This window comes from Thermobia domestica, chromosome 8, assembly GCF_964235325.1.
Source record: "Thermobia domestica chromosome 8, izTheDome1.hap1.1, whole genome shotgun sequence".
In the NCBI taxonomy this organism is placed as follows: Eukaryota; Metazoa; Arthropoda; class Insecta; order Zygentoma; family Lepismatidae; genus Thermobia; species Thermobia domestica.
This window is the reverse complement of record NC_137461.1, coordinates 202,305,044-202,449,222: the sequence shown is the minus strand read 5'-3', so window position 1 is coordinate 202,449,222 and position 144,179 is coordinate 202,305,044.

Sequence of the window (144,179 nt, the reverse complement as noted above, 5' to 3'; positions counted from 1 at the left end):
AGTTTCGGAGATATAGCCTGAAATATATAGCAGTTAGGAAGAGTGCTCAACAATATAATATATATAAAAATGACATATGTTATATTGTTGAGATGTTGCCTAACAACATATTTATACCAACTAGTATAGTTTTGAAGAAAATTGAAGAAATTTGTGGTTAAAGACGTACGTTTTCTACTTAGGATGAGTGATACGTGGTCTCATCAATACTGCAAGGGTTCCATTGCTCCATATATAACAACAGGTAATAACTTCATTTTTTAAACCTTTTTCTTGTAATGTATAGGTTTTCTTTCTCCTTTATGATGTTTCCAACACTTAGTTAGTATATTTGGTTGCTGTATGAAAAAAATATACAGGGTGAAGCAAAATTCAAAACCGTAGTATAACAATTATTATTTTTTTTTCAAAAAATGATGAAATTGCACCAATTAGCGAGTGCCCTGTATGCAAATCTGAACGGTACATGTTCTTTTTCCTCGGCTGTCATTCGTCAGCCATATTGTTATGAGGCAATGAGACATATCATGGAATGAAATGTGTTATGTTCTGTAAAAAGAAGAAAACAGTGCAAGATTTGAGATACACAAAATAACTTTCCGTTTTCGGTAGGGGGCTCTGCTCTCATTCATGTCAGAAAGAGTGTACTGCTCTTCAATTTGAGCTTTATTGCATTAAAATATGTTCAGAAGTTTCGGAGATACAGCTTGAAATATATAGCAGTTAGGAAGAGTGCTCAACAATATAATATATATAAAAATGACATATGTTATATTGTTGAGATGTTGCCTAACAACATATTTATACCAACTAGTATAGTTTTTGAAGAAAATTGAAGAAATTTGTGGTTAAAGACGTACGTTTTCTACTTAGGATGAGTGATACGTGGTCTCATCAATACTGCAAGGGTTCCATTGCTCCATATATAATTACAGGTACTAACTTCATTTTTTAAAACTTTTTCTTGTTATGTATAGGTTTTCTTTCTCTTTTATGATGTTTGCAACATTTATTTAGTATATTTGGTTGTTGTATGAAAAAAAAATACAGTGTGAAGCAAAATTCAAAACCGTAGTATAACAATTATTAATTTTTTTCAAAAAATGAAGAAATTGCACCAATTAGCGAGTGTTCAGTATGCAAATCTGAACGGTACATGTTCTTTTTCCTCGGTTGTCATTCGTCAGCCATATTGTTATGAGGCAATGAGACATATCATGGAATGAAATGTGTTATGTTCTGTAAAAAGAATAAAACAGTGCAAGATATGATGTACACAACATAACTTTCCGTTTACGGTAGAGGGCTCTGCTTGCATTCATATCAGAAAGAGTGTAAACTCTTCAATTTGAGCTTTATTGCATTAAAATATGTTCAGAAGTTTCGGAGATATAGCCTGAAATATATAGCAGTTAGGAAGAGTGCTCAACAATATAATATATATAAAAATGACATATGTTATATTGTTGAGATGTTGCCTAACAACATATTTATACCAACTAGTATAGTTTTGAAGAAAATTGAAGAAATTTGTGGTTAAAGACGTACGTTTTCTACTTAGGATGAGTGATACGTGGTCTCATCAATACTGCAAGGGTTCCATTGCTCCATATATAACAACAGGTAATAACTTCATTTTTTAAACCTTTTTCTTCTAATGTATAGGATTTCTTTCTCCTTTATGATGTTTCCAACACTTAGTTAGTATATTTGGTTGCTGTATGAAAAAAAATATACAGGGTGAAGCAAAATTCAAAACCGTAGTATAACAATTATTATTTTTTTTTCAAAAAATGAAGAAATTGCACCAATTAGCAAGTGCCCTGTATGCAAATCTGAACGGTACATGTTCTTTTTCCTCGGTTGTCATTCGTCAGCCATATTGTTATGAGGCAATGAGACATATCATGGAATGAAATGTGTTATGTTCTGTAAAAAGAATAAAACAGTGCAAGATTTGAGATACACAAAATAACTTTCCGTTTTCGGTAAGGGGCTCTGCTCTCATTCATGTCAGAAATAGTGTACTGCTCTTCAATTTGAGCTTTATTGCATTAAAATATGTTCAGAAGTTTCGGAGATATAGCCTGAAATATATAGCAGTTAGGAAGAGTGCTCAACAATATAATATATATAAAAATGACATATGTTATATTGTTGAGATGTTGCCTAACAACATATTTATACCAACTAGTATAGTTTTGAAGAAAATTGAAGAAATTTGTGGTTAAAGACGTACGTTTTCTACTTAGGATGAGTGATACGTGGTCTCATCAATACTGCAAGGTTTCCATTGCTCCATATATAACTACAGGTACTAACTTCATTTTTTAAACCTTTTTCTTGTAATGTATAGGTTTTCTTTCTCCTTTATGATGTTTCCAACACTTAGTTAGTATATTTGGTTGCTGTATGAAAAAAATATACAGGGTGAAGCAAAATTCAAAACCGTAGTATAACAATTATTATTTTTTTTTCAAAAAATGATGAAATTGCACCAATTAGCGAGTGCCCTGTATGCAAATCTGAACGGTACATGTTCTTTTTCCTCGGTTGTCATTCGTCAGCCATATTGTTATGAGGCAATGAGACATATCATGGAATGAAATGTGTTATGTTCTGTAAAAAGAAGAAAACAGTGCAAGATTTGAGATACACAAAATAACTTTCCGTTTTCGGTAGGGGGCTCTGCTCTCATTCATGTCAGAAAGAGTGTACTGCTCTTCAATTTGAGCTTTATTTCATTAAAATATGTTCAGAAGTTTCGGAGATATAGCCTGAAATATATAGCAGTTAGGAAGAGTGCTCAACAATATAATATATATAAAAATGACATATGTTATATTGTTGAGATGTTGCCTAACAACATATTTATACCAACTAGTATAGTTTTGAAGAAAATTGAAGAAATTTGTGGTTAAAGACGTACGTTTTCTACTTAGGATGAGTGATACGTGGTCTCATCAATACTGCAAGGGTTCCATTGCTCCATATATAACAACAGGTAATAACTTCATTTTTTAAACCTTTTTCTTGTAATGTATAGGTTTTCTTTCTCCTTTATGATGTTTCCAACACTTAGTTAGTATATTTGGTTGCTGTATGAAAAAAATATACAGGGTGAAGCAAAATTCAAAACCGTAGTATAACAATTATTATTTTTTTTTCAAAAAATGATGAAATTGCACCAATTAGCGAGTGCCCTGTATGCAAATCTGAACGGTACATGTTCTTTTTCCTCGGCTGTCATTCGTCAGCCATATTGTTATGAGGCAATGAGACATATCATGGAATGAAATGTGTTATGTTCTGTAAAAAGAAGAAAACAGTGCAAGATTTGAGATACACAAAATAACTTTCCGTTTTCGGTAGGGGGCTCTGCTCTCATTCATGTCAGAAAGAGTGTACTGCTCTTCAATTTGAGCTTTATTGCATTAAAATATGTTCAGAAGTTTCGGAGATACAGCTTGAAATATATAGCAGTTAGGAAGAGTGCTCAACAATATAATATATATAAAAATGACATATGTTATATTGTTGAGATGTTGCCTAACAACATATTTATACCAACTAGTATAGTTTTTGAAGAAAATTGAAGAAATTTGTGGTTAAAGACGTACGTTTTCTACTTAGGATGAGTGATACGTGGTCTCATCAATACTGCAAGGGTTCCATTGCTCCATATATAATTACAGGTACTAACTTCATTTTTTAAAACTTTTTCTTGTTATGTATAGGTTTTCTTTCTCTTTTATGATGTTTGCAACATTTATTTAGTATATTTGGTTGTTGTATGAAAAAAAAATACAGTGTGAAGCAAAATTCAAAACCGTAGTATAACAATTATTAATTTTTTTCAAAAAATGAAGAAATTGCACCAATTAGCGAGTGTTCAGTATGCAAATCTGAACGGTACATGTTCTTTTTCCTCGGTTGTCATTCGTCAGCCATATTGTTATGAGGCAATGAGACATATCATGGAATGAAATGTGTTATGTTCTGTAAAAAGAATAAAACAGTGCAAGATATGATGTACACAACATAACTTTCCGTTTACGGTAGAGGGCTCTGCTTGCATTCATATCAGAAAGAGTGTAAACTCTTCAATTTGAGCTTTATTGCATTAAAATATGTTCAGAAGTTTCGGAGATATAGCCTGAAATATATAGCAGTTAGGAAGAGTGCTCAACAATATAATATATATAAAAATGACATATGTTATATTGTTGAGATGTTGCCTAACAACATATTTATACCAACTAGTATAGTTTTGAAGAAAATTGAAGAAATTTGTGGTTAAAGACGTACGTTTTCTACTTAGGATGAGTGATACGTGGTCTCATCAATACTGCAAGGGTTCCATTGCTCCATATATAACAACAGGTAATAACTTCATTTTTTAAACCTTTTTCTTCTAATGTATAGGATTTCTTTCTCCTTTATGATGTTTCCAACACTTAGTTAGTATATTTGGTTGCTGTATGAAAAAAAATATACAGGGTGAAGCAAAATTCAAAACCGTAGTATAACAATTATTATTTTTTTTTCAAAAAATGAAGAAATTGCACCAATTAGCAAGTGCCCTGTATGCAAATCTGAACGGTACATGTTCTTTTTCCTCGGTTGTCATTCGTCAGCCATATTGTTATGAGGCAATGAGACATATCATGGAATGAAATGTGTTATGTTCTGTAAAAAGAATAAAACAGTGCAAGATTTGAGATACACAAAATAACTTTCCGTTTTCGGTAAGGGGCTCTGCTCTCATTCATGTCAGAAATAGTGTACTGCTCTTCAATTTGAGCTTTATTGCATTAAAATATGTTCAGAAGTTTCGGAGATATAGCCTGAAATATATAGCAGTTAGGAAGAGTGCTCAACAATATAATATATATAAAAATGACATATGTTATATTGTTGAGATGTTGCCTAACAACATATTTATACCAACTAGTATAGTTTTGAAGAAAATTGAAGAAATTTGTGGTTAAAGACGTACGTTTTCTACTTAGGATGAGTGATACGTGGTCTCATCAATACTGCAAGGTTTCCATTGCTCCATATATAACTACAGGTACTAACTTCATTTTTTAAACCTTTTTCTTGTAATGTATAGGTTTTCTTTCTCCTTTATGATGTTTCCAACACTTAGTTAGTATATTTGGTTGCTGTATGAAAAAAATATACAGGGTGAAGCAAAATTCAAAACCGTAGTATAACAATTATTATTTTTTTTTCAAAAAATGATGAAATTGCACCAATTAGCGAGTGCCCTGTATGCAAATCTGAACGGTACATGTTCTTTTTCCTCGGTTGTCATTCGTCAGCCATATTGTTATGAGGCAATGAGACATATCATGGAATGAAATGTGTTATGTTCTGTAAAAAGAAGAAAACAGTGCAAGATTTGAGATACACAAAATAACTTTCCGTTTTCGGTAGGGGGCTCTGCTCTCATTCATGTCAGAAAGAGTGTACTGCTCTTCAATTTGAGCTTTATTTCATTAAAATATGTTCAGAAGTTTCGGAGATATAGCCTGAAATATATAGCAGTTAGGAAGAGTGCTCAACAATATAATATATATAAAAATGACATATGTTATATTGTTGAGATGTTGCCTAACAACATATTTATACCAACTAGTATAGTTTTGAAGAAAATTGAAGAAATTTGTGGTTAAAGACGTACGTTTTCTACTTAGGATGAGTGATACGTGGTCTCATCAATACTGCAAGGGTTCCATTGCTCCATATATAACAACAGGTAATAACTTCATTTTTTAAACCTTTTTCTTGTAATGTATAGGTTTTCTTTCTCCTTTATGATGTTTCCAACACTTAGTTAGTATATTTGGTTGCTGTATGAAAAAAATATACAGGGTGAAGCAAAATTCAAAACCGTAGTATAACAATTATTATTTTTTTTTCAAAAAATGATGAAATTGCACCAATTAGCGAGTGCCCTGTATGCAAATCTGAACGGTACATGTTCTTTTTCCTCGGTTGTCATTCGTCAGCCATATTGTTATGAGGCAATGAGACATATCATGGAATGAAATGTGTTATGTTCTGTAAAAAGAAGAAAACAGTGCAAGATTTGAGATACACAAAATAACTTTCCGTTTTCGGTAGGGGGCTCTGCTCTCATTCATGTCAGAAAGAGTCTACTGCTCTTCAATTTGAGCTTTATTTCATTAAAATATGTTCAGAAGTTTCGGAGATACAGCTTGAAATATATAGCAGTTAGGAAGAGTGCTCAACAATATAATATATATAAAAATGACATATGTTATATTGTTGAGATGTTGCCTAACAACATATTTATACCAACTGGTATAGTTTTTGAAGAAAATTGAAGAAATTTGTGGTTAAAGACGTACGTTTTCTACTTAGGATGAGTGATACGTGGTCTCATCAATACTGCAAGGGTTCCATTGCTCCATATATAACTACAGGTACTAACTTCATTTTTTAAAACTTTTTCTTGTTATGTATAGGTTTTCTTTCTCTTTTATGATGTTTGCAACATTTATTTAGTATATATGGTTGTTGTATGAAAAAAAAATACAGTGTGAAGCAAAATTCAAAACCGTAGTATAACAATTATTAATTTTTTTCAAAAAATGAAGAAATTGCACCAATTAGCGAGTGTTCGGTATGCAAATCTGAACGGTACATGTTCTTTTTCCTCGGTTGTCATTCGTCAGCCATATTGTTATGAGGCAATGAGACATATCATGGAATGAAATGTGTTATGTTCTGTAAAAAGAATAAAACAGTGCAAGATATGATGTACACAACATAACTTTCCGTTTACGGTAGAGGGCTCTGCTTGCATTCATATCAGAAAGAGTGTAAACTCTTCAATTTGAGCTTTATTGCATTAAAATATGTTCAGAAGTTTCGGAGATATAGCCTGAAATATATAGCAGTTAGGAAGAGTGCTCAACAATATAATATATATAAAAATGACATATGTTATATTGTTGAGATGTTGCCTAACAACATATTTATACCAACTAGTATAGTTTTGAAGAAAATTGAAGAAATTTGTGGTTAAAGACGTACGTTTTCTACTTAGGATGAGTGATACGTGGTCTCATCAATACTGCAAGGGTTCCATTGCTCCATATATAACAACAGGTAATAACTTCATTTTTTAAACCTTTTTCTTCTAATGTATAGGATTTCTTTCTCCTTTATGATGTTTCCAACACTTAGTTAGTATATTTGGTTGCTGTATGAAAAAAAATATACAGGGTGAAGCAAAATTCAAAACCGTAGTATAACAATTATTATTTTTTTTTCAAAAAATGAAGAAATTGCACCAATTAGCAAGTGCCCTGTATGCAAATCTGAACGGTACATGTTCTTTTTCCTCGGTTGTCATTCGTCAGCCATATTGTTATGAGGCAATGAGACATATCATGGAATGAAATGTGTTATGTTCTGTAAAAAGAATAAAACAGTGCAAGATTTGAGATACACAAAATAACTTTCCGTTTTCGGTAAGGGACTCTGCTCTCATTCATGTCAGAAATAGTGTACTGCTCTTCAATTTGAGCTTTATTGCATTAAAATATGTTCAGAAGTTTCGGAGATATAGCCTGAAATATATAGCAGTTAGGAAGAGTGCTCAACAATATAATATATATAAAAATGACATATGTTATATTGTTGAGATGTTGCCTAACAACATATTTATACCAACTAGTATAGTTTTGAAGAAAATTGAAGAAATTTGTGGTTAAAGACGTACGTTTTCTACTTAGGATGAGTGATACGTGGTCTCATCAATACTGCAAGGGTTCCATTGCTCCATATATAACTACAGGTACTAACTTCATTTTTTAAACCTTTTTCTTGTAATGTATAGGTTTTCTTTCTCCTTTATGATGTTTCCAACACTTAGTTAGTATATTTGGTTGCTGTATGAAAAAAATATACAGGGTGAAGCAAAATTCAAAACCGTAGTATAACAATTATTATTTTTTTTTCAAAAAATGATGAAATTGCACCAATTAGCGAGTGCCCTGTATGCAAATCTGAACGGTACATGTTCTTTTTCCTCGGTTGTCATTCGTCAGCCATATTGTTATGAGGCAATGAGACATATCATGGAATGAAATGTGTTATGTTCTGTAAAAAGAATAAAACAGTGCAAGATTTGAGATACACAAAATAACTTTCCGTTTTCGGTAGGGGGCTCTGCTCTCATTCATGTCAGAAAGAGTGTACTGCTCTTCAATTTGAGCTTTATTTCATTAAAATATGTTCAGAAGTTTCGGAGATACAGCTTGAAATATATAGCAGTTAGGAAGAGTGCTCAACAATATAATATATATAAAAATGACATATGTTATATTGTTGAGATGTTGCCTAACAACATATTTATACCAACTAGTATAGTTTTTGAAGAAAATTGAAGAAATTTGTGGTTAAAGACGTACGTTTTCTACTTAGGATGAGTGATACGTGGTCTCATCAATACTGCAAGGGTTCCATTGCTCCATATATAACTACAGGTACTAACTTCATTTTTTAAACCTTTTTCTTGTAATGTATAGGTTTTCTTTCTCCTTTATGATGTTTCCAACACTTAGTTAGTATATTTGGTTGCTGTATGAAAAAAATATACAGGGTGAAGCAAAATTCAAAACCGTAGTATAACAATTATTATTTTTTTTTCAAAAAATGATGAAATTGCACCAATTAGCGAGTGCCCTGTATGCAAATCTGAACGGTACATGTTCTTTTTCCTCGGTTGTCATTCGTCAGCCATATTGTTATGAGGCAATGAGACATATCATGGAATGAAATGTGTTATGTTCTGTAAAAAGAAGAAAACAGTGCAAGATTTGAGATACACAAAATAACTTTCCGTTTTCGGTAGGGGGCTCTGCTCTCATTCATGTCAGAAAGAGTGTACTGCTCTTCAATTTGAGCTTTATTTCATTAAAATATGTTCAGAAGTTTCGGAGATATAGCCTGAAATATATAGCAGTTAGGAAGAGTGCTCAACAATATAATATATATAAAAATGACATATGTTATATTGTTGAGATGTTGCCTAACAACATATTTATACCAACTAGTATAGTTTTGAAGAAAATTGAAGAAATTTGTGGTTAAAGACGTACGTTTTCTACTTAGGATGAGTGATACGTGGTCTCATCAATACTGCAAGGGTTCCATTGCTCCATATATAACAACAGGTAATAACTTCATTTTTTAAACCTTTTTCTTGTAATGTATAGGTTTTCTTTCTCCTTTATGATGTTTCCAACACTTAGTTAGTATATTTGGTTGCTGTATGAAAAAAATATACAGGGTGAAGCAAAATTCAAAACCGTAGTATAACAATTATTATTTTTTTTTCAAAAAATGATGAAATTGCACCAATTAGCGAGTGCCCTGTATGCAAATCTGAACGGTACATGTTCTTTTTCCTCGGTTGTCATTCGTCAGCCATATTGTTATGAGGCAATGAGACATATCATGGAATGAAATGTGTTATGTTCTGTAAAAAGAAGAAAACAGTGCAAGATTTGAGATACACAAAATAACTTTCCGTTTTCGGTAGGGGGCTCTGCTCTCATTCATGTCAGAAAGAGTGTACTGCTCTTCAATTTGAGCTTTATTTCATTAAAATATGTTCAGAAGTTTCGGAGATACAGCTTGAAATATATAGCAGTTAGGAAGAGTGCTCAACAATATAATATATATAAAAATGACATATGTTATATTGTTGAGATGTTGCCTAACAACATATTTATACCAACTAGTATAGTTTTTGAAGAAAATTGAAGAAATTTGTGGTTAAAGACGTACGTTTTCTACTTAGGATGAGTGATACGTGGTCTCATCAATACTGCAAGGGTTCCATTGCTCCATATATAACTACAGGTACTAACTTCATTTTTTAAAACTTTTTCTTGTTATGTATAGGTTTTCTTTCTCTTTTATGATGTTTGCAACATTTATTTAGTATATTTGGTTGTTGTATGAAAAAAAAATACAGTGTGAAGCAAAATTCAAAACCGTAGTATAACAATTATTAATTTTTTTCAAAAAATGGAGAAATTGCACCAATTAGCGAGTGTTCAGTATGCAAATCTGAACGGTACATGTTCTTTTTCCTCGGTTGTCATTCGTCAGCCATATTGTTATGAGGCAATGAGACATATCATGGAATGAAATGTGTTATGTTCTGTAAAAAGAATAAAACAGTGCAAGATATGATGTACACAACATAACTTTCCATTTACGGTAGAGGGCTCTGCTTGCATTCATATCAGAAAGAGTGTAAACTCTTCAATTTGAGCTTTATTGCATTAAAATATGTTCAGAAGTTTCGGAGATATAACCTGAAATATATAGCAGTTAGGAAGAGTGCTCAACAATATAATATATATAAAAATGACATATGTTATATTGTTGAGATGTTGCCTAACAACATATTTATACCAACTAGTATAGTTTTGAAGAAAATTGAAGAAATTTGTGGTTAAAGACGTACGTTTTCTACTTAGGATGAGTGATACGTGGTCTCATCAATACTGCAAGGGTTCCATTGCTCCATATATAACAACAGGTAATAACTTCATTTTTTAAACCTTTTTCTTCTAATGTATAGGATTTCTTTCTCCTTTATGATGTTTCCAACACTTAGTTAGTATATTTGGTTGCTGTATGAAAAAAAATATACAGGGTGAAGCAAAATTCAAAACCGTAGTATAACAATTATTATTTTTTTTTCAAAAAATGAAGAAATTGCACCAATTAGCAAGTGCCCTGTATGCAAATCTGAACGGTACATGTTCTTTTTCCTCGGTTGTCATTCGTCAGCCATATTGTTATGAGGCAATGAGACATATCATGGAATGAAATGTGTTATGTTCTGTAAAAAGAATAAAACAGTGCAAGATTTGAGATACACAAAATAACTTTCCGTTTTCGGTAAGGGGCTCTGCTCTCATTCATGTCAGAAATAGTGTACTGCTCTTCAATTTGAGCTTTATTGCATTAAAATATGTTCAGAAGTTTCGGAGATATAGCCTGAAATATATAGCAGTTAGGAAGAGTGCTCAACAATATAATATATATAAAAATGACATATGTTATATTGTTGAGATGTTGCCTAACAACATATTTATACCAACTAGTATAGTTTTGAAGAAAATTGAAGAAATTTGTGGTTAAAGACGTACGTTTTCTACTTAGGATGAGTGATACGTGGTCTCATCAATACTGCAAGGGTTCCATTGCTCCATATATAACTACAGGTACTAACTTCATTTTTTAAACCTTTTTCTTGTAATGTATAGGTTTTCTTTCTCCTTTATGATGTTTGCAACACTTAGTTAGTATATTTGGTTGCTGTATGAAAAAAATATACAGGGTGAAGCAAAATTCAAAACCGTAGTATAACAATTATTATTTTTTTTTTCAAAAAATGATGAAATTGCACCAATTAGCGAGTGCCCTGTATGCAAATCTGAACGGTACATGTTCTTTTTCCTCGGTTGTCATTCGTCAGCCATATTGTTATGAGGCAATGAGACATATCATGGAATGAAATGTGTTATGTTCTGTAAAAAGAAGAAAACAGTGCAAGATTTGAGATACACAAAATAACTTTCCGTTTTCGGTAGGGGGCTCTGCTCTCATTCATGTCAGAAAGAGTGTACTGCTCTTCAATTTGAGCTTTATTTCATTAAAATATGTTCAGAAGTTTCGGAGATATAGCCTGAAATATATAGCAGTTAGGAAGAGTGCTCAACAATATAATATATATAAAAATGACATATGTTATATTGTTGAGATGTTGCCTAACAACATATTTATACCAACTAGTATAGTTTTGAAGAAAATTGAAGAAATTTGTGGTTAAAGACGTACGTTTTCTACTTAGGATGAGTGATACGTGGTCTCATCAATACTGCAAGGGTTCCATTGCTCCATATATAACAACAGGTAATAACTTCATTTTTTAAACCTTTTTCTTGTAATGTATAGGTTTTCTTTCTCCTTTATGATGTTTCCAACACTTAGTTAGTATATTTGGTTGCTGTATGAAAAAAATATACAGGGTGAAGCAAAATTCAAAACCGTAGTATAACAATTATTATTTTTTTTTCAAAAAATGATGAAATTGCACCAATTAGCGAGTGCCCTGTATGCAAATCTGAACGGTACATGTTCTTTTTCCTCGGTTGTCATTCGTCAGCCATATTGTTATGAGGCAATGAGACATATCATGGATTGAAATGTGTTATGTTCTGTAAAAAGAAGAAAACAGTGCAAGATTTGAGATACACAAAATAACTTTCCGTTTTCGGTAGGGGGCTCTGCTCTCATTCATGTCAGAAAGAGTGTACTGCTCTTCAATTTGAGCTTTATTTCATTAAAATATGTTCAGAAGTTTCGGAGATATAGCCTGAAATATATAGCAGTTAGGAAGAGTGCTCAACAATATAATATATATAAAAATGACATATGTTATATTGTTGAGATGTTGCCTAACAACATATTTATACCAACTAGTATAGTTTTGAAGAAAATTGAAGAAATTTGTGGTTAAAGACGTACGTTTTCTACTTAGGATGAGTGATACGTGGTCTCATCAATACTGCAAGGGTTCCATTGCTCCATATATAACAACAGGTAATAACTTCATTTTTTAAACCTTTTTCTTGTAATGTATAGGATTTCTTTCTCCTTTATGATGTTTCCAACACTTAGTTAGTATATTTGGTTGTTGTATGAAAAAAATATACAGGGTGAAGCAAAATTCAAAACCGTAGTATAACAATTATTATTTTTTTTTCAAAAAATGAAGAAATTGCACAAATTTGCGAGTGTCCTGTATGCAAATCTGAACGGTACATGTTCTTTTTCCTCGGTTGTCATTCGTCAGCCATATTGTTATGAGGCAATGAGACATATCATGGAATGAAATGTGTTATGTTCTGTAAAAAGAATAAAACAGTGCAAGATTTGAGATACACAAAATAACTTTCCGTTTTCGGTAGGGGGCTCTGCTCTCATTCATGTCAGAAAGAGTGTACTGCTCTTCAATTTGAGCTTTATTGCATTAAAATATGTTCAGAAGTTTCGGAGATATAGCCTGAAATATATAGCAGTTAGGAAGAGTGCTCAACAATATAATATATATAAAAATGACATATGTTATATTGTTGAGATGTTGCCTAACAACATATTTATACCAACTAGTATAGTTTTGAAGAAAATTGAAGAAATTTGTGGTTAAAGACGTACGTTTTCTACTTAGGATGAGTGATACGTGGTCTCATCAATACTGCAAGGGTTCCATTGCTCCATATATAACAACAGGCAATAACTTCATTTTTTAAACCTTTTTCTTGTAATGTATAGGATTTCTTTCTCCTTTATGATGTTTCCAACACTTAGTTAGTATATTTGGTTGTTGTATGAAAAAAATATACAGGGTGAAGCAAAATTCAAAACCGTAGTATAACAATTATTATTTTTTTTTCAAAAAATGAAGAAATTGCACAAATTTGCGAGTGTCCTGTATGCAAATCTGAACGGTACATGTTCTTTTTCCTCGGTTGTCATTCGTCAGCCATATTGTTATGAGGCAATGAGACATATCATGGAATGAAATGTGTTATGTTCTGTAAAAAGAATAAAACAGTGCAAGATTTGAGATACACAAAATAACTTTCCGTTTTCGGTAGGGGGCTCTGCTCTCATTCATGTCAGAAATAGTGTACTGCTCTTCAATTTGAGCTTTATTGCATTAAAATATGTTCAGAAGTTTCGGAGATATAACCTGAAATATATAGCAGTTAGGAAGAGTGCTCAACAATATAATATATATAAAAATGACATATGTTATATTGTTGAGATGTTGCCTAACAACATATTTATACCAACTAGTATAGTTTTGAAGAAAATTGAAGAAATTTGTGGTTAAAGACGTACGTTTTCTACTTAGGATGAGTGATACGTGGTCTCATCAATACTGCAAGGGTTACATTGCTCCATATATAACTACAGGTACTAACTTCATTTTTTAAACCTTTTTCTTGTAATGTATAGGTTTTCTTTCTCCTTTATGATGTTTCCAACACTTAGTTAGTATATTTGGTTGCTGTATGAAAAAAATATACAGGGTGAAGCAAAATTCAAAACCGTAGTATAACAATTATTATTTTTTTTTCAAAAAATGATGAAATTGCACCAATTAGCGAGTGCACTGTATGCAAATCTGAACGGTACATGTTCTTTTTCCTCGGTTGTCATTCGTCAGCCATATTGTTATGAGGCAATGAGACATATCATGGAATGAAATGTGTTATGTTCTGTAAAAAGAAGAAAACAGTGCAAGATATGATATACACAACAAAACTTTCCATTTACGGTAGGGGGCTCTGCTTGCATTCATGTCAGAAAGAGTGTACTGCTCTTCAATTTGAGCTTTATTTCATTAAAATATGTTCAGAAGTTTCGGAGATACAGCTTGAAATATATAGCAGTTAGGAAGAGTGCTCAACAATATAATATATATAAAAATGACATATGTTATATTGTTGAGATGTTGCCTAACAACATATTTATACCAACTAGTATAGTTTTTGAAGAAAATTGAAGAAATTTGTGGTTAAAGACGTACGTTTTCTACTTAGGATGAGTGATACGTGGTCTCATCAATACTGCAAGGGTTCCATTGCTCCATATATAACTACAGGTACTAACTTCATTTTTTAAAACTTTTTCTTGTTATGTATAGGTTTTCTTTCTCTTTTATGATGTTTGCAACATTTATTTAGTATATTTGGTTGTTGTATGAAAAAAAAATACAGTGTGAAGCAAAATTCAAAACCGTAGTATAACAATTATTAATTTTTTTCAAAAAATGAAGAAATTGCACCAATTAGCGAGTGTTCAGTATGCAAATCTGAACGGTACATGTTCTTTTTCCTCGGTTGTCATTCGTCAGCCATATTGTTATGAGGCAATGAGACATATCATGGAATGAAATGTGTTATGTTCTGTAAAAGGAATAAAACAGTGCAAGATTTGAGATACACAAAATAACTTTCCGTTTTCGGTAGGGGGCTCTGCTCTCATTCATGTCAGAAATAGTGTACTGCTCTTCAATTTGAGCTTTATTGCATTAAAATATGTTCAGAAGTTTCGGAGATATAACCTGAAATATATAGCAGTTAGGAAGAGTGCTCAACAATATAATATATATAAAAATGACATATGTTATATTGTTGAGATGTTGCCTAACAACATATTTATACCAACTAGTATAGTTTTGAAGAAAATTGAAGAAATTTGTGGTTAAAGACGTACGTTTTCTACTTAGGATGAGTGATACGTGGTCTCATCAATACTGCAAGGGTTCCATTGCTCCATATATAACTACAGGTACTAACTTCATTTTTTAAACCTTTTTCTTGTAATGTATAGGTTTTCTTTCTCCTTTATGATGTTTCCAACACTTAGTTAGTATATTTGGTTGCTGTATGAAAAAAATATACAGGGTGAAGCAAAATTCAAAACCGTAGTATAACAATTATTATTTTTTTTTCAAAAAATGAAGAAATTGCACAAATTTGCGAGTGTCCTGTATGCAAATCTGAACGGTACATGTTCTTTTTCCTCGGTTGTCATTCGTCAGCCATATTGTTATGAGGCAATGAGACATATCATGGAATGAAATGTGTTATGTTCTGTAAAAAGAATAAAACAGTGCAAGATTTGAGATACACAAAATAACTTTCCGTTTTCGGTAGGGGGCTCTGCTCTCATTCATGTCAGAAATAGTGTACTGCTCTTCAATTTGAGCTTTATTGCATTAAAATATGTTCAGAAGTTTCGGAGATATAACCTGAAATATATAGCAGTTAGGAAGAGTGCTCAACAATATAATATATATAAAAATGACATATGTTATATTGTTGAGATGTTGCCTAACAACATATTTATACCAACTAGTATAGTTTTGAAGAAAATTGAAGAAATTTGTGGTTAAAGACGTACGTTTTCTACTTAGGATGAGTGATACGTGGTCTCATCAATACTGCAAGGGTTCCATTGCTCCATATATAACTACAGGTACTAACTTCATTTTTTAAACCTTTTTCTTGTAATGTATAGGTTTTCTTTCTCCTTTATGATGTTTCCAACACTTAGTTAGTATATTTGGTTGCTGTATGAAAAAAATATACAGGGTGAAGCAAAATTCAAAACCGTAGTATAACAATTATTATTTTTTTTTCAAAAAATGATGAAATTGCACCAATTAGCGAGTGCACTGTATGCAAATCTGAACGGTACATGTTCTTTTTCCTCGGTTGTCATTCGTCAGCCATATTGTTATGAGGCAATGAGACATATCATGGAATGAAATGAGTTATGTTCTGTAAAAAGAAGAAAACAGTGCAAGATATGATATACACAACAAAACTTTCCATTTACGGTAGGGGGCTCTGCTTGCATTCATGTCAGAAATAGTGTACTGCTCTTCAATTTGAGCTTTATTGCATTAAAATATGTTCAGAAGTTTCGGAGATATAACCTGAAATATATAGCAGTTAGGAAGAGTGCTCAACAATATAATATATATAAAAATGACATATGTTATATTGTTGAGATGTTGCCTAACAACATATTTATACCAACTAGTATAGTTTTGAAGAAAATTGAAGAAATTTGTGGTTAAAGACGTACGTTTTCTACTTAGGATGAGTGATACGTGGTCTCATCAATACTGCAAGGGTTACATTGCTCCATATATAACTACAGGTACTAACTTCATTTTTTAAACCTTTTTCTTGTAATGTATAGGTTTTCTTTCTCCTTTATGATGTTTCCAACACTTAGTTAGTATATTTGGTTGCTGTATGAAAAAAATATACAGGGTGAAGCAAAATTCAAAACCGTAGTATAACAATTATTATTTTTTTTTCAAAAAATGATGAAATTGCACCAATTAGCGAGTGCACTGTATGCAAATCTGAACGGTACATGTTCTTTTTCCTCGGTTGTCATTCGTCAGCCATATTGTTATGAGGCAATGAGACATATCATGGAATGAAATGTGTTATGTTCTGTAAAAAGAAGAAAACAGTGCAAGATATGATATACACAACAAAACTTTCCATTTACGGTAGGGGGCTCTGCTTGCATTCATGTCAGAAAGAGTGTACTGCTCTTCAATTTGAGCTTTATTTCATTAAAATATGTTCAGAAGTTTCGGAGATACAGCTTGAAATATATAGCAGTTAGGAAGAGTGCTCAACAATATAATATATATAAAAATGACATATGTTATATTGTTGAGATGTTGCCTAACAACATATTTATACCAACTAGTATAGTTTTTGAAGAAAATTGAAGAAATTTGTGGTTAAAGACGTACGTTTTCTACTTAGGATGAGTGATACGTGGTCTCATCAATACTGCAAGGGTTCCATTGCTCCATATATAACTACAGGTACTAACTTCATTTTTTAAAACTTTTTCTTGTTATGTATAGGTTTTCTTTCTCTTTTATGATGTTTGCAACATTTATTTAGTATATTTGGTTGTTGTATGAAAAAAAAATACAGTGTGAAGCAAAATTCAAAACCGTAGTATAACAATTATTAATTTTTTTCAAAAAATGAAGAAATTGCACCAATTAGCGAGTGTTCAGTATGCAAATCTGAACGGTACATGTTCTTTTTCCTCGGTTGTCATTCGTCAGCCATATTGTTATGAGGCAATGAGACATATCATGGAATGAAATGTGTTATGTTCTGTAAAAGGAATAAAACAGTGCAAGATTTGAGATACACAAAATAACTTTCCGTTTTCGGTAGGGGGCTCTGCTCTCATTCATGTCAGAAATAGTGTACTGCTCTTCAATTTGAGCTTTATTGCATTAAAATATGTTCAGAAGTTTCGGAGATATAACCTGAAATATATAGCAGTTAGGAAGAGTGCTCAACAATATAATATATATAAAAATGACATATGTTATATTGTTGAGATGTTGCCTAACAACATATTTATACCAACTAGTATAGTTTTGAAGAAAATTGAAGAAATTTGTGGTTAAAGACGTACGTTTTCTACTTAGGATGAGTGATACGTGGTCTCATCAATACTGCAAGGGTTCCATTGCTCCATATATAACTACAGGTACTAACTTCATTTTTTAAACCTTTTTCTTGTAATGTATAGGTTTTCTTTCTCCTTTATGATGTTTCCAACACTTAGTTAGTATATTTGGTTGCTGTATGAAAAAAATATACAGGGTGAAGCAAAATTCAAAACCGTAGTATAACAATTATTATTTTTTTTTCAAAAAATGAAGAAATTGCACAAATTTGCGAGTGTCCTGTATGCAAATCTGAACGGTACATGTTCTTTTTCCTCGGTTGTCATTCGTCAGCCATATTGTTATGAGGCAATGAGACATATCATGGAATGAAATGTGTTATGTTCTGTAAAAAGAATAAAACAGTGCAAGATTTGAGATACACAAAATAACTTTCCGTTTTCGGTAGGGGGCTCTGCTCTCATTCATGTCAGAAATAGTGTACTGCTCTTCAATTTGAGCTTTATTGCATTAAAATATGTTCAGAAGTTTCGGAGATATAACCTGAAATATATAGCAGTTAGGAAGAGTGCTCAACAATATAATATATATAAAAATGACATATGTTATATTGTTGAGATGTTGCCTAACAACATATTTATACCAACTAGTATAGTTTTGAAGAAAATTGAAGAAATTTGTGGTTAAAGACGTACGTTTTCTACTTAGGATGAGTGATACGTGGTCTCATCAATACTGCAAGGGTTCCATTGCTCCATATATAACTACAGGTACTAACTTCATTTTTTAAACCTTTTTCTTGTAATGTATAGGTTTTCTTTCTCCTTTATGATGTTTCCAACACTTAGTTAGTATATTTGGTTGCTGTATGAAAAAAATATACAGGGTGAAGCAAAATTCAAAACCGTAGTATAACAATTATTATTTTTTTTTCAAAAAATGATGAAATTGCACCAATTAGCGAGTGCACTGTATGCAAATCTGAACGGTACATGTTCTTTTTCCTCGGTTGTCATTCGTCAGCCATATTGTTATGAGGCAATGAGACATATCATGGAATGAAATGAGTTATGTTCTGTAAAAAGAAGAAAACAGTGCAAGATATGATATACACAACAAAACTTTCCATTTACGGTAGGGGGCTCTGCTTGCATTCATGTCAGAAAGAGTGTACTGCTCTTCAATTTGAGCTTTATTTCATTAAAATATGTTCAGAAGTTTCGGAGATACAGCTTGAAATATATAGCAGTTAGGAAGAGTGCTCAACAATATAATATATATAAAAATGACATATGTTATATTGTTGAGATGTTGCCTAACAACATATTTATACCAACTAGTATAGTTTTTGAAGAAAATTGAAGAAATTTGTGGTTAAAGACGTACGTTTTCTACTTAGGATGAGTGATACGTGGTCTCATCAATACTGCAAGGGTTCCATTGCTCCATATATAACTACAGGTACTAACTTCATTTTTTAAAACTTTTTCTTGTTATGTATAGGTTTTCTTTCTCTTTTATGATGTTTGCAACATTTATTTAGTATATTTGGTTGTTGTATGAAAAAAAAAATACAGTGTGAAGCAAAATTCAAAACCGTAGTATAACAATTATTAATTTTTTTCAAAAAATGAAGAAATTGCACCAATTAGCGAGTGTTCAGTATGCAAATCTGAACGGTACATGTTCTTTTTCCTCGGTTGTCATTCGTCAGCCATATTGTTATGAGGCAATGAGACATATCATGGAATGAAATGTGTTATGTTCTGTAAAAAGAATAAAACAGTGCAAGATTTGAGATACACAAAATAACTTTCCGTTTTCGGTAGGGGGCTCTGCTCTCATTCATGTCAGAAATAGTGTACTGCTCTTCAATTTGAGCTTTATTGCATTAAAATATGTTCAGAAGTTTCGGAGATATAACCTGAAATATATAGCAGTTAGGAAGAGTGCTCAACAATATAATATATATAAAAATGACATATGTTATTATGTTGAGATGTTGCCTAACAACATATTTATACCAACTAGTATAGTTTTGAAGAAAATTGAAGAAATTTGTGGTTAAAGACGTACGTTTTCTACTTAGGATGAGTGATACGTGGTCTCATCAATACTGCAAGGGTTCCATTGCTCCATATATAACTACAGGTACTAACTTCATTTTTTAAACCTTTTTCTTGTAATGTATAGGTTTTCTTTCTCCTTTATGATGTTTCCAACACTTAGTTAGTATATTTGGTTGCTGTATGAAAAAAATATACAGGGTGAAGCAAAATTCAAAACCGTAGTATAACAATTATTATTTTTTTTTCAAAAAATGATGAAATTGCACCAATTAGCGAGTGCACTGTATGCAAATCTGAACGGTACATGTTCTTTTTCCTCGGTTGTCATTCGTCAGCCATATTGTTATGAGGCAATGAGACATATCATGGAATGAAATGTGTTATGTTCTGTAAAAAGAATAAAACAGTGCAAGATTTGAGATACACAAAATAACTTTCCGTTTTCGGTAAGGGGCTCTGCTCTCATTCATGTCAGAAATAGTGTACTGCTCTTCAATTTGAGCTTTATTGCATTAAAATATGTTCAGAAGTTTCGGAGATATAGCCTGAAATATATAGCAGTTAGGAAGAGTGCTCAACAATATAATATATATAAAAATGACATATGTTATATTGTTGAGATGTTGCCTAACAACATATTTATACCAACTAGTATAGTTTTGAAGAAAATTGAAGAAATTTGTGGTTAAAGACGTACGTTTTCTACTTAGGATGAGTGATACGTGGTCTCATCAATACTGCAAGGGTTCCATTGCTCCATATATAACTACAGGTACTAACTTCATTTTTTAAACCTTTTTCTTGTAATGTATAGGTTTTCTTTCTCCTTTATGATGTTTCCAACACTTAGTTAGTATATTTGGTTGCTGTATGAAAAAAATATACAGGGTGAAGCAAAATTCAAAACCGTAGTATAACAATTATTATTTTTTTTTCAAAAAATGATGAAATTGCACCAATTAGCGAGTGCCCTGTATGCAAATCTGAACGGTACATGTTCTTTTTCCTCGGTTGTCATTCGTCAGCCATATTGTTATGAGGCAATGAGACATATCATGGAATGAAATGTGTTATGTTCTGTAAAAAGAAGAAAACAGTGTAGATTTGAGATACACAAAATAACTTTCCGTTTTCGGTAGGGGGCTCTGCTCTCATTCATGTCAGAAAGAATGTACTGCTCTTCAATTTGAGCTTTATTTCATTAAAATATGTTCAGAAGTTTCGGAGATATAGCCTGAAATATATAGCAGTTAAGAAGAGTGCTCAACAATATAATATATATAAAAATGACATATGTTATATTGTTGAGATGTTGCCTAACAACATATTTATACCAACTAGTATAGTTTTGAAGAAAATTGAAGAAATTTGTGGTTAAAGACGTACGTTTTCTACTTAGGATGAGTGATACGTGGTCTCATCAATACTGCAAGGGTTCCATTGCTCCATATATAACAACAGGTAATAACTTCATTTTTTAAACCTTTTTCTTGTAATGTATAGGATTTCTTTCTCCTTTATGATGTTTGCAACACTTAGTTAGTATATTTGGTTGTTGTATGAAAAAAATATACAGGGTGAAGCAAAATTCAAAACCGTAGTATAACAATTATTATTTTTTTTTTCAAAAAATGAAGAAATTGCACAAATTTGCGAGTGTCCTGTATGCAAATCTGAACGGTACATGTTCTTTTTCCTCGGTTGTCATTCGTCAGCCATATTGTTATGAGGCAATGAAACATATCATGGAATGAAATGTGTTATGTTCTGTAAAAAGAATAAAACAGTGCAAGATTTGAGATACACAAAATAACTTTCCGTTTTCGGTAGGGGGCTCTGCTCTCATTCACGTCAGAAATAGTGTACTGCTCTTCAATTTGAGCTTTATTGCATTAAAATATGTTCAGAAGTTTCGGAGATATAGCCTGAAATATATAGCAGTTAGGAAGAGAGCTCAACAATATAATATATATAAAAATGACATATGTTATGTTGTTGAGATGTTGCCTAACAACATATTTATACCAACTAGTATAGTTTTTGAAGAAAATTGAAGAAATTTGTGGTTAAAGACGTACGTTTTCTACTTAGGATGAGTGATACGTGGTCTCATCAATACTGCAAGGGTTCCATTGCTCCATATATAACTACAGGTACTAACTTCATTTTTTAAAACTTTTTCTTGTTATGTATAGGTTTTCTTTCTCTTTTATGATGTTTGCAACATTTATTTAGTATATTTGGTTGTTGTATGAAAAAAATATACAGGGTGAAGCAAAATTCAAAACCGTAGTATAACAATTATTACTTTTTTTCCAAAAAATGAAGAAATTGCACCAATTAGCGAGTGTCCTGTATGCAAATCTGAACGGTACATGTTCTTTTTCCTCGGTTGTCATTCGTCAGCCATATTGTTATGAGGCAATGAGACATATCATGGAATGAAATGTGTTATGTTCTGTAAAAAGAATAAAACAGTGCAAGATTTGACATACACAAAATAACTTTCCGTTTTCGGTAGGGGGCTCTGCTCTCATTCATGTCAGAAAGAGTGTACTGCTCTTCAATTTGAGCTTTATTTCATTAAAATATGTTCAGAAGTTTCGGAGATATAGCCTGAAATATATAGCAGTTAGGAAGAGTGCTCAACAATATAATGTATATAAAAATGACATATGTTATATTGTTGAGATGTTGCCTAACAACATATTTATACCAGCTAGTATAGTTTTGAAGAAAATTGAAGAAATTTGTGGTTAAAGACGTACGTTTTCTACTTAGGATGAGTGATACGTGGTCTCATCAATACTGCAAGGGTTCCATTCCTCCATATATAACTACAGGTACTAACTTCATTTTTTAAACCTTTTTCTTGTAATGTATAGGTTTTCTTTCTCCTTTATGATGTTTGCAACACTTAGTTAGTATATTTGGTTGTTGTATGAAAAAAATATACAGGGTGAAGCAAAATTCAAAACCGTAGTATAACAATTATTACTTTTTTTTCAAAAAATGAAGAAATTGCACCAATTAGCGAGTGTCCTGTATGCAAATCTGAACGGTACATGTTCTTTTTCCTCGGTTGTCATTCGTCAGCCATATTGTTATGAGGCAATGAGACATATCATGGAATGAAATGTGTTATGTTCTGTAAAAAGAATAAAACAGTGCAAGATATGATGTACACAAAATAACTTTCCGTTTACGGTAGAGGGCTCTGCTTGCATTCGTATCAGAAAGAGTGTAAACTCTTCAATTTGAGCTTTATTGCATTAAAATATGTTCAGAAGTTTCGGAGATATAGCCTGAAATATATAGCAGTTAGGAAGAGTGCTCAACAATATAATATATATAAAAATGACATATGTTATATTGTTGAGATGTTGCCTAGCAACATATTTATACCAACTAGTATAGTTTTGAAGAAAATTGAAGAAATTTGTGGTTAAAGACGTACGTTTTCTACTTAGGATGAGTGATACGTGGTCTCATCAATACTGCAAGGGTTCCATTGCTCCATATATAACAACAGGTAATAACTTCATTGTTTAAACCTTTTTCTTGTAATGTATAGGATTTCTTTCTCCTTTATGATGTTTCCAACACTTAGTTAGTATATTTGGTTGCTGTATGAAAAAAAATATACAGGGTGAAGCAAAATTCAAAACCGTAGTATAACAATTATTATTTTTTTTTCAAAAAATGAAGAAATTGCACCAATTAGCAAGTGCCCTGTATGCAAATCTGAACGGTACATGTTCTTTTTCCTCGGTTGTCATTCGTCAGCCATATTGTTATGAGGCAATGAGACATATCATGAAATGAAATGTGTTATGTTCTGTAAAAAAAATAAAACAGTGCAAGATATGATATACACAAGATAACTTTCCATTTACGGTAGGGGGCTCTGCTTGCATTCATATTAGAAAGAGTGTACTGCTCTTCAATTTGAGCTTTATTTCATTAAAATATGTTCAGAAGTTTCGGAGATATAGCCTGAAATATATAGCAGTTAGGAAGAGTGCTCAACAATATAATATATATAAAAATGACATATGTTATATTGTTGAGATGTTGCCTAACAACATATTTATACCAACTAGTATAGTTTTGAAGAAAATTGAAGAAATTTGTGGTTAATGACGTACGTTTTCTACTTAGGATGAGTGATACGTGGTCTCATCAATACTGCAAGGGTTCCATTCCTCCATATATAACAACAGGTAATAACTTCATTTTTTAAACCTTTTTCTTGTAATGTATAGGATTTCTTTCTCCTTTATGATGTTTCCAACACTTAGTTAGTATATTTGGTTGCTGTATGAAAAAAAATATACAGGGTGAAGCAAAATTCAAAACCGTAGTATAACAATTATTATTTTTTTCTTCAAAAAATGAAGAAATTGCACCAATTAGCAAGTGCCCTGTATGCAAATCTGAACGGTACATGTTCTTTTTCCTCGGTTGTCATTCGTCAGCCATATTGTTATGAGGCAATGAGACATATCATGGAATGAAATGTGTTATGTTCTGTAAAAAGAATAAAACAGTGCAAGATTTGACATACACAAAATAACTTTCCGTTTTCGGTAGGGGGCTCTGCTCTCATTCATGTCAGAAAGAGTGTACTGCTCTTCAATTTGAGCTTTATTTCATTAAAATATGTTCAGAAGTTTCGGAGATATAGCCTGAAATATATAGCAGTTAGGAAGAGTGCTCAACAATATAATATATATAAAAATGACATATGTTATATTGTTGAGATGTTGCCTAACAACATATTTATACCAACTAGTATAGTTTTGAAGAAAATTGAAGAAATTTGTGGTTAAAGACGTACGTTTTCTACTTAGGATGAGTGATACGTGGTCTCATCAATACTGCAAGGGTTCCATTCCTCCATATATAACTACAGGTACTAACTTCATTTTTTAAACCTTTTTCTTGTAATGTATAGGTTTTCTTTCTCCTTTATGATGTTTGCAACACTTAGTTAGTATATTTGGTTGTTGTATGAAAAAAATATACAGGGTGAAGCAAAATTCAAAACCGTAGTATAACAATTATTACTTTTTTTTCAAAAAATGAAGAAATTGCACCAATTAGCGAGTGTCCTGTATGCAAATCTGAACGGTACATGTTCTTTTTCCTCGGTTGTCATTCGTCAGCCATATTGTTATGAGGCAATGAGACATATCATGGAATGAAATGTGTTATGTTCTGTAAAAAGAATAAAACAGTGCAAGATATGATGTACACAAAATAACTTTCCGTTTACGGTAGAGGGCTCTGCTTGCATTCGTATCAGAAAGAGTGTAAACTCTTCAATTTGAGCTTTATTGCATTAAAATATGTTCAGAAGTTTCGGAGATATAGCCTGAAATATATAGCAGTTAGGAAGAGTGCTCAACAATATAATATATATAAAAATGACATATGTTATATTGTTGAGATGTTGCCTAGCAACATATTTATACCAACTAGTATAGTTTTGAAGAAAATTGAAGAAATTTGTGGTTAAAGACGTACGTTTTCTACTTAGGATGAGTGATACGTGGTCTCATCAATACTGCAAGGGTTCCATTGCTCCATATATAACAACAGGTAATAACTTCATTGTTTAAACCTTTTTCTTGTAATGTATAGGATTTCTTTCTCCTTTATGATGTTTCCAACACTTAGTTAGTATATTTGGTTGCTGTATGAAAAAAAATATACAGGGTGAAGCAAAATTCAAAACCGTAGTATAACAATTATTATTTTTTTTTCAAAAAATGAAGAAATTGCACCAATTAGCAAGTGCCCTGTATGCAAATCTGAACGGTACATGTTCTTTTTCCTCGGTTGTCATTCGTCAGCCATATTGTTATGAGGCAATGAGACATATCATGAAATGAAATGTGTTATGTTCTGTAAAAAAAATAAAACAGTGCAAGATATGATATACACAAGATAACTTTCCATTTACGGTAGGGGGCTCTGCTTGCATTCATATTAGAAAGAGTGTACTGCTCTTCAATTTGAGCTTTATTTCATTAAAATATGTTCAGAAGTTTCGGAGATATAGCCTGAAATATATAGCAGTTAGGAAGAGTGCTCAACAATATAATATATATAAAAATGACATATGTTATATTGTTGAGATGTTGCCTAACAACATATTTATACCAACTAGTATAGTTTTGAAGAAAATTGAAGAAATTTGTGGTTAATGACGTACGTTTTCTACTTAGGATGAGTGATACGTGGTCTCATCAATACTGCAAGGGTTCCATTCCTCCATATATAACAACAGGTAATAACTTCATTTTTTAAACCTTTTTCTTGTAATGTATAGGATTTCTTTCTCCTTTATGATGTTTCCAACACTTAGTTAGTATATTTGGTTGCTGTATGAAAAAAAATATACAGGGTGAAGCAAAATTCAAAACCGTAGTATAACAATTATTATTTTTTTCTTCAAAAAATGAAGAAATTGCACCAATTAGCAAGTGCCCTGTATGCAAATCTGAACGGTACATGTTCTTTTTCCTCGGTTGTCATTCGTCAGCCATATTGTTATGAGGCAATGAGACATATCATGGAATGAAATGTGTTATGTTCTGTAAAAAGAATAAAACAGTGCAAGATTTGACATACACAAAATAACTTTCCGTTTTCGGTAGGGGGCTCTGCTCTCATTCATGTCAGAAAGAGTGTACTGCTCTTCAATTTGAGCTTTATTTCATTAAAATATGTTCAGAAGTTTCGGAGATATAGCCTGAAATATATAGCAGTTAGGAAGAGTGCTCAACAATATAATATATATAAAAATGACATATGTTATATTGTTGAGATGTTGCCTAACAACATATTTATACCAACTAGTATAGTTTTGAAGAAAATTGAAGAAATTTGTGGTTAAAGACGTACGTTTTCTACTTAGGATGAGTGATACGTGGTCTCATCAATACTGCAAGGGTTCCATTCCTCCATATATAACTACAGGTACTAACTTCATTTTTTAAACCTTTTTCTTGTAATGTATAGGTTTTCTTTCTCCTTTATGATGTTTGCAACACTTAGTTAGTATATTTGGTTGTTGTATGAAAAAAATATACAGGGTGAAGCAAAATTCAAAACCGTAGTATAACAATTATTACTTTTTTTTCAAAAAATGAAGAAATTGCACCAATTAGCGAGTGTCCTGTATGCAAATCTGAACGGTACATGTTCTTTTTCCTCGGTTGTCATTCGTCAGCCATATTGTTATGAGGCAATGAGACATATCATGGAATGAAATGTGTTATGTTCTGTAAAAAGAATAAAACAGTGCAAGATATGATGTACACAAAATAACTTTCCGTTTACGGTAGAGGGCTCTGCTTGCATTCGTATCAGAAAGAGTGTAAACTCTTCAATTTGAGCTTTATTGCATTAAAATATGTTCAGAAGTTTCGGAGATATAGCCTGAAATATATAGCAGTTAGGAAGAGTGCTCAACAATATAATATATATAAAAATGACATATGTTATATTGTTGAGATGTTGCCTAGCAACATATTTATACCAACTAGTATAGTTTTGAAGAAAATTGAAGAAATTTGTGGTTAAAGACGTACGTTTTCTACTTAGGATGAGTGATACGTGGTCTCATCAATACTGCAAGGGTTCCATTGCTCCATATATAACAACAGGTAATAACTTCATTGTTTAAACCTTTTTCTTGTAATGTATAGGATTTCTTTCTCCTTTATGATGTTTCCAACACTTAGTTAGTATATTTGGTTGCTGTATGAAAAAAAATATACAGGGTGAAGCAAAATTCAAAACCGTAGTATAACAATTATTATTTTTTTTTCAAAAAATGAAGAAATTGCACCAATTAGCAAGTGCCCTGTATGCAAATCTGAACGGTACATGTTCTTTTTCCTCGGTTGTCATTCGTCAGCCATATTGTTATGAGGCAATGAGACATATCATGAAATGAAATGTGTTATGTTCTGTAAAAAAAATAAAACAGTGCAAGATATGATATACACAAGATAACTTTCCATTTACGGTAGGGGGCTCTGCTTGCATTCATATTAGAAAGAGTGTACTGCTCTTCAATTTGAGCTTTATTTCATTAAAATATGTTCAGAAGTTTCGGAGATATAGCCTGAAATATATAGCAGTTAGGAAGAGTGCTCAACAATATAATATATATAAAAATGACATATGTTATATTGTTGAGATGTTGCCTAACAACATATTTATACCAACTAGTATAGTTTTGAAGAAAATTGAAGAAATTTGTGGTTAATGACGTACGTTTTCTACTTAGGATGAGTGATACGTGGTCTCATCAATACTGCAAGGGTTCCATTCCTCCATATATAACAACAGGTAATAACTTCATTTTTTAAACCTTTTTCTTGTAATGTATAGGATTTCTTTCTCCTTTATGATGTTTCCAACACTTAGTTAGTATATTTGGTTGCTGTATGAAAAAAAATATACAGGGTGAAGCAAAATTCAAAACCGTAGTATAACAATTATTATTTTTTTCTTCAAAAAATGAAGAAATTGCACCAATTAGCAAGTGCCCTGTATGCAAATCTGAACGGTACATGTTCTTTTTCCTCGGTTGTCATTCGTCAGCCATATTGTTATGAGGCAATGAGACATATCATGGAATGAAATGTGTTATGTTCTGTAAAAAGAATAAAACAGTGCAAGATTTGACATACACAAAATAACTTTCCGTTTTCGGTAGGGGGCTCTGCTCTCATTCATGTCAGAAAGAGTGTACTGCTCTTCAATTTGAGCTTTATTTCATTAAAATATGTTCAGAAGTTTCGGAGATATAGCCTGAAATATATAGCAGTTAGGAAGAGTGCTCAACAATATAATATATATAAAAATGACATATGTTATATTGTTGAGATGTTGCCTAACAACATATTTATACCAACTAGTATAGTTTTGAAGAAAATTGAAGAAATTTGTGGTTAAAGACGTACGTTTTCTACTTAGGATGAGTGATACGTGGTCTCATCAATACTGCAAGGGTTCCATTCCTCCATATATAACTACAGGTACTAACTTCATTTTTTAAACCTTTTTCTTGTAATGTATATTTTTTCTTTCTCCTTTATGATGTTTGCAACACTTAGTTAGTATATTTGGTTGTTGTATGAAAAAAATATACAGGGTGAAGCAAAATTCAAAACCGTAGTATAACAATTATTATTTTTTTTTCAAAAAATGAAGAAATTGCACCAATTAGCGAGTGTCTTGTATGCAAATCTGAACGGTACATGTTCTTTTTCCTCGGTTGTCATTCGTCAGCCATATTGTTATGAGGCAATGAGACATATCATGAAATGAAATGTGTTATGTTCTGTAAAAAGAATAAAACAGTGCAAGATTTGAGATACACAAAATAACTTTCCGTTTTCGGTAAGGGGCTCTGCTCTCATTCATGTCAGAAAGAGTGTACTGCTCTTCAATTTGAGCTTTATTGCATTAAAATATGTTCAGAAGTTTCGGAGATATAGCCTGAAATATATAGCAGTTAGGAAGAGTGCTCAACAATATAATATATATAAAAATGACATATGTTATATTGTTGAGATGTTGCCTAACAACATATTTATACCAACTAGTATAGTTTTGAAGAAAATTGAAGAAATTTGTGGTTAAAGACGTACGTTTTCTACTTAGGATGAGTGATACGTGGTCTCATCAATACTGCAAGGGTTCCATTGCTCATATATATCACTACAGGTACTAACTTCATTTTTTAAACCTTTTTCTTGTAATGTATAGGTTTTCTTTCTCCTTTATGATGTTTGCAACACTTAGTTAGTATATTTGGTTGCTGTATGAAAAAAAATATACAGGGTGAAGCAAAATTCAAAACCGTAGTATAACAATTATTATTTTTTTTTCAAAAAATGATGAAATTGCACCAATTAGCAAGTGCCCTGTATGCAAATCTGAACGGTACATGTTCTTTTTCCTCGGTTGTCATTCATCAGCCATATTGTTATGAGGCAATGAGACATATCATGGAATGAAATGTGTTATGTTCTGTAAAAAGAATGAAACAGTGCAAGATTTGAGATACACAAAATAACTTTCCGTTTTCGGTAAGGGGCTCTGCTCTCATTCATGTCAGAAAGAGTGTACTGCTCTTCAATTTGAGCTTTATTTCATTAAAATATGTTCAGAAGTTTCGGAGATATAGCCTGAAATATATAGCAGTTAGGAAGAGTGCTCAACAATATAATATATATAAAAATGACATATGTTATATTGTTGAGATGTTGCCTAACAACATATTTATACCAACTAGTATAGTTTTGAAGAAAATTGAAGAAATTTGTGGTTAAAGACGTACGTTTTCTACTTAGGATGAGTGATACGTGGTCTCATCAATACTGCAAGGGTTCCATTCCTCCATATATAACTACAGGTACTAACTTCATTTTTTAAACCTTTTTCTTGTAATGTATAGGTTTTCTTTCTCCTTTATGATGTTTGCAACACTTAGTTAGTATATTTGGTTGTTGTATGAAAAAAATATACAGGGTGAAGCAAAATTCAAAACCGTAGTATAACAATTATTACTTTTTTTTTCAAAAAATGAAGAAATTGCACCAATTAGCGAGTGTCCTGTATGCAAATCTGAACGGTACATGTTCTTTTTCCTCGGTTGTCATTCGTCAGCCATATTGTTATGAGGCAATGAGACATATCATGGAATGAAATGTGTTATGTTCTGTAAAAAGAATAAAACAGTGCAAGATATGATGTACACAACATAACTTTCCGTTTACGGTAGAGGGCTCTGCTTGCATTCGTATCAGAAAGAGTGTAAACTCTTCAATTTGAGCTTTATTGCATTAAAATATGTTCAGAAGTTTCGGAGATATAGCCTGAAATATATAGCAGTTAGGAAGAGTGCTCAACAATATAATATATATAAAAATGACATATGTTATATTGTTGAGATGTTGCCTAGCAACATATTTATACCAACTAGTATAGTTTTGAAGAAAATTGAAGAAATTTGTGGTTAAAGACGTACGTTTTCTACTTAGGATGAGTGATACGTGGTCTCATCAATACTGCAAGGGTTCCATTGCTCCATATATAACAACAGGTAATAACTTCATTTTTTAAACCTTTTTCTTGTAATGTATAGGATTTCTTTCTCCTTTATGATGTTTCCAACACTTAGTTAGTATATTTGGTTGCTGTATGAAAAAAAATATACAGGGTGAAGCAAAATTCAAAACCGTAGTATAACAATTATTATTTTTTTTTCAAAAAATGAAGAAATTGCACCAATTAGCAAGTGCCCTGTATGCAAATCTGAACGGTACATGTTCTTTTTCCTCGGTTGTCATTCGTCAGCCATATTGTTATGAGGCAATGAGACATATCATGAAATGAAATGTGTTATGTTCTGTAAAAAAAATAAAACAGTGCAAGATATGATATACACAACATAACTTTCCATTTACGGTAGGGGGCTCTGCTTGCATTCATATTAGAAAGAGTGTACTGCTCTTCAATTTGAGCATTATTGCATTAAAATATGTTCAGAAGTTTCGGAGATATAGCCTGAAATATATAGCAGTTAGGAAGAGTGCTCAACAATATAATATATATAAAAATGACATATGTTATATTGTTGAGATGTTGCCTAACAACATATTTATACCAACTAGTATAGTTTTGAAGAAAATTGAAGAAATTTGTGGTTAAAGACGTACGTTTTCTACTTAGGATGAGTGATACGTGGTCTCATCAATACTGCAAGGGTTCCATTCCTCCATATATAACAACAGATAATAACTTCATTTTTTAAACCTTTTTCTTGTAATGTATAGGATTTCTTTCTCCTTTATGATGTTTCCAACACTTAGTTAGTATATTTGGTTGCTGTATGAAAAAAAATATACAGGGTGAAGCAAAATTCAAAACCGTAGTATAACAATTATTATTTTTTTCTTCAAAAAATGAAGAAATTGCACCAATTAGCAAGTGCCCTGTATGCAAATCTGAACGGTACATGTTCTTTTTCCTCGGTTGTCATTCGTCAGCCATATTGTTATGAGGCAATGAGACATATCATGGAATGAAATGTGTTATGTTCTGTAAAAAGAATAAAACAGTGCAAGATTTGACATACACAAAATAACTTTCCGTTTTCGGTAGGGGGCTCTGCTCTCATTCATGTCAGAAAGAGTGTACTGCTCTTCAATTTGAGCTTTATTTCATTAAAATATGTTCAGAAGTTTCGGAGATATAGCCTGAAATATATAGCAGTTAGGAAGAGTGCTCAACAATATAATATATATAAAAATGACATATGTTATATTGTTGAGATGTTGCCTAACAACATATTTATACCAACTAGTATAGTTTTGAAGAAAATTGAAGAAATTTGTGGTTAAAGACGTACGTTTTCTACTTAGGATGAGTGATACGTGGTCTCATCAATACTGCAAGGGTTCCATTCCTCCATATATAACTACAGGTACTAACTTCATTTTTTAAACCTTTTTCTTGTAATGTATATTTTTTCTTTCTCCTTTATGATGTTTGCAACACTTAGTTAGTATATTTGGTTGTTGTATGAAAAAAATATACAGGGTGAAGCAAAATTCAAAACCGTAGTATAACAATTATTACTTTTTTTTCAAAAAATGAAGAAATTGCACCAATTAGCGAGTGTCCTGTATGCAAATCTGAACGGTACATGTTCTTTTTCCTCGGTTGTCATTCGTCAGCCATATTGTTATGAGGCAATGATCATATCATGAAATGAAATGTGTTATGTTCTGTAAAAAGAATAAAACAGTGCAAGATTTGAGATACACAAAATAACTTTCCGTTTTCGGTAAGGGGCTCTGCTCTCATTCATGTCAGAAAGAGTGTACTGCTCTTCAATTTGAGCTTTATTGCATTAAAATATGTTCAGAAGTTTCGGAGATATAGCCTGAAATATATAGCAGTTAGGAAGAGTGCTCAACAATATAATATATATAAAAATGACATATGTTATATTGTTGAGATGTTGCCTAACAACATATTTATACCAACTAGTATAGTTTTGAAGAAAATTGAAGAAATTTGTGGTTAAAGACGTACGTTTTCTACTTAGGATGAGTGATACGTGGTCTCATCAATACTGCAAGGGTTCCATTGCTCCATATATAACTACAGGTACTAACTTCATTTTTTAAACCTTTTTCTTGTAATGTATAGGTTTTCTTTCTCCTTTATGATGTTTGCAACACTTAGTTAGTATATTTGGTTGCTGTATGAAAAAAAATATACAGGGTGAAGCAAAATTCAAAACCGTAGTATAACAATTATTATTTTTTTTTCAAAAAATGATGAAATTGCACCAATTAGCAAGTGCCCTGTATGCAAATCTGAACGGTACATGTTCTTTTTCCTCGGTTGTCATTCATCAGCCATATTGTTATGAGGCAATGAGACATATCATGGAATGAAATGTGTTATGTTCTGTAAAAAGAATAAAACAGTGCAAGATTTGAGATACACAAAATAACTTTCCGTTTTCGGTAAGGGGCTCTGCTCTCATTCATGTCAGAAAGAGTGTACTGCTCTTCAATTTGAGCTTTATTGCATTAAAATATGTTCAGAAGTTTCGGAGATATAGCCTGAAATATATAGCAGTTAGGAAGAGTGCTCAACAATATAATATATATAAAAATGACATATGTTATATTGTTGAGATGTTGCCTAACAACATATTTATACCAACTAGTATAGTTTTGAAGAAAATTGAAGAAATTTGTGGTTAAAGACGTACGTTTTCTACTTAGGATGAGTGATACGTGGTCTCATCAATACTGCAAGGGTTCCATTGCTCATATATATCACTACAGGTACTAACTTCATTTTTTAAACCTTTTTCTTGTAATGTATAGGTTTTCTTTCTCCTTTATGATGTTTGCAACACTTAGTTAGTATATTTGGTTGCTGTATGAAAAAAAATATACAGGGTGAAGCAAAATTCAAAACCGTAGTATAACAATTATTATTTTTTTTTCAAAAAATGATGAAATTGCACCAATTAGCGAGTGCCCTGTATGCAAATCTGAACGGTACATGTTCTTTTTCCTCGGTTGTCATTCGTCAGCCATATTGTTATGAGGCAATGAGACATATCATGGAATGAAATGTGTTATGTTCTGTAAAAAAAATAAAACAGTGCAAGATATGATATACACAAGATAACTTTCCATTTACGGTAGGGGGCTCTGCTTGCATTCATATTAGAAAGAGTGTACTGCTCTTCAATTTGAGCTTTATTTCATTAAAATATGTTCAGAAGTTTCGGAGATATAGCCTGAAATATATAGCAGTTAGGAAGAGTGCTCAACAATATAATATATATAAAAATGACATATGTTATATTGTTGAGATGTTGCCTAACAACATATTTATACCAACTAGTATAGTTTTGAAGAAAATTGAAGAAATTTGTGGTTAAAGACGTACGTTTTCTACTTAGGATGAGTGATACGTGGTCTCATCAATACTGCAAGGGTTCCATTCCTCCATATATAACTACAGGTACTAACTTCATTTTTTAAACCTTTTTCTTGTAATGTATATTTTTTCTTTCTCCTTTATGATGTTTGCAACACTTAGTTAGTATATTTGGTTGTTGTATGAAAAAAATATACAGGGTGAAGCAAAATTCAAAACCGTAGTATAACAATTATTACTTTTTTTTCAAAAAATGAAGAAATTGCACCAATTAGCGAGTGTCCTGTATGCAAATCTGAACGGTACATGTTCTTTTTCCTCGGTTGTCATTCGTCAGCCATATTGTTATGAGGCAATGAGACATATCATGGAATGAAATGTGTTATGTTCTGTAAAAAGAATAAAACAGTGCAAGATATGATGTACACAACATAACTTTCCGTTTACGGTAGAGGGCTCTGCTTGCATTCGTATCAGAAAGAGTGTACTGCTCTTCAATTTGAGCTTTATTGCATTAAAATATGTTCAGAAGTTTCGGAGATATAGCCTGAAATATATAGCAGTTAGGAAGAGTGCTCAACAATATAATATATATAAAAATGACATATGTTATATTGTTGAGATGTTGCCTAACAACATATTTATACCAACTAGTATAGTTTTGAAGAAAATTGAAGAAATTTGTGGTTAAAGACGTACGTTTTCTACTTAGGATGAGTGATACGTGGTCTCATCAATACTGCAAGGGTTCCATTGCTCCATATATAACAACAGGTAATAATTTCATTTTTTAAACCTTTTTCTTGTAATGTATAGGATTTCTTTCTCCTTTATGATGTTTCCAACACTTAGTTAGTATATTTGGTTGCTGTATGAAAAAAAATATACAGGGTGAAGCAAAATTCAAAACCGTAGTATAACAATTATTATTTTTTTTTCAAAAAATGAAGAAATTGCACCAATTAGCAAGTGCCCTGTATGCAAATCTGAACGGTACATGTTCTTTTTCCTCGGTTGTCATTCGTCAGCCATATTGTTATGAGGCAATGAGACATATCATGGAATGAAATGTGTTATGTTCGGTAAAAAGAATAAAACAGTGCAAGATTTGAGATACACAAAATAACTTTCCGTTTTCGGTAAGAGGCTCTGCTCTCATTCATGTCAGAAAGAGTGTACTGCTCTTCAATTTGAGCTTTATTGCATTAAAATATGTTCAGAAGTTTCGGAGATATAGCCTGAAATATATAGCAGTTAGGAAGAGTGCTCAACAATATAATATATATAAAAATGACATATGTTATATTGTTGAGATGTTGCCTAACAACATATTTATACCAACTAGTATAGTTTTGAAGAAAATTGAAGAAATTTGTGGTTAAAGACGTACGTTTTCTACTTAGGATGAGTGATACGTGGTCTCATCAATACTGCAAGGGTTCCATTGCTCCATATATAACTACAGGTACTAACTTCATTTTTTAAACCTTTTTCTTGTAATGTATAGGTTTTCTTTCTCCTTTATGATGTTTGCAACACTTAGTTAGTATATTTGGTTGCTGTATGAAAAAAAATATACAGGGTGAAGCAAAATTCAAAACCGTAGTATAACAATTATTATTTTTTTTTTCAAAAAATGATGAAATTGCACCAATTAGCGAGTGCCCTGTATGCAAATCTGAACGGTACATGTTTTTTTCCTCGGTTGTCATTCATCAGCCATATTGTTATGAGGCAATGAGACATATCATGGAATGAAATGTGTTATGTTCTGTAAAAAGAATAAAACAGTGCAAGATTTGAGATACACAAAATAACTTTCCGTTTTCGGTAAGGGGCTCTGCTCTCATTCGTATCAGAAAGAGTGTACTGCTCTTCAATTTGAGCTTTATTGCATTAAAATATGTTCAGAAGTTTCGGAGATATAGCCTGAAATATATAGCAGTTAGGAAGAGTGCTCAACAATATAATATATATAAAAATGACATATGTTATATTGTTGAGATGTTGCCTAACAACATATTTATACCAACTAGTATAGTTTTGAAGAAAATTGAAGAAATTTGTGGTTAAAGACGTACGTTTTCTACTTAGGATGAGTGATACGTGGTCTCATCAATACTGCAAGGGTTCCATTGCTCATATATATCACTACAGGTACTAACTTCATTTTTTAAACCTTTTTCTTGTAATGTATAGGTTTTCTTTCTCCTTTATGATGTTTGCAACACTTAGTTAGTATATTTGGTTGCTGTATGAAAAAAAATATACAGGGTGAAGCAAAATTCAAAACCGTAGTATAACAATTATTATTTTTTTTTCAAAAAATGATGAAATTGCACCAATTAGCGAGTGCCCTGTATGCAAATCTGAACGGTACATGTTCTTTTTCCTCGGTTGTCATTCGTCAGCCATATTGTTATGAGGCAATGAGACATATCATGGAATGAAATGTGTTATGTTCTGTAAAAAAAATAAAACAGTGCAAGATATGATACACACAAGATAACTTTCCATTTACGGTAGGGGGCTCTGCTTGCATTCATATTAGAAAGAGTGTACTGCTCTTCAATTTGAGCTTTATTTCATTAAAATATGTTCAGAAGTTTCGGAGATATAGCCTGAAATATATAGCAGTTAGGAAGAGTGCTCAACAATATAATATATATAAAAATGACATATGTTATATTGTTGAGATGTTGCCTAACAACATATTTATACCAACTAGTATAGTTTTGAAGAAAATTGAAGAAATTTGTGGTTAAAGACGTACTTTTTCTACTTAGGATGAGTGATACGTGGTCTCATCAATACTGCAAGGGTTCCATTCCTCCATATATAACAACAGGTAATAACTTCATTTTTTAAACCTTTTTCTTGTAATGTATAGGATTTCTTTCTCCTTTATGATGTTTCCAACACTTAGTTAGTATATTTGGTTGCTGTATGAAAAAAAATATACAGGGTGAAGCAAAATTCAAAACCGTAGTATAACAATTATTATTTTTTTCTTCAAAAAATGAAGAAATTGCACCAATTAGCAAGTGCCCTGTATGCAAATCTGAACGGTACATGTTCTTTTTCCTCGGTTGTCATTCGTCAGCCATATTGTTATGAGGCAATGAGACATATCATGGAATGAAATGTGTTATGTTCTGTAAAAAGAATAAAACAGTGCAAGATTTGACATACACAAAATAACTTTCCGTTTTCGGTAAGGGGCTCTGCTCTCATTCATGTCAGAAAGAGTGTACTGCTCTTCAATTTGAGCTTTATTTCATTAAAATATGTTCAGAAGTTTCGGAGATATAGCCTGAAATATATAGCAGTTAGGAAGAGTGCTCAACAATATAATATATATAAAAATGACATATGTTATATTGTTGAGATGTTGCCTAACAACATATTTATACCAACTAGTATAGTTTTGAAGAAAATTGAAGAAATTTGTGGTTAAAGACGTACGTTTTCTACTTAGGATGAGTGATACGTGGTCTCATCAATACTGCAAGGGTTCCATTCCTCCATATATAACTACAGGTACTAACTTCATTTTTTAAACTTTTTCTTGTAATGTATATTTTTTCTTTCTCCTTTATGATGTTTGCAACACTTAGTTAGTATATTTGGTTGCTGTATGAAAAAAATATACAGGGTGAAGCAAAATTCAAAACCGTAGTATAACAATTATTACTTTTTTTTAAAAAAATGAAGAAATTGCACCAATTAGCGAGTGTCCTGTATGCAAATCTGAACGGTACATGTTCTTTTTCCTCGGTTGTCATTCGTCAGCCATATTGTTATGAGGCAATGAGACATATCATGAAATGAAATGTGTTATGTTCTGTAAAAAGAATAAAACAGTGCAAGATTTGAGATACACAAAATAACTTTCCGTTTTCGGTAAGGGGCTCTGCTCTCATTCATGTCAGAAAGAGTGTACTGCTCTTCAATTTGAGCTTTATTGCATTAAAATATGTTCAGAAGTTTCGGAGATATAGCCTGAAATATATAGCAGTTAGGAAGAGTGCTCAACAATATAATATATATAAAAATGACATATGTTATATTGTTGAGATGTTGCCTAACAACATATTTATACCAACTAGTATAGTTTTGAAGAAAATTGAAGAAATTTGTGGTTAAAGACGTACGTTTTCTACTTAGGATGAGTGATACGTGGTCTCATCAATACTGCAAGGGTTCCATTGCTCATATATATCACTACAGGTACTAACTTCATTTTTTAAACCTTTTTCTTGTAATGTATAGGTTTTCTTTCTCCTTTATGATGTTTGCAACACTTAGTTAGTATATTTGGTTGCTGTATGAAAAAAAATATACAGGGTGAAGCAAAATTCAAAACCGTAGTATAACAATTATTATTTTTTTTTTCAAAAAATGATGAAATTGCACCAATTAGCGAGTGCCCTGTATGCAAATCTGAACGGTACATGTTCTTTTTCCTCGGTTGTCATTCGTCAGCCATATTGTTATGAGGCAATGAGACATATCATGGAATGAAATGTGTTATGTTCTGTAAAAAAAATAAAACAGTGCAAGATATGATATACACAAGATAACTTTCCATTTACGGTAGGGGGCTCTGCTCTCATTCATGTCAGAAAGAGTGTACTGCTCTTCAATTTGAGCTTTATTTCATTAAAATATGTTCAGAAGTTTCGGAGATATAGCCTGAAATATATAGCAGTTAGGAAGAGTGCTCAACAATATAATATATATAAAAATGACATATGTTATATTGTTGAGATGTTGCCTAACAACATATTTATACCAACTAGTATAGTTTTGAAGAAAATTGAAGAAATTTGTGGTTAAAGACGTACGTTTTCTACTTAGGATGAGTGATACGTGGTCTCATCAATACTGCAAGGGTTCCATTCCTCCATATATAACTACAGGTACTAACTTCATTTTTTAAACCTTTTTCTTGTAATGTATATTTTTTCTTTCTCCTTTATGATGTTTGCAACACTTAGTTAGTATATTTGGTTGTTGTATGAAAAAAATATACAGGGTGAAGCAAAATTCAAAACCGTAGTATAACAATTATTACTTTTTTTTCAAAAAATGAAGAAATTGCACCAATTAGCGAGTGTCCTGTATGCAAATCTGAACGGTACATGTTCTTTTTCCTCGGTTGTCATTCGTCAGCCATATTGTTATGAGGCAATGAGACATATCATGAAATGAAATGTGTTATGTTCTGTAAAAAGAATAAAACAGTGCAAGATTTGAGATACACAAAATAACTTTCCGTTTTCGGTAAGGGGCTCTGCTCTCATTCATGTCAGAAAGAGTGTACTGCTCTTCAATTTGAGCTTTATTTCATTAAAATATGTTCAGAAGTTTCGGAGATATAGCCTGAAATATATAGCAGTTAGGAAGAGTGCTCAACAATATAATATATATAAAAATGACATATGTTATATTGTTGAGATGTTGCCTAACAACATATTTATACCAACTAGTATAGTTTTGAAGAAAATTGAAGAAATTTGTGGTTAAAAACGTACGTTTTCTACTTAGGATGAGTGATACGTGGTCTCATCAATACTGCAAGGGTTCCATTCCTCCATATATAACTACAGGTACTAACTTCATTTTTTAAACCTTTTTCTTGTAATGTATAGGTTTTCTTTCTCCTTTATGATGTTTGCAACACTTAGTTAGTATATTTGGTTGCTGTATGAAAAAAAATATACAGGGTGAAGCAAAATTCAAAACCGTAGTATAACAATTATTATTTTTTTTTCAAAAAATGATGAAATTGCACCAATTAGCAAGTGCCCTGTATGCAAATCTGAACGGTACATGTTCTTTTTCCTCGGTTGTCATTCATCAGCCATATTGTTATGAGGCAATGAGACATATCATGGAATGAAATGTGTTATGTTCTGTAAAAAGAATAAAACAGTGCAAGATTTGAGATACACAAAATAACTTTCCGTTTTCGGTAAGGGGCTCTGCTCTCATTCATGTCAGAAAGAGTGTACTGCTCTTCAATTTGAGCTTTATTGCATTAAAATATGTTCAGAAGTTTCGGAGATATAGCCTGAAATATATAGCAGTTAGGAAGAGTGCTCAACAATATAATATATATAAAAATGACATATGTTATATTGTTGAGATGTTGCCTAACAACATATTTATACCAACTAGTATAGTTTTGAAGAAAATTGAAGAAATTTGTGGTTAAAGACGTACGTTTTCTACTTAGGATGAGTGATACGTGGTCTCATCAATACTGCAAGGGTTCCATTGCTCATATATATCACTACAGGTACTAACTTCATTTTTTAAACCTTTTTCTTGTAATGTATAGGTTTTCTTTCTCCTTTATGATGTTTGCAACACTTAGTTAGTATATTTGGTTGCTGTATGAAAAAAAATATACAGGGTGAAGCAAAATTCAAAACCGTAGTATAACAATTATTATTTTTTTTTCAAAAAATGATGAAATTGCACCAATTAGCGAGTGCCCTGTATGCAAATCTGAACGGTACATGTTCTTTTTCCTCGGTTGTCATTCGTCAGCCATATTGTTATGAGGCAATGAGACATATCATGGAATGAAATGTGTTATGTTCTGTAAAAAAAATAAAACAGTGCAAGATATGATATACACAAGATAACTTTCCATTTACGGTAGGGGGCTCTGCTTGCATTCATATTAGAAAGAGTGTACTGCTCTTCAATTTGAGCTTTATTTCATTAAAATATGTTCAGAAGTTTCGGAGATATAGCCTGAAATATATAGCAGTTAGGAAGAGTGCTCAACAATATAATATATATAAAAATGACATATGTTATATTGTTGAGATGTTGCCTAACAACATATTTATACCAACTAGTATAGTTTTGAAGAAAATTGAAGAAATTTGTGGTTAAAGACGTACGTTTTCTACTTAGGATGAGTGATACGTGGTCTCATCAATACTGCAAGGGTTCCATTCCTCCATATATAACTACAGGTACTAACTTCATTTTTTAAACCTTTTTCTTGTAATGTATATTTTTTCTTTCTCCTTTATGATGTTTGCAACACTTAGTTAGTATATTTGGTTGTTGTATGAAAAAAATATACAGGGTGAAGCAAAATTCAAAACCGTAGTATAACAATTATTACTTTTTTTTCAAAAAATGAAGAAATTGCACCAATTAGCGAGTGTCCTGTATGCAAATCTGAACGGTACATGTTCTTTTTCCTCGGTTGTCATTCGTCAGCCATATTGTTATGAGGCAATGAGACATATCATGGAATGAAATGTGTTATGTTCTGTAAAAAGAATAAAACAGTGCAAGATATGATGTACACAACATAACTTTCCGTTTACGGTAGAGGGCTCTGCTTGCATTCGTATCAGAAAGAGTGTAAACTCTTCAATTTGAGCTTTATTGCATTAAAATATGTTCAGAAGTTTCGGAGATATAGCCTGAAATATATAGCAGTTAGGAAGAGTGCTCAACAATATAATATATATAAAAATGACATATGTTATATTGTTGAGATGTTGCCTAACAACATATTTATACCAACTAGTATAGTTTTGAAGAAAATTGAAGAAATTTGTGGTTAAAGACGTACGTTTTCTACTTAGGATGAGTGATACGTGGTCTCATCAATACTGCAAGGGTTCCATTGCTCCATATATAACAACAGGTAATAATTTCATTTTTTAAACCTTTTTCTTGTAATGTATAGGATTTCTTTCTCCTTTATGATGTTTCCAACACTTAGTTAGTATATTTGGTTGCTGTATGAAAAAAAATATACAGGGTGAAGCAAAATTCAAAACCGTAGTATAACAATTATTATTTTTTTTTCAAAAAATGATGAAATTGCACCAATTAGCAAGTGCCCTGTATGCAAATCTGAACGGTACATGTTCTTTTTCCTCGGTTGTCATTCATCAGCCATATTGTTATGAGGCAATGAGACATATCATGGAATGAAATGTGTTATGTTCTGTAAAAAGAATAAAACAGTGCAAGATTTGAGATACACAAAATAACTTTCCGTTTTCGGTAAGGGGCTCTGCTCTCATTCATGTCAGAAAGAGTGTACTGCTCTTCAATTTGAGCTTTATTGCATTAAAATATGTTCAGAAGTTTCGGAGATATAGCCTGAAATATATAGCAGTTAGGAAGAGTGCTCAACAATATAATATATATAAAAATGACATATGTTATATTGTTGAGATGTTGCCTAACAACATATTTATACCAACTAGTATAGTTTTGAAGAAAATTGAAGAAATTTGTGGTTAAAGACGTACGTTTTCTACTTAGGATGAGTGATACGTGGTCTCATCAATACTGCAAGGGTTCCATTGCTCATATATATCACTACAGGTACTAACTTCATTTTTTAAACCTTTTTCTTGTAATGTATAGGTTTTCTTTCTCCTTTATGATGTTTGCAACACTTAGTTAGTATATTTGGTTGCTGTATGAAAAAAAATATACAGGGTGAAGCAAAATTCAAAACCGTAGTATAACAATTATTATTTTTTTTTCAAAAAATGATGAAATTGCACCAATTAGCGAGTGCCCTGTATGCAAATCTGAACGGTACATGTTCTTTTTCCTCGGTTGTCATTCGTCAGCCATATTGTTATGAGGCAATGAGACATATCATGGAATGAAATGTGTTATGTTCTGTAAAAAAAATAAAACAGTGCAAGATATGATATACACAAGATAACTTTCCATTTACGGTAGGGGGCTCTGCTTGCATTCATATTAGAAAGAGTGTACTGCTCTTCAATTTGAGCTTTATTTCATTAAAATATGTTCAGAAGTTTCGGAGATATAGCCTGAAATATATAGCAGTTAGGAAGAGTGCTCAACAATATAATATATATAAAAATGACATATGTTATATTGTTGAGATGTTGCCTAACAACATATTTATACCAACTAGTATAGTTTTGAAGAAAATTGAAGAAATTTGTGGTTAAAGACGTACGTTTTCTACTTAGGATGAGTGATACGTGGTCTCATCAATACTGCAAGGGTTCCATTCCTCCATATATAACTACAGGTACTAACTTCATTTTTTAAACCTTTTTCTTGTAATGTATATTTTTTCTTTCTCCTTTATGATGTTTGCAACACTTAGTTAGTATATTTGGTTGTTGTATGAAAAAAATATACAGGGTGAAGCAAAATTCAAAACCGTAGTATAACAATTATTACTTTTTTTTCAAAAAATGAAGAAATTGCACCAATTAGCGAGTGTCCTGTATGCAAATCTGAACGGTACATGTTCTTTTTCCTCGGTTGTCATTCGTCAGCCATATTGTTATGAGGCAATGAGACATATCATGGAATGAAATGTGTTATGTTCTGTAAAAAGAATAAAACAGTGCAAGATATGATGTACACAACATAACTTTCCGTTTACGGTAGAGGGCTCTGCTTGCATTCGTATCAGAAAGAGTGTAAACTCTTCAATTTGAGCTTTATTGCATTAAAATATGTTCAGAAGTTTCGGAGATATAGCCTGAAATATATAGCAGTTAGGAAGAGTGCTCAACAATATAATATATATAAAAATGACATATGTTATATTGTTGAGATGTTGCCTAACAACATATTTATACCAACTAGTATAGTTTTGAAGAAAATTGAAGAAATTTGTGGTTAAAGACGTACGTTTTCTACTTAGGATGAGTGATACGTGGTCTCATCAATACTGCAAGGGTTCCATTGCTCCATATATAACAACAGGTAATAATTTCATTTTTTAAACCTTTTTCTTGTAATGTATAGGATTTCTTTCTCCTTTATGATGTTTCCAACACTTAGTTAGTATATTTGGTTGCTGTATGAAAAAAAATATACAGGGTGAAGCAAAATTCAAAACCGTAGTATAACAATTATTATTTTTTTTTCAAAAAATGAAGAAATTGCACCAATTAGCAAGTGCCCTGTATGCAAATCTGAACGGTACATGTTCTTTTTCCTCGGTTGTCATTCGTCAGCCATATTGTTATGAGGCAATGAGACATATCATGGAATGAAATGTGTTATGTTCGGTAAAAAGAATAAAACAGTGCAAGATTTGAGATACACAAAATAACTTTCCGTTTTCGGTAAGAGGCTCTGCTCTCATTCATGTCAGAAAGAGTGTACTGCTCTTCAATTTGAGCTTTATTGCATTAAAATATGTTCAGAAGTTTCGGAGATATAGCCTGAAATATATAGCAGTTAGGAAGAGTGCTCAACAATATAATATATATAAAAATGACATATGTTATATTGTTGAGATGTTGCCTAACAACATATTTATACCAACTAGTATAGTTTTGAAGAAAATTGAAGAAATTTGTGGTTAAAGACGTACGTTTTCTACTTAGGATGAGTGATACGTGGTCTCATCAATACTGCAAGGGTTCCATTGCTCCATATATAACTACAGGTACTAACTTCATTTTTTAAACCTTTTTCTTGTAATGTATAGGTTTTCTTTCTCCTTTATGATGTTTGCAACACTTAGTTAGTATATTTGGTTGCTGTATGAAAAAAAATATACAGGGTGAAGCAAAATTCAAAACCGTAGTATAACAATTATTATTTTTTTTTCAAAAAATGATGAAATTGCACCAATTAGCGAGTGCCCTGTATGCAAATCTGAACGGTACATGTTCTTTTTCCTCGGTTGTCATTCATCAGCCATATTGTTATGAGGCAATGAGACATATCATGGAATGAAATGTGTTATGTTCTGTAAAAAGAATAAAACAGTGCAAGATTTGAGATACACAAAATAACTTTCCGTTTTCGGTAAGGGGCTCTGCTCTCATTCATATCAGAAAGAGTGTACTGCTCTTCAATTTGAGCTTTATTGCATTAAAATATGTTCAGAAGTTTCGGAGATATAGCCTGAAATATATAGCAGTTAGGAAGAGTGCTCAACAATATAATATATATAAAAATGACATATGTTATATTGTTGAGATGTTGCCTAACAACATATTTATACCAACTAGTATAGTTTTGAAGAAAATTGAAGAAATTTGTGGTTAAAGACGTACGTTTTCTACTTAGGATGAGTGATACGTGGTCTCATCAATACTGCAAGGGTTCCATTGCTCATATATATCACTACAGGTACTAACTTCATTTTTTAAACCTTTTTCTTGTAATGTATAGGTTTTCTTTCTCCTTTATGATGTTTGCAACACTTAGTTAGTATATTTGGTTGCTGTATGAAAAAAAATATACAGGGTGAAGCAAAATTCAAAACCGTAGTATAACAATTATTATTTTTTTTTCAAAAAATGATGAAATTGCACCAATTAGCGAGTGCCCTGTATGCAAATCTGAACGGTACATGTTCTTTTTCCTCGGTTGTCATTCGTCAGCCATATTGTTATGAGGCAATGAGACATATCATGGAATGAAATGTGTTATGTTCTGTAAAAAAAATAAAACAGTGCAAGATATGATATACACAAGATAACTTTCCATTTACGGTAGGGGGCTCTGCTTGCATTCATATTAGAAAGAGTGTACTGCTCTTCAATTTGAGCTTTATTTCATTAAAATATGTTCAGAAGTTTCGGAGATATAGCCTGAAATATATAGCAGTTAGGAAGAGTGCTCAACAATATAATATATATAAAAATGACATATGTTATATTGTTGAGATGTTGCCTAACAACATATTTATACCAACTAGTATAGTTTTGAAGAAAATTGAAGAAATTTGTGGTTAAAGACGTACTTTTTCTACTTAGGATGAGTGATACGTGGTCTCATCAATACTGCAAGGGTTCCATTCCTCCATATATAACAACAGGTAATAACTTCATTTTTTAAACCTTTTTCTTGTAATGTATAGGATTTCTTTCTCCTTTATGATGTTTCCAACACTTAGTTAGTATATTTGGTTGCTGTATGAAAAAAAATATACAGGGTGAAGCAAAATTCAAAACCGTAGTATAACAATTATTATTTTTTTCTTCAAAAAATGAAGAAATTGCACCAATTAGCAAGTGCCCTGTATGCAAATCTGAACGGTACATGTTCTTTTTCCTCGGTTGTCATTCGTCAGCCATATTGTTATGAGGCAATGAGACATATCATGGAATGAAATGTGTTATGTTCTGTAAAAAGAATAAAACAGTGCAAGATTTGACATACACAAAATAACTTTCCGTTTTCGGTTGGGGGCTCTGCTCTCATTCATGTCAGAAAGAGTGTACTGCTCTTCAATTTGAGCTTTATTTCATTAAAATATGTTCAGAAGTTTCGGAGATATAGCCTGAAATATATAGCAGTTAGGAAGAGTGCTCAACAATATAATATATATAAAAATGACATATGTTATATTGTTGAGATGTTGCCTAACAACATATTTATACCAACTAGTATAGTTTTGAAGAAAATTGAAGAAATTTGTGGTTAAAGACGTACGTTTTCTACTTAGGATGAGTGATACGTGGTCTCATCAATACTGCAAGGGTTCCATTCCTCCATATATAACTACAGGTACTAACTTCATTTTTTAAACTTTTTTTTGTAATGTATATTTTTTCTTTCTCCTTTATGATGTTTGCAACACTTAGTTAGTATATTTGGTTGTTGTATGAAAAAAATATACAGGGTGAAGCAAAATTCAAAACCGTAGTATAACAATTATTACTTTTTTTTAAAAAAATGAAGAAATTGCACCAATTAGCGAGTGTCCTGTATGCAAATCTGAACGGTACATGTTCTTTTTCCTCGGTTGTCATTCGTCAGCCATATTGTTATGAGGCAATGAGACATATCATGAAATGAAATGTGTTATGTTCTGTAAAAGGAATAAAACAGTGCAAGATTTGAGATACACAAAATAACTTTCCGTTTTCGGTAAGGGGCTCTGCTCTCATTCATGTCAGAAAGAGTGTACTGCTCTTCAATTTGAGCTTTATTGCATTAAAATATGTTCAGAAGTTTCGGAGATATAGCCTGAAATATATAGCAGTTAGGAAGAGTGCTCAACAATATAATATATATAAAAATGACATATGTTATATTGTTGAGATGTTGCCTAACAACATATTTATACCAACTAGTATAGTTTTGAAGAAAATTGAAGAAATTTGTGGATAAAGACGTACGTTTTCTACTTAGGATGAGTGATACGTGGTCTCATCAATACTGCAAGGGTTCCATTGCTCATATATATCACTACAGGTACTAACTTCATTTTTTAAACCTTTTTCTTGTAATGTATAGGTTTTCTTTCTCCTTTATGATGTTTGCAACACTTAGTTAGTATATTTGGTTGCTGTATGAAAAAAAATATACAGGGTGAAGCAAAATTCAAAACCGTAGTATAACAATTATTATTTTTTTTTCAAAAAATGATGAAATTGCACCAATTAGCGAGTGCCCTGTATGCAAATCTGAACGGTACATGTTCTTTTTCCTCGGTTGTCATTCGTCAGCCATATTGTTATGAGGCAATGAGACATATCATGGAATGAAATGTGTTATGTTCTGTAAAAAAAAATAAAACAGTGCAAGATATGATATACACAAGATAACTTTCCATTTACGGTAGGGGGCTCTGCTTGCCTTCATATTAGAAAGAGTGTACTGCTCTTCAATTTGAGCTTTATTTCATTAAAATATGTTCAGAAGTTTCGGAGATATAGCCTGAAATATATAGCAGTTAGGAAGAGTGCTCAACAATATAATATATATAAAAATGACATATGTTATATTGTTGAGATGTTGCCTAACAACATATTTATACCAACTAGTATAGTTTTGAAGAAAATTGAAGAAATTTGTGGTTAAAGACGTACTTTTTCTACTTAGGATGAGTGATACGTGGTCTCATCAATACTGCAAGGGTTCCATTCCTCCATATATAACAACAGGTAATAACTTCATTTTTTAAACCTTTTTCTTGTAATGTATAGGATTTCTTTCTCCTTTATGATGTTTCCAACACTTAGTTAGTATATTTGGTTGCTGTATGAAAAAAAATATACAGGGTGAAGCAAAATTCAAAACCGTAGTATAACAATTATTATTTTTTTCTTCAAAAAATGAAGAAATTGCACCAATTAGCAAGTGCCCTGTATGCAAATCTGAACGGTACATGTTCTTTTTCCTCGGTTGTCATTCGTCAGCCATATTGTTATGAGGCAATGAGACATATCATGGAATGAAATGTGTTATGTTCTGTAAAAAGAATAAAACAGTGCAAGATTTGAGATACACAAAATAACTTTCCGTTTTCGGTAAGGGGCTCTGCTCTCATTCATGTCAGAAAGAGTGTACTGCTCTTCAATTTGAGCTTTATTTCATTAAAATATGTTCAGAAGTTTCGGAGATATAGCCTGAAATATATAGCAGTTAGGAAGAGTGCTCAACAATATAATATATATAAAAATGACATATGTTATATTGTTGAGATGTTGCCTAACAACATATTTATACCAACTAGTATAGTTTTGAAGAAAATTGAAGAAATTTGTGGTTAAAGACGTACGTTTTCTACTTAGGATGAGTGATACGTGGTCTCATCAATACTGCAAGGGTTCCATTCCTCCATATATAACTACAGGTACTAACTTCATTTTTTAAACTTTTTCTTGTAATGTATATTTTTTCTTTCTCCTTTATGATGTTTGCAACACTTAGTTAGTATATTTGGTTGCTGTATGAAAAAAATATACAGGGTGAAGCAAAATTCAAAACAGTAGTATAACAATTATTACTTTTTTTTAAAAAAATGAAGAAATTGCACCAATTAGCGAGTGTCCTGTATGCAAATCTGAACGGTACATGTTCTTTTTCCTCGGTTGTCATTCGTCAGCCATATTGTTATGAGGCAATGAGACATATCATGAAATGAAATGTGTTATGTTCTGTAAAAAGAATAAAACAGTGCAAGATTTGAGATACACAAAATAACTTTCCGTTTTCGGTAAGGGGCTCTGCTCTCATTCGTGTCAGAAATAGTGTACTGCTCTTCAATTTGAGCTTTATTGCATTAAAATATGTTCAGAAGTTTCGGAGATATAGCCTGAAATATATAGCAGTTAGGAAGAGTGCTCAACAATATAATATATATAAAAATGACATATGTTATATTGTTGAGATGTTGCCTAACAACATATTTATACCAACTAGTATAGTTTTGAAGAAAATTGAAGAAATTTGTGGTTAAAGACGTACGTTTTCTACTTAGGATGAGTGATACGTGGTCTCATCAATACTGCAAGGGTTCCATTGCTCATATATATCACTACAGGTACTAACTTCATTTTTTAAACCTTTTTCTTGTAATGTATAGGTTTTCTTTCTCCTTTATGATGTTTGCAACACTTAGTTAGTATATTTGGTTGCTGTATGAAAAAAAATATACAGGGTGAAGCAAAATTCAAAACCGTAGTATAACAATTATTATTTTTTTCTTCAAAAAATGAAGAAATTGCACCAATTAGCAAGTGCCCTGTATGCAAATCTGAACGGTACATGTTCTTTTTCCTCGGTTGTCATTCGTCAGCCATATTGTTATGAGGCAATGAGACATATCATGGAATGAAATGTGTTATGTTCTGTAAAAAGAATAAAACAGTGCAAGATTTGACATACACAAAATAACTTTCCGTTTTCGGTTGGGGGCTCTGCTCTCATTCATGTCAGAAAGAGTGTACTGCTCTTCAATTTGAGCTTTATTTCATTAAAATATGTTCAGAAGTTTCGGAGATATAGCCTGAAATATATAGCAGTTAGGAAGAGTGCTCAACAATATAATATATATAAAAATGACATATGTTATATTGTTGAGATGTTGCCTAACAACATATTTATACCAACTAGTATAGTTTTGAAGAAAATTGAAGAAATTTGTGGTTAAAGACGTACGTTTTCTACTTAGGATGAGTGATACGTGGTCTCATCAATACTGCAAGGGTTCCATTCCTCCATATATAACTACAGGTACTAACTTCATTTTTTAAACCTTTTTCTTGTAATGTATATTTTTTCTTTCTCCTTTATGATGTTTGCAACACTTAGTTAGTATATTTGGTTGTTGTATGAAAAAAATATACAGGGTGAAGCAAAATTCAAAACCGTAGTATAACAATTATTACTTTTTTTTCAAAAAATGAAGAAATTGAACCAATTAGCGAGTGTCCTGTATGCAAATCTGAACGGTACATGTTCTTTTTCCTCGGTTGTCATTCGTCAGCCATATTGTTATGAGGCAATGAGACATATCATGAAATGAAATGTGTTATGTTCTGTAAAAAGAATAAAACAGTGCAAGATTTGAGATACACAAAATAACTTTCCGTTTTCGGTAAGGGGCTCTGCTCTCATTCATGTCAGAAAGAGTGTACTGCTCTTCAATTTGAGCTTTATTGCATTAAAATATGTTCAGAAGTTTCGGAGATATAGCCTGAAATATATAGCAGTTAGGAAGAGTGCTCAACAATATAATATATATAAAAATGACATATGTTATATTGTTGAGATGTTGCCTAACAACATATTTATACCAACTAGTATAGTTTTGAAGAAAATTGAAGAAATTTGTGGTTAAAGACGTACGTTTTCTACTTAGGATGAGTGATACGTGGTCTCATCAATACTGCAAGGGTTCCATTGCTCCATATATAACTACAGGTACTAACTTCATTTTTTAAACCTTTTTCTTGTAATGTATAGGTTTTCTTTCTCCTTTATGATGTTTGCAACACTTAGTTAGTATATTTGGTTGCTGTATGAAAAAAAATATACAGGGTGAAGCAAAATTCAAAACCGTAGTATAACAATTATTATTTTTTTTTCAAAAAATGATGAAATTGCACCAATTAGCAAGTGCCCTGTATGCAAATCTGAACGGTACATGTTCTTTTTCCTGGGTTGTCATTCATCAGCCATATTGTTATGAGGCAATGAGACATATCATGGAATGAAATGTGTTATGATCTGTAAAAAGAATAAAACAGTGCAAGATTTGAGATACACAAAATAACTTTCCGTTTTCGTAAGGGGCTCTGCTCTCATTCATGTCAGAAAGAGTGTACTGCTCTTCAATTTGAGCTTTATTGCATTAAAATATGTTCAGAAGTTTCGGAGATATAGCCTGAAATATATAGCAGTTAGGAAGAGTGCTCAACAATATAATATATATAAAAATGACATATGTTATATTGTTGAGATGTTGCCTAACAACATATTTATACCAACTAGTATAGTTTTGAAGAAAATTGAAGAAATTAGTGGTTAAAGACGTACGTTTTCTACTTAGGATGAGTGATACGTGGTCTCATCAATACTGCAAGGGTTCCATTGCTCATATATATCACTACAGGTACTAACTTCATTTTTTAAACCTTTTTCTTGTAATGTATAGGTTTTCTTTCTCCTTTATGATGTTTGCAACACTTAGTTAGTATATTTGGTTGCTGTATGAAAAAAAATATACAGGGTGAAGCAAAATTCAAAACCGTAGTATAACAATTATTATTTTTTTTTCAAAAAATGATGAAATTGCACCAATTAGCGAGTGCCCTGTATGCAAATCTGAACGGTACATGTTCTTTTTCCTCGGTTGTCATTCGTCAGCCATATTGTTATGAGGCAATGAGACATATCATGGAATGAAATGTGTTATGTTCTGTAAAAAAAATAAAACAGTGCAAGATATGATATACACAAGATAACTTTCCATTTACGGTAGGGGGCTCTGCTTGCATTCATATTAGAAAGAGTGTACTGCTCTTCAATTTGAGCTTTATTTCATTAAAATATGTTCAGAAGTTTCGGAGATATAGCCTGAAATATATAGCAGTTAGGAAGAGTGCTCAACAATATAATATATATAAAAATGACATATGTTATATTGTTGAGATGTTGCCTAACAACATATTTATACCAACTAGTATAGTTTTGAAGAAAATTGAAGAAATTTGTGGTTAAAGACGTACTTTTTCTACTTAGGATGAGTGATACGTGGTCTCATCAATACTGCAAGGGTTCCATTGCTCCATATATAACAACAGGTAATAACTTCATTTTTTAAACCTTTTTCTTGTAATGTATAGGATTTCTTTCTCCTTTATGATGTTTCCAACACTTAGTTAGTATATTTGGTTGCTGTATGAAGAAAAATATACAGGGTGAAGCAAAATTCAAAACCGTAGTATAACAATTATTATTTTTTTCTTCAAAAAATGAAGAAATTGCACCAATTAGCAAGTGCCCTGTATGCAAATCTGAACGGTACATGTTCTTTTTCCTCGGTTGTCATTCGTCAGCCATATTGTTATGAGGCAATGAGACATATCATGGAATGAAATGTGTTATGTTCTGTAAAAAGAATAAAACAGTGCAAGATTTGACATACAAAAAATAACTTTCCGTTTTCGGTAGGGGGCTCTGCTCTCATTCATGTCAGAAAGAGTGTACTGCTCTTCAATTTGAGCTTTATTTCATTAAAATATGTTCAGAAGTTTCGGAGATATAGCCTGAAATATATAGCAGTTAGGAAGAGTGCTCAACAATATAATATATATAAAAATGACATATGTTATATTGTTGAGATGTTGCCTAACAACATATTTATACCAACTAGTATAGTTTTGAAGAAAATTGAAGAAATTTGTGGTTAAAGACGTACGTTTTCTACTTAGGATGAGTGATACGTGGTCTCATCAATACTGCAAGGGTTCCATTCCTCCATATATAACTACAGGTACTAACTTCATTTTTTAAACCTTTTTCTTGTAATGTATATTTTTTCTTTCTCCTTTATGATGTTTGCAACACTTAGTTAGTATATTTGGTTGTTGTATGAAAAAAATATACAGGGTGAAGCAAAATTCAAAACCGTAGTATAACAATTATTACTTTTTTTTCAAAAAATGAAGAAATTGCACCAATTAGCGAGTGTCCTGTATGCAAATCTGAACGGTACATGTTCTTTTTCCTCGGTTGTCATTCGTCAGCCATATTGTTATGAGGCAATGAGACATATCATGAAATGAAATGTGTTATGTTCTGCAAAAAGAATAAAACAGTGCAAGATTTGAGATACACAAAATAACTTTCCGTTTTCGGTAAGGGGCTCTGCTCTCATTCATGTCAGAAAGAGTGTACTGCTCTTCAATTTGAGCTTTATTGCATTAAAATATGTTCAGAAGTTTCGGAGATATAGCCTCAAATATATAGCAGTTAGGAAGAGTGCTCAACAATATAATATATATAAAAATGACATATGTTATATTGTTGAGATGTTGCCTAACAACATATTTATACCAACTAGTATAGTTTTGAAGAAAATTGAAGAAATTTGTGGTTAAAGACGTACGTTTTCTACTTAGGATGAGTGATACGTGGTCTCATCAATACTGCTAGGGTTCCATTGCTCCATATATAACTACAGGTACTAACTTCATTTTTTAAACCTTTTTCTTGTAATGTATAGGTTTTCTTTCTCCTTTATGATGTTTGCAACACTTAGTTAGTATATTTGGTTGCTGTATGAAAAAAAATATACAGGGTGAAGCAAAATTCAAAACCGTAGTATAACAATTATTATTTTTTTTTCAAAAAATGATGAAATTGCACCAATTAGCAAGTGCCCTGTATGCAAATCTGAACGGTACATGTTCTTTTTCCTCGGTTGTCATTCATCAGCCATATTGTTATGAGGCAATGAGACATATCATGGAATGAAATGTGTTATGTTCTGTAAAAAGAATAAAACAGTGCAAGATTTGAGATACACAAAATAACTTTCCGTTTTCGGTAAGGGGCTCTGCTCTCATTCATGTCAGAAAGAGTGTACTGCTCTTCAATTTGAGTTTTATTGCATTAAAATATGTTCAGAAGTTTCGGAGATATAGCCTGAAATATATAGCAGTTAGGAAGAGTGCTCAACAATATAATATATATAAAAATGACATATGTTATATTGTTGAGATGTTGCCTAACAACATATTTATACCAACTAGTATAGTTTTGAAGAAAATTGAAGAAATTTGTGGTTAAAGACGTACGTTTTCTACTTAGGATGAGTGATACGTGGTCTCATCAATACTGCAAGGGTTCCATTGCTCATATATATCACTACAGGTACTAACTTCATTTTTTAAACCTTTTTCTTGTAATGTATAGGTTTTCTTTCTCCTTTATGATGTTTGCAACACTTAGTTAGTATATTTGGTTGCTGTATGAAAAAAAATATACAGGGTGAAGCAAAATTCAAAACCGTAGTATAACAATTATTATTTTTTTTTCAAAAAATGATGAAATTGCACGAATTAGCGAGTGCCCTGTATGCAAATCTGAACGGTACATGTTCTTTTTCCTCGGTTGTCATTCGTCAGCCATATTGTTATGAGGCAATGAGACATATCATGGAATGAAATGTGTTATGTTCTGTAAAAAAAATAAAACAGTGCAAGATATGATATACACAAGATAACTTTCCATTTACGGTAGGGGGCTCTGCTTGCATTCATATTAGAAAGAGTGTACTGCTCTTCAATTTGAGCTTTATTTCATTAAAATATGTTCAGAAGTTTCGGAGATATAGCCTGAAATATATAGCAGTTAGGAAGAGTGCTCAACAATATAATATATATAAAAATGACATATGTTATATTGTTGAGATGTTGCCTAACAACATATTTATACCAACTAGTATAGTTTTGAAGAAAATTGAAGAAATTTGTGGTTAAAGACGTACGTTTTCTACTTAGGATGAGTGATACGTGGTCTCATCAATACTGCAAGTGTTCCATTGCTCCATATATAACTACAGGTACTAACTTCATTTTTTAAACCTTTTTCTTGTAATGTATATTTTTTCTTTCTCCTTTATGATGTTTGCAACACTTAGTTAGTATATTTGGTTGTTGTATGAAAAAAATATACAGGGTGAAGCAAAATTCAAAACCGTAGTATAACAATTATTACTTTTTTTTCAAAAAATGAAGAAATTGCACCAATTAGCGAGTGTCCTGTATGCAAATCTGAACGGTACATGTTCTTTTTCCTCGGTTGTCATTCGTCAGCCATATTGTTATGAGGCAATGAGACATATCATGGAATGAAATGTGTTATGTTCTGTAAAAAGAATAAAACAGTGCAAGATATGATGTACACAACATAACTTTCCGTTTACGGTAGAGGGCTCTGCTTGCATTCGTATCAGAAAGAGTGTAAACTCTTCAATTTGAGCTTTATTGCATTAAAATATGTTCAGAAGTTTCGGAGATATAGCCTGAAATATATAGCAGTTAGGAAGAGTGCTCAACAATATAATATATATAAAAATGACATATGTTATATTGTTGAGATGTTGCCTAACAACATATTTATACCAACTAGTATAGTTTTGAAGAAAATTGAAGAAATTTGTGGTTAAAGACGTACGTTTTCTACTTAGGATGAGTGATACGTGGTCTCATCAATACTGCAAGGGTTCCATTGCTCCATATATAACTACAGGTACTAACTTCATTTTTTAAACCTTTTTCTTGTAATGTATAGGTTTTCTTTCTCCTTTATGATGTTTGCAACACTTAGTTAGTATATTTGGTTGCTGTATGAAAAAAAATATACAGGGTGAAGCAAAATTCAAAACCGTAGTATAACAATTATTATTTTTTTTTCAAAAAATGATGAAATTGCACCAATTAGCAAGTGCCCTGTATGCAAATCTGAACGGTACATGTTCTTTTTCCTCGGTTGTCATTCATCAGCCATATTGTTATGAGGCAATGAGACATATCATGGAATGAAATGTGTTATGTTCTGTAAAAAGAATAAAACAGTGCAAGATTTGAGATACACAAAATAACTTTCCGTTTTCGGTAAGGGGCTCTGCTCTCATTCATGTCAGAAAGAGTGTACTGCTCTTCAATTTGAGTTTTATTGCATTAAAATATGTTCAGAAGTTTCGGAGATATAGCCTGAAATATATAGCAGTTAGGAAGAGTGCTCAACAATATAATATATATAAAAATGACATATGTTATATTGTTGAGATGTTGCCTAACAACATATTTATACCAACTAGTATAGTTTTGAAGAAAATTGAAGAAATTTGTGGTTAAAGACGTACGTTTTCTACTTAGGATGAGTGATACGTGGTCTCATCAATACTGCAAGGGTTCCATTCCTCCATATATAACTACAGGTACTAACTTCATTTTTTAAACCTTTTTCTTGTAATGTATATTTTTTCTTTCTCCTTTATGATGTTTGCAACACTTAGTTAGTATATTTGGTTGTTGTATGAAAAAAATATACAGGGTGAAGCAAAATTCAAAACCGTAGTATAACAATTATTACTTTTTTTTCAAAAAATGAAGAAATTGCACCAATTAGCGAGTGTCCTGTATGCAAATCTGAACGGTACATGTTCTTTTTCCTCGGTTGTCATTCGTCAGCCATATTGTTATGAGGCAATGAGACATATCATGAAATGAAATGTGTTATGTTCTGCAAAAAGAATAAAACAGTGCAAGATTTGAGATACACAAAATAACTTTCCGTTTTCGGTAAGGGGCTCTGCTCTCATTCATGTCAGAAAGAGTGTACTGCTCTTCAATTTGAGCTTTATTGCATTAAAATATGTTCAGAAGTTTCGGAGATATAGCCTCAAATATATAGCAGTTAGGAAGAGTGCTCAACAATATAATATATATAAAAATGACATATGTTATATTGTTGAGATGTTGCCTAACAACATATTTATACCAACTAGTATAGTTTTGAAGAAAATTGAAGAAATTTGTGGTTAAAGACGTACGTTTTCTACTTAGGATGAGTGATACGTGGTCTCATCAATACTGCTAGGGTTCCATTGCTCCATATATAACTACAGGTACTAACTTCATTTTTTAAACCTTTTTCTTGTAATGTATAGGTTTTCTTTCTCCTTTATGATGTTTGCAACACTTAGTTAGTATATTTGGTTGCTGTATGAAAAAAAATATACAGGGTGAAGCAAAATTCAAAACCGTAGTATAACAATTATTATTTTTTTTTCAAAAAATGATGAAATTGCACCAATTAGCAAGTGCCCTGTATGCAAATCTGAACGGTACATGTTCTTTTTCCTCGGTTGTCATTCATCAGCCATATTGTTATGAGGCAATGAGACATATCATGGAATGAAATGTGTTATGTTCTGTAAAAAGAATAAAACAGTGCAAGATTTGAGATACACAAAATAACTTTCCGTTTTCGGTAAGGGGCTCTGCTCTCATTCATGTCAGAAAGAGTGTACTGCTCTTCAATTTGAGTTTTATTGCATTAAAATATGTTCAGAAGTTTCGGAGATATAGCCTGAAATATATAGCAGTTAGGAAGAGTGCTCAACAATATAATATATATAAAAATGACATATGTTATATTGTTGAGATGTTGCCTAACAACATATTTATACCAACTAGTATAGTTTTGAAGAAAATTGAAGAAATTTGTGGTTAAAGACGTACGTTTTCTACTTAGGATGAGTGATACGTGGTCTCATCAATACTGCAAGGGTTCCATTGCTCATATATATCACTACAGGTACTAACTTCATTTTTTAAACCTTTTTCTTGTAATGTATAGGTTTTCTTTCTCCTTTATGATGTTTGCAACACTTAGTTAGTATATTTGGTTGCTGTATGAAAAAAAATATACAGGGTGAAGCAAAATTCAAAACCGTAGTATAACAATTATTATTTTTTTTTCAAAAAATGATGAAATTGCACGAATTAGCGAGTGCCCTGTATGCAAATCTGAACGGTACATGTTCTTTTTCCTCGGTTGTCATTCGTCAGCCATATTGTTATGAGGCAATGAGACATATCATGGAATGAAATGTGTTATGTTCTGTAAAAAAAATAAAACAGTGCAAGATATGATATACACAAGATAACTTTCCATTTACGGTAGGGGGCTCTGCTTGCATTCATATTAGAAAGAGTGTACTGCTCTTCAATTTGAGCTTTATTTCATTAAAATATGTTCAGAAGTTTCGGAGATATAGCCTGAAATATATAGCAGTTAGGAAGAGTGCTCAACAATATAATATATATAAAAATGACATATGTTATATTGTTGAGATGTTGCCTAACAACATATTTATACCAACTAGTATAGTTTTGAAGAAAATTGAAGAAATTTGTGGTTAAAGACGTACGTTTTCTACTTAGGATGAGTGATACGTGGTCTCATCAATACTGCAAGTGTTCCATTGCTCCATATATAACTACAGGTACTAACTTCATTTTTTAAACCTTTTTCTTGTAATGTATATTTTTTCTTTCTCCTTTATGATGTTTGCAACACTTAGTTAGTATATTTGGTTGTTGTATGAAAAAAATATACAGGGTGAAGCAAAATTCAAAACCGTAGTATAACAATTATTACTTTTTTTTCAAAAAATGAAGAAATTGCACCAATTAGCGAGTGTCCTGTATGCAAATCTGAACGGTACATGTTCTTTTTCCTCGGTTGTCATTCGTCAGCCATATTGTTATGAGGCAATGAGACATATCATGGAATGAAATGTGTTATGTTCTGTAAAAAGAATAAAACAGTGCAAGATATGATGTACACAACATAACTTTCCGTTTACGGTAGAGGGCTCTGCTTGCATTCGTATCAGAAAGAGTGTAAACTCTTCAATTTGAGCTTTATTGCATTAAAATATGTTCAGAAGTTTCGGAGATATAGCCTGAAATATATAGCAGTTAGGAAGAGTGCTCAACAATATAATATATATAAAAATGACATATGTTATATTGTTGAGATGTTGCCTAACAACATATTTATACCAACTAGTATAGTTTTGAAGAAAATTGAAGAAATTTGTGGTTAAAGACGTACGTTTTCTACTTAGGATGAGTGATACGTGGTCTCATCAATACTGCAAGGGTTCCATTGCTCCATATATAACTACAGGTACTAACTTCATTTTTTAAACCTTTTTCTTGTAATGTATAGGTTTTCTTTCTCCTTTATGATGTTTGCAACACTTAGTTAGTATATTTGGTTGCTGTATGAAAAAAAATATACAGGGTGAAGCAAAATTCAAAACCGTAGTATAACAATTATTATTTTTTTTTCAAAAAATGATGAAATTGCACCAATTAGCAAGTGCCCTGTATGCAAATCTGAACGGTACATGTTCTTTTTCCTCGGTTGTCATTCATCAGCCATATTGTTATGAGGCAATGAGACATATCATGGAATGAAATGTGTTATGTTCTGTAAAAAGAATAAAACAGTGCAAGATTTGAGATACACAAAATAACTTTCCGTTTTCGGTAAGGGGCTCTGCTCTCATTCATGTCAGAAAGAGTGTACTGCTCTTCAATTTGAGTTTTATTGCATTAAAATATGTTCAGAAGTTTCGGAGATATAGCCTGAAATATATAGCAGTTAGGAAGAGTGCTCAACAATATAATATATATAAAAATGACATATGTTATATTGTTGAGATGTTGCCTAACAACATATTTATACCAACTAGTATAGTTTTGAAGAAAATTGAAGAAATTTGTGGTTAAAGACGTACGTTTTCTACTTAGGATGAGTGATACGTGGTCTCATCAATACTGCAAGGGTTCCATTGCTCATATATATCACTACAGGTACTAACTTCATTTTTTAAACCTTTTTCTTGTAATGTATAGGTTTTCTTTCTCCTTTATGATGTTTGCAACACTTAGTTAGTATATTTGGTTGCTGTATGAAAAAAAATATACAGGGTGAAGCAAAATTCAAAACCGTAGTATAACAATTATTATTTTTTTTTTAAAAAATGATGAAATTGCACGAATTAGCGAGTGCCCTGTATGCAAATCTGAACGGTACATGTTCTTTTTCCTCGGTTGTCATTCGTCAGCCATATTGTTATGAGGCAATGAGACATATCATGGAATGAAATGTGTTATGTTCTGTAAAAAAAATAAAACAGTGCAAGATATGATATACACAAGATAACTTTCCATTTACGGTAGGGGGCTCTGCTTGCATTCATATTAGAAAGAGTGTACTGCTCTTCAATTTGAGCTTTATTTCATTAAAATATGTTCAGAAGTTTCGGAGATATAGCCTGAAATATATAGCAGTTAGGAAGAGTGCTCAACAATATAATATATATAAAAATGACATATGTTATATTGTTGAGATGTTGCCTAACAACATATTTATACCAACTAGTATAGTTTTGAAGAAAATTGAAGAAATTTGTGGTTAAAGACGTACGTTTTCTACTTAGGATGAGTGATACGTGGTCTCATCAATACTGCAAGTGTTCCATTGCTCCATATATAACTACAGGTACTAACTTCATTTTTTAAACCTTTTTCTTGTAATGTATATTTTTTCTTTCTCCTTTATGATGTTTGCAACACTTAGTTAGTATATTTGGTTGTTGTATGAAAAAAATATACAGGGTGAAGCAAAATTCAAAACCGTAGTATAACAATTATTACTTTTTTTTCAAAAAATGAAGAAATTGCACCAATTAGCGAGTGTCCTGTATGCAAATCTGAACGGTACATGTTCTTTTTCCTCGGTTGTCATTCGTCAGCCATATTGTTATGAGGCAATGAGACATATCATGGAATGAAATGTGTTATGTTCTGTAAAAAGAATAAAACAGTGCAAGATATGATGTACACAACATAACTTTCCGTTTACGGTAGAGGGCTCTGCTTGCATTCGTATCAGAAAGAGTGTAAACTCTTCAATTTGAGCTTTATTGCATTAAAATATGTTCAGAAGTTTCGGAGATATAGCCTGAAATATATAGCAGTTAGGAAGAGTGCTCAACAATATAATATATATAAAAATGACATATGTTATATTGTTGAGATGTTGCCTAACAACATATTTATACCAACTAGTATAGTTTTGAAGAAAATTGAAGAAATTTGTGGTTAAAGACGTACGTTTTCTACTTAGGATGAGTGATGCGTGGTCTCATCAATACTGCAAGGGTTCCATTGCTCCATATATAACAAGAGGTAATAATTTCATTTTTTAAACCTTTTTCTTGTAATGTATAGGATTTCTTTCTCCTTTATGATGTTTCCAACACTTAGTTAGTATATTTGGTTGCTGTATGAAAAAAAATATACAGGGTGAAGCAAAATTCAAAACCGTAGTATAACAATTATTATTTTTTTTTCAAAAAATGAAGAAATTGCACCAATTAGCAAGTGCCCTGTATGCAAATCTGAACGGTACATGTTCTTTTTCCTCGGTTGTCATTCGTCAGCCATATTGTTATGAGGCAATGAGACATATCATGGAATGAAATGTGTTATGTTCTGTAAAAAGAATAAAACAGTGCAAGATTTGAGATACACAAAATAACTTTCCGTTTTCGGTAAGAGGCTCTGCTCTCATTCATGTCAGAAAGAGTGTACTGCTCTTCAATTTGAGCTTTATTGCGTTAAAATATGTTCAGAAGTTTCGGAGATATAGCCTGAAATATATAGCAGTTAGGAAGAGTGCTCAACAATATAATATATATAAAAATGACATATGTTATATTGTTGAGATGTTGCCTAACAACATATTTATACCAACTAGTATAGTTTTGAAGAAAATTGAAGAAATTTGTGGTTAAAGACGTACGTTTTCTACTTAGGATGAGTGATACGTGGTCTCATCAATACTGCAAGGGTTCCATTGCTCCATATATAACTACAGGTACTAACTTCATTTTTTAAACCTTTTTCTTGTAATGTATAGGTTTTCTTTCTCCTTTATGATGTTTGCAACACTTAGTTAGTATATTTGGTTGCTGTATGAAAAAAAATATACAGGGTGAAACAAAATTCAAAACCGTAGTATAACAATTATTATTTTTTTTTCAAAAAATGATGAAATTGCACCAATTAGCAAGTGCCCTGTATGCAAATCTGAACGGTGCATGTTCTTTTTCCTCGGTTGTCATTCATCAGCCATATTGTTATGAGGCAATGAGACATATCATGGAATGAAATGTGTTATGTTCTGTAAAAAGAATAAAACAGTGCAAGATTTGAGATACACAAAATAACTTTCCGTTTTCGGTAAGGGGCTCTGCTCTCATTCATGTCAGAAAGAGTGTACTGCTCTTCAATTTGAGCTTTATTGCATTAAAATATGTTCAGAAGTTTCGGAGATATAGCCTGAAATATATAGCAGTTAGGAAGAGTGCTCAACAATATAATATATATAAAAATGACATATGTTATATTGTTGAGATGTTGCCTAACAACATATTTATACCAACTAGTATAGTTTTGAAGAAAATTGAAGAAATTTGTGGTTAAAGACGTACGTTTTCTACTTAGGATGAGTGATACGTGGTCTCATCAATACTGCAAGGGTTCCATTGCTCATATATATCACTACAGGTACTAACTTCATTTTTTAAACCTTTTTCTTGTAATGTATAGGTTTTCTTTCTCCTTTATGATGTTTGCAACACTTAGTTAGTATATTTGGTTGCTGTATGAAAAAAAATATACAGGGTGAAGCAAAATTCAAAACCGTAGTATAACAATTATTATTTTTTTTTTCAAAAAATGATGAAATTGCACCAATTAGCGAGTGCCCTGTATGCAAATCTGAACGGTACATGTTCTTTTTCCTCGGTTGTCATTCGTCAGCCATATTGTTATGAGGCAATGAGACATATCATGGAATGAAATGTGTTATGTTCTGTAAAAAAAATAAAACAGTGCAAGATATGAAATACACAAGATAACTTTCCATTTACGGTAGGGGGCTCTGCTTGCATTCATATTAGAAAGAGTGTACTGCTCTTCAATTTGAGCTTTATTTCATTAAAATATGTTCAGAAGTTTCGGAGATATAGCCTGAAATATATAGCAGTTAGGAAGAGTGCTCAACAATATAATATATATAAAAATGACATATGTTATATTGTTGAGATGTTGCCTAACAACATATTTATACCAACTAGTATAGTTTTGAAGAAAATTGAAGAAATTTGTGGTTAAAGACGTACGTTTTCTACTTAGGATGAGTGATACGTGGTCTCATCAATACTGCAAGGGTTCCATTCCTCCATATATAACAACAGGTAATAACTTCATTTTTTAAACCTTTTTCTTGTAATGTATAGGATTTCTTTCTCCTTTATGATGTTTCCAACACTTAGTTAGTATATTTGGTTGCTGTATGAAAAAAAATATACAGGGTGAAGCAAAATTCAAAACCGTAGTATAACAATTATTATTTTTTTCTTCAAAAAATGAAGAAATTGCACCAATTTGCAAGTGCCCTGTATGCAAATCTGAACGGTACATGTTCTTTTTCCTCGGTTGTCATTCGTCAGCCATATTGTTATGAGGCAATGAGACATATCATGGAATGAAATGTGTTATGTTCTGTAAAAAGAATAAAACAGTGCAAGATTTGACATACACAAAATAACTTTCCGTTTTCGGTAGGGGGCTCTGCTCTCATTCATGTCAGAAAGAGTGTACTGCTCTTCAATTTGAGCTTTATTTCATTAAAATATGTTCAGAAGTTTCGGAGATATAGCCTGAAATATATAGCAGTTAGGAAGAGTGCTCAACAATATAATATATATAAAAATGACATATGTTATATTGTTGAGATGTTGCCTAACAACATATTTATACCAACTAGTATAGTTTTGAAGAAAATTGAAGAAATTTGTGGTTAAAGACGTACGTTTTCTACTTAGGATGAGTGATACGTGGTCTCATCAATACTGCAAGGGTTCCATTGCTCCATATATAACTACAGGTACTAACTTCATTTTTTAAACCTTTTTCTTGTAATGTATAGGTTTTCTTTCTCCTTTATGATGTTTGCAACACTTAGTTAGTATATTTGGTTGCTGTATGAAAAAAAATATACAGGGTGAAACAAAATTCAAAACCGTAGTATAACAATTATTATTTTTTTTTCAAAAAATGATGAAATTGCACCAATTAGCAAGTGCCCTGTATGCAAATCTGAACGGTGCATGTTCTTTTTCCTCGGTTGTCATTCATCAGCCATATTGTTATGAGGCAATGAGACATATCATGGAATGAAATGTGTTATGTTCTGTAAAAAGAATAAAACAGTGCAAGATTTGAGATACACAAAATAACTTTCCGTTTTCGGTAAGGGGCTCTGCTCTCATTCATGTCAGAAAGAGTGTACTGCTCTTCAATTTGAGCTTTATTGCATTAAAATATGTTCAGAAGTTTCGGAGATATAGCCTGAAATATATAGCAGTTAGGAAGAGTGCTCAACAATATAATATATATAAAAATGACATATGTTATATTGTTGAGATGTTGCCTAACAACATATTTATACCAACTAGTATAGTTTTGAAGAAAATTGAAGAAATTTGTGGTTAAAGACGTACGTTTTCTACTTAGGATGAGTGATACGTGGTCTCATCAATACTGCAAGGGTTCCATTGCTCATATATATCACTACAGGTACTAACTTCATTTTTTAAACCTTTTTCTTGTAATGTATAGGTTTTCTTTCTCCTTTATGATGTTTGCAACACTTAGTTAGTATATTTGGTTGCTGTATGAAAAAAAATATACAGGGTGAAGCAAAATTCAAAACCGTAGTATAACAATTATTATTTTTTTTTCAAAAAATGAAGAAATTGCACCAATTAGCAAGTGCCCTGTATGCAAATCTGAACGGTACATGTTCTTTTTCCTCGGTTGTCATTCGTCAGCCATATTGTTATGAGGCAATGAGACATATCATGGAATGAAATGTGTTATGTTCTGTAAAAAGAATAAAACAGTGAAAGATTTGAGATACACAAAATAACTTTCCGTTTTCGGTAAGGGACTCTGCTCTCATTCATGTCAGAAAGAGTGTACTGCTCTTCAATTTGAGCTTTATTGCATTAAAATATGTTCAGAAGTTTCGGAGATATAGCCTGAAATATATAGCAGTTAGGAAGAGTGCTCAACAATATAATATATATAAAAATGACATATGTTATATTGTTGAGATGTTGCCTAACAACATATTTATACCAACTAGTATAGTTTTGAAGAAAATTGAAGAAATTTGTGGTTAAAGACGTACGTTTTCTACTTAGGATGAGTGATACGTGGTCTCATCAATACTGCAAGGGTTCCATTGCTCCATATATAACTACAGGTACTAACTTCATTTTTTAAACCTTTTTCTTGTAATGTATAGGTTTTCGTTCTCCTTTATGATGTTTGCAACACTTAGTTAGTATATTTGGTTGCTGTATGAAAAAAAATATACAGGGTGAAGCAAAATTCAAAACCGTAGTATAACAATTATTTTTTTTTTTCAAAAAATGATGAAATTGCACGAATTAGCGAGTGCCCTGTATGCAAATCTGAACGGTACATGTTCTTTTTCCTCGGTTGTCATTCGTCAGCCATATTGTTATGAGGCAATGAGACATATCATGGAATGAAATGTGTTATGTTCTGTAAAAAAAATAAAACAGTGCAAGATATGATATACACAAGATAACTTTCCATTTACGGTAGGGGGCTCTGCTTGCATTCATATTAGAAAGAGTGTACTGCTCTTCAATTTGAGCTTTATTTCATTAAAATATGTTCAGAAGTTTCGGAGATATAGCCTGAAATATATAGCAGTTAGGAAGAGTGCTCAACAATATAATATATATAAAAATGACATATGTTATATTGTTGAGATGTTGCCTAACAACATATTTATACCAACTAGTATAGTTTTGAAGAAAATTGAAGAAATTTGTGGTTAAAGACGTACGTTTTCTACTTAGGATGAGTGATACGTGGTCTCATCAATACTGCAAGTGTTCCATTGCTCCATATATAACTACAGGTACTAACTTCATTTTTTAAACCTTTTTCTTGTAATGTATATTTTTTCTTTCTCCTTTATGATGTTTGCAACACTTAGTTAGTATATTTGGTTGTTGTATGAAAAAAATATACAGGGTGAAGCAAAATTCAAAACCGTAGTATAACAATTATTACTTTTTTTTCAAAAAATGAAGAAATTGCACCAATTAGCGAGTGTCCTGTATGCAAATCTGAACGGTACATGTTCTTTTTCCTCGGTTGTCATTCGTCAGCCATATTGTTATGAGGCAATGAGACATATCATGGAATGAAATGTGTTATGTTCTGTAAAAAGAATAAAACAGTGCAAGATATGATGTACACAACATAACTTTCCGTTTACGGTAGAGGGCTCTGCTTGCATTCGTATCAGAAAGAGTGTAAACTCTTCAATTTGAGCTTTATTGCATTAAAATATGTTCAGAAGTTTCGGAGATATAGCCTGAAATATATAGCAGTTAGGAAGAGTGCTCAACAATATAATATATATAAAAATGACATATGTTATATTGTTGAGATGTTGCCTAACAACATATTTATACCAACTAGTATAGTTTTGAAGAAAATTGAAGAAATTTGTGGTTAAAGACGTACGTTTTCTACTTAGGATGAGTGATACGTGGTCTCATCAATACTGCAAGGGTTCCATTGCTCCATATATAACTACAGGTACTAACTTCATTTTTTAAACCTTTTTCTTGTAATGTATAGGTTTTCTTTCTCCTTTATGATGTTTGCAACACTTAGTTAGTATATTTGGTTGCTGTATGAAAAAAAATATACAGGGTGAAGCAAAATTCAAAACCGTAGTATAACAATTATTATTTTTTTTTCAAAAAATGATGAAATTGCACCAATTAGCAAGTGCCCTGTATGCAAATCTGAACGGTACATGTTCTTTTTCCTCGGTTGTCATTCATCAGCCATATTGTTATGAGGCAATGAGACATATCATGGAATGAAATGTGTTATGTTCTGTAAAAAGAATAAAACAGTGCAAGATTTGAGATACACAAAATAACTTTCCGTTTTCGGTAAGGGGCTCTGCTCTCATTCATGTCAGAAAGAGTGTACTGCTCTTCAATTTGAGTTTTATTGCATTAAAATATGTTCAGAAGTTTCGGAGATATAGCCTGAAATATATAGCAGTTAGGAAGAGTGCTCAACAATATAATATATATAAAAATGACATATGTTATATTGTTGAGATGTTGCCTAACAACATATTTATACCAACTAGTATAGTTTTGAAGAAAATTGAAGAAATTTGTGGTTAAAGACGTACGTTTTCTACTTAGGATGAGTGATACGTGGTCTCATCAATACTGCAAGGGTTCCATTGCTCATATATATCACTACAGGTACTAACTTCATTTTTTAAACCTTTTTCTTGTAATGTATAGGTTTTCTTTCTCCTTTATGATGTTTGCAACACTTAGTTAGTATATTTGGTTGCTGTATGAAAAAAAATATACAGGGTGAAGCAAAATTCAAAACCGTAGTATAACAATTATTATTTTTTTTTTAAAAAATGATGAAATTGCACGAATTAGCGAGTGCCCTGTATGCAAATCTGAACGGTACATGTTCTTTTTCCTCGGTTGTCATTCGTCAGCCATATTGTTATGAGGCAATGAGACATATCATGGAATGAAATGTGTTATGTTCTGTAAAAAAAATAAAACAGTGCAAGATATGATATACACAAGATAACTTTCCATTTACGGTAGGGGGCTCTGCTTGCATTCATATTAGAAAGAGTGTACTGCTCTTCAATTTGAGCTTTATTTCATTAAAATATGTTCAGAAGTTTCGGAGATATAGCCTGAAATATATAGCAGTTAGGAAGAGTGCTCAACAATATAATATATATAAAAATGACATATGTTATATTGTTGAGATGTTGCCTAACAACATATTTATACCAACTAGTATAGTTTTGAAGAAAATTGAAGAAATTTGTGGTTAAAGACGTACGTTTTCTACTTAGGATGAGTGATACGTGGTCTCATCAATACTGCAAGTGTTCCATTGCTCCATATATAACTACAGGTACTAACTTCATTTTTTAAACCTTTTTCTTGTAATGTATATTTTTTCTTTCTCCTTTATGATGTTTGCAACACTTAGTTAGTATATTTGGTTGTTGTATGAAAAAAATATACAGGGTGAAGCAAAATTCAAAACCGTAGTATAACAATTATTACTTTTTTTTCAAAAAATGAAGAAATTGCACCAATTAGCGAGTGTCCTGTATGCAAATCTGAACGGTACATGTTCTTTTTCCTCGGTTGTCATTCGTCAGCCATATTGTTATGAGGCAATGAGACATATCATGGAATGAAATGTGTTATGTTCTGTAAAAAGAATAAAACAGTGCAAGATATGATGTACACAACATAACTTTCCGTTTACGGTAGAGGGCTCTGCTTGCATTCGTATCAGAAAGAGTGTAAACTCTTCAATTTGAGCTTTATTGCATTAAAATATGTTCAGAAGTTTCGGAGATATAGCCTGAAATATATAGCAGTTAGGAAGAGTGCTCAACAATATAATATATATAAAAATGACATATGTTATATTGTTGAGATGTTGCCTAACAACATATTTATACCAACTAGTATAGTTTTGAAGAAAATTGAAGAAATTTGTGGTTAAAGACGTACGTTTTCTACTTAGGATGAGTGATGCGTGGTCTCATCAATACTGCAAGGGTTCCATTGCTCCATATATAACAACAGGTAATAATTTCATTTTTTAAACCTTTTTCTTGTAATGTATAGGATTTCTTTCTCCTTTATGATGTTTCCAACACTTAGTTAGTATATTTGGTTGCTGTATGAAAAAAAATATACAGGGTGAAGCAAAATTCAAAACCGTAGTATAACAATTATTATTTTTTTTTCAAAAAATGAAGAAATTGCACCAATTAGCAAGTGCCCTGTATGCAAATCTGAACGGTACATGTTCTTTTTCCTCGGTTGTCATTCGTCAGCCATATTGTTATGAGGCAATGAGACATATCATGGAATGAAATGTGTTATGTTCTGTAAAAAGAATAAAACAGTGCAAGATTTGAGATACACAAAATAACTTTCCGTTTTCGGTAAGAGGCTCTGCTCTCATTCATGTCAGAAAGAGTGTACTGCTCTTCAATTTGAGCTTTATTGCGTTAAAATATGTTCAGAAGTTTCGGAGATATAGCCTGAAATATATAGCAGTTAGGAAGAGTGCTCAACAATATAATATATATAAAAATGACATATGTTATATTGTTGAGATGTTGCCTAACAACATATTTATACCAACTAGTATAGTTTTGAAGAAAATTGAAGAAATTTGTGGTTAAAGACGTACGTTTTCTACTTAGGATGAGTGATACGTGGTCTCATCAATACTGCAAGGGTTCCATTGCTCCATATATAACTACAGGTACTAACTTCATTTTTTAAACCTTTTTCTTGTAATGTATAGGTTTTCTTTCTCCTTTATGATGTTTGCAACACTTAGTTAGTATATTTGGTTGCTGTATGAAAAAAAATATACAGGGTGAAACAAAATTCAAAACCGTAGTATAACAATTATTATTTTTTTTTCAAAAAATGATGAAATTGCACCAATTAGCAAGTGCCCTGTATGCAAATCTGAACGGTGCATGTTCTTTTTCCTCGGTTGTCATTCATCAGCCATATTGTTATGAGGCAATGAGACATATCATGGAATGAAATGTGTTATGTTCTGTAAAAAGAATAAAACAGTGCAAGATTTGAGATACACAAAATAACTTTCCGTTTTCGGTAAGGGGCTCTGCTCTCATTCATGTCAGAAAGAGTGTACTGCTCTTCAATTTGAGCTTTATTGCATTAAAATATGTTCAGAAGTTTCGGAGATATAGCCTGAAATATATAGCAGTTAGGAAGAGTGCTCAACAATATAATATATATAAAAATGACATATGTTATATTGTTGAGATGTTGCCTAACAACATATTTATACCAACTAGTATAGTTTTGAAGAAAATTGAAGAAATTTGTGGTTAAAGACGTACGTTTTCTACTTAGGATGAGTGATACGTGGTCTCATCAATACTGCAAGGGTTCCATTGCTCATATATATCACTACAGGTACTAACTTCATTTTTTAAACCTTTTTCTTGTAATGTATAGGTTTTCTTTCTCCTTTATGATGTTTGCAACACTTAGTTAGTATATTTGGTTGCTGTATGAAAAAAAATATACAGGGTGAAGCAAAATTCAAAACCGTAGTATAACAATTATTATTTTTTTTTTCAAAAAATGATGAAATTGCACCAATTAGCGAGTGCCCTGTATGCAAATCTGAACGGTACATGTTCTTTTTCCTCGGTTGTCATTCGTCAGCCATATTGTTATGAGGCAATGAGACATATCATGGAATGAAATGTGTTATGTTCTGTAAAAAAAATAAAACAGTGCAAGATATGAAATACACAAGATAACTTTCCATTTACGGTAGGGGGCTCTGCTTGCATTCATATTAGAAAGAGTGTACTGCTCTTCAATTTGAGCTTTATTTCATTAAAATATGTTCAGAAGTTTCGGAGATATAGCCTGAAATATATAGCAGTTAGGAAGAGTGCTCAACAATATAATATATATAAAAATGACATATGTTATATTGTTGAGATGTTGCCTAACAACATATTTATACCAACTAGTATAGTTTTGAAGAAAATTGAAGAAATTTGTGGTTAAAGACGTACGTTTTCTACTTAGGATGAGTGATACGTGGTCTCATCAATACTGCAAGGGTTCCATTCCTCCATATATAACAACAGGTAATAACTTCATTTTTTAAACCTTTTTCTTGTAATGTATAGGATTTCTTTCTCCTTTATGATGTTTCCAACACTTAGTTAGTATATTTGGTTGCTGTATGAAAAAAAATATACAGGGTGAAGCAAAATTCAAAACCGTAGTATAACAATTATTATTTTTTTCTTCAAAAAATGAAGAAATTGCACCAATTTGCAAGTGCCCTGTATGCAAATCTGAACGGTACATGTTCTTTTTCCTCGGTTGTCATTCGTCAGCCATATTGTTATGAGGCAATGAGACATATCATGGAATGAAATGTGTTATGTTCTGTAAAAAGAATAAAACAGTGCAAGATTTGACATACACAAAATAACTTTCCGTTTTCGGTAGGGGGCTCTGCTCTCATTCATGTCAGAAAGAGTGTACTGCTCTTCAATTTGAGCTTTATTTCATTAAAATATGTTCAGAAGTTTCGGAGATATAGCCTGAAATATATAGCAGTTAGGAAGAGTGCTCAACAATATAATATATATAAAAATGACATATGTTATATTGTTGAGATGTTGCCTAACAACATATTTATACCAACTAGTATAGTTTTGAAGAAAATTGAAGAAATTTGTGGTTAAAGACGTACGTTTTCTACTTAGGATGAGTGATACGTGGTCTCATCAATACTGCAAGGGTTCCATTGCTCCATATATAACTACAGGTACTAACTTCATTTTTTAAACCTTTTTCTTGTAATGTATAGGTTTTCTTTCTCCTTTATGATGTTTGCAACACTTAGTTAGTATATTTGGTTGCTGTATGAAAAAAAATATACAGGGTGAAACAAAATTCAAAACCGTAGTATAACAATTATTATTTTTTTTTCAAAAAATGATGAAATTGCACCAATTAGCAAGTGCCCTGTATGCAAATCTGAACGGTGCATGTTCTTTTTCCTCGGTTGTCATTCATCAGCCATATTGTTATGAGGCAATGAGACATATCATGGAATGAAATGTGTTATGTTCTGTAAAAAGAATAAAACAGTGCAAGATTTGAGATACACAAAATAACTTTCCGTTTTCGGTAAGGGGCTCTGCTCTCATTCATGTCAGAAAGAGTGTACTGCTCTTCAATTTGAGCTTTATTGCATTAAAATATGTTCAGAAGTTTCGGAGATATAGCCTGAAATATATAGCAGTTAGGAAGAGTGCTCAACAATATAATATATATAAAAATGACATATGTTATATTGTTGAGATGTTGCCTAACAACATATTTATACCAACTAGTATAGTTTTGAAGAAAATTGAAGAAATTTGTGGTTAAAGACGTACGTTTTCTACTTAGGATGAGTGATACGTGGTCTCATCAATACTGCAAGGGTTCCATTGCTCATATATATCACTACAGGTACTAACTTCATTTTTTAAACCTTTTTCTTGTAATGTATAGGTTTTCTTTCTCCTTTATGATGTTTGCAACACTTAGTTAGTATATTTGGTTGCTGTATGAAAAAAAATATACAGGGTGAAGCAAAATTCAAAACCGTAGTATAACAATTATTATTTTTTTTTCAAAAAATGAAGAAATTGCACCAATTAGCAAGTGCCCTGTATGCAAATCTGAACGGTACATGTTCTTTTTCCTCGGTTGTCATTCGTCAGCCATATTGTTATGAGGCAATGAGACATATCATGGAATGAAATGTGTTATGTTCTGTAAAAAGAATAAAACAGTGAAAGATTTGAGATACACAAAATAACTTTCCGTTTTCGGTAAGGGACTCTGCTCTCATTCATGTCAGAAAGAGTGTACTGCTCTTCAATTTGAGCTTTATTGCATTAAAATATGTTCAGAAGTTTCGGAGATATAGCCTGAAATATATAGCAGTTAGGAAGAGTGCTCAACAATATAATATATATAAAAATGACATATGTTATATTGTTGAGATGTTGCCTAACAACATATTTATACCAACTAGTATAGTTTTGAAGAAAATTGAAGAAATTTGTGGTTAAAGACGTACGTTTTCTACTTAGGATGAGTGATACGTGGTCTCATCAATACTGCAAGGGTTCCATTGCTCCATATATAACTACAGGTACTAACTTCATTTTTTAAACCTTTTTCTTGTAATGTATAGGTTTTCGTTCTCCTTTATGATGTTTGCAACACTTAGTTAGTATATTTGGTTGCTGTATGAAAAAAAATATACAGGGTGAAGCAAAATTCAAAACCGTAGTATAACAATTATTTTTTTTTTTCAAAAAATGATGAAATTGCACCAATTAGCGAGTGCCCTGTATGCAAATCTGAACGGTACATGTTCTTTTTCCTCGGTTGTCATTCGTCAGCCATATTGTTATGAGGCAATGAGACATATCATGGAATGAAATGTGTTATGTTCTGTAAAAAAAATAAAACAGTGCAAGATATGATATACACAAGATAACTTTCCATTTACGGTAGGGGGCTCTGCTTGCATTCATATTAGAAAGAGTGTACTGCTCTTCAATTTGAGCTTTATTTCATTAAAATATGTTCAGAAGTTTCGGAGATATAGCCTGAAATATATAGCAGTTAGGAAGAGTGCTCAACAATATAATATATATAAAAATGACATATGTTATATTGTTGAGATGTTGCCTAACAACATATTTATACCAACTAGTATAGTTTTGAAGAAAATTGAAGAAATTTGTGGTTAAAGACGTACGTTTTCTACTTAGGATGAGTGATACGTGGTCTCATCAATACTGCAAGGGTTCCATTCCTCCATATATAACTACAGGTACTAACTTCATTTTTTAAACCTTTTTCTTGTAATGTATAGGTTTTCTTTCTCCTTTATGATGTTTGCAACACTTAGTTAGTATATTTGGTTGTTGTATGAAAAAAATATACAGGGTGAAGCAAAATTCAAAACCGTAGTATAACAATTATTACTTTTTTTTCAAAAAATTAAGAAATTGCACCAATTAGCGAGTGTCCTGTATGCAAATCTGAACGGTACATGTTCTTTTTCCTCGGTTGTCATTCGTCAGCCATATTGTTATGAGGCAATGAGACATATCATGGAATGAAATGTGTTATGTTCTGTAAAAAGAAAAAAACAGTGCAAGATATGATATACACAACATAACTTTCCGTTTACGGTAGAGGGCTCTGCTTGCATACATATTAGAAAGAGTGTAAACTCTTCAATTTGAGCTTTATTGCATTAAAATATGTCCAGAAGTTTCGGAGATATAGCCTGAAATATATAGCAGTTAGGAAGAGTGCTCAACAATATAATATATATAAAAATGACATATGTTATATTGTTGAGATGTTGCCTAACAACATATTTATACCAACTAGTATAGTTTTGAAGAAAATTGAAGAAATTTGTGGTTAAAGACGTACGTTTTCTACTTAGGATGAGTGATACGTGGTCTCATCAATACTGCAAGGGTTCCATTGCTCCATATATAACTACAGGTACTAACTTCATTTTTTAAACCTTTTTCTTGTAATGTATAGGATTTCTTTCTCCTTTATGATGTTTCCAACACTTAGTTAGTATATTTGGTTGTTGTATGAAAAAAATATACAGGGTGAAGCAAAATTCAAAACCGTAGTATAACAATTATTATTTTTTTTTCAAAAAATGAAGAAATTGCACAAATTTGCGAGTGTCCTGTATGCAAATCTGAACGGTACATGTTCTTTTTCCTCGGTTGTCATTCGTCAGCCATATTGTTATGAGGCAATGAGACATATCATGGAATGAAATGTGTTATGTTCTGTAAAAAGAATAAAACAGTGAAAGATTTGAGATACACAAAATAACTTTCCGTTTTCGGTAAGGGACTCTGCTCTCATTCATGTCAGAAAGAGTGTACTGCTCTTCAATTTGAGCTTTATTGCATTAAAATATGTTCAGAAGTTTCGGAGATATAGCCTGAAATATATAGCAGTTAGGAAGAGTGCTCAACAATATAATATATATAAAAATGACATATGTTATATTGTTGAGATGTTGCCTAACAACATATTTATACCAACTAGTATAGTTTTGAAGAAAATTGAAGAAATTTGTGGTTAAAGACGTACGTTTTCTACTTAGGATGAGTGATACGTGGTCTCATCAATACTGCAAGGGTTCCATTGCTCCATATATAACTACAGGTACTAACTTCATTTTTTAAACCTTTTTCTTGTAATGTATAGGTTTTCTTTCTCCTTTATGATGTTTGCAACACTTAGTTAGTATATTTGGTTGCTGTATGAAAAAAAATATACAGGTGAAGCAAAATTCAAAACCGTAGTATAACAATTATTATTTTTTTTCAAAAAATGATGAAATTGCACCAATTAGCGAGTGCCCTGTATGCAAATCTGAACGGTACATGTTCTTTTTCCTCGGTTGTCATTCGTCAGCCATATTGTTATGAGGCAATGAGACATATCATGGAATGAAATGTGTTATGTTCTGTAAAAAAAATAAAACAGTGCAAGATATGATATACACAAGATAACTTTCCATTTACGGTAGGGGGCACTGCTTGCATTCATATTAGAAAGAGTGTACTGCTCTTCAATTTGAGCTTTATTTCATTAAAATATGTTCAGAAGTTTCGGAGATATAGCCTGAAATATATAGCAGTAACGAAGAGTGCTCAACAATATAATATATATAAAAATGACATATGTTATATTGTTGAGATGTTGCCTAACAACATATTTATACCAACTAGTATAGTTTTGAAGAAAATTGAAGAAATTTGTGGTTAAAGACGTACGTTTTCTACTTAGGATGAGTGATACGTGGTCTCATCAATACTGCAAGGGTTCCATTCCTCCATATATAACTACAGGTACTAACTTCATTTTTTAAACCTTTTTCTTGTAATGTATAGGTTTTCTTTCTCCTTTATGATGTTTGCAACACTTAGTTAGTATATTTGGTTGTTGTATGAAAAAAATATACAGGGTGAAGCAAAATTCAAAACCGTAGTATAACAATTATTACTTTTTTTTCAAAAAATGAAGAAATTGCACCAATTAGCGAGTGTCCTGTATGCAAATCTGAACGGTACATGTTCTTTTTCCTCGGTTGTCATTCGTCAGCCATATTGTTATGAGGCAATGAGACATATCATGGAATGAAATGTGTTATGTTCTGTAAAAAGAAAAAAACAGTGCAAGATATGATATACACAACATAACTTTCCGTTTACGGTAGAGGGCTCTGCTTGCATACATATCAGAAAGAGTGTAAACTCTTCAATTTGTGCTTTATTGCATTAAAATATGTCCAGAAGTTTCGGAGATATAGCCTGAAATATATAGCAGTTAGGAAGAGTGCTCAACAATATAATATATATAAAAATGACATATGTTATATTGTTGAGATGTTGCCTAACAACATATTTATACCAACTAGTATAGTTTTGAAGAAAATTGAAGAAATTTGTGGTTAAAGACGTACGTTTTCTACTTAGGATGAGTGATACGTGGTCTCATCAATACTGCAAGGGTTCCATTGCTCCATATATAACAACAGGTAATAACTTCATTTTTTAAACCTTTTTCTTGTAATGTATAGGATTTCTTTCTCCTTTATGATGTTTCCAACACTTAGTTAGTATATTTGGTTGTTGTATGAAAAAAATATACAGGGTGAAGCAAAATTCAAAACCGTAGTATAACAATTATTATTTTTTTTTCAAAAAATGAAGAAATTGCACAAATTTGCGAGTGTCCTGTATGCAAATCTGAACGGTACATGTTCTTTTTCCTCGGTTGTCATTCGTCAGCCATATTGTTATGAGGCAATGAGACATATCATGGAATGAAATGTGTTATGTTCTGTAAAAAGAATAAAACAGTGCAAGATTTGAGATACACAAAATAACTTTCCGTTTTCGGTAAGGGGCTCTGCTCTCATTCATGGCAGAAAGAGTGTACTGCTCTTCAATTTGAGCTTTATTGCATTAAAATATGTTCAGAAGTTTCGGAGATATAGCCTGAAATATATAGCAGTTAGGAAGAGTGCTCAACAATATAATATATATAAAAATGACATATGTTATATTGTTGAGATGTTGCCTAACAACATATTTATACCAACTAGTATAGTTTTGAAGAAAATTGAAGAAATTTGTGGTTAAAGACGTACGTTTTCTACTTAGGATGAGTGATACGTGGTCTCATCAATACTGCAAGGGTTCCATTGCTCCATATATAACTACAGGTACTAACTTCATTTTTTAAACCTTTTTCTTGTAATGTATAGGTTTTCTTTCTCCTTTATGATGTTTGCAACACTTAGTTAGTATATTTGGTTGCTGTATGAAAAAAAATATACAGGGTGAAGCAAAATTCAAAACCGTAGTATAACAATTATTATTTTTTTTTCAAAAAATGATGAAATTGCACCAATTAGCGAGTGCCCTGTATGCAAATCTGAACGGTACATGTTCTTTTTCCTCGGTTGTCATTCGTCAGCCATATTGTTATGAGGCAATGAGACATATCATGGAATGAAATGTGTTATGTTCTGTAAAAAAAATAAAACAGTGCAAGATATGATATACACAAGATAACTTTCCATTTACGGTAGGGGGCTCTGTTTGCATTCATATTAGAAAGAGTGTACTGCTCTTCAATTTGAGCTTTATTTCATTAAAATATGTTCAGAAGTTTCGGAGATATAGCCTGAAATATATAGCAGTTAGGAAGAGTGCTCAACAATATAATATATATAAAAATGACATATGTTATATTGTTGAGATGTTGCCTAACAACATATTTATACCAACTAGTATAGTTTTGAAGAAAATTGAAGAAATTTGTGGTTAAAGACGTACGTTTTCTACTTAGGATGAGTGATACGTGGTCTCATCAATACTGCAAGGGTTCCATTGCTCCATATATAACTACAGGTAATAACTTCATTTTTTAAACCTTTTTCTTGTAATGTATAGGATTTCTTTCTCCTTTATGATGTTTCCAACACTTAGTTAGTATATTTGGTTGCTGTATGAAAAAAAATATACAGGGTGAAGCAAAATTCAAAACCGTCATATAACAATTATTAATTTTTTCTTCAAAAAATGAAGAAATTGCACCAATTAGCAAGTGCCCTGTATGCAAATCTGAACGGTACATGTTCTTTTTCCTCGGTTGTCATTCGTCAGCCATATTGTTATGAGGCAATGAGACATATCATGGAATGAAATGTGTTATGTTCTGTAAAAAGAATAAAACAGTGCAAGATTTGACATACACAAAATAACTTTCCGTTTTCGGTAGGGGGCTCTGCTCTCATTCATGTCAGAAAGAGTGTACTGCTCTTCAATTTGAGCTTTATTTCATTAAAATATGTTCAGAAGTTTCGGAGATATAGCCTGAAATATATAGCAGTTAGGAAGAGTGCTCAACAATGTAATATATATAAAAATGACATATGTTATATTGTTGAGATGTTGCCTAACAACATATTTATACCAACTAGTATAGTTTTGAAGAAAATTGAAGAAATTTGTGGTTAAAGACGTACGTTTTCTACTTAGGATGAGTGATACGTGGTCTCATCAATACTGCAAGGGTTCCATTCCTCCATATATAACTACAGGTACTAACTTCATTTTTTAAACCTTTTTCTTGTAATGTATAGGTTTTCTTTCTCCTTTATGATGTTTGCAACACTTAGTTAGTATATTTGGTTGTTGTATGAAAAAAATATACAGGGTGAAGCAAAATTCAAAACCGTAGTATAACAATTATTACTTTTTTTTCAAAAAATGAAGAAATTGCACCAATTAGCGAGTGTCCTGTATGCAAATCTGAACGGTACATGTTCTTTTTCCTCGGTTGTCATTCGTCAGCCATATTGTTATGAGGCAATGAGACATATCATGGAATGAAATGTGTTATGTTCTGTAAAAAGAATAAAACAGTGCAAGATATGATGTACACAACATAACTTTCCGTTTACGGTAGAGGGCTCTGCTTGCATTCGTATCAGAAAGAGTGTAAACTCTTCAATTTGAGCTTTATTGCATTAAAATATGTTCAGAAGTTTCGGAGATATAGCCTGAAATATATAGCAGTTAGGAAGAGTGCTCAACAATATAATATATATAAAAATGACATATGTTATATTGTTGAGATGTTGCCTAACAACATATTTATACCAACTAGTATAGTTTTGAAGAAAATTGAAGAAATTTGTGGTTAAAGACGTACGTTTTCTACTTAGGATGAGTGATACGTGGTCTCATCAATACTGCAAGGGTTCCATTGCTCCATATATAACAACAGGTAATAACTTCATTTTTTAAACCTTTTTCTTGTAATGTATAGGATTTCTTTCTCCTTTATGATGTTTCCAACACTTAGTTAGTATATTTGGTTGCTGTATGAAAAAAAATATACAGGGTGAAGCAAAATTCAAAACCGTAGTATAACAATTATTATTTTTTTTTTCAAAAAATGAAGAAATTGCACCAATTAGCAAGTGCCCTGTATGCAAATCTGAACGGTACATGTTCTTTTTCCTCGGTTGTCATTCGTCAGCCATATTGTTATGAGGCAATGAGACATATCATGGAATGAAATGTGTTATGTTCTGTAAAAAGAATAAAACAGTGCAAGATTTGAGATACACAACATAACTTTCCGTTTTCGGTAAGGGGCTCTGCTCTCATTCATGTCAGAAAGAGTGTACTGCTCTTCAATTTGAGCTTTATTGCATTAAAATATGTTCAGAAGTTTCGGAGATATAGCCTGAAATATATAGCAGTTAGGAAGAGTGCTCAACAATATAATATATATAAAAATGACATATGTTATATTGTTGAGATGTTGCCTAACAACATATTTATACCAACTAGTATAGTTTTGAAGAAAATTGAAGAAATTTGTGGTTAAAGACGTACGTTTTCTACTTAGGATGAGTGATACGTGGTCTCATCAATACTGCAAGGGTTCCATTGCTCCATATATAACTACAGGTACTAACTTCATTTTTTAAACCTTTTTCTTGTAATGTATAGGTTTTCTTTCTCCTTTATGATGTTTGCAACACTTAGTTAGTATATTTGGTTGCTGTATGAAAAAAAATATACAGGTGAAGCAAAATTCAAAACCGTAGTATAACAATTATTATTTTTTTTTCAAAAAATGATGAAATTGCACCAATTAGCGAGTGCCCTGTATGCAAATCTGAACGGTACATGTTCTTTTTCCTCGGTTGTCATTCGTCAGCCATATTGTTATGAGGCAATGAGACATATCATGGAATGAAATGTGTTATGTTCTGTAAAAAAAATAAAACAGTGCAAGATATGATATACACAAGATAACTTTCCATTTACGGTAGGGGGCACTGCTTGCATTCATATTAGAAAGAGTGTACTGCTCTTCAATTTGAGCTTTATTTCATTAAAATATGTTCAGAAGTTTCGGAGATATAGCCTGAAATATATAGCAGTTAGGAAGAGTGCTCAACAATATAATATATATAAAAATGACATATGTTATATTGTTGAGATGTTGCCTAACAACATATTTATACCAACTAGTATAGTTTTGAAGAAAATTGAAGAAATTTGTGGTTAAAGACGTACGTTTTCTACTTAGGATGAGTGATACGTGGTCTCATCAATACTGCAAGGGTTCCATTCCTCCATATATAACTACAGGTACTAACTTCATTTTTTAAACCTTTTTCTTGTAATGTATAGGTTTTCTTTCTCCTTTATGATGTTTGCAACACTTAGTTAGTATATTTGGTTGTTGTATGAAAAAAATATACAGGGTGAAGCAAAATTCAAAACCGTAGTATAACAATTATTACTTTTTTTTCAAAAAATGAAGAAATTGCACCAATTAGCGAGTGTCCTGTATGCAAATCTGAACGGTACATGTTCTTTTTCCTCGGTTGTCATTCGTCAGCCATATTGTTATGAGGCAATGAGACATATCATGGAATGAAATGTGTTATGTTCTGTAAAAAGAAAAAAACAGTGCAAGATATGATATACACAACATAACTTTCCGTTTACGGTAGAGGGCTCTGCTTGCATACATATCAGAAAGAGTGTAAACTCTTCAATTTGTGCTTTATTGCATTAAAATATGTCCAGAAGTTTCGGAGATATAGCCTGAAATATATAGCAGTTAGGAAGAGTGCTCAACAATATAATATATATAAAAATGACATATGTTATATTGTTGAGATGTTGCCTAACAACATATTTATACCAACTAGTATAGTTTTGAAGAAAATTGAAGAAATTTGTGGTTAAAGACGTACGTTTTCTACTTAGGATGAGTGATACGTGGTCTCATCAATACTGCAAGGGTTCCATTGCTCCATATATAACAACAGGTAATAACTTCATTTTTTAAACCTTTTTCTTGTAATGTATAGGATTTCTTTCTCCATTATGATGTTTCCAACACTTAGTTAGTATATTTGGTTGTTGTATGAAAAAAATATACAGGGTGAAGCAAAATTCAAAACCGTAGTATAACAATTATTATTTTTTTTTCAAAAAATGAAGAAATTGCACAAATTTGCGAGTGTCCTGTATGCAAATCTGAACGGTACATGTTCTTTTTCCTCGGTTGTCATTCGTCAGCCATATTGTTATGAGGCAATGAGACATATCATGGAATGAAATGTGTTATGTTCTGTAAAAAGAATAAAACAGTGCAAGATTTGAGATACACAAAATAACTTTCCGTTTTCGGTAAGGGGCTCTGCTCTCATTCATGTCAGAAAGAGTGTACTGCTCTTCAATTTGAGCTTTATTGCATTAAAATATGTTCAGAAGTTTCGGAGATATAGCCTGAAATATATAGCAGTTAGGAAGAGTGCTCAACAATATAATATATATAAAAATGACATATGTTATATTGTTGAGATGTTGCCTAACAACATATTTATACCAACTAGTATAGTTTTGAAGAAAATTGAAGAAATTTGTGGTTAAAGACGTACGTTTTCTACTTAGGATGAGTGATACGTGGTCTCATCAATACTGCAAGGGTTCCATTGCTCCATATATAACTACAGGTACTAACTTCATTATTTAAACCTTTTTCTTGTAATGTATAGGTTTTCTTTCTCCTTTATGATGTTTGCAACACTTAGTTAGTATATTTGGTTGCTGTATGAAAAAAAATATACAGGGTGAAGCAAAATTCAAAACCGTAGTATAACAATTATTATTTTTTTTTCAAAAAATGATGAAATTGCACCAATTAGCGAGTGCCCTGTATGCAAATCTGAACGGTACATGTTCTTTTTCCTCGGTTGTCATTCGTCAGCCATATTGTTATGAGGCAATGAGACATATCATGGAATGAAATGTGTTATGTTCTGTAAAAAAAATAAAACAGTGCAAGATATGATATACACAAGATAACTTTCCATTTACGGTAGGGGGCTCTGTTTGCATTCATATTAGAAAGAGTGTACTGCTCTTCAATTTGAGCTTTATTTCATTAAAATATGTTCAGAAGTTTCGGAGATATAGCCTGAAATATATAGCAGTTAGGAAGAGTGCTCAACAATATAATATATATAAAAATGACATATGTTATATTGTTGAGATGTTGCCTAACAACATATTTATACCAACTAGTATAGTTTTGAAGAAAATTGAAGAAATTTGTGGTTAAAGACGTACGTTTTCTACTTAGGATGAGTGATACGTGGTCTCATCAATACTGCAAGGGTTCCATTGCTCCATATATAACAACAGGTAATAACTTCATTTTTTAAACCTTTTTCTTGTAATGTATAGGATTTCTTTCTCCTTTATGATGTTTCCAACACTTAGTTAGTATATTTGGTTGCTGTATGAAAAAAAATATACAGGGTGAAGCAAAAGTCAAAACCGTCATATAACAATTATTAATTTTTTCTTCAAAAAATGAAGAAATTGCACCAATTAGCAAGTGCCCTGTATGCAAATCTGAACGGTACATGTTCTTTTTCCTCGGTTGTCATTCGTCAGCCATATTGTTATGAGGCAATGAGACATATCATGGAATGAAATGTGTTATGTTCTGTAAAAAGAATAAAACAGTGCAAGATTTGAGATACACAAAATAACTTTCCGTTTTCGGTAGGGGGCTCTGCTCTCATTCATGTCAGAAATAGTGTACTGCTCTTCAATTTGAGCTTTATTGCATTAAAATATGTTCAGAAGTTTCGGATATATAGCCTGAAATATATAGCAATTAGGAAGAGTGCTCAACAATATAATATATATAAAAATGACATATGTTATATTGTTGAGATGTTGCCTAACAACATATTTATACCAACTAGTATAGTTTTGAAGAAAATTGAAGAAATTTGTGGTTAAAGACGTACGTTTTCTACTTAGGATGAGTGATACGTGGTCTCATCAATACTGCAAGGGTTCCATTGCTCCATATATAACTACAGGTACTAACTTCATTTTTTAAACCTTTTTCTTGTAATGTATAGGTTTTCTTTCTCCTTTATGATGTTTGCAACACTTAGTTAGTATATTTGGTTGCTGTATGAAATAAATATACAGGGTGAAGCAAAATTCAAAACCGTAGTATAACAATTATTATTTTTTTTTCAAAAAATGATGAAATTGCACCAATTAGCGAGTGCCCTGTATGCAAATCTGAACGGTACATGTTCTTTTTCCTCGGTTGTCATTCGTCAGCCATATTGTTATGAGGCAATGAGACATATCATGGAATGAAATGTGTTATGTTCTGTAAAAAGAAGAAAACAGTGCAAGATATGATATACACAACAAAACTTTCCATTTACGGTAGGGGGCTCTGCTTGCATTCGTGTCAGAAAGAGTGTACTGCTCTTCAATTTGAGCTTTTTTTCATTAAAATATGTTCAGAAGTTTCGGAGATACAGCTTGAAATATATAGCAGTTAGGAAGAGAGCTCAACAATATAATATATATAAAAATGACATATGTTATATTGTTGAGATGTTGCCTAACAACATATTTATACCAACTAGTATAGTTTTGAAGAAAATTGAAGAAATTTGTGTTTAAAGACGTACGTTTTCTACTTAGGATGAGTGATACGTGGTCTCATCAATACTGCAAGGGTTCCATTGCTCCATATATAACTACAGGTACTAACTTCATTTTTTAAAACTTTTTCTTGTTATGTATAGGTTTTCTTTCTCTTTTATGATGTTTGCAACATTTATTTAGTATATTTGGTTGTTGTATGAAAAAAATATACAGGGTGAAGCAAAATTCAAAACCGTAGTATAACAATTGTTACTTTTTTTTCAAAAAATGAAGAAATTGCACCAATTAGCGAGTGTCCTGTATGCAAATCTGAACGGTACATGTTCTTTTTCCTCGGTTGTCATTCGTCAGCCATATTGTTATGAGGCAATGAGACATATCATGGAATGAAATGTGTTATGTTCTGTAAAAAGAATAAAACAGTGCAAGATATGATGTACACAACATAACTTTCCGTTTACGGTAGAGGGCTCTGCTTGCATTCGTATCAGAAAGAGTGTAAACTCTTCAATTTGAGCTTTATTGCATTAAAATATGTTCAGAAGTTTCGGAGATATAGCCTGAAATATATAGCAGTTAGGAAGAGTGCTCAACAATATAATATATATAAAAATGACATATGTTATATTGTTGAGATGTTGCCTAACAACATATTTATACCAACTAGTATAGTTTTGAAGAAAATTGAAGAAATTTGTGGTTAAAGACGTACGTTTTCTACTTGGGATGAGTGATACGTGGTCTCATCAATACTGCAAGGGTTCCATTGCTCCATATATAACAACAGGTAATAACTTCATTTTTTAAACCTTTTTCTTGTAATGTATAGGATTTCTTTCTCCTTTATGATCTTTCCAACACTTAGTTAGTATATTTGGTTGCTGTATGAAAAAAAATATACAGGGTGAAGCAAAATTCAAAACCGTAGTATAACAATTATTATTTTTTTTTTCAAAAAATGAAGAAATTGCACCAATTAGCAAGTGCCCTGTATGCAAATCTGAACGGTACATGTTCTTTTTCCTCGGTTGTCATTCGTCAGCCATATTGTTATGAGGCAATGAGACATATCATGGAATGAAATGTGTTATGTTCTGTAAAAAGAATAAAACAGTGCAAGATTTGAGATACTAAAAATAACTTTGCGTTTTCGGTAGGGGGCTCTGCTCTCATTCATGTCAGAAAGAGTGTTCTGCTCTTCAATTTGAGCTTTATTGCATTAAAATATGTTCAGAAGTTTCGGAGATATAGCCTGAAATATATAGCAGTTAGGAAGAGTGCTCAACAATATAATATATATAAAAATGACATATGTTATATTGTTGAGATGTTGCCTAACAACATATTTATACCAACTAGTATAGTTTTGAAGAAAATTGAAGAAATTTGTGGTTAAAGACGTACGTTTTCTACTTAGGATGAGTGATACGTGGTCTCATCAATACTGCAAGGGTTCCATTGCTCCATATATAACTACAGGTACTAACTTCATTTTTTAAACCTTTTTCTTGTAATGTATAGGTTTTCTTTCTCCTTTATGATGTTTGCAACACTTAGTTAGTATATTTGGTTGCTGTATGAAAAAAAATATACAGGGTGAAGCAAAATTCAAAACCGTAGTATAACAATTATTATTTTTTTTTCAAAAAATGATGAAATTGCGCCAATTAGCGAGTGCCCTGTATGCAAATCTGAACGGCACATGTTCTTTTTCCTCGGTTGTCATTCGTCAGCCATATTGTTATGAGGCAATGAGACATATCATGGAATGAAATGTGTTATGTTCTGTAAAAAGAATAAAACAGTGCAAGATTTGAGATACACAAAATAACTTTCCGTTTTCGGTAGGGGGCTCTGCTCTCATTCATGTCAGAAATAGTGTACTGCTCTTCAATTTGAGCTTTATTGCATTAAAATATGTTCAGAAGTTTCGGATATATAGCCTGAAATATATAGCAATTAGGAAGAGTGCTCAACAATATAATATATATAAAAATGACATATGTTATATTGTTGAGATGTTGCCTAACAACATATTTATACCAACTAGTATAGTTTTGAAGAAAATTGAAGAAATTTGTGGTTAAAGACGTACGTTTTCTACTTAGGATGAGTGATACGTGGTCTCATCAATACTGCAAGGGTTCCATTGCTCCATATATAACTACAGGTACTAACTTCATTTTTTAAACCTTTTTCTTGTAATGTATAGGTTTTCTTTCTCCTTTATGATGTTTGCAACACTTAGTTAGTATATTTGGTTGCTGTATGAAATAAATATACAGGGTGAAGCAAAATTCAAAACCGTAGTATAACAATTATTATTTTTTTTTCAAAAAATGATGAAATTGCACCAATTAGCGAGTGCCCTGTATGCAAATCTGAACGGTACATGTTCTTTTTCCTCGGTTGTCATTCGTCAGCCATATTGTTATGAGGCAATGAGACATATCATGGAATGAAATGTGTTATGTTCTGTAAAAAGAAGAAAACAGTGCAAGATATGATATACACAACAAAACTTTCCATTTACGGTAGGGGGCTCTGCTTGCATTCATGTCAGAAAGAGTGTACTGCTCTTCAATTTGAGCTTTTTTTCATTAAAATATGTTCAGAAGTTTCGGAGATACAGCTTGAAATATATAGCAGTTAGGAAGAGAGCTCAACAATATAATATATATAAAAATGACATATGTTATATTGTTGAGATGTTGCCTAACAACATATTTATACCAACTAGTATAGTTTTGAAGAAAATTGAAGAAATTTGTGTTTAAAGACGTACGTTTTCTACTTAGGATGAGTGATACGTGGTCTCATCAATACTGCAAGGGTTCCATTGCTCCATATATAACTACAGGTACTAACTTCATTTTTTAAAACTTTTTCTTGTTATGTATAGGTTTTCTTTCTCTTTTATGATGTTTGCAACATTTATTTAGTATATTTGGTTGTTGTATGAAAAAAATATACAGGGTGAAGCAAAATTCAAAACCGTAGTATAACAATTGTTACTTTTTTTTCAAAAAATGAAGAAATTGCACCAATTAGCGAGTGTCCTGTATGCAAATCTGAACGGTACATGTTCTTTTTCCTCGGTTGTCATTCGTCAGCCATATTGTTATGAGGCAATGAGACATATCATGGAATGAAATGTGTTATGTTCTGTAAAAAGAATAAAACAGTGCAAGATATGATGTACACAACATAACTTTCCGTTTACGGTAGAGGGCTCTGCTTGCATTCGTATCAGAAAGAGTGCAAACTCTTCAATTTGAGCTTTATTGCATTAAAATATGTTCAGAAGTTTCGGAGATATAGCCTGAAATATATAGCAGTTAGGAAGAGTGCTCAACAATATAATATATATAAAAATGACATATGTTATATTGTTGAGATGTTGCCTAACAACATATTTATACCAACTAGTATAGTTTTGAAGAAAATTGAAGAAATTTGTGGTTAAAGACGTACGTTTTCTACTTGGGATGAGTGATACGTGGTCTCATCAATACTGCAAGGGTTCCATTGCTCCATATATAACAACAGGTAATAACTTCATTTTTTAAACCTTTTTCTTGTAATGTATAGGATTTCTTTCTCCTTTATGATCTTTCCAACACTTAGTTAGTATATTTGGTTGCTGTATGAAAAAAAATATACAGGGTGAAGCAAAATTCAAAACCGTAGTATAACAATTATTATTTTTTTTTTCAAAAAATGAAGAAATTGCACCAATTAGCAAGTGCCCTGTATGCAAATCTGAACGGTACATGTTCTTTTTCCTCGGTTGTCATTCGTCAGCCATATTGTTATGAGGCAATGAGACATATCATGGAATGAAATGTGTTATGTTCTGTAAAAAGAATAAAACAGTGCAAGATTTGAGATACTAAAAATAACTTTGCGTTTTCGGTAGGGGGCTCTGCTCTCATTCATGTCAGAAAGAGTGTTCTGCTCTTCAATTTGAGCTTTATTGCATTAAAATATGTTCAGAAGTTTCGGAGATATAGCCTGAAATATATAGCAGTTAGGAAGAGTGCTCAACAATATAATATATATAAAAATGACATATGTTATATTGTTGAGATGTTGCCTAACAACATATTTATACCAACTAGTATAGTTTTGAAGAAAATTGAAGAAATTTGTGGTTAAAGACGTACGTTTTCTACTTAGGATGAGTGATACGTGGTCTCATCAATACTGCAAGGGTTCCATTGCTCCATATATAACTACAGGTACTAACTTCATTTTTTAAACCTTTTTCTTGTAATGTATAGGTTTTCTTTCTCCTTTATGATGTTTGCAACACTTAGTTAGTATATTTGGTTGCTGTATGAAAAAAAATATACAGGGTGAAGCAAAATTCAAAACCGTAGTATAACAATTATTATTTTTTTTTCAAAAAATGATGAAATTGCACCAATTAGCGAGTGCCCTGTATGCAAATCTGAACGGCACATGTTCTTTTTCCTCGGTTGTCATTCGTCAGCCATATTGTTATGAGGCAATGAGACATATCATGGAATGAAATGTGTTATGTTCTGTAAAAAGAAGAAAACAGTGCAAGATATGATATACACAACAAAACTTTCCATTTACGGTAGGGGGCTCTGCTTGCATTCATGTCAGAAAGAGTGTACTGCTCTTCAATCTGAGCTTTATTTCATTAAAATATGTTCAGAAGTTTCGGAGATACAGCTTGAAATATATAGCAGTTAGGAAGAGAGCTCAACAATATAATATATATAAAAATGACATATGTTATATTGTTGAGATGTTGCCTAACAACATATTTATACCAACTAGTATAGTTTTGAAGAAAATTGAAGAAATTTGTGGTTAAAGACGTACGTTTTCTACTTAGGATGAGTGATACGTGGTCTCATCAATACTGCAAGGGTTCCATTGCTCCATATATAACAACAGGTAATAACTTCATTTTTTAAACCTTTTTCTTGTAATGTATAGGATTTCTTTCTCCTTTATGATGTTTCCAACACTTAGTTAGTATATTTGGTTGCTGTATGAAAAAAAATATACAGGGTGAAGCAAAATTCAAAACCGTAGTATAACAATTATTATTTTTTTCTTCAAAAAATGAAGAAATTGCACCAATTAGCAAGTGCCCTGTATGCAAATCTGAACGGTATATGTTCTTTTTCCTCGGTTGTCATTCGTCAGCCATATTGTTATGAGGCAATGAGACATATCATGGAATGAAATGTGTTATGTTCTGTAAAAAGAATAAAACAGTGCAAGATTTGACATACACAAAATAACTTTCCGTTTTCGGTAGGGGGCTCTGCTCTCATTCATGTCAGAAAGAGTGTACTGCTCTTCAATTTTAGCTTTATTTCATTAAAATATGTTCAGAAGTTTCGGAGATATAGCCTGAAATATATAGCAGTTAGGAAGAGTGCTCAACAATATAATATATATAAAAATGACATATGTTATATTGTTGAGATGTTGCCTAACAACATATTTATACCAACTAGTATAGTTTTGAAGAAAATTGAAGAAATTTGTGGTTAAAGACGTACGTTTTCTACTTAGGATGAGTGATACGTGGTCTCATCAATACTGCAAGGGTTCCATTCCTATATATATCACTACAGGTACTAACTTCATTTTTTAAACCTTTTTCTTGTAATGTATAGGTTTTCTTTCTCCTTTATGATGTTTGCAACACTTAGTTAGTATATTTGGTTGTTGTAAGAAAAAAATATACAGAGTGAAGCAAAATTCAAAACCGTAGTATAACAATTATTAATTTTTTTCAAAAAATGAAGAAATTGCACCAATTAGCGAGTGTCCTGTATGCAAATCTGAACGGTACATATTCTTTTTCCTCGGTTGTCATTCGTCAGGCATATTGTTATGAGGCAATGAGACATATCATGGAATGAAATGTGTTATGTTCTGTAAAAAGAATAAAACAGTGCAAGATATGATGTACACAACATAACTTTCCATTTACGGTAGAGGGCTCTGCCTGCATTCGTATCAGAAAGAGTGTAAACTCTTCAATTTGAGCTTTATTGCATTAAAATATGTTCAGAAGTTTCGGAGATATAGCCTGAAATATATAGCAGTTAGGAAGAGTGCTCAACAATATAATATATATAAAAATGACATATGTTATATTGTTGAGATGTTGCCTAACAACATATTTATACCAACTAGTATAGTTTTGAAGAAAATTGAAGAAATTTGTGGTTAAAGACGTACGTTTTCTAATTAGGATGAGTGATACGTGGTCTCATCAATACTGCAAGGGTTCCATTGCTCCATATATAACAACAGGTAATAACTTCATTTTTTAAACCTTTTTCTTGTAATGTATAGGATTTCTTTCTCCTTTATGATGTTTCCAACACTTAGTTAGTATATTTGGTTGCTGTATGAAAAAAAATATACAGGGTGAAGCAAAATTCAAAACCGTAGTATAACAATTATTATTTTTTTTTCAAAAAATGAAGAAATTGCACCAATTAGCGAGTGCCCTGTATGCAAATCTGAACGGTACATGTTCTTTTTCCTCGGTTGTCATTCGTCAGCCATATTGTTATGAGGCAATGAGACATATCATGGAATGAAATGTGTTATGTTCTGTAAAAAGAATAAAACAGTGCAAGATTTGAGATACACAAAATAACTTTCCGTTTTCGGTAAGGGGCTCTGCTCTCATTCATGTCAGAAAGAGTGTACTGCTCTTCAATTTGAGCTTTATTGCATTAAAATATTTTCAGAAGTTTCGGAGATATAGATTGAATTATATAGCAGTTAGGAAGAGTGCTCAACAATATAATATATATAAAAATGACATATGTTATATTGTTGAGATGTTGGCTAACAACATATTTATACCAACTAGTATAGTTTTGAAGAAAATTGAAGAAATTTGTGGTTAAAGACGTACGTTTTCTACTTAGGATGAGTGATACGTGGTCTCATCAATACTGCAAGGGTTCCATTGCTCCATATATAACTACAGGTACTAACTTCATTTTTTAAACCTTTTTCTTGTAATGTATAGGTTTTCTTTCTCCTTTATGATGTTTGCAACACTTAGTTAGTATATTTGGTTGCTGTATGAAAAAAAATATACAGGGTGAAGCAAAATTCAAAACCGTAGTATAACAATTATTATTTTTTTTTCAAAAAATGATGAAATTGCACCAATTAGCGAGTGCCCTGTATGCAAATCTGAACGGTACATGTTCTTTTTCCTCGGTTGTCATTCGTCAGCCATATTGTTATGAGGCAATGAGACATATCATGGAATGAAATGTGTTATGTTCTGTAAAAAGAATAAAACAGAGCTAAATATGATATACACAAGATAACTTTCCATTTACGGTAGGGGGCTCTGCTTGCATTCATATTAGAAAGAGTGTACTGCTCTTCAATTTGAGCTTTATTTCATTAAAATATGTTCAGAAGTTTCGGAGGTATAGCCTGAAATATATAGCAGTTAGGAAGAGTGCTCAACAATATAATATATATAAAAATGACATATGTTATATTGTTGAGATGTTGCCTAACAACATATTTATACCAACTAGTATAGTTTTGAAGAAAATTGAAGAAATTTGTGGTTAAAGACGTACGTTTTCTACTTAGGATGAGTGATACGTGGTCTCATCAATACTGCAAGGGTTCCATTCCTCCATATATAACTACAGGTACTAACTTCATTTTTTAAACCTTTTTCTTGTAATGTATAGGTTTTCTTTCTCCTTTATGATGTTTGCAACACTTAGTTAGTATATTTGGTTGTTGTATGAAAAAAATATACATGGTGAAGCAAAATTCAAAACCGTAGTATAACAATTATTACTTTTTTTTCAAAAAATGAAGAAATTGCACCAATTAGCGAGTGCCCTGTATGCAAATCTGAACGGTACATGTTCTTTTTCCTCGGTTGTCATTCGTCAGCCATATTGTTATGAGGCAATGAGACATATCATGGAATGAAATGTGTTATGTTCTGTAAAAAGAATAATACAGTGCAAGATATGATATACACAACATAACTTTCCGTTTACGGTAGAGGGCTCTGCTTGCATTCATATCAGAAAGAGTGTAAACTCTTCAATTTGAGCTTTATTGCATTAAAATATGTCCAGAAGTTTCGGAGATATAGCCTGAAATATATAGCAGTTAGGAAGAGTGCTCAACAATATAATATATATAAAAATGACATATGTTATATTGTTGAGATGTTGCCTAACAACATATTTATACCAACTAGTATAGTTTTGAAGAAAATTGAAGAAATTTGTGGTTAAAGACGTACGTTTTCTACTTAGGATGAGTGATACGTGGTCTCATCAATACTGCAAGGGTTCCATTGCTCCATATATAACAACAGGTAATAACTTCATTTTTTAAACCTTTTTCTTGTAATGTATAGGATTTCTTTCTCCTTTATGATGTTTCCAACACTTAGTTAGTATATTTGGTTGTTGTATGAAAAAAATATACAGGGTGAAGCAAAATTCAAAACCGTAGTATAACAATTATTATTTTTTTTTCAAAAAATGAAGAAATTGCACAAATTTGCGAGTGTCCTGTATGCAAATCTGAACGGTACATGTTCTTTTTCCTCGGTTGTCATTCGTCAGCCATATTGTTATGAGGCAATGAGACATATCATGGAATGAAATGTGTTATGTTCTGTAAAAAGAATAAAACAGTGCAAGATTTGAGATACACAAAATAACTTTCCGTTTTCGGTAGGGGGCTCTGCTCTCATTCATGTCAGAAATAGTGTACTGCTCTTCAATTTGAGCTTTATTGCATTAAAATATGTTCAGAAGTTTCGGAGATATAGCCTGAAATATATAGCAATTAGGAAGAGTGCTCAACAATATAATATATATAAAAATGACATATGTTATATTGTTGAGATGTTGCTTAACAACATATTTATACCAACTAGTATAGTTTTGAAGAAAATTGAAGAAATTTGTGGTTAAAGACGTACGTTTTCTACTTAGGATGAGTGATACGTGGTCTCATCAATACTGCAAGGGTTCCATTGCTCCATATATAACTACAGGTACTAACTTCATTTTTTAAACCTTTTTCTTGTAATGTATAGGTTTTCTTTCTCCTTTATGATGTTTGCAACACTTAGTTAGTATATTTGGTTGCTGTATGAAAAAAATATACAGGGTGAAGCAAAATTCAAAACCGTAGTATAACAATTATTATTTTTTTTTCAAAAAATGATGAAATTGCACCAATTAGCGAGTGCCCTGTATGCAAATCTGAACGGTACATGTTCTTTTTCCTCGGTTGTCATTCGTCAGCCATATTGTTATGAGTCAATGAGACATATCATGGAATGAAATGTGTTATGTTCTGTAAAAAGAAGAAAACAGTGCAAGATATGATATACACAACAAAACTTTCCATTTACGGTAGGGGCTCTGCTTGCATTCATGTCAGAAAGAGTGTACTGCTCTTCAATTTGAGCTTTATTTCATTAAAATATGTTCAGAAGTTTCGGAGATACAGCTTGAAATATATAGCAGTTAGGAAGAGAGCTCAACAATATAATATATATAAAAATGACATATGTTATATTGTTGAGATGTTGCCTAACAACATATTTATACCAACTAGTATAGTTTTGAAGAAAATTGAAGAAATTTGTGTTTAAAGACGTACGTTTTCTACTTAGGATGAGTGATACGTGGTCTCATCAATACTGCAAGGGTTCCATTGCTCCATATATAACTACAGGTACTAACTTCATTTTTTAAAACTTTTTCTTGTTATGTATAGGTTTTCTTTCTCTTTTATGATGTTTGCAACATTTATTTAGTATATTTGGTTGTTGTATGAAAAAAATATACAGGGTGAAGCAAAATTCAAAACCGTAGTATAACAATTATTACTTTTTTTTTCAAAAAATGAAGAAATTGCACCAATTAGCGAGTGTCCTGTATGCAAATCTGAACGGTACATGTTCTTTTTCCTCGGTTGTCATTCGTCAGCCATATTGTTATGAGGCAATGAGACATATCATGGAATGAAATGTGTTATGTTCTGTAAAAAGAATAAAACAGTGCAAGATATGATGTACACAACATAACTTTCCGTTTACGGTAGAGGGCTCTGCTTGCATTCATATCAGAAAGAGTGTAAACTCTTCAATTTGAGCTTTATTGCATTAAAATATGTTCAGAAGTTTCGGAGATATAGCCTGAAATATATAGCAGTTAGGAAGAGTGCTCAACAATATAATATATATAAAAATGACATATGTTATATTGTTGAGATGTTGCCTAACAACATATTTATACCAACTAGTATAGTTTTGAAGAAAATTGAAGAAATTTGTGGTTAAAGACGTACGTTTTCTACTTAGTATGAGTGATACGTGGTCTCATCAATACTGCAAGGGTTCCATTGCTCCATATATAACAACAGGTAATAACTTCATTTTTTAAACCTTTTTCTTGTAATGTATAGGATTTCTTTCTCCTTTATGATGTTTCCAACACTTAGTTAGTATATTTGGTTGCTGTATGAAAAAAAATATACAGGGTGAAGCAAAATTCAAAACCGTAGTATAACAATTATTATTTTTTTTTTCAAAAAATGAAGAAATTGCACCAATTAGCAAGTGCCCTGTATGCAAATATGAACGGTACATGTTCTTTTTCCTCGGTTGTCATTCGTCAGCCATATTGTTATGAGGCAATGAGACATATCATGGAATGAAATGTGTTATGTTCTGTAAAAAGAATAAAACAGTGCAAGATTTGAGATACACAAAATAACTTTTCCTTTTTCGGTAGGGGGCTTTGCTCTCATTCATGTCAGAAAGAGTGTACTGCTCTTCAATTTGAGCTTTATTGCATTAAAATATGTTCAGAAGTTTCGGAGATATAGCCTGAAATATATAGTAGTTACGAAGAGTGCTCAACAATATAATATATATAAAAATGACATATGTTATATTGTTGAGATGTTGCCTAACAACATATTTATACCAACTAGTATAGTTTTGAAGAAAATTGAAGAAATTTGTGGTTAAAGACGTACGTTTTCTACTTAGGATGAGTGATACGTGGTCTCATCAATACTGCAAGGGTTCCATTGCTCCATATATAACTACAGGTACTAACTTCATTTTTTAAACCTTTTTCTTGTAATGTATAGGTTTTCTTTCTCCTTTATGATGTTTGCAACACTTAGTTAGTATATTTGGTTGCTGTATGAAAAAAAATATACAGGGTGAAGCAAAATTCAAAACCGTAGTATAACAATTATTATTTTTTTTTCAAAAAATGATGAAATTGCACCAATTAGCGAGTGCCCTGTATGCAAATCTGAACGGCACATGTTCTTTTTCCTCGGTTGTCATTCGTCAGCCATATTGTTATGAGGCAATGAGACATATCATGGAATGAAATGTGTTATGTTCTGTAAAAAGAAGAAAACAGTGCAAGATATGATATACACAACAAAACTTTCCATTTACGGTAGGGGGCTCTTCTTGCATTCATGTCAGAAAGAGTGTACTGCTCTTCAATTTGAGCTTTATTTCATTAAAATATGTTCAGAAGTTTCGGAGATACAGCTTGAAATATATAGCAGTTAGGAAGAGAGCTCAACAATATAATATATATAAAAATGACATATGTTATATTGTTGAGATGTTGCCTAACAACATATTTATACCAACTAGTATAGTTTTGAAGAAAATTGAAGAAATTTGTGGTTAAAGACGTACGTTTTCTACTTAGGATGAGTGATACGTGGTCTCATCAATACTGCAAGGGTTCCATTGCTCCATATATAACAACAGGTAATAACTTCATTTTTTAAACCTTTTTCTTGTAAAGTATAGGATTTCTTTCTCCTTTATGATGTTTCCAACACTTAGTTAGTATATTTGGTTGCTGTATGAAAAAAAATATACAGTGTGAAGCAAAATTCAAAACCGTAGTATAACAATTATTATTTTTTTTTCAAAAAATGAAGAAATTGCACCAATTAGCGAGTGCCCTGTATGCAAATCTGAACGGTACATGTTCTTTTTCCTCGGTTGTCATTCGTCAGCCATATTGTTATGAGGCAATGAGACATATCATGGAATGAAATGTGTTATGTTCTGTAAAAAGAATAAAAGAGTGCAAGATTTGAGATACACAAAATAACTTTCCGTTTTCGGTAGGGGGCTCTGCTCTCATTCATGTCAGAAAGAGTGTACTGCTCTTCAATTTGAGCTTAATTGCATTAAAATATGTTCAGAAGTTTCGGAGATATAGCCTGAAATATATAGCAGTTAGGAAGAGTGCTCAACAATATAAGATATATAAAAATGACATATGTTATATTGTTGAGATGTTGCCTAACAACATATTTATAACAACTAGTATAGTTTTGAAGAAAATTGAAGAAATTTGTGGTTAAAGACGTACGTTTTCTACTTAGGATGAGTGAAACGTGGTCTCATCAATACTGCAAGGGTTCCATTGCTCCATATATAACTACAGGTACTAACTTCATTTTTTAAACCTTTTTCTTGTAATGTATAGGTTTTCTTTCTCCTTTATGATGTTTGCAACACTTAGTTAGTATATTTGGTTGTTGTATGAAAAAAATATACAGGGTGAAGCAAAATTCAAAACCGTAGTATAACAATTATTATTTTTTTCCAAAAATGAAGAAATTGCACCAATTAGCGAGTGCCCTGTATGCAAATCTGAACGGTACATGTTCTTTTTCCTCGGTTGTCATTCGTCAGCCATATTGTTATGAGGCAATGAGACATATCATGGAATGAAATGTGTTATGTTCTGTAAAAAGAAGAAAACAGTGCAAGATATGATATACACAACATAACTTTCCGTTTACGGTAGGGGGCTCTGCTTGCATTCATATCAGAAAGAGTCTAAACTCTTCAATTTGAGCTTTATTGCATTAAAATATGTTCAGAAGTTTCGGAGATATAGCCTGAAATATATAGCAGTTAGGAAGAGTGCTCAACAATATAATATATATAAAAATGACATATGTTATATTGTTGACATGTTGCCTAACAACATATTTATACCAACTAGTATAGTTTTGAAGAAAATTGAAGAAATTTGTGGTTAAAGACGTACGTTTTCTACTTAGGATGAGTGATACGTGCTCTCATCAATACTGCAAGGGTTCCATTGCTCCATATATAACTACAGGTACTAACTTCATTTTCTAAAACTTTTTCTTGTTATGTATAGGTTTTCTTTCTCCTTTATGATGTTTGCAACACTTAGTTAGTATATTTGGTTGTTGTATGAAAAAAATATACAGGGTGAAGAAAAATTCAAAACCGTAGTATAACAATTATTATTTTTTTTCAAAAAATGAAGAAATTGCACCAATTAGCGAGTGCCCTGTATGCAAATCTGAACGGTACATGTTCTTTTTCCTCGGTTGTCATTCGTCAGCCATATTGTTATGAGGCAATGAGACATATCATGGAATGAAATGTGTTATGTTCTGTAAAAAAAATAAAGCAGTGCAAGATATGATATACACAAGATAACTTTCCATTTACGGTAGGGGGCTCTGCTTGCATTCATGTCAGAAAGAGTGTACTGCTCTTCAATTTGAGCTTTATTTCATTAAAATATGTTCAGAAGTTTCGGAGATATAGCCTGAAATATATAGCAGTTAGGAAGAGTGCTCAACAATATAATATATATAAAAATGACATATGTTATATTGTTGAGATGTTGCCTAACAACATATTCATACCAACTAGTATAGTTTTGAAGAAAATTGAAGAAATTTGTGGTTAAAGACGTACGTTTTCTACTTAGGATGATTGATACGTGGTCTCATCAATACTGCAAGGGTTCCATTCCTCCATATATAACTACAGGTACTAACTTCATTTTTTAAACCTTTTTCTTGTAATGTATAGGTTTTCTTTCTCCTTTATGATGTTTCCAACACTTAGTTAGTATATTTGGTTGCTGTATGAAAAAAAATATACAGGGTGAAGCAAAATTCAAAACCGTAGTATAACAATTATTATTTTTTTTTTCAAAAAATGAAGAAATTGCACCAATTAGCAAGTGCCCTGTATGCAAATCTGAACGGTACATGTTCTTTTTCCTCGGTTGTCATTCGTCAGCCATATTGTTATGAGGCAATGAGACATATCATGGAATGAAATGTGTTATGTTCTGTAAAAAGAATAAAACAGTGCAAGATATGATATACACAACATAACTTTCCATTTACGGTAGGGGGCTCTGCTTACATCCATGTCAGAAAGAGTGTACTGTTCTTCAATTTGAGCTTTATTTCATTAAAATATGTTCAGAAGTTTCGGAGATACAGCTTGAAATATATAGCAGTTAGGAAGAGTGCTCAACAATATAATATATATAAAAATGACATATGTTATATTGTTGAGATGTTGCCTAACAACATATTTATACCAACTAGTATAGTTTTGAAGAAAATTGAAGAAATTTGTGGTTAAAGACGTACGTTTTCTACTTAGGATGAGTGATACGTGCTCTCATCAATACTGCAAGGGTTCCATTGCTCCATATATAACTACAGGTACTAACTTCATTTTTTAAAACTTTTTCTTGTTATGTATAGGTTTTCTTTCTCCTTTATGATGTTTGCAACACTTAGTTAGTATATTTGGTTGTTGTATGAAAAAAATATACAGGGTGAAGTAAAATTCAAAACCGTAGTATAACAATTATTATTTTTTTTCAAAAAATGAAGAAATTGCACCAATTAGCGAGTGCCCTGTATGCAAATCTGAACGGTACATGTTCTTTTTCCTCGGTTGTCATTCGTCAGCCATATTGTTATGAGGCAATGAGACATATCATGGAATGAAATGTGTTATGTTCTGTAAAAAAAATAAAGCAGTGCAAGATATGATATACACAAGATAACTTTCCATTTACGGTAGGGGGCTCTGCTTGCATTCATGTCAGAAAGAGTGTACTGCTCTTCAATTTGAGCTTTATTTCATTAAAATATGTTCAGAAGTTTCGGAGATATAGCCTGAAATATATAGCAGTTAGGAAGAGTGCTCAACAATATAATATATATAAAAATGACATATGTTATATTGTTGAGATGTTGCCTAACAACATATTTATACCAACTAGTATAGTTTTGAAGAAAATTGAAGAAATTTGTGGTTAAAGACGTACGTTTTCTACTTAGGATGAGTGATACGTGGTCTCATCAATACTGCAAGGGTTCCATTCCTCCATATATAACTACAGGTACTAACTTCATTTTTTAAACCTTTCTCTTGTAATGTATAGGTTTTCTTTCTCCTTTATGATGTTTCCAACACTTAGTTAGTATATTTGGTTGCTGTATGAAAAAAAATATACAGGGTGAAGCAAAATTCAAAACCGTAGTATAACAATTATTATTTTTTTTTCAAAAAATGAAGAAATTGCACCAATTAGCAAGTGCCCTGTATGCAAATCTGAACGGTACATGTTCTTTTTTTTCGGTTGTCATTCGTCAGCCATATTGTTATGAGGCAATGAGACATATCATGGAATGAAATGTGTTATGTTCTGTAAAAAGAATAAAACAGTGCAAGATATGATATACACAACATAACTTTCCATTTACGGTAGGGGGCTCTGCTTACATCCATGTCAGAAAGAGTGTACTGTTCTTCAATTTGAGCTTTATTTCATTAAAATATGTTCAGAAGTTTCGGAGATACAGCTTGAAATATATAGCAGTTAGGAAGAGTGCTCAACAATATAATATATATAAAAATGACATATGTTATATTGTTGAGATGTTGCCTAACAACATATTTATACCAACTAGTATAGTTTTGAAGAAAATTGAAGAAATTTGTGGTTAAAGACGTACGTTTTCTACTTAGGATGAGTGATACGTGGTCTCATCAATACTGCAAGGGTTCCATTGCTCCATATATAACTACAGGTACTAACTTCATTTTTTAAAACTTTTTCTTGTTATGTATAGGTTTTCTTTCTCCTTTATGATGTTTGCAACACTTAGTTAGTATATTTGGTTGTTGTATGAAAAAAAATATACAGGGTGAAACAAAATTCAAAACCGTAGTATAACAATTATTATTTTTTTTTTTCAAAAAATGAAGAAATTGCACCAATTAGCGAGTGCCCTGTATGCAAATCTGAACGGTACATGTTCTTTTTCCTCGGTTGTCATTCGTCAGCCATATTGTTATGAGGCAATGAGACATATCATGGAATGAAATGTGTTATGTTCTGTAAAAAAAATAAAGCAGTGCAAGATATGATATACACAAGATAACTTTCCATTTACGGTAGGGGGCTCTGCTTGCATTCATATCAGAAAGAGTGTACTGCTCTTCAATTTGAGCTTTATTTCATTAAAATATGTTCAGAAATTACGGAGATATAGCCTGAAATATATAGCAGTTAGGAAGAGTGCTCAACAATATAATATATATATAAAAATGACATATGTTATATTGTTGAGATGTTGCCTAACAACATATTTATAACAACTAGTATAGTTTTGAAGAAAATTGAAGAAATTTGTGGTTAAAGACGTACGTTTTCTACTTAGGATGAGTGATACGTGGTCTCATCAATACTGCAAGGGTTCCATTGCTCCATATATAACTACAGGTACTAACTTCATTTTTTAAACCTTTTTCTTGCAATGTATAGGATTTCTTTCTCCTTTATGATGTTTCCAACACTTAGTTAGTATATTTGGTTGCTGTATGAAAAAAAATATACAGGGTGAAGCAAAATTCAAAACCGTAGTATAACAATTATTATTATTTTTTTTCCAGAAATGAAGAAATTGCACCAATTAGCAAGTTCCCTGTATGCAAAGCTGAACGGTACATGTTCTTTTTCCTCGGTTGTCATTCGTCAGCCATATTGTTATGAGGCAATGAGACATATCATGGAATGAAATGTGTTATGTTCTGTAAAAAGAATAAAACAGTGCAAGATATGATATACACAACATAACTTTCCACTTACGGTAGGGGGCTCTGCTTGCATTCATATCAGAAAGAGTGTAAACTCTTCAATTTGAGCTTTATTGCATTAAAATATGTTCAGAAATTTCGGAGATATAGCCTGAAATATATAGCAGTTAGGAAGAGTGCTCAACAATATAATATATATAAAAATGACATATGTTATATTGTTGAGATGTTGCCTAACAACATATTTATACCAACTAGTATAGTTTTGAAGAAAATTGAAAAAATTTGTGGTTAAAGACGTACGTTTTCTACTTAGGATGAGTGATACGTGGTCTCATCAATACTGCAAGAGTTCCATTGCTCCATATATAACAACAGGTACTAACTTCATTTTTTAAACCTTTTTCTTGTAATGTATAGGTTTTCTTTCTCCTTTATGATGTTTCCAACACTTCGTTAGTATATTTGGTTGCTGTATGAAAAAAAATATACAAGGTGAAGCAAAATTCAAAACCGTAGTATAACAATTATTATTTTTTTTTCAAAAAATGAAGAAATTGCACCAATTAGCGAGTGCCCTGTATGCAAATCTGAACGGTACATGTTCTTTTTCCTCGGTTGTCATTCGTCAGCCATATTGTTATGAGGCAATGAGACATATCATGGAATGAAATGTGTTATGTTCTGTAAAAAGAATAAAACAGTGCAAGATATGATATACACAACATAACTTTCCATTTACGGTAGGGGGCTCTGCTTGCATTAATGTCAGAAAGAGTGTACTGTTCTTCAATTTGAGCTTTATTTCATTAAAGTATGTTCAGAAGTTTCGGAGATACAGCTTTAAATATATAGCAGTTAGGAAGAGTGCTCAACAATATAATATATATAAAAATGACATATGTTATATTGTTGAGATGTTGCCTAACAACATATTTATACCAACTAGTATAGTTTTGAAGAAAATTGAAGAAATTTGTGGTTAAAGACGTACGTTTTCTACTTAGGATGAGTGATACGTGGTCTCATCAATACTGCAAGGGTTCCATTGCTCCATATATAACTACAGGTACTAACTTCATTTTTTAAACCTTTTTCTTGTAATGTATAGGTTTTCTTTCTCCTTTATGATGTTTGCAACACTTAGTTAGTATATTTGGTTGTTGTATGAAAAAAAAATATACAGGGTGAAGCAAAATTCAAAACCGTAATATAACAATTATTTTTTTTTCAAAAAATGAAGAAATTGCACCAATTAGCGAGTGCCCTGTATGCAAATCTGAACGGTACATGTTCTTTTTCCTCGGTTGTCATTCGTCAGCCATATTGTTCTGAGGCAATGAGACATATCATGGAATGAAATGTGTTATGTTCTGTAAAAAGAATAAAACAGAGCAAGATATGATATACACAAGATAACTTTCCATTTACGGTAGGGGGCTCTGCTTGCATTCATATCAGAAAGAGTGTACTACTCTTCAATTTGAGCTTTATTTCATTAAAATATGTTCAGAAGTTTCGGAGATATAGCCTGAAATATATAGCAGTTAGGAAGAGTGCTCAACAATATAATATATATAAAAATGACATATGTTATATTGTTGAGATGTTGCCTAACAACATTTTTTGTACCAACTAGTATAGTTACGAAGAAAATTGAAGAAATTTGTGGTTAAAGACGTACGTTTTCTACTTAGGATGAGTGATACGTGGTCTCATCAATACTGCAAGGGTTCCATTACTCCATATATAACAACAGGTACAAACTTCATTTTTTAAACCTTTATCTTGTAATGTATAGGTTTTCTTTCTCCTTTATGATGTTTGCAACACTTAGTTAGTATATTTTTTTTTGTTGTATGAAAAAAAAATATACAGGGTGAAGCAAAATTCAAAACCGTAGTATAACAATTATTATTTTTTTTTTCAAAAAATGAAGAAATTGTACCAATTAGCGAGTGCCCTGTATGCAAATCTGAACGGTACATGTTCTTTTTCCTCGGTTGTCATTCGTCAGCCATATTGTTAAGAGGCAATGAGACATATCATGGAATGAAATGTGTTATGTTCTGTAAAAAGAATAAAACAGTGCAAGATATGATATACACAACATAACTTTCCACTTACGGTAGGGGGCTCTGCTTGCATTCATATCAGAAAGAGTGTAAACTCTTCAATTTGAGCTTTATTGCATTAAAATATGTTCAGAAATTTCGGAGATATAGCTTGAAATATATAGCAGTTAGGAAGAGTGCTCAACAATATAATATATATAAAAATGACATATGTTATATTGTTGAGATGTTGCCTAACAACATATTTATACCAACTAGTATAGTTTTGAAGAAAATTGAAAAAATTTGTGGTTAAAGACGTACGTTTTCTACTTAGGATGAGTGATACGTGGTCTCATCAATACTGCAAGAGTTCCATTGCTCCATATATAACAACAGGTACTAACTTCATTTTTTAAACCTTTTTCTTGTAATGTATAGGTTTTCTTTCTCCTTTATGATGTTTCCAACACTTAGTTAGTATATTTGGTTGCTGTATGAAAAAAAAATATACAAGGTGAAGCAAAATTCAAAACCGTAGTATAACAATTATTATTTTTTTTTCAAAAAATGAAGAAATTGCACCAATTAGTGAGTGCCCTGTATGCAAATCTGAACGGTACATGTTCTTTTTCCTCGGTTGTCATTCGTCAGCCATATTGTTATGAGGCAATGAGACATATCATGGAATGAAATGTGTTATGTTCTGTAAAAAGAATAAAACAGTGCAAGATATGATATACACAACATAACTTTCCATTTACGGTAGGGGGCTCTGCTTGCATTAATGTCAGAAAGAGTGTACTGTTCTTCAATTTGAGCTTTATTTCATTAAAATATGTTCAGAAGTTTCGGAGATACAGCTTTAAATATATAGCAGTTAGGAAGAGTGCTCAACAATATAATATATATAAAAATGACATATGTTATATTGTTGAGATGTTGCCTAACAACATATTTATACCAACTAGTATAGTTTTGAAGAAAATTGAAGAAATTTGTGGTTAAAGACGTACGTTTTCTACTTAGGATGAGTGATACGTGGTCTTATCAATACTGCAAGGGTTCCATTGCTCCATATATAACTACAGGTACTAACTTCATTTTTTAAAACTTTTTCTTGTTATGTATAGGTTTTCTTTCTCCTTTATGATGTTTGCAACACTTAGTTAGTATATTTGGTTGTTGTATGAAAAAAAATATACAGGGTGAAGCAAAATTCAAAACCGTAGTATAACAATTATTATTTTTTTTTCAAAAAATGAAGAAATTGCACCAATTAGCGAGTGCCCTGTATGCAAATCTGAACAGTACATGTTCTTTTTCCTCGGTTGTCATTCGTCAGCCATATTGTTATGAGGCAATGAGACATATCATGGAATGAAATGTGTTATGTTCTGTAAAAAAAATAAAGCAGTGCAAGATATGATATACACAACATAACTTTCCATTTACGGTAGGGAGCTCTGCTTGCATTCATATCAGAAAGAGTGTACTGCTCTTCAATTTGAGCTTTATTTCATTAAAATATGTTCAGAAGTTTCGGAGATACAGCTTGAAATATATAGCAGTTAGGAAGAATGCTCAACAATATAATATATATAAAAATGACATATGTTATATTGTTGAGATGTTGCCTAACAACATATTTATACCAACTAGTATAGTTTTGAAGAAAATTGAAGAAATTTGTGGTTAAAGACGTACGTTTTCTACTTAGGATGAGTGATACGTGGTCTCATCAATACTGCAAGGGTTCCATTGCTCCATATATAACTACAGGTACTAACTTCATTTTTTAAACCTTTTTCTTGTAATGTATAGGTTTTCTTTCTCCTTTATGATGTTTGCAACACTTAGTTAGAATATTTGGTTGTTGTATGAAAAAAAAATATACAGGGTGAAGCAAAATTCAAAACCGTAATATAACAATTATTTTTTTTTCAAAAAATGAAGAAATTGCACCAATTAGCGAGTGCCCTGTATGCAAATCTGAACGGTACATGTTCTTTTTCCTCGGTTGTCATTCGTCAGCCATATTGTTCTGAGGCAATGAGACATATCATGGAATGAAATGTGTTATGTTCTGTAAAAAGAATAAAACAGAGCAAGATATGATATATACAAGATAACTTTCCATTTACGGTAGGGGGCTCTGCTTGCATTCATATCAGAAAGAGTGTACTACTCTTCAATTTGAGCTTTATTTCATTAAAATATGTTCAGAAGTTTCGGAGATATAGCCTGAAATATATAGCAGTTAGGAAGAGTGCTCAACAATATAATATATATAAAAATGACATATGTTATATTGTTGAGATGTTGCCTAACAACATTTTTTGTACCAACTAGTATAGTTACGAAGAAAATTGAAGAAATTTGTGGTTAAAGACGTACGTTTTCTACTTAGGATGAGTGATACGTGGTCTCATCAATACTGCAAGGGTTCCATTACTCCATATATAACAACAGGTACAAACTTCATTTTTTAAACCTTTATCTTGTAATGTATAGGTTTTCTTTCTCCTTTATGATGTTTGCAACACTTAGTTAGTATATTTGGTTGTTGTATGAAAAAAAAAAATATACAGGGTGAAGCAAAATTCAAAACCGTAGTATAACAATTATTATTTTTTTTTCAAAAAATGAAGAAATTGTACCAATTAGCGAGTGCCCTGTATGCAAATCTGAACGGTACATGTTCTTTTTCCTCGGTTGTCATTCGTCAGCCATATTGTTAAGAGGCAATGAGACATATCATGGAATGAAATGTGTTATGTTCTTTAAAAAAAATAAAACAGTGCAAGATATGATATACACAAGATAACTTTCCATTTACGGTAGGGGGCTCTGCTTGCATTCATATCAGAAAGAATGTACTGTTCTTCAATTTGAGCTTTATTTCATTAAAATATGTTCAGAAGATTCGGAGATATAGCCTGAAATATATAGCAGTTAGGAAGAGTGCTCAACAATATAATATATATAAAAATGACATATGTTATATTGTTGAGATGTTGCCTAACAACATATTTATACCAACTAGTATAGTTTTGAAGAAAATTGAAGAAATTTGTGGTTAAAGACGTACGTTTTCTACTTAGGATGAGTGATACGTGGTCTCATCAATACTGCAAGAGTTCCATTGCTCCATATATAACAACAGGTACTAACTTCATTTTTTAAACCTTTTTCTTGTAATGTATAGGTTTTCTTTCTCCTTTATGATGTTTGCAACACTTAGTTAGTATATTTGGTTGTTGTATGAAAAAAAAATATACAGGGTGAAGCAAAATTCAAAACCGTAGTATAACAATTATTATTTTTTTTTCAAAAAATGAAGAAATTGTACCAATTAGCGAGTGCCCTGTATGCAAATCTGAACGGTACATGTTCTTTTTCCTCGGTTGTCATTCGTCAGCCATATTGTTAAGAGGCAATGAGACATATCATGGAATGAAATGTGTTATGTTCTTTAAAAAAAATAAAACAGTGCAAGATATGATATACACAAGATAACTTTCCATTTACGGTAGGGGGCTCTGCTTGCATTCATATCAGAAAGAATGTACTGTTCTTCAATTTGAGCTTTATTTCATTAAAATATGTTCAGAAGATTCGGAGATATAGCCTGAAATATATAGCAGTTAGGAAGAGTGCTCAACAATATAATATATATAAAAATGACATATGTTATATTGTTGAGATGTTGCCTAACAACATATTTATACCAACTAGTATAGTTTTGAAGAAAATTGAAGAAATTTGTGGTTAAAGACGTACGTTTTCTACTTAGGATGAGTGATACGTGGTCTCATCAATACTGCAAGAGTTCCATTGCTCCATATATAACAACAGGTACTAACTTCATTTTTTAAACCTTTTTCTTGTAATGTATAGGTTTTCTTTCTCCTTTATGATGTTTCCAACACTTAGTTAGTATATTTGGTTGCTGTATGAAAAAAAATATACAGGGTGAAGCAAAATTCAAAACCGTAGTATAACAATTATTATTTTTTTTTCAAAAAATGAAGAAATTGCACCAATTAGCAAGTGCCCTGTATGCAAATCTGAACGGTACATGTTCTTTTTCCTCGGTTGTCATTCGTCAGCCATATTGTTATGAGGCAATGAGACATATCATGGAATGAAATGTGTTATGTTCTGTAAAAAAAATAAAGCAGTGCAAGATATGATATACACAAGATAACTTTCCATTTACGGTAGGGGGCTCTGCTTGCATTCATATCAGAAAGAGTGTACTGCTCTTCAATTTGAGCTTTATTTCATTAAAATATGTTCAGAAATTACGGAGATATAGCCTGAAATATATAGCAGTTAGGAAGAGTGCTCAACAATATAATATATATATAAAAATGACATATGTTATATTGTTGAGATGTTGCCTAACAACATATTTATAACAACTAGTATAGTTTTGAAGAAAATTGAAGAAATTTGTGGTTAAAGACGTACGTTTTCTACTTAGGATGAGTGATACGTGGTCTTATCAATACTGCAAGGGTTCCATTGCTCCATATATAACTACAGGTACTAACTTCATTTTTTAAAACTTTTTCTTGTTATGTATAGGTTTTCTTTCTCCTTTATGATGTTTGCAACACTTAGTTAGTATATTTGGTTGTTGTATGAAAAAAAATATACAGGGTGAAGCAAAATTCAAAACCGTAGTATAACAATTATTATTTTTTTTTTCAAAAAATGAAGAAATTGCACCAATTAGCGAGTGCCCTGTATGCAAATCTGAACAGTACATGTTCTTTTTCCTCGGTTGTCATTCGTCAGCCATATTGTTATGAGGCAATGAGACATATCATGGAATGAAATGTGTTATGTTCTGTAAAAAAAATAAAGCAGTGCAAGATATGATATACACAACATAACTTTCCATTTACGGTAGGGAGCTCTGCTTGCATTCATATCAGAAAGAGTGTACTGCTCTTCAATTTGAGCTTTATTTCATTAAAATATGTTCAGAAGTTTCGGAGATACAGCTTGAAATATATAGCAGTTAGGAAGAATGCTCAACAATATAATATATATAAAAATGACATATGTTATATTGTTGAGATGTTGCCTAACAACATATTTATACCAACTAGTATAGTTTTGAAGAAAATTGAAGAAATTTGTGGTTAAAGACGTACGTTTTCTACTTAGGATGAGTGATACGTGGTCTCATCAATACTGCAAGGGTTCCATTGCTCCATATATAACTACAGGTACTAACTTCATTTTTTAAACCTTTTTCTTGTAATGTATAGGTTTTCTTTCTCCTTTATGATGTTTGCAACACTTAGTTAGAATATTTGGTTGTTGTATGAAAAAAAAATATACAGGGTGAAGCAAAATTCAAAACCGTAATATAACAATTATTTTTTTTTCAAAAAATGAAGAAATTGCACCAATTAGCGAGTGCCCTGTATGCAAATCTGAACGGTACATGTTCTTTTTCCTCGGTTGTCATTCGTCAGCCATATTGTTCTGAGGCAATGAGACATATCATGGAATGAAATGTGTTATGTTCTGTAAAAAGAATAAAACAGAGCAAGATATGATATACACAAGATAACTTTCCATTTACGGTAGGGGGCTCTGCTTGCATTCATATCAGAAAGAGTGTACTACTCTTCAATTTGAGCTTTATTTCATTAAAATATGTTCAGAAGTTTCGGAGATATAGCCTGAAATATATAGCAGTTAGGAAGAGTGCTCAACAATATAATATATATAAAAATGACATATGTTATATTGTTGAGATGTTGCCTAACAACATTTTTTGTACCAACTAGTATAGTTACGAAGAAAATTGAAGAAATTTGTGGTTAAAGACGTACGTTTTCTACTTAGGATGAGTGATACGTGGTCTCATCAATACTGCAAGGGTTCCATTACTCCATATATAACAACAGGTACAAACTTCATTTTTTAAACCTTTATCTTGTAATGTATAGGTTTTCTTTCTCCTTTATGATGTTTGCAACACTTAGTTAGTATATTTGGTTGTTGTATGAAAAAAAAAATATACAGGGTGAAGCAAAATTCAAAACCGTAGTATAACAATTATTATTTTTTTTTCAAAAAATGAAGAAATTGTACCAATTAGCGAGTGCCCTGTATGCAAATCTGAACGGTACATGTTCTTTTTCCTCGGTTGTCATTCGTCAGCCATATTGTTAAGAGGCAATGAGACATATCATGGAATGAAATGTGTTATGTTCTTTAAAAAAAATAAAACAGTGCAAGATATGATATACACAAGATAACTTTCCATTTACGGTAGGGGGCTCTGCTTGCATTCATATCAGAAAGAATGTACTGTTCTTCAATTTGAGCTTTATTTCATTAAAATATGTTCAGAAGATTCGGAGATATAGCCTGAAATATATAGCAGTTAGGAAGAGTGCTCAACAATATAATATATATAAAAATGACATATGTTATATTGTTGAGATGTTGCCTAACAACATATTTATACCAACTAGTATAGTTTTGAAGAAAATTGAAGAAATTTGTGGTTAAAGACGTACGTTTTCTACTTAGGATGAGTGATACGTGGTCTCATCAATACTTCAAGAGTTCCATTGCTCCATATATAACAACAGGTACTAACTTCATTTTTTAAACCTTTTTCTTGTAATGTATAGGTTTTCTTTCTCCTTTATGATGTTTGCAACACTTAGTTAGTATATTTGGTTGTTGTATGAAAAAAAAATATACAGGGTGAAGCAAAATTCAAAACCGTAGTATAACAATTATTATTTTTTTTTCAAAAAATGAAGAAATTGTACCAATTAGCGAGTGCCCTGTATGCAAATCTGAACGGTACATGTTCTTTTTCCTCGGTTGTCATTCGTCAGCCATATTGTTAAGAGGCAATGAGACATATCATGGAATGAAATGTGTTATGTTCTTTAAAAAAAATAAAACAGTGCAAGATATGATATACACAAGATAACTTTCCATTTACGGTAGGGGGCTCTGCTTGCATTCATATCAGAAAGAATGTACTGTTCTTCAATTTGAGCTTTATTTCATTAAAATATGTTCAGAAGATTCGGAGATATAGCCTGAAATATATAGCAGTTAGGAAGAGTGCTCAACAATATAATATATATAAAAATGACATATGTTATATTGTTGAGATGTTGCCTAACAACATATTTATACCAACTAGTATAGTTTTGAAGAAAATTGAAGAAATTTGTGGTTAAAGACGTACGTTTTCTACTTAGGATGAGTGATACGTGGTCTCATCAATACTGCAAGAGTTCCATTGCTCCATATATAACAACAGGTACTAACTTCATTTTTTAAACCTTTTTCTTGTAATGTATAGGTTTTCTTTCTCCTTTATGATGTTTCCAACACTTAGTTAGTATATTTGGTTGCTGTATGAAAAAAAATATACAGGGTGAAGCAAAATTCAAAACCGTAGTATAACAATTATTATTTTTTTTTCAAAAAATGAAGAAATTGCACCAATTAGCAAGTGCCCTGTATGCAAATCTGAACGGTACATGTTCTTTTTCCTCGGTTGTCATTCGTCAGCCATATTGTTATGAGGCAATGAGACATATCATGGAATGAAATGTGTTATGTTCTGTAAAAAAAATAAAGCAGTGCAAGATATGATATACACAAGATAACTTTCCATTTACGGTAGGGGGCTCTGCTTGCATTCATATCAGAAAGAGTGTACTGCTCTTCAATTTGAGCTTTATTTCATTAAAATATGTTCAGAAATTACGGAGATATAGCCTGAAATATATAGCAGTTAGGAAGAGTGCTCAACAATATAATATATATATAAAAATGACATATGTTATATTGTTGAGATGTTGCCTAACAACATATTTATAACAACTAGTATAGTTTTGAAGAAAATTGAAGAAATTTGTGGTTAAAGACGTACGTTTTCTACTTAGGATGAGTGATACGTGGTCTTATCAATACTGCAAGGGTTCCATTGCTCCATATATAACTACAGGTACTAACTTCATTTTTTAAAACTTTTTCTTGTTATGTATAGGTTTTCTTTCTCCTTTATGATGTTTGCAACACTTAGTTAGTATATTTGGTTGTTGTATGAAAAAAAATATACAGGGTGAAGCAAAATTCAAAACCGTAGTATAACAATTATTATTTTTTTTTCAAAAAATGAAGAAATTGCACCAATTAGCGAGTGCCCTGTATGCAAATCTGAACAGTACATGTTCTTTTTCCTCGGTTGTCATTCGTCAGCCATATTGTTATGAGGCAATGAGACATATCATGGAATGAAATGTGTTATGTTCTGTAAAAAAAATAAAGCAGTGCAAGATATGATATACACAACATAACTTTCCATTTACGGTAGGGAGCTCTGCTTGCATTCATATCAGAAAGAGTGTACTGCTCTTCAATTTGAGCTTTATTTCATTAAAATATGTTCAGAAGTTTCGGAGATACAGCTTGAAATATATAGCAGTTAGGAAGAATGCTCAACAATATAATATATATAAAAATGACATATGTTATATTGTTGAGATGTTGCCTAACAACATATTTATACCAACTAGTATAGTTTTGAAGAAAATTGAAGAAATTTGTGGTTAAAGACGTACGTTTTCTACTTAGGATGAGTGATACGTGGTCTCATCAATACTGCAAGGGTTCCATTGCTCCATATATAACTACAGGTACTAACTTCATTTTTTAAACCTTTTTCTTGTAATGTATAGGTTTTCTTTCTCCTTTATGATGTTTGCAACACTTAGTTAGAATATTTGGTTGTTGTATGAAAAAAAAATATACAGGGTGAAGCAAAATTCAAAACCGTAATATAACAATTATTTTTTTTTCAAAAAATGAAGAAATTGCACCAATTAGCGAGTGCCCTGTATGCAAATCTGAACGGTACATGTTCTTTTTCCTCGGTTGTCATTCGTCAGCCATATTGTTCTGAGGCAATGAGACATATCATGGAATGAAATGTGTTATGTTCTGTAAAAAGAATAAAACAGAGCAAGATATGATATACACAAGATAACTTTCCATTTACGGTAGGGGGCTCTGCTTGCATTCATATCAGAAAGAGTGTACTACTCTTCAATTTGAGCTTTATTTCATTAAAATATGTTCAGAAGTTTCGGAGATATAGCCTGAAATATATAGCAGTTAGGAAGAGTGCTCAACAATATAATATATATAAAAATGACATATGTTATATTGTTGAGATGTTGCCTAACAACATTTTTTGTACCAACTAGTATAGTTACGAAGAAAATTGAAGAAATTTGTGGTTAAAGACGTACGTTTTCTACTTAGGATGAGTGATACGTGGTCTCATCAATACTGCAAGGGTTCCATTACTCCATATATAACAACAGGTAATAACTTCATTTTTTAAACCTTTATCTTGTAATGTATAGGTTTTCTTTCTCCTTTATGATGTTTGCAACACTTAGTTAGTATATTTGGTTGTTGTATGAAAAAAAAAATATACAGGGTGAAGCAAAATTCAAAACCGTAGTATAACAATTATTATTTTTTTTTCAAAAAATGAAGAAATTGTACCAATTAGCGAGTGCCCTGTATGCAAATCTGAACGGTACATGTTCTTTTTCCTCGGTTGTCATTCGTCAGCCATATTGTTAAGAGGCAATGAGACATATCATGGAATGAAATGTGTTATGTTCTTTAAAAAAAATAAAACAGTGCAAGATATGATATACACAAGATAACTTTCCATTTACGGTAGGGGGCTCTGCTTGCATTCATATCAGAAAGAATGTACTGTTCTTCAATTTGAGCTTTATTTCATTAAAATATGTTCAGAAGATTCGGAGATATAGCCTGAAATATATAGCAGTTAGGAAGAGTGCTCAACAATATAATATATATAAAAATGACATATGTTATATTGTTGAGATGTTGCCTAACAACATATTTATACCAACTAGTATAGTTTTGAAGAAAATTGAAGAAATTTGTGGTTAAAGACGTACGTTTTCTACTTAGGATGAGTGATACGTGGTCTCATCAATACTTCAAGAGTTCCATTGCTCCATATATAACAACAGGTACTAACTTCATTTTTTAAACCTTTTTCTTGTAATGTATAGGTTTTCTTTCTCCTTTATGATGTTTGCAACACTTAGTTAGTATATTTGGTTGTTGTATGAAAAAAAAATATACAGGGTGAAGCAAAATTCAAAACCGTAGTATAACAATTATTATTTTTTTTTCAAAAAATGAAGAAATTGTACCAATTAGCGAGTGCCCTGTATGCAAATCTGAACGGTACATGTTCTTTTTCCTCGGTTGTCATTCGTCAGCCATATTGTTAAGAGGCAATGAGACATATCATGGAATGAAATGTGTTATGTTCTTTAAAAAAAATAAAACAGTGCAAGATATGATATACACAAGATAACTTTCCATTTACGGTAGGGGGCTCTGCTTGCATTCGTATCAGAAAGAATGTACTGTTCTTCAATTTGAGCTTTATTTCATTAAAATATGTTCAGAAGATTCGGAGATATAGCCTGAAATATATAGCAGTTAGGAAGAGTGCTCAACAATATAATATATATAAAAATGACATATGTTATATTGTTGAGATGTTGCCTAACAACATATTTATACCAACTAGTATAGTTTTGAAGAAAATTGAAGAAATTTGTGGTTAAAGACGTACGTTTTCTACTTAGGATGAGTGATACGTGGTCTCATCAATACTGCAAGAGTTCCATTGCTCCATATATAACAACAGGTACTAACTTCATTTTTTAAACCTTTTTCTTGTAATGTATATGTTTTCTTTCTCCTTTATGATGTTTCCAACACTTAGTTAGTATATTTGGTTGCTGTATGAAAAAAAATATACAGGGTGAAGCAAAATTCAAAACCGTAGTATAACAATTATTATTTTTTTTTCAAAAAATGAAGAAATTGCACCAATTAGCGAGTGCCCTGTATGCAAATCTGAACGGTACATGTTCTTTTTCCTCGGTTGTCATTCGTCAGCCATATTGTTATGAGGCAATGAGACATATCATGGAATGAAATGTGTTATGTTCTGTAAAAAAAATAAAGCAGTGCAAGATATGATATACACAAGATAACTTTCCATTTACGGTAGGGGGCTCTGCTTGCATTCATATCAGAAAGAGTGTACTGCTCTTCAATTTGAGCTTTATTTCATTAAAATATGTTCAGAAATTACGGAGATATAGCCTGAAATATATAGCAGTTAGGAAGAGTGCTCAACAATATAATATATATATAAAAATGACATATGTTATATTGTTGAGATGTTGCCTAACAACATATTTATAACAACTAGTATAGTTTTGAAGAAAATTGAAGAAATTTGTGGTTAAAGACGTACGTTTTCTACTTAGGATGAGTGATACGTGGTCTCATCAATACTGCAAGGGTTCCATTGCTCCATATATAACTACAGGTACTAACTTCATTTTTTAAACCTTTTTCTTGCAATGTATAGGATTTCTTTCTCCTTTATGATGTTTCCAACACTTAGTTAGTATATTTGGTTGCTGTATGAAAAAAAATATACAGGGTGAAGCAAAATTCAAAACCGTAGTATAACAATTATTATTATTTTTTTTCAAGAAATGAAGAAATTGCACCAATTAGCAAGTTCCCTGTATGCAAAGCTGAACGGTACATGTTCTTTTTCCTCGGTTGTCATTCGTCAGCCATATTGTTATGAGGCAATGAGACATATCATGGAATGAAATGTGTTATGTTCTGTAAAAAGAATAAAACAGTGCAAGATATGATATACACAATATAACTTTCCACTTACGGTAGGGGGCTCTGCTTGCATTCATATCAGAAAGAGTGTAAACTCTTCAATTTGAGCTTTATTGCATTAAAATATGTTCAGAAATTTCGGAGATATAGCCTGAAATATATAGCAGTTAGGAAGAGTGCTCAACAATATAATATATATAAAAATGACATATGTTATATTGTTGAGATGTTGCCTAACAACATATTTATACCAACTAGTATAGTTTTGAAGAAAATTGAAAAAATTTGTGGTTAAAGACGTACGTTTTCTACTTAGGATGAGTGATACGTGGTCTCATCAATACTGCAAGAGTTCCATTGCTCCATATATAACAACAGGTACTAACTTCATTTTTTAAACCTTTTTCTTGTAATGTATAGGTTTTCTTTCTCCTTTATGATGTTTCCAACACTTAGTTAGTATATTTGGTTGCTGTATGAAAAAAAAATATACAAGGTGAAGCAAAATTCAAAACCGTAGTATAACAATTATTATTTTTTTTTCAAAAAATGAAGAAATTGCACCAATTAGCGAGTGCCCTGTATGCAAATCTGAACGGTACATGTTCTTTTTCCTCGGTTGTCATTCGTCAGCCATATTGTTATGAGGCAATGAGACATATCATGGAATGAAATGTGTTATGTTCTGTAAAAAGAATAAAACAGTGCAAGATATGATATACACAACATAACTTTCCATTTACGGTAGGGGGCTCTGCTTGCATTAATGTCAGAAAGAGTGTACTGTTCTTCAATTTGAGCTTTATTTCATTAAAATATGTTCAGAAGTTTCGGAGATACAGCTTTAAATATATAGCAGTTAGGAAGAGTGCTCAACAATATAATATATATAAAAATGACATATGTTATATTGTTGAGATGTTGCCTAACAACATATTTATACCAACTAGTATAGTTTTGAAGAAAATTGAAGAAATTTGTGGTTAAAGACGTACGTTTTCTACTTAGGATGATTGATACGTGGTCTCATCAATACTGCAAGGGTTCCATTGCTCCATATATAACTACAGGTACTAACTTCATTTTTTAAAACTTTTTCTTGTTATGTATAGGTTTTCTTTCTCCTTTATGATGTTTGCAACACTTAGTTAGTATATTTGGTTGTTGTATGAAAAAAAATATACAGGGTGAAACAAAATTCAAAACCGTAGTATAACAATTATTATTTTTTTTTTCAAAAAATGAAGAAATTGCACCAATTAGCGAGTGCCCTGTATGCAAATCTGAACGGTACATGTTCTTTTTCCTCGGTTGTCATTCGTCAGCCATATTGTTATGAGGCAATGAGACATATCATGGAATGAAATGTGTTATGTTCTGTAAAAAAAATAAAGCAGTGCAAGATATGATATACACAAGATAACTTTCCATTTACGGTAGGGGACTCTGCTTGCATTCATATCAGAAAGAGTGTACTGCTCTTCAATTTGAGCTTTATTTCATTAAAATATGTTCAGAAATTACGGAGATATAGCCTGAAATATATAGCAGTTAGGAAGAGTGCTCAACAATATAATATATATATAAAAATGACATATGTTATATTGTTGAGATGTTGCCTAACAACATATTTATAACAACTAGTATAGTTTTGAAGAAAATTGAAGAAATTTGTGGTTAAAGACGTACGTTTTCTACTTAGGATGAGTGATACGTGGTCTCATCAATACTGCAAGGGTTCCATTGCTCCATATATAACTACAGGTACTAACTTCATTTTTTAAACCTTTTTCTTGCAATGTATAGGATTTCTTTCTCCTTTATGATGTTTGCAACACTTAGTTAGTATATTTGGTTGTTGTATGAAAAAAAATATACAGGGTGAAGCAAAATTCAAAACCGTAGTATAACAATTATTATTTTTTTTTCAAAAAATGAAGAAATTGCACCAATTAGCGAGTGCCCTGTATGCAAATCTGAACAGTACATGTTCTTTTTCCTCGGTTGTCATTCGTCAGCCATATTGTTATGAGGCAATGAGACATATCATGGAATGAAATGTGTTATGTTCTGTAAAAAAAAAAGCAGTGCAAGATATGATATACACAACATAACTTTCCATTTACGGTAGGGAGCTCTGCTTGCATTCATATCAGAAAGATTGTACTGCTCTTCAATTTGTGCTTTATTTCATTAAAATATGTTCAGAAGTTTCGGAGATACAGCTTGAAATATATAGCAGTTAGGAAGAATGCTCAACAATATAATATATATAAAAATGACATATGTTATATTGTTGAGATGTTGCCTAACAACATATTTATACCAACTAGTATAGTTTTGAAGAAAATTGAAGAAATTTGTGGTTAAAGACGTACGTTTTCTACTTAGGATGAGTGATACGTGGTCTCATCAATACTGCAAGGGTTCCATTGCTCCATATATAACTACAGGTACTAACTTCATTTTTTAAAACTTTTTCTTGTAATGTATAGGTTTTCTTTCTCCTTTATGATGTTTGCAACACTTAGTTAGTATATTTGGTTGTTGTATGAAAAAAAAATATACAGGGTGAAGCAAAATTCAAAACCGTAATATAACAATTATTTTTTTTTCAAAAAATGAAGAAATTGCACCAATTAGCGAGTGCCCTGTATGCAAATCTGAACGGTACATGTTCTTTTTCCTCGGTTGTCATTCGTCAGCCATATTGTTAAGAGGCAATGAGACATATCATGGAATGAAATGTGTTATGTTCTTCAAAAAATAAAACAGTGCAAGATATGATATACACAAGATAACTTTCCATTTACGGTAGGGGGCTCTGCTTGCATTCATATCAGAAAGAATGTACTGTTCTTCAATTTGAGCTTTATTTCATTAAAATATGTTCAGAAGTTTCGGAGATATAGCCTGAAATATATAGCAGTTAGGAAGAGTGCTCAACAATATAATATATATAAAAATGACATATGTTATATTGTTGAGATGTTGCCTAACAACATATTTATACCAACTAGTATAGTTTTGAAGAAAATTGAAGAAATTTGTGGTTAAAGACGTACGTTTTCTACTTAGGATGAGTGATACGTGGTCTCATCAATACTGCAAGGGTTCCATTGCTCCATATATAACTACAGGTACTAACTTCATTTTTTAAACCTTTTTCTTGTAATGTATAGGTTTTCTTTCTCCTTTATGATGTTTGCAACACTTAGTTAGTATATTTGGTTGTTGTATGAAAAAAAAAATACAGTGTGAAGCAAAATTCAAAACCGTAATATAACAATTATTTTTTTTTTCAAAAAATGAAGAAATTGCACCAATTAGCGAGTGCCCTGTATGCAAATCTGAACGGTACATGTTCTTTTTCCTCGGTTGTCATTCGTCAGCCATATTGTTAAGAGGCAATGAGACATATCATGGAATGAAATGTGTTATGTTCTTCAAAAAATAAAACAGTGCAAGATATGATATACACAACATAACTTTCCGTTTACGGTAGGGGGTTCTGCTTGCATTCATATCAGAAAGAGTGTAAACTCTTCAATTTGAGCTTTATTGCATTAAAATATGTTCAGAAATTTCGGAGATATAGCCTGAAATATATAGCAGTTAAGAAGAGTGCTCAACAATATAATATATATAAAAATGACATATGTTATATTGTTGAGATGTTGCCTAACAACATATTTATACCAACTAGTATAGTTTTGAAGAAAATTGAAGAAATTTGTGGTTAAAGACGTACGTTTTCTACTTAGGATGAGTGATACGTGGTCTCATCAATACTGCAAGAGTTCCATTGCTCCATATATAACAACAGGTACTAACTTCATTTTTTAAACCTTTTTCTTGTAATGTATAGGTTTTCTTTCTCCTTTATGATGTTTCCAACACTTAGTTAGTATATTTGGTTGCTGTATGAAAAAAAATATACAGGGTGAAGCAAAATTCAAAACCGTAGTATAACAATTATTATTTTTTTTTTCAAAAAATGAAGAAATTGCACCAATTAGCGAGTGCCCTGTATGCAAATCTGAACGGTACATGTTCTTTTAACTCGGTTGTCATTCGTCAGCCATATTGTTATGAGGCAATGAGACATATCATGGAATGAAATGTGTTATGTTCTGTAAAAAGAATAAAACAGTGCAAGATATGATATACACAAGATAACTTTCCATTTACGGTAGGGGGCTCTGCTTGCATTCATATCAGAAAGAGTGTACTGCTCTTCAATTTGAGCTTTATTTCATTAAAATATGTTCAGAAGTTACGGAGATATAGCCTGAAATATATAGCAGTTACGAAGAGTGCTCAACAATATAATATATATAAAAATGACATATATTATATTGTTGAGATGTTGCCTAACAACATGTTTATACCAACTAGTATAGTTTTGAAGAAAATTGAAGAAATTTGTGGTTAAAGACGTACGTTTTCTACTTAGGATGAGTGATACGTGGTCTCATCAATACTGCAAGGGTTCAATTGCTCCATATATAACTACAGGTACTAACTTCAATTTTTAAACCTTTTTCTTGTAATGTATAGGTTTTCTTTCTCCTTTATGATGTTTGCAACACTTGGTTAGTATATTTGGTTGTTGTATGAAAAAAAATATACAGGGTGAAGCAAAATTCAGAACCGTAGTATAACAATTATTTTTTTTTCAAAAAATGAAGAAATTGCACCAATTAGCGAGTGCCCTGTATGCAAATCTGAACGGTACATGTTCTTTTTCCTCGGTTGTCATTCGTCAGCCATATTGTTATGAGGCAATGAGACATATCATGGAATGAAATGTGTTATGTTCTGTAAAAAAAATAAAACAGTGCAAGATATGATATACACAACATAACTTTCCATTTACGGTAGGGGTCTCTGCTTGCATTCATATCAGAAAGAGTGTACTGCTCTTCAATTTGAGCTTTATTTCATTAAAATATGTTCAGAAGTTTCGGAGATATAGCCTGAAATATATAGCAGTTAGGAAGAGTGCTCAACAATATAATATATATAAAAATGACATATGTTATATTGTTGAGATGTTGCCTAACAACATATTTATACCAACTAGTATAGTTTTGAAGAAAATTGAAGAAATTTGTGGTTAAAGACGTACGTTTTCTACTTAGGATGAGTGATACGTGGTCTCATCAATACTGCAAGGGTTCCATTGCTCCATATATAACAACAGGTACTAACTTCATTTTTTAAACCTTTTTCTTGTAATGTATAGGTTTTCTTTCTCCTTTATGATGTTTCCAACACTTAGTTAGTATATTTGGTTGTTGTATGAAAAAAAATATACAGGGTGAAGCAAAATTCAAAACCGTAGTATAACAATTATTATTTTTTTTTCAAAAAATGAAGAAATTGCACCAATTAGCGAGTGCCCTGTATGCAAATCTGAACGGTACATGTTCTTTTTCCTCGGTTGTCATTCGTCAGCCATATTGTTATGAGGCAATGAGACATATCATGGAATGAAATGTGTTATGTTCTGTAAAAAAAATAAAACAGTGCAAGATATGATATACACAACATAACTTTCCATTTACGGTAGGGGGCTCTGCTTGCATTCATGTCAGAAAGAGTGTACTGTTCTTCAATTTGAGCTTTATTTCATTAAAATATGTTCAGAAGTTTCGGAGATACAGCTTGAAGTATATAGCAGTTAGGAAGAGTGCTCAACAATATAATATATATAAAAATGACATATGTTATATTGTTGAGATGTTGCCTAACAACATATTTATACCAACTAGTATAGTTTTGAAGAAAATTGAAGAAATTTGTGGTTAAAGACGTACGTTTTCTACTTAGGATGAGTGATACGTGGTCTCATCAATACTTCAAGGGTTCCATTGCTCCATATATAACTACAGGTACTAACTTCATTTTTTAAACCTTTTTCTTGTAATGTATAGGTTTTCTTTCTCCTTTATGATGTTTGCAACACTTAGTTAGTATATTTGGTTGTTGTATGAAAAAAATATACAGGGTGAAGCAAAATTCAAAACCGTAGTATAGCAATTATTATTTTTTTTTTCAAAAAATGAAGAAATTGCACCAATTAGCGAGTGCCCTGTATGCAAATCTGAACGGTACATGTTCTTTTTCCTCGGTTGTCATTCGTCAGCCATATTGTTATGAGGCAATGAGACATACCATGGAATGAAATGTGTTATGTTCTGTAAAAAGAATACAACAGAGCAAGATATGATATACACAAGATAACTTTCCATTTACGGTAGGGGGCTCTGCTTGCATTCATATCAGAAAGAGTGTACTGCTCTTCAATTTGAGCTTTATTTCATTAAAATATGTTCAGAAGTTTCGGAGATACAGCCTGAAATATATAGCAGTTAGGAAGAGTGCTCAACAATATAATATGTATAAAAATGACATATGTTATATTGTTGAGATGTTGCCTAACAACATATTTATACCAACTAGTATAGTTTTGAAGAAAATTGAAGAAATTTGTGGTTAAAGACGTACGTTTTCTACTTAGGATGAGTGATACGTGGTCTCATCAATACTGCAAGGGTTCCATTACTCCATATATAACTACAGGTACTAACTTAATTTTTTAAACCTTTTTCTTGTAATGTATAGGTTTTCTTTCTCCTTTATGATGTTTGCAACACTTAGTTAGTATATTTGGTTGTTGTATGAAAAAAAATATACAGGGTGAAGCAAAATTCAAAACCGTAGTATAACAATTATTATTTTTTTTTTCAAAAAATGAAGAAATTGCACGAATTAGCGAGTGCCCTGTATGCAAATCTGAACGGTACATGTTCTTTTTCCTCGGTTGTCATTCGTCAGCCATATTGTTATGAGGCAATGAGACATATCATGGAATGAAATGTGTTATGTTCTGTAAAAAGAATAAAACAGTGCAAGATATGATATACACAAGATAACTTTCCATTTACGGTAGGGGGCTCTGCTTGCATTCATATCAGAAAGAGTGTATTGCTCTTCAATTTGAGCTTTATTTCATTAAAATATGTTCAGAAGTTACGGAGATATAGCCTGAAATATATAGCAGTTACGAAGAGTGCTCAACAATATAATATATATAAAAATGACATATATTATATTGTTGAGATGTTGCCTAACAACATGTTTATACCAACTAGTATAGTTTTGAAGAAAATTGAAGAAATTTGTGGTTAAAGACGTACGTTTTCTACTTAGGATGAGTGATACGTGGTCTCATCAATACTGCAAGGGTTCCATTGCTCCATATATAACTACAGGTACTAACTTCAATTTTTAAACCTTTTTCTTGTAATGTATAGGTTTTCTTTCTCCTTTATGATGTTTGCAACACTTGGTTAGTATATTTGGTTGTTGTATGAAAAAAAATATACAGGGTGAAGCAAAATTCAAAACCGTAGTATAACAATTATTTTTTTTTTCAAAAAATGAAGAAATTGCACCAATTAGCGAGTGCCCTGTATGCAAATCTGAACGGTACATGTTCTTTTTCCTCGGTTGTCATTCGTCAGCCATATTGTTATGAGGCAATGAGACATATCATGGAATGAAATGTGTTATGTTCTGTAAAAAAAATAAAACAGTGCAAGATATGATATACACAACATAACTTTCCATTTACGGTAGGGGTCTCTGCTTGCATTCATATCAGAAAGAGTGTACTGTTCTTCAATTTGAGCTTTATTTCATTAAAATATGTTCAGAAGTTTCGGAGATACAGCTTGAAGTATATAGCAGTTAGGAAGAGTGCTCAACAATATAATATATATAAAAATGACATATGTTATATTGTTGAGATGTTGCCTAACAACATATTTATACCAACTAGTATAGTTTTGAAGAAAATTGAAGAAATTTGTGGTTAAAGACGTACGTTTTCTACTTAGGATGAGTGATACGTGGTCTCATCAATACTGCAAGGGTTCCATTGCTCCATATATAACAACAGGTACTAACTTCATTTTTTAAACCTTTTTCTTGTAATGTATAGGTTTTCTTTCTCCTTTATGATGTTTCCAACACTTAGTTAGTATATTTGGTTGTTGTATGAAAAAAAATATACAGGGTGAAGCAAAATTCAAAACCGTAGTATAACAATTATTATTTTTTTTTCAAAAAATGAAGAAATTGCACCAATTAGCGAGTGCCCTGTATGCAAATCTGAACGGTACATGTTCTTTTTCCTCGGTTGTCATTCGTCAGCCATATTGTTATGAGGCAATGAGACATATCATGGAATGAAATGTGTTATGTTCTGTAAAAAAAATAAAACAGTGCAAGATATGATATACACAACATAACTTTCCATTTACGGTAGGGGGCTCTGCTTGCATTCATGTCAGAAAGAGTGTACTGTTCTTCAATTTGAGCTTTATTTCATTAAAATATGTTCAGAAGTTTCGGAGATACAGCTTGAAGTATATAGCAGTTAGGAAGAGTGCTCAACAATATAATATATATAAAAATGACATATGTTATATTGTTGAGATGTTGCCTAACAACATATTTATACCAACTAGTATAGTTTTGAAGAAAATTGAAGAAATTTGTGGTTAAAGACGTACGTTTTCTACTTAGGATGAGTGATACGTGGTCTCATCAATACTTCAAGGGTTCCATTGCTCCATATATAACTACAGGTACTAACTTCATTTTTTAAACCTTTTTCTTGTAATGTGTAGGTTTTCTTTCTCCTTTATGATGTTTGCAACACTTAGTTAGTATATTTGGTTGTTGTATGAAAAAAATATACAGGGTGAAGCAAAATTCAAAACCGTAGTATAACAATTATTATTTTTTTTTCAAAAAATGAAGAAATTGCACCAATTAGCGAGTGCCCTGTATGCAAATCTGAACGGTACATGTTCTTTTTCCTCGGTTGTCATTCGTCAGCCATATTGTTATGAGGCAATGAGACATACCATGGAATGAAATGTGTTATGTTCTGTAAAAAGAATACAACAGAGCAAGATATGATATACACAAGATAACTTTCCATTTACGGTAGGGGGCTCTGCTTGCATTCATATCAGAAAGAGTGTACTGCTCTTCAATTTGAGCTTTATTTCATTAAAATATGTTCAGAAGTTTCGGAGATACAGCTTGAAATATATAGCAGTTAGGAAGAGTGCTCAACAATATAATATATATAAAAATGACATATGTTATATTGTTGAGATGTTGCCTAACAACATATTTATACCAACTAGTATAGTTTTGAAGAAAATTGAAGAAATTTGTGGTTAAAGACGTACGTTTTCTACTTAGGATGAGTGATACGTGGTCTCATCAATACTGCAAGGGTTCCATTACTCCATATATAACTACAGGTACTAACTTAATTTTTTAAACCTTTTTCTTGTAATGTATAGGTTTTCTTTCTCCTTTATGATGTTTGCAACACTTAGTTAGTATATTTGGTTGTTGTATGAAAAAAAATATACAGGGTGAAGCAAAATTCAAAACCGTAGTATAACAATTATTATTTTTTTTTCAAAAAATGAAGAAATTGCACCAATTAGCGAGTGCCCTGTATGCAAATCTGAACGGTACATGTTCTTTTTCCTCGGTTGTCATTCGTCAGCCATATTGTTATGAGGCAATGAGACATATCATGGAATGAAATGTGTTATGTTCTGTAAAAAGAATAAAACAGTGCAAGATATGATATACACAAGATAACTTTCCATTTACGGTAGGGGGCTCTGCTTGCATTCATATCAGAAAGAGTGTACTGCTCTTCAATTTGAGCTTTATTTCATTAAAATATGTTCAGAAGTTACGGAGATATAGCCTGAAATATATAGCAGTTACGAAGATTGCTCAACAATATAATATATATAAAAATGACATATATTATATTGTTGAGATGTTGCCTAACAACATGTTTATACCAACTAGTATAGTTTTGAAGAAAATTGAAGAAATTTGTGGTTAAAGACGTACGTTTTCTACTTAGGATGAGTGATACGTGGTCTCATCAATACTGCAAGGGTTCCATTCCTCCATATATAACTACAGGTACTAACTTAATTTTTTAAACCTTTTTCTTGTAATGTATAGGTTTTCTTTCTCCTTTATGATGTTTGCAACACTTAGTTAGTATATTTGGTTGTTGTATGAAAAAAATATACAGGGTGAAGCAAAATTCAAAACCGTAGTATAACAATTATTATTTTTTTTTTCAAAAAATGAAGAAATTGCACCAATTAGCGAGTGCCCTGTATGCAAATCTGAACGGTACATGTTCTTTTTCCTCGGTTGTCATTCGTCAGCCATATTGTTATGAGGCAATGAGACATACCATGGAATGAAATGTGTTATGTTCTGTAAAAAGAATACAACAGAGCAAGATATGATATACACAAGATAACTTTCCATTTACGGTAGGGGGCTCTGCTTGCATTCATATCAGAAAGAGTGTACTGCTCTTCAATTTGAGCTTTATTTCATTAAAATATGTTCAGAAGTTTCGGAGATACAGCCTGAAATATATAGCAGTTAGGAAGAGTGCTCAACAATATAATATGTATAAAAATGACATATGTTATATTGTTGAGATGTTGCCTAACAACATATTTATACCAACTAGTATAGTTTTGAAGAAAATTGAAGAAATTTGTGGTTAAAGACGTACGTTTTCTACTTAGGATGAGTGATACGTGGTCTCATCAATACTGCAAGGGTTCCATTGCTCCATATATAACTACAGGTACTAACTTCAATTTTTAAACCTTTTTCTTGTAATGTATAGGTTTTCTTTCTCCTTTATGATGTTTGCAACACTTAGTTAGTATATTTGGTTGTTGTATGAAAAAAAAATATACAGGGTGAAGCAAAATTCAAAACCGTAGTATAACAATTATTATTTTTTTTTCAAAAAATGAAGAAATTGCACCAATTAGCGAGTGCCCTGTATGCAAATCTGAACGGTACATGTTCTTTTTCCTCGGTTGTCATTCGTCAGCCATATTGTTATGAGGCAATGAGACATATCAAGAATGAAATGTGTTATGTTCTGTAACAAAAATAAAACAGTGCAAGATATGATATACACAACATAACTTTCCATTTACGGTAGGGGTCTCTGCTTGCATTCATATCAGAAAGAGTGTACTGCTCTTCAATTTGAGCTTTATTTCATTAAAATATGTTCAGAAGTTTCGGAGATATAGCCTGAAATATATAGCAGTTAGGAAGAGTGCTCAACAATATAATATATATAAAGATGACATATGTTATATTGTTGAGATGTTGCCTAACGACATATTTATACCAACTAGTATAGTTTTGAAGAAAATTGAAGAAATTTGTGGTTAAAGACGTACGTTTTCTACTTAGGATGAGTGATACGTGGTCTCATCAATACTGCAAGGGTTCCATTGCTCCATATATAACAACAGGTACTAACTTCATTTTTTAAACCTTTTTCTTGTAATGTATAGGTTTTCTTTCTCCTTTATGATGTTTCCAACACTTAGTTAGTATATTTGGTTGTTGTATGAAAAAAATATACAGGGTGAAGCAAAATTCAAAACCGTAGTATAACAATTATTATTTTTTTTTCAAAAAATGAAGAAATTGCACCAATTAGCGAGTGCCCTGTATGCAAATCTGAACGGTACATGTTCTTTTTCCTCGGTTGTCATTCGTCAGCCATATTGTTCTGAGGCAATGAGACATATCATGGAATGAAATGTGTTATGTTCTGTAAAAAAAGTAAAACAGTGCAAGATATGATATACACAACATAACTTTCCATTTACGGTAGGGGGCTCTGCTTGCATTCATGTCAGAAAGAGTGTACTGTTCTTCAATTTGAGCTTTATTTCATTAAAATATGTTCAGAAGTTTCGGAGATACAGCTTGAAGTATATAGCAGTTAGGAAGAGTGCTCAACAATATAATATATATAAAAATGACATATGTTATATTGTTGAGATGTTGCCTAACAACATATTTATACCAACTAGTATAGTTTTGAAGAAAATTGAAGAAATTTGTGGTTAAAGACGTACGTTTTCTACTTAGGATGAGTGATACGTGGTCTCATCAATACTTCAAGGGTTCCATTGCTCCATATATAACTACAGGTACTAACTTCATTTTTTAAACCTTTTTCTTGTAATGTATAGGTTTTCTTTCTCCTTTATGATGTTTGCAACACTTAGTTAGTATATTTGGTTGTTGTATGAAAAAAATATACAGGGTGAAGCAAAATTCAAAACCGTAGTATAACAATTATTATTTTTTTTTCAAAAAATGAAGAAATTGCACCAATTAGCGAGTGCCCTGTATGCAAATCTGAACGGTACATGTTCTTTTTCCTCGGTTGTCATTCGTCAGCCATATTGTTATGAGGCAATGAGACATACCATGGACTGAAATGTGTTATGTTCTGTAAAAAGAATACAACAGAGCAAGATATGATATACACAAGATAACTTTCCATTTACGGTAGGGGGCTCTGCTTGCATTCATATCAGAAAGAGTGTACTGCTCTTCAATTTGAGCTTTATTTCATTAAAATATGTTCAGAAGTTTCGGAGATACAGCCTGAAATATATAGCAGTTAGGAAGAGTGCTCAACAATATAATATATATAAAAATGACATATGTTATATTGTTGAGATGTTGCCTAACAACATATTTATACCAACTAGTATAGTTTTGAAGAAAATTGAAGAAATTTGTGGTTAAAGACGTACGTTTTCTACTTAGGATGAGTGATACGTGGTCTCATCAATACTGCAAGGGTTCCATTGCTCCATATATAACAACAGGTACTAACTTCATTTTTTAAAGCTTTTTCTTGTAATGTATAGGATTTCTTTCTCCTTTATGATGTTTCCAACACTTAGTTAGTATATTTGGTTGCTGTATGAAAAAAAATATACAGGGTGATGCAAAATTCAAAACCGTAGTATAACAATTATTTTTTTTTCAAAAAATGAAGAAATTGCACCAATTAGCAAGTGCCCTGTATGCAAATCTGAACGGTACATGTTCTTTTTCTTCGGTTTTCATTCGTCAGCCATATTGTTATGAGGCAATGAGACATATCATGGAATGAAATGTGTTATGTTCTGTAAAAAAGAATAAAACAGTGCAAGACATGATATACACGACATAACTTTCCCTTTACGGTAGGGGGCTCTGCTTGCATTCATGTCAGAAAGAGTGTACTGTTCTTCAATTTGAGCTTTATTTCATTGAAATATGTTCAGAAGTTTCGGGGATACAGCTTGAAGTATATAGCACTTAGGAAGAGTGCTCAACAATATAATATATATAAAAATGACATATGTTATATTGTTGAGATGTTGCCTAACAACATATTTATACCAACTAGTATAGTTTTGAAGAAAATTGAAGAAATTTGTGGTTAAAGACGTACGTTTTCTACTTAGGATGAGTGATACGTGGTCTCATCAATACTGCAAGGGTTCCATTACTCCATATATAACTACAGGTACTAACTTAATTTTTTAAACCTTTTTCTTGTAATGTATAGGTTTTCTTTCTCCTTTATGATGTTTCCAACACTTAGTTAGTATATTTGGTTGTTGTATGAAAAAAAATATACAGGGTGAAGCAAAATTCAAAACCGTAGTATAACAATTATTATTTTTTTTTCAAAAAATGAAGAAATTGCACGAATTAGCGAGTGCCCTGTATGCAAATCTGAACGGTACATGTTCTTTTTCCTCGGTTGTCATTCGTCAGCCATATTGTTATGAGGCAATGAGACATATCATGGAATGAAATGTGTTATGTTCTGTAAAAAGAATAAAACAGTGCAAGGTATGATATACACAAGATAACTTTCCATTTACGGTAGGGGGCTCTGCTTGCATTCATATCAGAAAGAGTCTACTGCTCTTCAATTTGAGCTTTATTTCATTAAAATATGTTCAGAAGTTACGGAGATATAGCCTGAAATATATAGCAGTTACGAAGAGTGCTCAACAATATAATATATATAAAAATGACATATATTATATTGTTGAGATGTTGCCTAACAACATGTTTATACCAACTAGTATAGTTTTGAAGAAAATTGAAGAAATTTGTGGTTAAAGACGTACGTTTTCTACTTAGGATGAGTGATACGTGGTCTCATCAATACTGCAAGGGTTCCATTGCTCCATATATAACTACAGGTACTAACTTCAATTTTTAAACCTTTTTCTTGTAATGTATAGGTTTTCTTTCTCCTTTATGATGTTTGCAACACTTAGTTAGTATATTTGGTTGTTGTATGAAAAAAAATATACAGGGTGAAGCAAAATTCAAAACCGTAGTATAACAATTATTATTTTTTTTTCAAAAAATGAAGAAATTGCACCAATTAGCGAGTGCCCTGTATGCAAATCTGAAGGGTACATGTTCTTTTTCCTCGGTTTTCATTCGTCAGCCATATTGTTATGAGGCAATGAGACATATCATGGAATGAAATGTGTTATGTTCTGTAAAAAGAATAAAACAGTGCAAGACATGATATACACGACATAACTTTCCCTTTACGGTAGGGGGCTCTGCTTGCATTCATGTCAGAAAGAGTGTACTGTTCTTCAATTTGAGCTTTATTTCATTGAAATATGTTCAGAAGTTTCGGGGATACAGCTTGAAGTATATAGCACTTAGGAAGAGTGCTCAACAATATAATATATATAAAAATGACATATGTTATATTGTTGAGATGTTGCCTAACAACATATTTATACCAACTAGTATAGTTTTGAAGAAAATTGAAGAAATTTGTGGTTAAAGACGTACGTTTTCTACTTAGGATGAGTGATACGTGGTCTCATCAATACTGCAAGGGTTCCATTACTCCATATATAACTACAGGTACTAACTTAATTTTTTAAACCTTTTTCTTGTAATGTATAGGTTTTCTTTCTCCTTTATGATGTTTGCAACACTTAGTTAGTATATTTGGTTGTTGTATGAAAAAAAATATACAGGGTGAAGCAAAATTCAAAACCGTAGTATAACAATTATTATTTTTTTTTCAAAAAATGAAGAAATTGCACGAATTAGCGAGTGCCCTGTATGCAAATCTGAACGGTACATGTTCTTTTCCCTCGGTTGTCATTCGTCAGCCATATTGTTATGAGGCAATGAGACATATCATGGAATGAAATGTGTTATGTTCTGTAAAAAGAATAAAACAGTGCAAGATATGATATACACAAGATAACTTTCCATTTACGGTAGGGGGCTCTGCTTGCATTCATATCAGAAAGAGTCTACTGCTCTTCAATTTGAGCTTTATTTCATTAAAATATGTTCAGAAGTTACGGAGATATAGCCTGAAATATATAGCAGTTACGAAGAGTGCTCAACAATATAATATATATAAAAATGACATATATTATATTGTTGAGATGTTGCCTAACAACATGTTTATACCAACAAGTATAGTTTTGAAGAAAATTGATGAAATTTGTGGTTAAAGACGTACGTTTTCTACTTAGGATGAGTGATACGTGGTCTCATCAATACTGCAAGGGTTCCATTGCTCCATATATAACTACAGGTACTAACTTCAATTTTTAAACCTTTTTCTTGTAATGTATAGGTTTTCTTTCTCCTTTATGATGTTTGCAACACTTAGTTAGTATATTTGGTTGTTGTATGAAAAAAAATATACAGGGTGAAGCAAAATTCAAAACCGTAGTATAACAATTATTATTTTTTTTTTCAAAAAATGAAGAAATTGCACCAATTAGCGAGTGCCCTGTATGCAAATCTGAACGGTACATGTTCTTTTTCCTCGGTTGTCATTCGTCAGCCATATTGTTATGAGGCAATGAGACATATCATGGAATGAAATGTGTTATGTTCTGTAAAAAGAATAAAACAGTGCAAGACATGATATACACGACATAACTTTCCCTTTACGGTAGGGGGCTCTGCTTGCATTCATGTCAGAAAGAGTGTACTGTTCTTCAATTTGAGCTTTATTTCATTGAAATATGTTCAGAAGTTTCGGGGATACAGCTTGAAGTATATAGCACTTAGGAAGAGTGCTCAACAATATAATATATATAAAAATGACATATGTTATATTGTTGAGATGTTGCCTAACAACATATTTATACCAACTAGTATAGTTTTGAAGAAAATTGAAGAAATTTGTGGTTAAAGACGTACGTTTTCTACTTAGGATGAGTGATACGTGGTCTCATCAATACTGCAAGGGTTCCATTGCTCCATATATAACAACAGGTACTAACTTCAATTTTTAAACCTTTTTCTTGTAATGTATAGGTTTTCTTTCTCCTTTATGATGTTTGCAACACTTAGTTAGTATATTTGGTTGTTGTATGAAAAAAAATATACAGGGTGAAGCAAAATTCAAAACCGTAGTATAACAATTATTATTTTTTTTTTCAAAAAATGAAGAAATTGCACCAATTAGCGAGTGCCCTGTATGCAAATCTGAACGGTACATGTTCTTTTTCCTCGGTTGTCATTCGTCAGCCATATTGTTATGAGGCAATGAGACATATCATGGAATGAAATGTGTTATGTTCTGTAAAAAGAATAAAACAGTGCAAGACATGATATACACGACATAACTTTCCATTTACGGTAGGGAGCTCTGCTTGCATTCATGTCAGAAAGAGTGTACTGCTCTTCAATTTGAGCTTTATTTCATTAAAATATGTTCAGAAGTTTCGGAGATATAGCCTGAAATATATAGCACTTAGGAAGAGTGCTCAACAATATAATATATATAAAAATGACATATGTTATATTGTTGAGATGTTGCCTAACAACATATTTATACCAACTAGTATAGTTTTGAAGAAAATTGAAGAAATTTGTGGTTAAAGACGTACGTTTTCTACTTAGGATGAGTGATACGTGGTCTCATCAATACTGCAAGGGTTCCATTCCTCCATATATAACTACAGGTACTAACTTCATTTTTTAAACCTTTTTCTTGTAATGTATAGGTTTTCTTTCTCCTTTATGATGTTTCCAACACTTAGTTAGTATATTTGGTTGTTGTATGAAAAAAATATACAGGGTGAAGCAAAATTCAAAACCGTAGTATAACAATTATTATTTTTTTTCAAAAAATGAAGAAATTGCACCAATTAGCGAGTGCCCTGTATGCAAATCTGAACGGTACATGTTCTTTTAACTCGGTTGTCATTCGTCAGCCTTATTGTTATGAGGCAATGAGACATATCATGGAATGAAATGTGTTATGTTCTGTAAAAAGAATAAAACAGTGCAAGATATGATATACACAACATAACTTTCCGTTTACGGTAGGGGGCTCTGCTTGCATTCATATCAGAAAGAGTGTACTGCCATTCAATTTGAGCATTATTGCATTAAAATATGTTCAGAAGTTTCGGAGATATAGCCTGAAATATATAGCAGTTAGGAAGAGTGCTCAACAATATAATATATATAAAAATGACATATGTTATATTGTTGAGATGTTGCCTAACAACATATTTATACCAACTAGTATAGTTTTGAAGAAAATTGAAGAAATTTGTGGTTAAAGACGTACGTTTTCTACTTAGGATGAGTGATACGTGGTCTCATCAATACTGCAAGGGTTCCATTGCTCCATATATAACAACAGGTACTAACTTCATTTTTTAAAGCTTTTTCTTGTAATGTATAGGATTTCTTTCTCCTTTATGATGTTTCCAACACTTAGTTAGTATAATTGGTTGCTGTATGAAAAAAAATATACAGGGTGATGCAAAATTCAAAACCGTAGTATAACAATTATTTTTTTTCAAAAAATGAAGAAATTGCACCAATTAGCAAGTGCCCTGTATGCAAATCTGAACGGTACATGTTCTTTTTCCTCGGTTTTCATTCGTCAGCCATATTGTTATGAGGCAATGAGACATATCATGGAATGAAATGTGTTATGTTCTGTAAAAAGAATAAAACAGTGCAAGACATGATATACACGACATAACTTTCCCTTTACGGTAGGGGGCTCTGCTTGCATTCATGTCAGAAAGAGTGTACTGTTCTTCAATTTGAGCTTTATTTCATTGAAATATGTTCAGAAGTTTCGGGGATACAGCTTGAAGTATATAGCACTTAGGAAGAGTGCTCAACAATATAATATATATAAAAATGACATATGTTATATTGTTGAGATGTTGCCTAACAACATATTTATACCAACTAGTATAGTTTTGAAGAAAATTGAAGAAATTTGTGGTTAAAGACGTACGTTTTCTACTTAGGATGAGTGATACGTGGTCTCATCAATACTGCAAGGGTTCCATTGCTCCATATATAACAACAGGTACTAACTTCAATTTTTAAACCTTTTTCTTGTAATGTATAGGTTTTCTTTCTCCTTTATGATGTTTGCAACACTTAGTTAGTATATTTGGTTGTTGTATGAAAAAAAATATACAGGGTGAAGCAAAATTCAAAACCGTAGTATAACAATTATTATTTTTTTTTTCAAAAAATGAAGAAATTGCACCAATTAGCGAGTGCCCTGTATGCAAATCTGAACGGTACATGTTCTTTTTCCTCGGTTGTCATTCGTCAGCCATATTGTTATGAGGCAATGAGACATATCATGGAATGAAATGTGTTATGTTCTGTAAAAAGAATAAAACAGTGCAAGACATGATATACACGACATAACTTTCCATTTACGGTAGGGAGCTCTGCTTGCATTCATATCAGAAAGAGTGTACTGCTCTTCAATTTGAGCTTTATTTCATTAAAATATGTTCAGAAGTTTCGGAGATATAGCCTGAAATATATAGCACTTAGGAAGAGTGCTCAACAATATAATATATATAAAAATGACATATGTTATATTGTTGAGATGTTGCCTAACAACATATTTATACCAACTAGTATAGTTTTGAAGAAAATTGAAGAAATTTGTGGTTAAAGACGTACGTTTTCTACTTAGGATGAGTGATACGTGGTCTCATCAATACTGCAAGGGTTCCATTCCTCCATATATAACTACAGGTACTAACTTCATTTTTTAAACCTTTTTCTTGTAATGTATAGGTTTTCTTTCTCCTTTATGATGTTTCCAACACTTAGTTAGTATATTTGGTTGTTGTATGAAAAAAATATACAGGGTGAAGCAAAATTCAAAACCGTAGTATAACAATTATTATTTTTTTTCAAAAAATGAAGAAATTGCACCAATTAGCGAGTGCCCTGTATGCAAATCTGAACGGTACATGTTCTTTTAACTCGGTTGTCATTCGTCAGCCTTATTGTTATGAGGCAATGAGACATATCATGGAATGAAATGTGTTATGTTCTGTAAAAAGAATAAAACAGTGCAAGATATGATATACACAACATAACTTTCCGTTTACGGTAGGGGGCTCTGCTTGCATTCATATCAGAAAGAGTGTACTGCCATTCAATTTGAGCATTATTGCATTAAAATATGTTCAGAAGTTTCGGAGATATAGCCTGAAATATATAGCAGTTAGGAAGAGTGCTCAACAATATAATATATATAAAAATGACATATGTTATATTGTTGAGATGTTGCCTAACAACATATTTATACCAACTAGTATAGTTTTGAAGAAAATTGAAGAAATTTGTGGTTAAAGACGTACGTTTTCTACTTAGGATGAGTGATACGTGGTCTCATCGATACTGCAAGGGTTCCATTGCGCCATATATAACAACAGGTACTAACTTCATTTTTTAAACCTTTTTCTTGTAATGTATAGGTTTTCTTTCTCCTTTATGATGTTTCCAACACTTAGTTAGTATATTTGGTTGCTGTATGAAAAAAAATATACAGAGTGAAGCAAAATTCAAAACCGTAGTATAACAATTATTATTTTTTTTTTCAAAAAATGAAGAAATTGCACCAATTAGCGAGTGCCCTGTATACAAATCTGAACGGTACATGTTCTTTTTCCTCGGTTGTCATTCGTCAGCCATATTGTTATGAGGCAATGAGACATATGGAATGAAATGTGTTATGTTCTGTAAAAAGAATAAAACAGTGCAAGATATGATATACACAAGATAACTTTCCATTTACGGTAGGGGGCTCTGCTTGCATTCATATCAGAAAGAGTGTACTGCTCTTCAATTTGAGCTTTATTTCATTAAAATATGTTCAGAAGTTTCGGAGATACAGCTTGAAATATATAGCAGTTAGGAAGAGTGCTCAACAATATAATATATATAAAAATGACATATGTTATATTGTTGAGATGTTGCCTAACAACATATTTATACCAACTAGTATAGTTTTGAAGAAAATTGAAGAAATTTGTGGTTAAAGACGTACGTTTTCTACTTACGATGAGTGATACGTGGTCTCATCAATACTGCAAGGGTTCCATTGCTCCATATATAACAACAGGTACTAACTTCATTTTTTAAACCTTTTTCTTGTAATGTATAGGTTTTCTTTCTCCTTTATGATGTTTCCAACACTTAGTTAGTATATTTGGTTGCTGTATGAAAAAAAATATACAGGGTGAAGCAAAATTCAAAACCGTAGTATAACAATTATTATTTTTTTTTCAAAAAATGAAGAAATTGCACCAATTAGCGAGTGCCCTGTATGCAAATCTGAACGGTACATGTTCTTTTTCCTCGGTTGTCATTCGTCAGCCATATTGTTATGAGGCAATGAGACATATCATGGAATGAAATGTGTTATGTTCTGTAAAAAGAATAAAACAGTGCAAGATATGATATACACAAGATATCTTTTCATTTACGGTAGGGGGCTCTGCTTGCATTCATGTCAGAAAGAGTGTAAACTCTTCAATTTGAGCTTTATTGCATTAAAATATGTTAAGAAGTTTCGGAGATACAGCTTGAAATATATAGCAGTTAGGAAGAGTGCTCAACAATATAATATATATAAAAATGACATATGTTATATTTTTGAGATGTTGCCTAACAACATATTTATACCAACTAGTATAGTTTTGAAGAAAATTGAAGAAATTTGTGGTTAAAGACGTACGTTTTCTACTTAGGATGAGTGATACGTGGTCTCATCAATACTGCAAGGGTTCCATTGCTCCATATATAACAACAGGTACTAACTTCATTTTTTAAAACTTTTTCTTGTAATGTATAGGATTTCTTTCTCCTTTATGATGTTTCCAACACTTAGTTAGTATATTCTGTTGCTGTATGAAAAAAAATATACAGGGTGATGCAAAATTCAAAACCGTAGTATAACAATTACTATTTTTTTTCAAAAAATGAAGAAATTTCACCAATTAGCAAGTGCCCTGTATGCAAATCTGAACGGTACATGTTCTTTTTCCTCGGTTTTCATTCGTCAGCCATATTGTTATGAGGCAATGAGACATATCATGGAATGAAATGTGTTATGTTCTGTAAAAAGAATAAAACAGTGCAAGACATGATATACACGACATAACTTTCCATTTACGGTAGGGGGCTCTGCTTGCATTCATGTCAGAAAGAGTGTACTGTTCTTCAATTTGAGCTTTATTTCATTGAAATATGTTCAGAAGTTTCGGAGATATAGCCTGAAATATATAGCAGTTAGGAAGAGTGCTCAACAATATAATATATATAAAAATGACATATGTTATATTGTTGAGATGTTGCCTAACAACATATTTATACCAACTAGTATAGTTTTGAAAAAAATTGAAGAAATTTGTGGTTAAAGACGTACGTTTTCTACTTAGGATGAGTGATACGTGGTCTCATCAATACTGCAAGGGTTCCATTGCTCCATATATAACAACAGGTACTAACTTCAATTTTTAAACTTTTTTCTTGTAATGTATAGGTTTTCTTTCTCCTTTATGATGTTTGCAACACTTAGTTAGTATATTTGGTTGTTGTATGAAAAAAAATATACAGGGTGAAGCAAAATTCAAAACCGTAGTATAACAATTATTATTTTTTTTTCAAAAAATGAACAAATTGCACCAATTAGCGAGTGCCCTGTATGCAAATCTGAACGGTACATGTTCTTTTTCCTCGGTTGTCATTCGTCAGCCATATTGTTATGAGGCAATGAGACATATCATGGAATGAAATGTGTTATGTTCTGTAAAAAAAATAAAACAGTGCAAGAATGATATACACAACATAACTTTCCATTTACGGTAGGGGGCTCTGCTTGCATTCATATCAGAAAGAGTGTACTGTTCTTCAATTTGAGCTTTATTTCATTAAAATATGTTCAAAGTTTCGGAGATATAGCCTGAAATATATAGCACTTAGGAAGAGTGCTCAATAATATAATATATATAAAAATGACATATGTTATATTGTTGAGATGTTGCCTAACAACATATTTATACCAACTAGTATAGTTTTGAAGAAAATTGAAGAAATTTGTGGTTAAAGACGTACGTTTTCTACTTAGGATGAGTGATACGTGGTCTCATCAATACTGCAAGGGTTCCATTCCTCCATATATAACTACAGGTACTAACTTCATTTTAAACCTTTTTCTTGTAATGTATAGGTTTTCTTTCTCCTTTATGATGTTTCCAACACTTAGTTAGTATATTTGGTTGTTGTATGAAAAAAATATACAGGGTGAGCAAAATTCAAAACCGTAGTATAACAATTATTATTTTTTTTCAAAAAATGAAGAAATTGCACCAATTAGCGAGTGCCCTGTATGCAAATCTGAACGGTACATGTTCTTTTAACTCGGTTGTCATTCGTCAGCCATATTGTTATGAGGCAATGAGACATATCATGGAATGAAATGTGTTATGTTCTGTAAAAAGAATAAAACAGTGCAAGATATGATATACACAACATAACTTTCCGTTTACGGTAGGGGGCTCTGCTTGCATTCATATCAGAAAGAGTGTACTGCCATTCAATTTGAGCATTATTGCATTAAAATATGTTCAGAAGTTTCGGAGATATAGCCTGAAATATATAGCAGTTAGGAAGAGTGCTCAACAATATAATATATATAAAAATGACATATGTTATATTGTTGAGATGTTGCCTAACAACATATTTATACCAACTAGTATAGTTTTGAAGAAAATTGAAGAAATTTGTGGTTAAAGACGTACGTTTTCTACTTACGATGAGTGATACGTGGTCTCATCAATACTGCAAGGGTTCCATTGCTCCATATATAACAACAGGTACTAACTTCATTTTTTAAACCTTTTTCTTGTAATGTATAGGTTTTCTTTCTCCTTTATGATGTTTCCAACACTTAGTTAGTATATTTGGTTGCTGTATGAAAAAAAATATACAGGGTGAAGCAAAATTCAAAACCGTAGTATAACAATTATTATTTTTTTTTTTCAAAAAATGAAGAAATTGCACCAATTAGCGAGTGCCCTGTATGCAAATCTGAACGGTACATGTTCTTTTTCCTCGGTTGTCATTCGTCAGCCATATTGTTATGAGGCAATGAGACATATCATGGAATGAAATGTGTTATGTTCTGTAAAAAGAATAAAACAGTGCAAGATATGATATACACAAGATATCTTTTCATTTACGGTAGGGGGCTCTGCTTGCATTCATGTCAGAAAGAGTGTAAACTCTTCAATTTGAGCTTTATTGCATTAAAATATGTTAAGAAGTTTCGGAGATACAGCTTGAAATATATAGCAGTTAGGAAGAGTGCTCAACAATATAATATATATAAAAATGACATATGTTATATTTTTGAGATGTTGCCTAACAACATATTTATACCAACTAGTATAGTTTTGAAGAAAATTGAAGAAATTTGTGGTTAAAGACGTACGTTTTCTACTTAGGATGAGTGATACGTGGTCTCATCAATACTGCAAGGGTTCCATTGCTCCATATATAACAACAGGTACTAACTTCATTTTTTAAAACTTTTTCTTGTAATGTATAGGATTTCTTTCTCCTTTATGATGTTTCCAACACTTAGTTAGTATATTCTGTTGCTGTATGAAAAAAAATATACAGGGTGATGCAAAATTCAAAACCGTAGTATAACAATTACTATTTTTTTTCAAAAAATGAAGAAATTTCACCAATTAGCAAGTGCCCTGTATGCAAATCTGAACGGTACATGTTCTTTTTCCTCGGTTTTCATTCGTCAGCCATATTGTTATGAGGCAATGAGACATATCATGGAATGAAATGTGTTATGTTCTGTAAAAAGAATAAAACAGTGCAAGACATGATATACACGACATAACTTTCCATTTACGGTAGGGGGCTCTGCTTGCATTCATGTCAGAAAGAGTGTACTGTTCTTCAATTTGAGCTTTATTTCATTGAAATATGTTCAGAAGTTTCGGAGATATAGCCTGAAATATATAGCAGTTAGGAAGAGTGCTCAACAATATAATATATATAAAAATGACATATGTTATATTGTTGAGATGTTGCCTAACAACATATTTATACCAACTAGTATAGTTTTGAAAAAAATTGAAGAAATTTGTGGTTAAAGACGTACGTTTTCTACTTAGGATGAGTGATACGTGGTCTCATCAATACTGCAAGGGTTCCATTGCTCCATATATAACAACAGGTACTAACTTCAATTTTTAAACTTTTTTCTTGTAATGTATAGGTTTTCTTTCTCCTTTATGATGTTTGCAACACTTAGTTAGTATATTTGGTTGTTGTATGAAAAAAAATATACAGGGTGAAGCAAAATTCAAAACCGTAGTATAACAATTATTATTTTTTTTTCAAAAAATGAACAAATTGCACCAATTAGCGAGTGCCCTGTATGCAAATCTGAACGGTACATGTTCTTTTTCCTCGGTTGTCATTCGTCAGCCATATTGTTATGAGGCAATGAGACATATCATGGAATGAAATGTGTTATGTTCTGTAAAAAGAATAAAACAGTGCAAGACATGATATACACGACATAACTTTCCATTTACGGTAGGGAGCTCTGCTTGCATTCATGTCAGAAAGAGTGTACTGCTCTTCAATTTGAGCTTTATTTCATTAAAATATGTTCAGAAGTTTCGGAGATATAGCCTGAAATATATAGCACTTAGGAAGAGTGCTCAACAATATAATATATATAAAAATGACATATGTTATATTGTTGAGATGTTGCCTAACAACATATTTATACCAACTAGTATAGTTTTGAAGAAAATTGAAGAAATTTGTGGTTAAAGACGTACGTTTTCTACTTAGGATGAGTGATACGTGGTCTCATCAATACTGCAAGGGTTCCATTCCTCCATATATAACTACAGGTACTAACTTCATTTTTTAAACCTTTTTCTTGTAATGTATAGGTTTTCTTTCTCCTTTATGATGTTTCCAACACTTAGTTAGTATATTTGGTTGTTGTATGAAAAAAATATACAGGGTGAGCAAAATTCAAAACCGTAGTATAACAATTATTATTTTTTTTCAAAAAATGAAGAAATTGCTCCAATTAGCGAGTGCCCTGTATGCAAATCTGAACGGTACATGTTCTTTTAACTCGGTTGTCATTCGTCAGCCATATTGTTATGAGGCAATGAGACATATCATGGAATGAAATGTGTTATGTTCTGTAAAAAGAATAAAACAGTGCAAGATATGATATACACAAGATATCTTTTCATTTACGGTAGGGGGCTCTGCTTGCATTCATGTCAGAAAGAGTGTAAACTCTTCAATTTGAGCTTTATTGCATTAAAATATGTTAAGAAATTTCGGAGATACAGCTTGAAATATATAGCAGTTAGGAAGAGTGCTCAACAATATAATATATATAAAAATGACATATGTTATATTGTTGAGATGTTGCCTAACAACATATTTATACCAACTAGTATAGTTTTGAAGAAAATTGAAGAAATTTGTGGTTAAAGACGTACGTTTTCTACTTAGGATGAGTGATACGTGGTCTCATCAATACTGCAAGGGTTCCATTCCTCCATATATAACTACAGGTACTAACTTCATTTTTTAAACCTTTTTCTTGTAATGTATAGGATTTCTTTCTCCTTTATGATGTTTCCAACACTTAGTTAGTATATTTGGTTGCTGTATGAAAAAAATATACAGGGTGAAGCAAAATTCAAAACCGTAGTATAACAATTATTATTTTTTTTTCAAAAAATGAAGAAATTGCACCAATTAGCAAGTGCCCTGTATGCAAATCTGAACGGTACATGTTCTTTTTCCTCGGTTGTCATTCGTCAGCCATATTGTTATGAGGCAATGAGACATACCATGGAATGAAATGTGTTATGTTCTGTAAAAAGAATACAACAGAGCAAGATATGATATACACAAGATAACTTTCCATTTACGGTAGGGGGCTCTGCTTGCATTCATATCAGAAAGAGTGTACTGCTCTTCAATTTGAGCTTTATTTCATTAAAATATGTTCAGAAGTTTCGGAGATACAGCCTGAAATATATAGCAGTTAGGAAGAGTGCTCAACAATATAATATATATATAAAAATGACATATGTTATATTGTTGAGATGTTGCCTAACAACATATTTATACCAACTAGTATAGTTTTGAAGAAAATTGAAGAAATTTGTGGTTAAAGACGTACGTTTTCTACTTAGGATGAGTGATACGTGGTTTCATCAATACTGCAAGGGTTCCATTCCTCCATATATAACTACAGGTACTAACTTCATTTTTTAAACCTTTTTCTTGTAATGTATAGGTTTTCTTTCTCCTTTATGATGTTTGCAACACTTAGTTAGTATATTTGGTTGTTGTATGAAAAAATTATACAGGGTGAAGCAAAATTCAAAACCGTAGTATAACAATTATTATTTTTTTTTCAAAAAATGAAGAAATTGCACCAATTAGCGAGTGCCCTGTATGCAAATCTGAACGGTACATGTTCTTTTTCCTCGGTTGTCATTCGTCAGCCATATTGTTATGAGGCAATGAGACATATCATGGAATGAAATGTGTTATGTTCTGTAAAAAGAATAAAACAGTGCAAGATATGATATACACAACATAACTTTTCGTTAACGGTAGGGGGCTCTGCTTGCATTCATATCAGAAAGAGTGTACTGCCATTCAATTTGAGCATTATTGCATTAAAATATGTTCAGAAGTTTCGGAGATATAGCCTGAAATATATAGCAGTTAGGAAGAGTGCTCAACAATATAATATATATAAAAATGACATATGTTATATTGTTGAGATGTTGCCTAACAACATATTTATACCAACTAGTATAGTTTTGAAGAAAATTGAAGAAATTTGTGGTTAAAGACGTACGTTTTCTACTTAGGATGAGTGATACGTGGTCTCATCAATACTGCAAGGGTTCCATTCCTCCATATATAACTACAGGTACTAACTTCATTTTTTAAACCTTTATCTTGTAATGTATAGGATTTCTTTCTCCTTTATGATGTTTCCAACACTTAGTTAGTATATTTGGTTGCTGTATGAAAAAAATATACAGGGTGAAGCAAAATTCAAAACCGTAGTATAACAATTATTATTTTTTTTTCAAAAAATGAAGAAATTGCACCAATTAGCAAGTGCCCTGTATGCAAATCTGAACGGTACATGTTCTTTTTCCTCGGTTGTCATTCGTCAGCCATATTGTTATGAGGCAATGAGACATACCATGGAATGAAATGTGTTATGTTCTGTAAAAAGAATACAACAGAGCAAGATATGATATACACAAGATAACTTTCCATTTACGGTAGGGGGCTCTGCTTGCATTCATATCAGAAAGAGTGTACTGCTCTTCAATTTGAGCTTTATTTCATTAAAATATGTTCAGAAGTTTCGGAGATACAGCCTGAAATATATAGCAGTTAGGAAGAGTGCTCAACAATATAATATATATATAAAAATGACATATGTTATATTGTTGAGATGTTGCCTAACAACATATTTATACCAACTAGTATAGTTTTGAAGAAAATTGAAGAAATTTGTGGTTAAAGACGTACGTTTTCTACTTAGGATGAGTGATACGTGGTCTCATCAATACTGCAAGGGTTCCATTACTCCATATATAACTACAGGTACTAACTTAATTTTTTAAACCTTTTTCTTGTAATGTATAGGTTTTCTTTCTCCTTTATGATGTTTGAAACACTTAGTTAGTATATTTGGTTGTTGTATGAAAAAAATATACAGGGTGAAGCAAAATTCAAAACCGTAGTATAACAATTATTATTTTTTTTCAAAAAATGAAGAAATTGCACCAATTAGCGAGTGCCCTGTATGCAAATCTGAACGGTACATGTTCTTTTTCCTCGGTTGTCATTCGTCAGCCATATTGTTATGAGGCAATGAGACATATCATGGAATGAAATGTGTTATGTTCTGTAAAAAAAATAAAACAGTGCAAGATATGATATACACAAGATAACTTTCCATTTACGGTAGGGGGCTCTGCTTGCATTCATATCAGAAAGAGTGTACTGCTCTTCAATTTGAGCTTTATTTCATTAAAATATGTTCAGAAGTTACGGAGATATAGCCTGAAATATATAGCAGTTACGAAGAGTGCTCAACAATATCATATATATAAAAATGACATATATTATATTGTTGAGATGTTGCCTAACAACATATTTATACCAACTAGTATAGTTTTGAAGAAAATTGAAGAAATTTGTGGTTAAAGACGTACGTTTTCTACTTAGGATGAGTGATACGTGGTCTCATCAATACTGCAAGGGTTCCATTCCTCCATATATAACTACAGGTACTAACTTCATTTTTTAAACCTTTTTCTTGTAATGTATAGGATTTCTTTCTCCTTTATGATGTTTGCAACACTTAGTTAGTATATTTGGTTGTTGTATGAAAAAAAATATACAGGGTGAAGCAAAATTCAAAACCGTAGTATAACAATTATTATTTTTTTTTAAAAAAAATGAAGAAATTGCACCAATTAGCGAGTGCCCTGTATGCAAATCTGAAGGGTACATGTTCTTTTTCTTCGGTTGTCATTCGTCAGCCATATTGTTATGAGGCAATGAGACAT